Here is a 144016-nt window from a genome sequence, read left to right as displayed (position 1 = left end):
CAGTTTAAAGTTCAATCTTAGAAATGTTTTGTGTTGAAACTCAGAGTCTTTAAACTGTTGTTCAAAAATAATAATGGAGTAAAGGTGTTCTCAAACTCACAAATTCTTGTAGAGTTGCTTTCAGGAAGAAAAAAAAATTCTTCATACAAATGACTCTTTCTACAATTCCCCTCTTGCATGGAGCTAACAGAACTTGTGATTTCCACTATGATTTCACAAACGCAGGCAAGGGTTTAACAAAGTAACCATTAAAAATGGTTATGATCCTCATGCAAGAATGATTATGCATGCTTTCAGTCAAAAGTGACAATTTAAAATGAGCACAGCAGAACTGCCCTCTCTTGACACAGAGAGACAGCCAAAGTGGCCATTTTTTTCCAAAGCCACTTTGACTCTGTATTCCTCCCTTTTCTCACAGGATGTTACTGCATTCCTGACCTCAGGTGATCTGGTTCATAATATTAAAGATGCTTTCTTGAAGTGTCCTTCTCACATGACACGGCATCGCTGGTGGCTCTATTTGAAGTTTCATTTCTTCAGAAGGATGGAGTCAACAAGCAAATGATCTTCTGTTTGACCAGATGGTTTTCTGAGTAAACCATCAATGTTTCAGGTTTCAATGGAGAATAATAATCAAACTGGTTAATGCTCTGAAGTAGCAGTCAAGTTGTCTCTTTGAGCAAACAATCCTCCAATAGAACAATGATGTAAACAAGCTTGTTTACAGCTAGACATAGGAAACCATCATCTCTCAAGATGGTGTTCTCTGTGTGTAAGTGTCTGTGTGTGTATGATTGAGATAATGAGTACCCAGTAAGTAGATAAGGTGGAAAAAAATGGCCTGCTGGAAGATCTCAGTGGGTCAAGCAGCATCCATGGGAAAAGAAGAGTGGTCGATGCCTCCCATCTGTTCATCACCCTTCACCTTTCCCTGGTTCACCAATCCACTACTGGCTCCTGACCAATCCCTCCCACCCGGTCTGCATTAAACTGCTTGCCACCTACATTCTTGATGAAGGGATCTGGCCGAAAACACTCTCTTTCTCCTGTTGATGCTGCTCAGTTTCTCCAGCGGATTCCAGCATTTGCAGTCTCTCGTGTGTCTAGGGAAGACAATGAGGCCTAAACATACAAACCTTAAAACGATGACGTGAGCCAAACTGGGGCGTCATCTGCCCATGGCACTGAGGGGTGATCTCACCAAACTTGCAAAAGGAAATCAGCTTCCTCGAGGTTGTAGGTTTTGCTGGTGAGTCATTAATTATAGGGTAAAGGAAGCACTGTCTGGTTTTCCAGCAAAAAATAACATTTTGTAGTGGCTGCTAACGGCACGTCCACACAACACGAGGGTGAACCAGTAACTGACTTTATTTGAATCTCTCACGCTGCTTTTAGGGGACGGCCTACTTTCCTGTCTGGGGCGCATTGGTCTATGGGAGTGACAGCAGTGCGTTGCAGAGTCACTGCCTGCCCGGCAACATGCCTCCAGGAAGTGGCGACATCTCCTAGGCAGCACGTGTAAATGCGGGCTCCTCCTGAGAATGGAAGGGGGGCCCTGCGCCATCTTGTACCAACCGAATGGGGTGGCCATTTTGGCCCGTCTAACTGCACGGTCGCTCGGCCCACTGAACCACCCCCCGCCGCAGAATCACTGCCATCCTTTGAGCAAGTCACAGAACTGTCTTTAGGCGGGTGGCCTCTGTGTCTGACCTGGGGAGCTGGGACAGGCTGGCCTGATCCCAAATGTGCTGCCTTGAGGCAGTCACTGGTAAACATGTCCTGTTGCCCGCCAATGTCTAGAGTGAAAACTACAACATCACACTGTAACACATTGAATGAGCCTTCGTAGGGGCATTGCAGGGGTGTTCCTTGCTGTCCTTTGCGAATGAAAATGAAGTCAGTGGCCTGTAGATCTTCAGGGGTGTGGCAGGGTGGAGAACCATGTTGGGAAGGTGGTGGAGGTTTCAGCTTACTCGTCTATTCCCTCAAGCGCTGGAGGCATTGGTTGTGGGCTGGGAGGTTTCAAGAGTCCCCTAGGATGGTAAGTGGGGAGCCATTCAATGCTGGCAGGTCTTCTTTTGGAGCTGTGCAAATTCCCAACAGCACCCATGGGAGTTCATCCATCCAATTCGGGCCTTGTAGTTGAGTTCTCAGGGCTCCTTTCAGATGGCGGTGTAAACATTGGGCGAGGCCGTTTGCCTGAGGATGGTGTAACTAGCTGCCACAGAACTTGGCTAGGTTGGACCTGAGTGAGGACATGAACTGGGCCCCTCAGTCCAAGGTGATATTGATCAGGATGACAAATCGTGCAACCCAAGTGGACAAGAAAGCTCTGGCGCAAGTCTCTGTGTCACTTCCGGCCAACAGGTAAAACGGTCAACTATTGTCAATAAATACTGCATACTTTGGCTCACGGGGAGCGGGTCAACAACGTCCACATGCATGTGGTCAAACCGGCTTTGCGCTGAGGCAAAAATTCTGGTGAGGGGCCTTGGTGTGTCTCGATTTCATTAACTCTGTTAATCACAAAGTACGAAACCTTGTGGTTTTGTTATTAATGTATTCAAGCACTGATGTTCTATCAGTCCAAAACAGAGAGTCTGCTAATTCCATCTGTAATCCTCTTCTTGGCTGTTAATACTATTGAGACCAATATTCCCAAAGGATCATACATTGAGCTTACGATCGAAAGAATACCTCTTCTTGTTGAAGGCTGTTCTTTCAAAACAATTTTAATTTCAGATTGAACACATCATTGCACTCCAAGAATTCTTTCGCCACAATCTGAATGTCACAATCTGAATCAAGATGTTTTATCTCTGCTCTTTCTGCCTCAGAAATAACAGCCAACACATCTTGACTGGTGCTAATCCATTTTGTAAGAAAGAAACCTCCTTTATTACAGATCTCCTTTAACTCATGATAAAGATCTATAGCATCTTTTGCTGAAACTTCTGAAGTAAGATAATCATCTACATAGAAATTATTTCTGATGATGCTTATAGCTTTGGATTGCGAACCCGCTTGAAAGCGTCAACTGATTTCACAGTGACTGTTATTCTCTCCCACCCAACCCCCTCCAGAAAAGACTTTAATCTTCACATATAACAAAGCTCACCCTCTTTTTCCCCCCCTACTTCCTTTCTTCCCTTTTCTTTCCCTTCTTTAGTTCTTACTTATATATTATTTTTACATCTTTATATGTAGTTTCTTGTCGTTCTTTTGGCCATCTTAACAATCGTAAAAAATCCCGATCGTCTGATGGTACTTTTACTTGACGAAGCATCGCTTCAATATCTGCAGCAATTCCAATAGGCTCTTTACAAAATCTTATCAGAACATCTATTAAAGTACTGGTTAAGTAAAAGTTGAGAATTCAATTAAACTCCTTGAAATGATTCTCCACAATCAAATACTACATGTAGTTTCTCCTTTTTTGGATGTATGAGATAAAGAGCATTTTTTACCATCTTTACGTTCCAAGATATTTTCTGATACCTTTTCTATGTTACCCTTGGCTATTATGTCCAACATGACATTGGTATATCCAAATGAAAGGAAGAATTTCTCTTGAATTTTCTCTTCAAATTCAGCATATGCTGTTCTGCAATTATTTTATTGTCTGGCATACAAATTTCTCTTTCCTTCCAAGGTAATGCTATACAGTAATGACCATCAACATGTTTAACAGAATTTGAAACTAAATCCAGAAACTGCTTATCCTCCTTTGAAGGTTCTTGAATATCTTTGAGACATTCAGGAAAATCAATTTTAAACTATTGTTCCCACAGTTCATTAAATATTTTTAGCCCTAAAACACGAAAGTCTGTGGACTCCGAGAGTGAAGTTAAAACACAATGCTGGAGAAACTCGGCAGATTAAACAGTGTAATTTATTTAGCAGACATAAAGGTACATAACCAACATTTTGGGCTCGAGCCCTTCATCAAGGTACTAATAACATGTAGTCAGTCGCCCGAGCAAAATAGTGGGTGGGATGGGCAGGGGGAGGAGCACGGTCCTACAGGTAATAGGTGAATAAGGGAGGGAGGACACACCAGCAAGCAAGGGGAGGAGAGATGGCTCTGTGAATGGAGAGGAATGGAGCTGGAGGAAAGAAAACAGAGGGATAAGGAAGAGAGGGAAAACAGAATCAGAATCAGAATTTATTGTCATGAAATTTGGTGTTTTACGGCAGCGTCACAGTGTAAACATTCATATTATAAACATCTTATAACAATACTATATATAAAAAAAATAACAGTGCATGAAAAGTAAGGCAGTGTCTTTGGTTCATTGGTCATTCAGGAATCTGATGGCAATGGGGAAGAAGCTGTCCTCGTGCTCCTGAGTGGTCGACTTTAGGCTCTTGTGCCTTTTTCCCGATGGTAGCAGAGTGAAGAGGGCATGGCCTGGGTGGTGGTGGGTCCTTTGAGGATAGAGGCTGCTTTTTTAAGACACCGCCTCATGTCGATGTCCTCGATGGGGTGAAGTCTGGTGTCTGTGATGTCGCAGGCCAAGTTATCAATCTTCTGGAATTTATTCTTGTCCTGAGAGTTGGCACCTCTATGCCAGGCAGTGATGCAACCAGCCAGAATGCTCTCCACAGTACACCTGTAGAAGTTTACGAGAGTCTTCAGTGATGTACCAAACTTCCTCAAACACCTCACCAAGTATAGCCGCTGGCGAGTCTTCTTCATGATTGCTCCAGGACAGATCCTCAGAGATGTTGACACCCAGGAATTTGAAGTTTTTGACCATCTCCACTACTGAACCCTCAATGAGGACTGGGTCGTGTTCCCCTGACTTCCTCCTGAAGTCCACAATCATCTCTTTGGTATTGCTAATGTTGAGCAGAAGGTTGTTGTCATTACACCATTCAATGAGCTGATCTAACTCCCTCCTGAACGCTTCCTCATTGCCGTTTGTGATTCTACTGACAACTGTGGTGTCATCGGCAAACTTGTAGAATTGTGTCTGGCCATGCAGTCATGGGTGTTTAATGAGTAGAGCAATGGGCTAAGCACACATCCTTGGGGTGCGCTTGTGTTGATCAATGAGGAGGAGACATTGTTTCCAATTTGTACTGACTGTGGTCTTCCGATGAGCATGTCAAGGATCCATTTGCCAAGAGGGGTGCAGAGGCCTAGAGTTTGTAGCTTCTTGACCAGCACCAAGAGAATAATGGTATTGAAGGCCGAGCTGTAGTCGATGAAGAGCAGCCCTATGTATGAATTGCTGCTTTCAAGGTGATCCAGAATGAGAGGAGAACCAGCGATATCGCATCTGCTATGGAGCGATTGTGACACTAGGCGAATTGCAGCGGGTCCAGATCTTTGCTTAGGTGCATGTTAATTCTGGCTATGACCAGCCTCTCAAAGTATTTTATCACAGTAGAAGTTAGTGCTTCTGGACATTGAGGTAGCTCACGCATCTCTCCTTGGGTACTGGGATGATTGATGCCCTTTTGAACCAGGTGGGAACTGCAGCAATGAGAGGTTGAAAATGTCTGTGAACACTCCGGCTAGTTGGTTGGCACAGATTTCAGTACCCTGCCAGGTACACTGTCAGGGTCTGACGCCTTGCAAGGGTTCACCCTCTTGGATGATGTTCTGATGTCGCCCTCAGAGACAAAGATCACAGGGTCCTCGGCACTGTTTGCTTCTTTTTCTCAAAGCTGGCATAGAAGGTGTTCAGCTCATCGGGTGATGAGTCATCACAGCCATCTATTGTGTTTGCCCTCACTTTGTAGGCTGTAATGGCCTGCACTCCCTGCCATAGCTGATGTGTATCTGCCTCTGTCTCTAGCTTCCTCTGGAATTGCCTCTTTGCTTCAGAGATGGCCTTCCACAGGTTGTACCTAGACTTCTTGTAAAGATCCCAATACCCGGCTTTAAATGACCTTGTTCTTGCCCTTAGCAGATTGCAAATTCTCTGATACATCCAGGGCTTCTAGTTGGGCAACACCCAGTATGTGCGCTTGAGCACACACTCATCCACGCAGGTCTTGATAAAGTCAATGACGCCTGTTGTCTATTCATTCCAAGTCTATGGATGAGTTCCTGAATATGTTCCAGGCCATTAATTCAACACAGTTCTGCAGATGCTCCTCCGACTACCTCAACTATACTTAGGGCGATTTCACCACTGGTGCTGTGGTCTTCAGTTTCTGCTTGTACGCCAGGAGTTGAAGTTCAGCCAGGTGATCAGACTTGCCAAAGTGCAGTCGTGGTATGGCTCAGTATACGTTCTTCAAGGTGGTGTAGCTGTGGTCGAGTGCGTTGGTTCCTCTGGTCCCGCATGATGGTGGTAGTTTGTCAGAGACTTCTTCAGGTTGGCCTGATTGAAATACTCTTCAATGAAGGCATCAGGATGTCCCTTCTCATGGCTGTTAATCACTGTGCTCTGTCCCTCCAGTGCCAGCCTGACGTTGGCCTGGGGCAGAATGTACACTGCAACCAGGATGATGGTGGTGAACTCCCTCGACAGGTGAAATGGGCGGCACTTGATCGCTAGATGTTCTAGGTTGGGGGGGCAGGTGTGGGACATGACCTCCACATCTGTGCACCACGATGAATTGACGATGACACAAATGTTGCTTCCCCTGGTTTTTCCTGATGCCGAGGTTTGATCAGCACGACGGAGGGTGTAGCCCTTGGGCTGCAGCGCCGTGTCTGGAATGTCTATGTCTAGCCATGTTTCTGTAAAGCACCTCACGCAGAATGGGGAGTAGGCTAGCATAAACCGGAGAAGTCGATATTAATGCCATCGGGTTGGAGAATATCCAAACGGAAAATAACATGTTGCTCCTCCAATTTACGGGTGGCCTTGGTGTGACAATACATGAGGCCATGGACAGTCGTGTCAGCGAGGGAGAGGGACGCAGATTGAATTGGTTGGTCACTGGTCACTGGGAGATCCCTATCAATGAGTGAAGAAATCTCCCATTTAAATTTGAATTTAAATTTAAATTTATTTTTTTATTTTTAAAGTTAGACATACAGCATGGTAACAGACCCTTTCAGCCCATCAGCCCATGCCACCCAAATATGCCCAATTGATCTTCAACAGCCCCCCCCAAGTTTGTTTTGAAGGGTGGGAGTAAACCAGAGCCCCTGGAGAAAACTCACACAGACACAGGGAGAACTCCTTTCAGACAGTGTGGGATTCGAAACCCGTCCTGATCACTGGCGCTGTAAAGGCGCTGCATTAACTGCTGACCGTTAATAGACATGAAAGTCTGCAGGCACCATGATTGAAGTAAAAACACAATGCTGGACAATTTACATAAAACTCTGCAGATTAAAGTAATAGCACAATGCTGGAGAAAATATATTTTATGTTTTTTTTAATCTCATTGGCAGGAGAGAAGTACGGAAGAAACCAAAACTTGACTGCTTCGCAGGGAAGGGAACCCATAAACATGGAGCAGAGACCTAAGGGAGGGTTACAGTCAAACAAAGGTTGAGAACGGCTGCCTTAGCATAGAGGTTAGTGCAACGCAATTACAGCGGCTCAGATCCAGCGCTGTCCCTATGGAGTTAGTACGCTTTCCCCATGACCTGCGCGGGTTTTCCCCGGGTGCTCCAGATTCCTCCCACCCTCCAAAGCATACGGGGTTGGTAGATTAGTCGGGTGTAATTGGGTCATGGGCCAGAAGATGTGCTGTATCGTCTTCAGCCCAACTGATCCATGCCAACCTCTACCCTACACCATCCTATTTGCTTACCTTTTGTCCCTATCTCTCTAAACCTTCAACTCCATCTATAACTTGGAAAAGCAGCCAACATATGAAAAGACTCATCCCAGTCAGGTCATTTTCTCTTCACCACCCAACCCCCACCCACCCCCACATCCTCCCCAGCAGGAGGAAGATTCATGAGGGTATGATTACACACACCGAGTTTCTTTCCTGCTGTCGCATTGTGATCCATCCTAAAACAGCAGTGAACACCATAGATGGCTGTGATGTTTCATTATCCGATGAGCTGAACACCTTCTGTGCCAGGTTTGAGAAGAAGAACCAAACAGTGCCTATTAGAAACCTTGAATCGGCTGAGGGCCCTGTGATATCTGTCCCTGAGGATGATGTCAGAATATCATTCAAGAGGGTGAACCTTCACAAGGCATCAGGCCCTGACAGCATAACTGGCAAGCTACTGTAAATCTGCACCAACCAACTAGCAGGAGTGTTCACAGAAATTTTCAACCTCGCGTTGCTGCAGTCAGAGGTTCCCATCTGTTTCAAAAGGGCATCAATCATCCCAAAGAGTAGTGTGAGCTGTCTGAACAACTACCGCCCAGTAGGACTAACGCACTGTGATAAAATGCTTTGTGAGTCTGGTCATGGCCAGAATTAACACATACCTAAGTAAAGTTGTGGACCCACTGCAGTTTGCCCATCGTCACAATTGCTCCACAGCAGATGCAATATCGCTGGCTCTCCACTCAGCTCTGGATCACCTCGAAAACAGCAACTCAGACATACAGCGGCTCTTCAATGTCTGCAGTTCAGCCTTCAACACCATTATTCCCCCAGTGCTGGTCAAGAAGCTACAAACCTGTGGTGATACACCACTAGCCTACTACAGGGGGCGATCTCTTTACCTGCAGGAAGACCACCGGAGGACAGACTACACCTGGCCAACTGTCAATCAGCCGACCTGAATAGATCCCCTAGGCGGCTAATTCCAGCCGGCCGGCCGTCAATCACCCGACTAGGATATAGTCCTGAACTGGCCTCTCCTGAGCCAGTCACTCGGGAGCCACCATCACAGCCACTACTGTAGCAGAGACTTTGAGCCAAATAAAGTCTGTTGTGCAGTCTTCAAGTTTGTGTCTGCTTACTGCTACTGCAGTACATCACAATTTATTTGGCTAAATTTTAAACCTGCCATGGAAAAACTCCTGACCGTTGGGAGCCTGGAAATTGACCCTCGGCACCCAGAAGCCCAGGCACGCTTCAAGATCTGGAAACGGGCGGTCGAGGCAGTCATCCAGGCCCACTCTGACGTGGCGTTTGTAAACACCCCCTCCCCTGCCCCCGCAACTGGATCCTTGACTTTCTCATCAGAGGACCACAGTCAGTACGGATTGGAAACAACTTCACCTCCTCACTGATTATCGGCCCACGATGCTCCTCTGCACATTCTCCATAGCTTCACCAGGAAGGTGCCTGGATTGAAGAATGTGTCTTATGAGGCAAGGCTAGCAGAGATAGGGCTTGGAGTGAAGAATGATGAGAAGTGACTTAATACAAGATTATGAGAGACAAAGATAGGGTGGACAGCCAGCGCCTTTTACCCAGGGGGAGAGGACATTTGTATGAGGTGGGGGGATGAAAGTTTAGGGGACATGTCAGGGGTAAGTTTTTTTTTTACGCAGAGTGTGGTGGGTGCCTGGAATGCATCACCAGGGGTAGAGGTGGAGGCTGATACAATAGGGATATTTAAAAGACTCTTAGACAGGCAAAATAGAAGGTTATGGATGTAAAGCAGAGAAGGATTTGTTTGTTGAGTAGGTTTTTATAGGTCGATACAGCATTGTGGGCTGAAAGGCCTGTACTGTGCTGTAATGTTCTATATTCTATATATGAATGCCATTATTCTCCATCTCAAGATTCATTTACTTGGTTAGACCTTGACTATTTCAGGTCTGTGTGGCTTGACTATTAACTGAGCCATCAATATTACCTGAAGCCAAATTGGGAGGACACTAGAACATCGGAGGAAACCCACAGTCGGAACTTGTAAACTCCACGCAGACATATTCCTGCGGACGGGGAGTGGCTGAGGCACCCAGGGAAAACACCAAAAACAAGCCCGCTTTACCTTCTGCATAGAAAATTGGCCCTAAAGACGCACCCCCGTCCCATTTTCAAAACCTTTCTCTACCCGCCTATTTGAATTTTGAGTTATTATCCCAGAAGTAGAAATTTTTAAAGAATGCTGGGGATACTCAGGTCAGACTGTCCGTGTGGAGATAGAAACAGAGGTGATGTCCTTCCTGCTGACTATCCCTAGAAAACAATTCCCCGGGTCACACATCCATCCCAGATATCCATCATCTTACAACTCCTAAGACTCCTTTAACCACAGGAGCAGCACAGTTAGCGCCATACTGTGACAGCACCAGTAACACTGGTTCGAATCCACCACTGTCTCCTCAGGTCTACGTGGATTTACTCTGGTTTCGTCCCATGTTCCAAAAGGGGGTTGGAATGTTAATTGGTCACAAGGGATGCGTGGTCTCATGGGCTGGCAGAGCCTATTACCATGCCGTGTGTCTTAACCAACAAGAAAAAATGAAGATAATCATTTACAAACCACCCTGTACCAGCTTCATTCCAATGAGGACAAAATCTCCCTGCATTCAAGTGAACACCTATCTCTTTCAGAAATAAAATGCTGCAGATGCTGGATATCCAAAAGCAGAAAATGCTTGAAATACTTTGCCCATCAGGCACCACCCATGGAGAGACAAACCTTTCATCAAAACTAATTCTTTCTCTTTGGGTCAGAACTTTGGCAGATTTAACAATCAGAAAAGCTGATGTTATCGCCGCAATTGAAATTGCAGCGTCTCGTTGTCTGTTTGTAATCTGCAATCCCATCAAAAAAAACTCCCTATCCAAATTATGTCATTGGTACCAACTGATAAAACATTACTGTTATAAAACAACTCTCTTCTTCCTATTTTTAAACTTTAAATGTCGACCTGCAGCGTGGTAACAGGCCATTTCAGCCCACGAGTCTGTGCCGCCCGATTAACCCTCACCCCTGGTACGTTTCGAAAGGTGGGAGAAAACAGGAGCCCCTAGAGAAACCCACACAGACACGGGGAGAACATACAAACTCCTTATGGACACCGCGGGATTTGTACCCCAGACCCCATCGCTGGCGCTGTAAAGGTGTGCTGACCACTACGCCAACCGTGCCCCCCTCTTAAAGCTCCACGGAAATGATTTCATGCAGCCAGCCTAAGAATTCTATGAATTGTTTTATTAAAGATTAGCTGAATGAAATGGTCTTATCATAGCGTGCAATTGCCTATGTCCGGAAACATGAGTTGTTCCCTCAACAGGCCTGATCGGATTTCTTCTCATTCATAGCTCAGGAAGGACCCCTGGTGCCATTAGTGAAAATGCACAATTTCTATTGACTGATGTAATTCATTTTTAAATGTAGGCATAAGGTGCTTTTATTGTGAAAATTAGCGACTGGTAAAAGCAGTTTTCATCTGCCTTTAAGACACTCCACTTACCTGCTTAAAAGGTCCAAAGGGGGATTGGCTGGTCCAACTAGCTCCAGGTTCCCTCCGGCTAAGGTCTTTTTATAGTGGAAAAAAAGATGAATGTAAAGGTGGATATTCTCCACCTTTGCATCGCTTCACTTACCTTGTTCAAAGCTCCACGGGCGAATTCAGGAAGCGGACTTCGATCCGCCTAGGGGGTTTTGGACGAAAGTGGAGTGACTCTCTCCCCATCCTCCCTGAAGACAACGCCACTGAAAGCAGCTGTGAAGGGACAGGCTGATGATGTCGTGATGACATCGTCATCCTGTGACCCAGGAGTGGTATTTTTAAAATCCCATATGCCATAATATAGCTAATTACATTGCACAGGAGATCTGCCTTAGACCTATTATTCCTTGAACAGATTCCACCTCTTCTTTGGTCGCCATATCGGGTGTAGGTCGCTTTCATGGATGATGTCACGGCGATGGACGGAGCCTCTGCACCACTCGCCCCACCCCCCTCAGTTCCAGATGCTGCTGAATTGAAAGCAATGGTGGATCCACCTTATAGACCCCCAGGTACATCTGTCTTGGACACATCTGACCAATTCTGTCCCATCTGAACCATTTGCTCTAAGGAGGTGCCAGTCAATAGGAGGGAGGTTGAAGTCTCCCATGACAACAACCTTGTTATTGTTGCACCTTTCCCAAATCTGCCTACTTATTTGCTTCTCCGTGTCCTATTTACGTAGGTCGCCACAACATCGTGGGCTGACCAGCCTGCACTGTGCTGTAACATTCTGTGTTCCATGTACTAAACTGAAAACATGACTCATCCACAGGTAAAAGAAACATTAAGGATGGAAATTTGGGGAAACCAGTGACTGAATAATGCTTTGCACAATTCATGGGATGAGCAACATGACTCTTGTAAGGAGTGATTTTGGGTGGAGGTGAACTGGGAACATATAGAGCTTCTACAGGAGCTCTATCGAGAGCGTCCTGGCCAGCTGCATCACCGTGTGGTACGGTTGCTGCAGAGAAATGGATCGAGGTCAATCCACAGAACTATAAGAATGGCAGAGAGGATCACTGGAATCTCTCCCCACCCCCACCCCACCCCGGCCCCCATTGAAATGACTGAAGAATGCACGCAAAATCATTGAGGATTCTATCCACCCTGCACCCAGCATCTGTCAACTGATCCCATCGTCATAGGCGCATCTAAACAACACATGCCTTGGGTGCCACTTGAAGGGGTGCCACAGTCCTCGCCTCACCCGGCCAATAACTTTGCTTACTGCTTTGACCTGCTGTGCTGAGTTTCTCCAGTATTGTTTCACGGTGTCTGCAGGCTTTGGAGTTTTACTCCAAGGATGGTGTTCAGGTTTTTCTTGCCTGTGGATTTTCTCAGCAGTATGGGTCCATCAGCACCCAGGGGCGGCATCACCCAGGGCTCCCATGGTGATTACTGCTGGGGATGGCTCGGGGTGCCATAGACTGGCCTGCTGCTAGAGGGGCCAAGTGTTATCCCATCTGTGTCCCACTGCAGAGCTTGGCCTTAGTTCTAGTGTTGGTCATGTTGTAGCCGCCACTTGCTCCCTGCCTGAGAGATGGCCCATAATCACCAAGCTCAGGATATGTGTTTGTGTGTGTGTGTGTGTGTGTGTGTGTGTGTGTGTGTGTGTGTGTGTGTGTGTGTGTGTGTGTGTGTGTGTGTGTGTGTGTGTGCGTGTGTGTGCGTGTGTGTGTGCGTGTGTGTGTGTGTGTGTGTGTGTGTGTGTGTGTGGGCGCGCGCGCGTGTGCCCTAGCAGCCGTTGGCATCACCGCCTCCCCTCTCATTAACAAGCACTCGGCATCTCCGTGGCGTGATATGAATGCAAGCAGACCCCCTGTGGTGCTGGCTGAGTGGAGGGGGATTGTCACTTCTTCTGCTGTCTACACTCACGCTTCCAGTGTTTCTGAGTGCGAACGCCAGCAGCTGATTTTCATGGATGCTACGTGTTGCTATAAAATGGCTTTTTATCGCCGGGAGAGGACGGACTCCCAATAGAATTCTATAAAACATTTAAAGACTTATTAATTCCTCCTCTCCTGGAAGTAATGAACCAGAATGAAGAAACACAAAACATGCCAGATTCATGCAAAACAGCAATAATTACCGTAATACCAAAGACGGGGAAAGATCCACTAACACCAGCATCGTATAGACCAATATCTCTTCTCAACACAGATTATAAGATAATAGCTAAACTATTAGCAAACAGATTGGCCAACTGTGTACAAAAAATATGTAAAACTAGATCAAACTGGATTTATTAAGAAAAGACGAACAACGGACAATATCTGTAAGTTCATTAACTTAATCCATGCAGTACAAGGAAACAAGACGCCAACAGTGGCAGTTGCCTTAGACGCAGAGAAAGCCTTTGACAGAGTAGAATGGAATCATTTGTTCAAAGTACTACAGAGGTTCGACCTACCACAGAAATATATTAATTGGATTATAGCATTATATAAGGGACCACTGGCGAAGGTGACAGTAAATGGATATATATCAAACCAATTTAAATTAAGCAGGTCAACTAGGCAGGGATGTCCACTATCTCCCTCACTGTTCGCGTTAGCTATAGAACCATTGGCAGAACTGATAAGAACAAAAGATAAAATAAGAGGGATAAAAATAAAAGAGAAAGAATATAAAATCAGTCTATTTGCAGATGACGTCATAGTATACTTAACAGAAGCAGAATTATCAATAAAAGAATTACATAAGAAATTGAAGGAATATGGAGAAGTATCAGGGTACAAGATCAACGCAAATAAAAGTGAAGTGATCCCAATGAATAATGCGGATTTCACAAAGTTTAAGAAAGAATCACCAATTAAATGGCAAACACAAGCAATCCGATACCTAGGTATTCAACTAGATATTAATCTAGCCCATCTATACAAATTAAATTATCAGCCATTAATGAAGAAATTACAAGATGACTTAGAACATTGGAAAGATTTATCACTAACACTGATAGGAAGGGTAAATTGCATTAAAATTAATTATCTTCCCAAGGATACAATACCTATTCCAATCGTTATCAATTCACCTAACAGAGAAATTCTTCAATGAGCTAAAGAAAATAATAAGGAAATTCTTATGGAAAGGGGGGAAACCGAGGATAGCGCTAGATAAATTAACAGAATGGTACAAATAAGAGGGCTTGCAGCTACCAAACTTTAAGAATTATTATAGAGCAGCACAATTAAGATACCTATCAGATTTTTATCAAACAAGGGAAAAACCAGATTAGACCAGATTAGAACTAGATAAAATAGGGGAGAAGGTACCTGAACATATACTATATAAGTGGGATGAAAAGATGGTGGAACATGGGAATTCACCAGTACTGCACCATCTGCTCAACATTTGGAAGAAGATTCACGTAGAAAGGAAAAAAACAAATTACCAACTACCAAAATTAATATTGACGCAAAATCAACTAATCCCTTTCACCATAGATAACATTTCCTTTAGAGAATGGGAGAGAAAAGGGATCAAAAGAATAGAAAATTGTTTTTCGGGAAATAAATTATTATCTTTTGAATAAATGATGTGCAAATATGGTATAACTCATGGTACATTGTTTGCATACGACCAAATGAAAACTTACTTAAAGGACAAATTGGGAAGCAGTCTGAGGTTACCAGAAGGAAGCAATTTTGAATATGTGATTACAGACACAATGATAATGAAAAAAATTATAACAAACATGTACATCAAGCTGCAAGAGAAAAAGAACAAGGAAATAAGCTGTAAACCCAAACAAAAATGGGAACAAGATCTAAACATAAAGATAAAGAATGAAACATGGGAAAAGCTATGCTCCGGAACTATGAGAAATACAATAAACACGAGGTTACGCATGATACAATATAATTGGTTACACAGGCTATATATCATGCCCCAAAAGTTAAATAAATGGGACCCAACAGTATCAGACAGATGTTTTCACTGTAAGAAGGAAACGGGAACAACAGTACATGCAATTTGGGCATGTGAGAAAGTGGAAAAGTTTTGGGAAGATCTAAATCAGGTATTAAATAAAATGACAAAAGCAATATACCAAAAAATCCAGAGATCTTTCTTCTAAGTAATATAAGAAGTAAAGAACTTGGACTCGATTTGGATGAAGCACAAAAAAGATTTATTATGATAGCCTTAGCTGTAGCAAAAAAATGTATTATGTCAACCTGGAAATCAGAAGAGAGCCTGAGAGTACAGCAATGGTACATGGAAATGAATAAATATATTCCATTGGAAAAAATAACATATAATTTAAGAAATAGCATCACAGTATTCAAACAAATTCGGGAATCATACATGGAACACAACAGAGAGGGCCTACCGCGGACCTCCACCCCCTAAAAGGACAGAATGAGAAGAAGACGAAATGAACTGACCCAGTGTGTAAAAGTAGATGACACAATTTTCTTGTTTATTTTCATTGTGTGATGACATTGTTTAATGGGTTTAATGTATCATATATGTTGAACGTTGAGCGGGTGGGGGGGGTGAAGGAGGGAGGGAAGGGAGGGGGAAAAGGGGAGAAAATGGCACTGTGTATATTCAAGAGAGAAATGTTTGTGTGTATTTTGGTCAGTATGGTTCATAGTGTGAAAAACTTTTTAAAAATGGCTTTTTATTACAATAATTAGTAATCTCTACTTGCGCAAAGCCATTTTTAAAAATGGTTAACTATCGCATGCACAGGATGGGAGTGAACAGATTGTTAAAATGCATTCCTAATCAAAGTGTATACATTGGAGACAAGAACATAGAATTGAAAAGACAAAAAAAGTTTTATTTTAGAATCCAAAGGATTCTGTCCACGATTTTTAATTTTTGAATTGAAATATTCACATACCCGGGGCATGGGTAAACTGAGTAATGGCTGTCTTCATTACCCATAAACCCCCATGCAGCAGGAACTGCTCTGCCAGTACCAGGGAAACACAGAGTGGTTCCAGCTGCATGCGGGATTATGGGTAAGGATAACAGGCATTTTGCCTTCAAAGGCTGCAGCTTCCAGCCGGGAATAGTAGGTAATAAGCTTGGATTACTTCAATGCAAGCTGGAGCCTGGGGTGTCCTATGTCTTGGTGACTGGAAATAATAAACCTCAATATGGTATGGTGTGATTCACAATTGAGGGTTCTGTTAGTGACAGAGGAGGGCCAGTGGGGGGGGGAGAGCAAGAGGAGGAGGGGAGTAAGAGGGGGGGCCTTTCCCTGTGAAGATTAAAACCTTGTGTTTTTTTTAATTCTTAGTTAATTTTGTGGCTGTCTCTTTAAGAGAACTATTGTTTGTAGTGTTACCATAGTGGCTATGATGTAATATGCCATAATATCTGCCCAGACTAACGGCTTGCTCATTATTCTTCAGGATGTAGAGAAGGTGTAAGTACGAAATATTTTTCTTTGAATTGTGTTTCTCTTTAAATTTGTTTATCTATATTATGAATCTCTTTAAAGCCTGAAATATACATACATTTATATATATACATTCTATCACTATAATTATGCAGTAAATACTTTGTTATTCCTTGTTATTAAAGTCTTAATGCGAAGTTATGCAAGATGTTTATCTGTTTTATCAATGTATGAAAGCTGCATCTGCAAAGTTTGGTTTATTGGATTAATAAGATAGTCATTCAGAATATCGTAGCTCATGCCTTTGGAAGATGATACTTTGAAATTAGGATGTATTAGAATAATGAAAGTGTGGTCTATATTCCCTTTCTAAACCTCAGCCAAGGGGCCCAGGTGAGAGTTAATCCTCCGGTTCACTTCTAATAAATTACAATCCAACGTGTGAAATTTACAAGGATATGTCAGGTGGCACGGCTGGTGTAGTGGTTAGCGCCAGCCCAATTGTGCATGAAAATCACCCAGCTGTCAAACTTTATGTGCGACTTTTTAATGGGGGGAGGGTGGGCACAATTTCAGTGCTTGCCATAGGTGCCATTTTACCTAGAAATGCCACTGAGTATCAGCGCCAGAACCACCAGGCTGAGGAACAGCTTTTTCCCTCGGGCAGTGAGAATGTAGAATGACCCAAGGAACTGCTCACACTGGCCATCCAGGACCCTCATATTCATGAAACAATATTTATTTATGCATTTGTATTGAAGAAATACTTGAACCACATATGGATTGTTTGTCTGCATGTCTGAATTTTTTGCCCTGAGGACCAGAGAACGCTGTACTTTTACAATCAGATGACAATAAACTTGACTTGATGTAGAAAAGTGCAGGCCCTTCGACCCACGATGTTGTGCCAACCTATGTAAACCTACTCCACATCAATCTAATCCTTGCCTATCTCACACCCAGAGCCATCCATGTGCTTATCTAATAGTCTTTTAAATGTTCCTATTGTACCAGCTTCCATCACCACCCCTGGCAATGCATTCCATGCACCCACAACCCTGTGTAAACCTGCTTCTCCCCTAAACCTTCATCCACATCTTAAACAGATATCCTCTGCTATTGGCCATTGCCGCCCTGCGAGAAAGGAGCTGGCTGTCCATTTTGTTTGTTAATAGAGGTAAAATAATCAACTATGCGAAGGAGCTATGTAATTAGCTTAAAAGTTTGAGAGACTGAACGGGACAACAACACGTGGCTGGGCTAAGCGAACCAAAGGGAAAGGAGGTCATTCGTCCTGCAGTTGGATGACCGAGTCATGGTAAAAGAGGTGCCTGAGTAGGCAGGGTTCGCTCCCAGGTGGACAGGACCACAGATGACACCCCTCTCTGTGTGCAGATATGACAAAGGCTCTGGTGAAATACTATGAGTTACCGCCTTCTTGCCCACACAGGCAGACCAAGTAACCAAGACCATCTACTTAACAGTCTCATTTCAGGGAATTTAAATAATGAACATCTGCCTCAGACTTCACATCTGCTGTTCCTGATGGACGTGGGCCTACAAGTGAAAGGGAACAGCAACTGCATTAGGAATACAAAGGATGTGGAGGTGCATGTCAGTAAGTAACAGTGAAGTGTTGAAGTGGAACAGTGTATCAGACATTGCGATGGTGGTTGTGGGAGTTGGGTGTCTAGTGGGATGGGTCAGAATTCAAAGGGATTGAGAAATAGAAATAACTGGAAATGAGTTAAGCAAATTGCCGCAAGTTACACAACTAGGTGAACCATGAGAAGGAGGGGAGGAAATGTGCATAATGTGTCAGAAAGCATTTGCTCCAGCCTTAATGGGCCTTTTCAGTGGTGGGGCCAACTGGCCAGAGGATGTACAATGGGGCAAGGTCCCAGCATCCATTCAAATATAGACCACAACCCTTCTGTAGACGGATCAATGGGAGCCACGATTATTCTGACCCAGGCGGCCTTTGGGTCATGGCTCAGAGCATGGCATTGACTGTGACCATGAGACAAATTAAATTACCCTACTGGTGCCCCTTGCTCACACTGGAACTACTGATAGCTGTGTCCGAGAGCCTCAGGCTCACTCAGAGACCAAATAATTCAAGCTATTGAGTACAGGAGTTGGGATGTAATGGTGAAGTTGTATATGACATTGCTGAGGGCAAATTTGGAGTATTTTGTGCCTATTGATGTCACTCGATGGCAGGAAAAATTACAATAAGATTGAAAGAGTTGAAAGAAGGTTCACAAGGATATTGCTGGGATTTAGAGAACTGACTTACAGGGAAAGACTTTATTCCCTGGAGCGTAGAATGACCAGTGGCGTAGCCAGGTTTTGACGTTGGGGGAGCGAGAACACATTAAAAAAGCACGCAAAGCATCCATGCCCTCCTCCCCCCTCCCTGCCACCACCCTCTTCTCCCCTTCTTATCCCCTTCCTTCACACCTTTCCCCTCCCTCCCTCTCCTCTTCCTTCCCTCTCTCCCTCCCTTTCCCTCTCCCTTTCCTTCCCTCCTCTCTGCTCCCTTCCCTCTTTCCCCTCCCCTCCTATCCTCTTTCCCCCTCCCTCCCTCCCTCTCCCACTCTCTCCCTCCTCTCCCCCTCACTCCTCTCCCCTGCCTCCCCGCCTCTAGACAGTCCTCTTCCCCATCCTCTGTCCTTAGTTAATAGAAATAATGAATGACTTTTCAAGCTGGTGAACAACCATTGCTATTCCTGTAGAATGCAGGAGCTGAACAGATGGAGGGAATGTGGTAGACAATCTGGGAAGAGCAAGTTCCCACAAAAGAAAGTGACCACACACATACATGTTTATTTGGTCACTGGAAGCCTTAGCATCATCTTGCAATGAATGATCTATCATACAAGGTAAAGCAATCTTTCTGCAGAAATGTTTGGGATGATACCTTGAGCCTGAAGTCTAAAGGGATGGTACCGATATAACAAACATCCTCAGCCTACTACCTCACACCGGACAACGGTCTCCAGTGTACAAGTGAAGTAGGCCAAGGGGACAAACAGGTGAGGATTTGGAGTTGGGCTTCGGAACCTCTGGAATAGGTTGAGGGGAAGTTCAGAGTTGGGTGTGGTAACTGTAGCTCCCAACGCCGAACTCTGAACCTTCCCCTCAGCAGGTGGCAGTCGGCCTGCCACACACCGGAGCTCCCGATGCCAACTCCTAACCCTCCTCTCAGCCTACTACCGCACATGCGCACCAGACTTGTCGCGACTCGTGCATCTGGAGCTCCGGTGTACGCCCAGGGGAGGGTTCAGAGTCAAGCACCGGGAGCTCCAGTGTAGGCCGAGGGGAGGGTTCGGATTTGGGACTTGGGCGTCAGGAGCTCCGGTGAATGGGACTAGGCAGAATAACAGAACTGCACAGAATAGAAGGGCCAGAGGGACTATTTCTGTGCTGCAGTGTCTTCTGTTTCTTTGGTTCTAAACGAGGTGGGGATTAGGATGCTATGTATACTGCAATGGGCCTGCAGGGGAGGAGGCAGAAATCACAGAGCCATAAACAAAATCACCAGCTTTAAACACTAGCTGAGATCATCAGGAGGATAAAACGTATCCAAGAAAAAAGGGCTGGTTCAACATTTCATTGCCATCACAACAAGATTCTTACAGATAACCAGCTGGGGATTATCGATTGCAAAGGAGATGATCGACAAAATAGCCCAGTAATTGGGGAAGGGATCCTCAGTCAAGGGGATTTTGTTGCCCTATATAATGAGAATCTTCTTTGCCTCCCAGTGACAAATTTCTGTCCAGAGACCAAGAGGGAGATAGATAAGGGATTATTCAGGAGAAACAGGTTCTGGAGTTAACTGGACAATCGCGTAGCAATTACTGCAATGCTATTACAGCGGTAGCAACCAAGGTTCAAATTCTCCGCTGTCTCTAAGGAGTTTGTACATTCTCCACGTTCCAAAGTTGTACAGGGTTGGTAGGTTCATCGGTCACATGAGTGTAACTGGGTGGTGCGGGCTCATGGGCCAGAAGGGCCTGAATCACTTAATTAAGCAATTTTTTTTTAAATCGGAACAAGAAGAACTAGTCTTCATAGAATCTGTTTTAAAGCACTAATCAATTTTGATTTCTAACGAGCAATCCTAATAAAAGCACAGGCTTGCAGTCCGCACCTCAGGGCCGCTGAACATAAGACAATGGAGCTCTGTTCATTGGCTTACATGAAACCAGCCCTTCAGATGGGTCATTCCACCTCATTGTAACTGAGATGAAAGAAGCTCTCAGACCTGGTTTAATTTTGACAGCGCGTCAAAGGTGGCCAAATTGGTTCATCAAAACTGGTCTAAGCATAATTGTTCTGTCTATCGTTACTTGGGATATGGGTGTACCCAGAGTCCGCCATCACAATATGAATAGATGAATGGTTCTCTGTCTTCAGAAGCTTTTAGACCATCTGTGTGAATTACTTTGTAAATGAGCTTGAAAGTTCAGTGATGTCTGTTATGGTAAGTTCTAATTATTAACATTCAAAGGAACCGTGTCAGACTAAAATATTGAAGCAACAATGTCATTGCAGTAACTCAATCTGCACTGAATGTTATCTTTGTTCTTGAACGTATGAAGCTCGCTGTACTTGGAGATTCTACTGAGATACTGTCCTCCCCAATACCTACTTGTGGTGATGGATGCTTCATCATCTGCAGTCTCCACAGCTTTGTCTTTGAGGGAAATTATATTCAAATGTTCCATCGCAGAAAATAAAAACACTTCTGTCATGCTCTTTGAAATTGGAGATGGTTTCAGCAATCTCGCTGATCAAATGCTATCCATTTCCAACTCAGCCTAGTTGGTACAAGGCTACTGGACCCTTTTGTCCTGAGTGATGTTTCAGTTCAATCACGAGCGTTAAGTCAACAGTGTTTGACGGTGAAGGGAAGTTATAAATTTTAAATTAATTACAGAGGACAGTATGTTCCAATCCACCCCTGCCTACAAGGAGTTTGTACATTTTTCCCGTGATGTGGGTGGGTTTTCTCTGGCTGCTCTGGTTTCCTCCCACCCTCTAAAACATACGGGGTTGGGTGTAGTTGGCCGGCACATGTTTCATGGGCAAGAAGGGCTGTAGCGTTAAAAATATAATTTCAAATGTTCCAGTTTTAGGGGGAGGAACTTGAAGGATTGGGCATCGGTGGAGAGGGACGTATAGAGCAGAGTTTCCCAGAGGGACTGTTCACCTTGTATATTGTCGAAGCATCACATTGGAGCTGAATGTTAGAAGATGATGTGGAGGATGGTGGAGAGGAATGTGAGGACAAGGACATCCCCACACATTCACCTCTTCAGATTGAATTATATTTGTCACCCTTCTGCCCTTCCATTGTCGTGGTTTTACAGTGTACATTTATAAATAGCCCTCACCTTTATTCCATCTACCAAAGTGCGTGACTATACCCTTGGACATCACGGTTAACACAGCAGGTAGAGCAATGTTATTACAGTGCCAGCGACAAGGGGTCACTGTCTGTAAGAAGTTTGCATGATCTCCCCATGTTGTGTAGGTTTACTCCAGGAGCTCTGGTTCTCTCCCACCCTCCAAAGCGTACAGGGTTGGTAGGTTAATTATATGTAATTGGACACCATGCGTTTCGATGACTGGGCCATGTTGTAAATAAATATTTTTTATTTTATTTCAATAAAACTACACATCAGGTCATGGAAATTCACTCTTTCACAATTCATAAATGACTAACTAAATATAAGATATGGAATAAAGTTCACTCTTATAGAATTTATGTGAACAAAGTGAATAAATAAATACAATTTATTTTTTATCAGTTTGTGTTTCTTGATGCAAACACTAATGATGCAGCTACATGTTACGGACCACTCCCTTCCCTCCCATAACACAAGGATGGCTTGTAGCGTGCTCGGTGTCAGCATGGCCACCATAATTATCCTATTCTAATAAACGTCTTCCCATTGGCTCAGTGTGGCACATCGGAGAGGGGTGATTCAGCAACCAGGAGGAGTGAAACATGAAAGTCTGCAGACACTGTGATTGTAGTCAACACACAGAAACACTGGAGAAATTCAGCCAGTCTCGCGGCATCCACAGGAGGGAAAGATATGTTACCGACGTCTCAGGCCTAGGTATGAGTGAAAAAAACAGCCATCGAAATTAAAGGCTGGGGAAAGAAAGGAGGGGTTTCGACAGGTGTGTGAAGAGCAAATGACTAGTAGGGGACAAAACTGGTCTCCCCCCGCCCCCCCACCCCTGAAGATCAGAATGGTTAGCTATGTATGGATCCAGAAGCAATGGGGTAGATCTTAAATGTTATGTTTTTTCATCAGTATTCACTTGAATATCTTGCGCAGAGTCGAGAGAAGTAAGGAAAACAAGCAGTGAGTTCATGGAACCTATACAGATTAAAGAGGAGGAAGTGCTTGCTGTCTTAAAGCAAATAAGGGTGGATAAATTCCCAGAGCCTTTAGGGAAGATAGTGTAGAATTTTCAGGGACTCTGGCAGAAATATTTAAAATATCCTTAGCCATGGGTGTGGTGCCAGAGGATTGGAGGGTAGCTCATTTTGTTCTGTTGGTTAAAAAAGGCTCCAAAAGTAAACCTGTAAATTACAGGGCAGTGAGGCTGACGTCAGTAGTAAGTAAATTATTGGAAGGTATTCTAAGAGATCGGATATATAAGCATTTGGATAGCCAGGGAAAGAAGTCTGAGGGAAAAGGGAATAGAGAGGGAGATGTAGAGAAAAGGAGATAGGAAGAAAATGGGGGGAGGGGTGTTTCTAATGGAAATTGGAGTAGTAATCTCATCTGGTTGGAGGGGGCCCAGACAGAAGATGAGGTGTTTTTCCTCCAATTTCCAGGTGGTCTCAGTCTGAGACCATGGACAGACATGTCAGCAAGGGAACGGGATGGGAAATTGAAACAAGTGGCCACCGGGAGATCCACGCTATTGCAAGGTGCTCAAAAAAGCAATCTCCCAGCCTGTGTCCAGTCTCTCCGATGTAGAGGAGACCACAACGGGGGCCAATCACCCGGATGCAGTAGGTGACCCCTGCAGATTCATATGGAGCTGCTTCATTGGAAGGACTATTTGGGGCCCCGAATGGTGGTGAGGGAGGAGTTGTGGGAGCAAGTGGAGCGTCTCTTGCAGTCACAGGCATAGGTGCTGTGGTGATATTTAATTTCACCACTAGGTCACCAGGGGTCACCCCGGTGACCTTGTATATAGAGCAGTCCAGAGCTACAGTCTAGCCTTCCAGATTTGTCTTGCAGAGAGACAAGATCGCTTAGCGTAAAAATTAGTTTATTAAACCTGTCTTATACTCGAACTGCTGGTGTGGTTATTGTTAGTACAGGTGCCAAAGGGGCGATTGAAGGGGAGGCTTCCAAAGTCCCTCACAATGTTGTAATTCTTACCATATCTCCTCAAAGCTTCGACCTCATTCCTTTGCAAGGCCATGAAAGACCTGTTGCTATCCAAAGCTAATGCAAACTTTCGGAAGAAAAATGTTTCAAAGTTGCCAAGATGTGGTAGTGATTACACAGCAAATCATTCAGAATTAATTCACTGTGAGCTGCACTTATGCAAAGATATTTCAATGAACTATATTCAGGCCAAATGTTCATCCAGATGCTGAATATAATCTCATATTGCCAGATCCTATCTCTTCCACATTGTCTGAAAACACAGTCAATTCTGAGCTTCTTTGCAAAGTAAATTCAAACTCCTTTAAGAATGAGTTATCATGAAATCTCAGTTATTGAAAGAATAACCAAACTAAGAAAGTTATAGTCTACTAAAAACATTCTGCTGTTGCCATCTAACTTATTTTTGTACACCCCTGACTGCCATTATCTTTCTACTTTGCCAGATGAATATTGAACCTTATCAATCATCTTGAACCCTTTTAACTTCCCCCTCGGTTCACCCTCAGCATTGTTGGGATCAGATTTTTTTTCCGAGAGCTTTGTGGAAAGCTACGGAAAACAATGGTGGAGGCCCTTACAGAAATACATAAATTACCTTTGGCCTCGGGTGAAGAGCTGGAGGACAGAAGGATCGCTAATGTTTGGTCATTGAACAAGGACAAGAGAAGGCTGGTGAGCCTGACGTCAGGGTGGGAAGTTGCTGGAGAGATAGCATATGACCTGCTCTGTGACCAGATGATGTTGGCTGAAGGGCTCGACTGTGCACTGTGATTCTAATTGGCTGCAGCAAATCAAAGCAAGTGAACTCAAGCAGCATCAGTGGGAGACAAAGGGAGGAGGAGAACTTGGTGTGCATCTCCCACTGACGCTGCTCGGCCCACTCACTTCCTCCATCAGGTTGGTTTTTTTGCTCTCATTTCAGCTGAGATTGCAGCAGGTCTTAATTTGCTGCCAACTTTCATGAAGTTATGAGAGTAAACTAGGGCGGCACAGTTAACGAACGGCAGCACATTAGCCCCTCATCAAGGGGCCAGCAGTGGAGAAGGTCAAGAACTTCAAATTCCTGGGTGTCAACGTCTCTGGCCATCTGTTCTGGGGCCTCCACGTTGATGCAGTCACGAAGAAGGCCTGCACGCAGCTGTACTTCGTGAGAAGTTTGAGAAGATATGGTATGTCACCGAAGACTCTTGAAAATTTCTACAGGTGTACCGTGGAGAGCATTCTGGCATGGTTAGCATAGGGCGGCACAGTTAGCCTAGTGGTTAGCGCGACACTATTGCAGCACCAGTGACCAAGGTTAGAATCTGGCACTGTCTGTAAGGAGTTTGTACATTCTTCCCATGCTTGCATGGGATTTTTCCGGGTGCTCCGGTTTCCTCCCACACTTCAAAAAACGTACCCAGGTCATAGATTAATTGAGTGTTATTGGGTCACACGGGCTCATGGAGCCGGAAGGGCCTGTTACTATGCTGTGTGTCTAAATTTAGATTTCAGCTATTGTCTACCATTTCACTATCATTTTGTCTTTACACTATTATCCTCGAGCAACTGTGCCAGACCATATGGTGGATAGAAAAATTCCATTAATCCTGCCACAAACGTGCTGGAAAAATTCAGCTGGTCACAGAGGAGGTCAGCTAGTTGAGTGGTGTCACAATAACAACCTTGCACGTGAAAGACCATGAAATCCAAAGGATTTCTATAGGTACATTAAAAGGAAAAGATTAGTGAGGGATAAAATTGGACCCCTTGTAGATAGCGAGGGTAGGCTGAGTGAGGAAATGGGGGAAATTTTGAATGATTTCTTTGCCTTGGTATTCACTAGGGAAAAAAATATTGAACCAGTTGAAGTAAAGAAAAGTAGGGGGGAGGTCATGAAGCATATAAGGATAACCGAGGAGGTAGTGATGGCTGTGTTGAAAAAGATAAAGGTGGATAAATCTCTGGGACCGGAAAAATTTTCCCAAGGACACTCAGGGAGGCTTGTGGACAGATAGTGGGGCCATTAACAGAGATATTTAGGATGTCACTGGTCACGGGGGTAGTGCCAAAGGATTGGAGGGTGGCGCATGTGGTTCCGCTGTTTAAGAAAGGGTCCAAATGTAAACCTGGGAATTATAGGCCCGTTAGTCTGACGTCTGTGGTGGGTAAGTTGATGGAAAGTGTTCTGAGGGATGGTATTTACAAATATTTGGAGGTACAGGGATTGATAGGGAGTAATCAGCATGGTTTTGTCAGGGGTAGATCATGCTTGACAAACCTGATTGAGTTTTTCGAGGGGGTTACAAAAAAGGTTGATGAAGGGAAAGCTGTGGATGTAAAGCTTTTGACAAAGTTTCCCACAGGAGGTTAGGAAAAACGGTGGAGGCATTAGATATAAGTAAGGAGGTAGTGCAATGGATTCAGCAATGGTTGGATGGGAGGTGTCAGAGAGTAGTGGTAGAAAATTGTTTGTCCAATTGGAGGCCGGTGACTAGTGGAGTTCCTCAGGGATCGGTCCTGGGTCCACTATTGTTTGTTATATATATTAACGATCTGGAAGTAGGGGTGGAGAATTGGATAAGCAAGTTTGCGGATGATACAAAGATTGGTGGTGTTGTGGACAGTGAGGAAGATTACCGTAGATTAAAAGGTGATTTAGAAAGGCTGGAGGTGTGGGCTGAGAAATGGCTGATGGAATTTAATACAGATAAATGTGAAGTGTTACATTTTGGAAATGCAAATCTAAATAGGTCATATGCATTAAATGGTAGGCTATTGAGATGTGCAGAGCAACAAAGGGATTTAGGAGTGATGGTAAATAGTACCTTCAAGGCAGATACTCAGGTAGATGGTGTGGTGAAGAAGGCATTTGGAATGTTGCCCTTCATAAATCGGAGTATTGAATTCAAGAGTAGGGAGGTTATGATGAAATTGTACAAGGCATTGGTGAGGCCAAATTTGGAGTACTGTGTACAGTTTTGGTCAGCAAATTATAGGAAAGATATAAACAAAATAGAGAGAGTGCAGAGAAGGTTCACGAGAATGTTGACAGGATTTCAGGGTCTGAGTTTCAGGGAAAGGTTGTGCAGACTGGGGCTTTTTTCTCTGGAGCGTAGAAGATTGAGGGGGGACTTGATAGAGGTGTTTAAGATTTTAAAAGGGACAGACAGAGTAAATGTGGATAGGCTTTTTCAATTAAGAGTGGGGGAGATTCAAACTAGAAGGCATGGTTTAAGATTGAAGGGGGAAAATTATAAAGGGAACATGAGGGGAAATTTCTTTACGCAAAGGGTGGTAGGGATGTGGAATGAGCTTCCAGCAGATGTGGTCGAGGCAGGATCATTGGTTACATTTAAGGAAAGACTGGATAGTTACATGGAGAGGAGAGGACTGGAGGGGTATGGACCGGGTGCTGGTCAGTGGGACTAGGAGGGTGGGAATTTGTTATGGCATGGACTAGTAGGGCTGAACTGGCCTGTTCTGTGCTGTAATGTGGTTATATGGTTATATGGTTATATGGTTATATGGTTATATGGTTAGCAAAACCAAGGAGATGATTGAGGACTTCAGGAAGAAATCAGGAGAAACACGACCCAGTCCTCATCGAGGGGTCAGCAGTGGAAAGGGTCAAGAACTTCAAATTCCTGGGTGTCAATATCTCTGACCATCTGTTCTGGGGCCTCCACGTTGATGCAGTCACGAAGAAGGCCTGCCCGCAGCTATACTTCGTGAGGAGTTTGAGGAGATTTGGTATGTCACCGAAGATTCTCGAGAATTTCTACAGGCGTACCACGGAAAGCATTCAGGCTGCTTGCATCACCATCTGGTATGGAGGAGCCAATCCACAGGTCAGGAAAAAACTTCCAGAGAGTTGTTAACTCAGCCTACGACATCACAGGCACCAATCTTCACTTCATCGAGGACATCTACAAGAGGCAGCGTCTTAAAAATGGCCCCCATCACCCTGGCCATGCCCTGTTCACATTTGGTACCATCGGGGAAAAGGTACAGGAGCCTGAAGGTGAGCAATCAATAGCAGAAGAATAGCTTCTTCCCCTCTGCCATCAAATTTATGACTGGACAATGAACCACAGGCACTAAAGTTCCAATTTCAAATTTCAGATGTATTGTCAGAGTACATATATCATACCACATACAACCCTGAGATTCTTTCTCCTGCAAGTGAGGCACTTAGTAGAAGTACAAAAAAAACTGCACTTAATGTACACATGTAAACAAATAAAGAAATGTTAACAAACTGACTGCAATACTGAAAGAAAAATAATGAATAAGGTACATGAATAAGAGTCCTTAAGTAAGAGTTTGTGGTTGAGGAGTCTGATAGTGGAGGTGTAGCAAATGTTCCTGAACCTGGTGATGTGAGTCTTGGGCCACCGATCCCGCTTTCCTGATGGCAGCAGCGAGAAAAGAGCGGCGCTGGGTGATGTGGATCCTTGATGATCACTGCTGCTTCGAGAAGACAGCGTTTCCTGTCGATGTTCTGAATGATGGGGAGAGTTTTGCTTGTGATGTACTTGGCCTGCATCCACTATCTTTTGTAGAGCTTTGCGCTTGGGGGTATTGGTGCCCCCATACCAGGCCACGATGCAGCCGGTCAGCACACTTTCCACCACACCTCTGTAGAAGTTTGCCAAGGTTTCCATTGTCCTACCAAAGCTCCGCAAACTCCTGAGGAAGTAGAGACGCTGACGTGCTTTCTTCACATTTTCCTGATTTCTTGCACTCTTTATTTAGTTAGAAATGTAATTTTGTAGCAATATTTTTATTGTAATGCTGCCTCAAGGCAATGAATTTCATGACAGGTTCTTTCTAATAAATTCTTATTCTGATTCTGGGCATCCATGAGATAAAAAAGGCAATCAATGTTTCCGGCTTCTTATTTCACATTGACATTCAAATCACGCACAAATAAAACCATGAGAGAAGATCAGTGAAATCAAATATTTTCTTGGAATAAAGAGTGGTATTTGCTACAAGCTTCTATTTCACAGTTTGGTAGCTTTTATCTCTATTGAAGAGATACATTGCTGGGTACATGGGGAATAATAGGGTTTTATATCCAGGGACAATTTGAAGAGTTTCCTGAGAATTTGAATGTGGTGCTTGAATATCTGAAATTTATAGATGTGTTTATCTAAACAGTGAAGTCTTCTTTCAAACCCTGAATTGACAAAGCTCTGTCAAAATGGCTCATAGCCAGATGATCTCGTGATTGTTAAAGGACTCATTGTCCCAACTTACCTTCCTTTGTCACAGATGCCCTCAGTCCAAAATATGGATCTTGCCCAGAATAATCCAAGCGTAAATTAAAGTCATTTATGCACCTGCAGGCATTTACATGCAGTGGCACATTCTGCTTATACCAACTTCATTCAATGTGCTAGCTGTTTCGACCTGTCCCCTACCAGATCTTAATTCCAGTTGATAAACGCTGTGCACCAAGCCAGCATTTGGATGCATTCTGTGCACTTAGGAATAGGTAACCTGTCCAGAAAGACCAGTAGACATTCTCCACCGCTGTGAAGTGGACATAGAAAATGTAGTGCTCTTTCCGAATTTCGGTTTGGTGCCCTGTTTAACAAAGGAGGGGACCCAGTCAGAAGATGAGGTGGTCTCAGGCTGGCGGTACCCTGCAACCGGATGGCATTAGTATCGACTTTGGCTTCCCACCCCTTTGCTTCCCCTGTCATCTCTCCTTTCCCTGTCACATTTCGCACAGACATGATCATTTCCACCTGCACCCTGATCAGATCCAATTAACACCTTTGGTGGGTCTGGATTCCTCCCCCATCGTTTGAATTCTGAGACTTTCTGCCTTTTCTGAATCTTTTTCCTGGAAGACATGCTCAAGCCTGAACCATCGGCCAACATATCTTTGTCAAAAGAGATCCTATGGATGCTGAATAACCAGCTGAGATCTTCCAGCATTTCGGTGTTTTTGCTACAATCACAACATCTGGAACCAATCGTGTTTCTCTCAGACTATTATTTAGATGGGGAGAAAATTGGGAGGTGCACAGGGACTTGGGCCTCTTCGTGCAAGAAACTCAAAAGGTTAACCTCCAGGTCGAGTCATTGATAAGGCGACAAAGGCAACGTTGGCGTTCATTTCTAGCGTACAAGAGCAGGGATGTAATGGTGAGATTCTATAAGGCAGTGGTGAGATCTCACTTGGAGAATTGTATACAATTCAGGCCCCCTTATTTGAGAAAAGTCATGCTGCCATTTGACAGGTTTCAGAGAAGATTTACTGGAATGACACCAGCAATGAAATGAGGAATGTTTGTCGGCTCTTGGACTGAACTGGTTGGAGTACAGAAGGATAAGGGGAGACTTCATAGAGAAATTTTAAAGGCTGGAAGTCCTGGACAGAGTAGATGCGGCAAGGATGTTTCCCAACATAGTTGATTCTAGGACGAGAGAGCACAATTTCAGGATAAAAGGGTGTCAACTGAAAACAGAGATGCGGAAATATTTGTTTAGTCTTGAGTCTGTGGAACTTGTTGCCACAGGCAGCTGTGGAAGCGAGGTTGTTGGATGTATTTAAGGAAGAGATTGACAGGTATTTAATTAGCCAAGGCATCAAGGGGTACAGGGACAGGCCCGGGGAGTGAGGCTGAGTGGGAGAATGGATCAGCTCATGATTAGAATGGCAGAGCAGACTCAATGGGCCAATAGGCCTACTTCCGATCCTAGATCTTGTATCTTCCTGGAATCTCAAGGAATGAGAAAAAGGCATTCATCCAGACACAAAATGCAATGACCATGATTTGCATTTTCTCACAGGATGACATTCTTCTCATCAAGTTGATGCCAGCTATCGGAGCATTCTCCATATTTCCCTATGATTGACACAGTGGCTCTGCAATTAAGAGCTGCAGGCCACAACTCCAGTGGCTCAGGGTCAATCCTGACCTTGGTACTGAGTGTGAGGACTTTCTTCCTTTGTGGGTTTCCCCTGGGTGCTTCGGTCTTCCCTCCACATCCCAATGATGTGCCCGTAGTTAAATAGCTACAGTGAATTGCCCCTGGGTTAGGTAGATTGCAGGGGAATTGGTGGAAGATGATGGGCATGTCAGAAAGATTAGGTTACAAGAAAATAAATGGGGAAATTGGATGGATGGGATTTTCCCAAGCCAGCATAGATTCAATGGGCCAAAATGTCTCCTTCTAGGTGGTTGGAAAAATAGAGATTCTCTCTTACATGTCCATCAGCTCACGTCAATTCTGCTGCCAGCTACATACACTAAGGGGCAATTGCAGTGTCGGAGCCAGGGTGGAGGGGCACTCATAAGCATTTCACCCCCAAATGAGGTATTGTGACTTCCCCCCCTACCCATGCAAGGATGACCAGACGTCCTGTTTTAGGCTGATTGGATTAAAACAGGATGTGTGCAACGGATTGGAGTACTGGGGCCACCAGCGTCACTTCTGTCAGAGGGAGACGGAAGTGACGCTAGTGACACTAGACGCCAGTGCGCCAATCCATTGTGCATGTGCCAGCCAGCACTAGCGGATGCATGCAAGAAGGAACATGGCTGTGCATGACCTACGGACCCCGGGACTCTGCATTTAATGTGGTAAGTGCCCCCTTTCTACCCACCCCCTCCGCTGAGCGAGTTTCCAAGCGTCAGATTGTGCCCCCTGCAGTTACCCTAATGTCCCCCCCCCCACCACTAAGACTCGTTCTGGCACCGACCCTGGACAATTGACAGCAGCCAATTAACCTACTAAACCTTCTCTCCAACATGAATACAACCTTGCACCATTATAAAAACACAATGCTGGAGAAACTCAGCAGGTCAAACAGTTTATGTAGCAAAGTTAAAAATACATAACTGACGTTTCAGACTTGAGCCCTTCATCGAGGTATACCTTGACGTATTTTAACCTTTGTGACATAACGGACGCTGTTTGACCAGCTGAGCTCCTCCAGCATTTTGTATTACTACTTCAACCGCGGTGTCTGCAGATTTTCGTGTTTTACTTCTTGCATCATTGTTCTTGCTTTCTCCCTACAAGCCTGCAATTGACTGTGCCACAAATTACTGCATTCGTCGGCTTCCACACCTCGACTTGGAGTATTATGAGCAGTTCTGGGCTCCTCATTTAAGAAAGGATGTGTTGATGTTGGAGAGGGGGCAGAGGAGGTTCACAAGGGTGATTCACAGACTGAAAGTGTTATCAAATGAGGAACATTTGATGGTTCTTGTCCTATCCTCGATAGTTAGGATTAAAAAGAAATGAGGGGGGATTTCATTGAAACATTTTGAATGTTGAAAGGCATGGACAGAGTAGATGTAGAAAGGTTGTTTCCAATGTTGGAAGAGTCTAGGACAAGAGGGCACGACTTCAGGATTGAAAGGCATCCGCTTAGAACAGAGATGAAGAGTGTGTGAAATGGGCTCCCAGAAACAGTGGTGGCGGCAGCTACAATAGGCGTCTTTTAAGAGTCCTTTGGACAGGTACATGGAGCTTAGAAAAATAGAAGGCTATGGGTAAGCCTAGTAATTTCTTAGGTAGGGAGATGTTTTGGCAAAACTATGGGCCAAAGGGCCTATATTGTGCTGTGAATTTTCAATGTTTCTCTGAATTTCTTTAACCAGAGGGTGGTAAATCTGTGGAATTTGTTGCAATGGGTGGGTGTGGAGACCAAGTCATCAGATGTATTTAAGGCAGAGACTGATAGGTACTCCATTAGCCAGGACATGAAAGATTATGGGGATAAGTCCAGGCAGTGGGGCTGAGTGGGAGAATGGATCAGCTCATGACTGAATGGCCCATTGAATCTGTGCTGGCCTGGGAAATTCCCATCCATCCAGTTTCCCCACTTATTTTCTTGTAACCTCATGACTGAATGGCAGGGCAGACTCAATGGGCTGAATAGCCTATTTCTGCTCCTGTGGCTTATGGTCTTATCACTGAAGCATCTTACCTGTAAATCCCAGGTTATGCTTGAATTTTTTTTTTTACATGGGGATTACCTCTGACCCCTTCATAAAATCCAGGGAGGGATTAAAATTTGTGGCTCATGCTTCATCTTAAATCTCAGGGGCATTCTATCCGGTGTCATTCCTACCTCCTATGCTCTCCTCCTTTTAAGCCCGTTCTTTTGCTCTCAGCCCATCTCACATCTCCGCAACCATCACCTTTAAAATGACAAGGGCGTCTGTAGAGAAGACGACTGTAAAGTGCTCACCATCACTCTGACTGGCTAGACAAGAGGACATCCTTTATGATCTCCCACTGGGCGCGCCCTACCATGGTTTTATTTGTAAATGTGCTCCCTGTTACATTGCCGGCTTATCTTTGCTCCTACACTTTCTTTGCCACTCATTTGCATTCTCAGTTCCTTTGTGTAATTTCTGGAAACATTCAGAAGCTGAAGCACTGGTGAGGGTTGTAGTTTGGAGTACTGGAATGGAGCCCAGGATAAGGAGTGGTTTTTGGCAAGCATGTCGTCACCACATTTTCAATATAGACAAAATAGCTGCAGATCAAGGTGCTTCATAGAGGAAACAAAGTACAAATATGCAACTATATAAAACACCTGGACCGGATAGCTTCATCAAAAATTTACAGCTATTCTTGCTGTAACTTGCTTTTCTGTCATTAAAGTGCCTATCTAGCACTTCACAATTGGGATAGGAATATTTTTTCCCCTTTTTTAAAAGAAAGGTTATTAACTTCAGCAGAGAATTGAAATGAGAAATCTAAAAATGATCATATTGCATTTGAAGATAACTTATCCTCTAATCTCCCAGTTTGTTTCTTTAACAAGGAGCACTAATAATGCTAGCATGGCTGGAATCTGTGTGAAGACAAATAAAGAACCTAAAACGGTAAGGTAAAGGTTCCATTATTGTCTCGTGATTCTACATTTAGAATGTATATACATGAAATTCTTTGACTTTTGTCTACTGTAAGGTAGACAGAGTCACTGCTTTATATCCAGTGCTCCTCGCAGAAACCTACAGCACCTGGTGTTCCCGGACGGTCTCCCTTCCAAGTACTAACCAGTCCTTTGCCTGCTTAGCTTCCGAGATCAGACAATCTCAGGTGTGTTCAGGCTATTAGGTGTGGGACACAAGGTCACAGCACACACACTTGCACCGTGTGGGGATTGAAGCCACGACCTTGGCGTTATTAGCACCACGCTCTGGCCAGCTGAGCTAACGGTCCGCTAAAAGGCCAGAGATGGAGGGTAGCCTCAAGATAAGGGATTGGGCATTTATGAGGACAGAAGGTGCTTCTTCACTCAGAGGGGTGTGAATCTTGGGAAATGGCGAACTCGGCGAATTGTGGCGTCTCAGTGGCCAGAGTTTATTCATGGTTCTGATGGAAATGAGTGGCAAAGGAAGTTTGGGAGCAAAGAGTTTCTGACAAAGTTCCCCACAGGAGGTTAGGAAAAAAGGTGGAGGCATTAGGTATAAATAAGGAGGTTTTTTCTTTGGCTTGGCTTCGCGGACGAAGATTTATGGAGGGGGTAAAAAGTCCACGTCAGCTGCAGGCTCGTTTGTGGCTGACCAGTCCGATGCGGGACAGGCAGACACGATTGCAGCGGTTGCAAGGGAAAATTGGTTGGTTGGGGTTGGGTGTTGGGTTTTTCCTCCTTTGCCTTTTGTCAGTGAGGTGGGCTCTGCGGTCTTCTTCAAAGGAGGCTGCTGCCCGCCAAACTGTGAGGCGCCAAGATGCACGGTTTGAGGCGTTATCAGCCCACTGGCGGTGGTCAATGTGGCAGGCACCAAGAGATTTCTTTAGGCAGTCCTTGTACCTTTTCTTTGGTGCACCTCTGTCACGGTGGCCAGTGGAGAGCTCGCCATATAATACGATCTTGGGAAGGCGAAAAAAACAACCAAATAAGGAGGTAGTGAAATGGATTCAGCAGTGGTTGGATGGAAGGTGTCAGAGAGTAGTGGTAGAAAATTGTTTGTCCAATTGGAGGCCGGTGACTAGTGGAGTTCCTCAGGGATCAGTCCTGGGTCCACTATTATTTGTTATATATATTAACGATCTGGATGTAGGGGTAGAAAATTGGATAAGCAAGTTTGCGGATGACACAAAGATTGGTGGTGTTGTGGACAGTGAGGTAGATTACCATAGATTAAAAGGTGATTTAGGAAGGCTAGAGGTGTGGGCTGAGAAATGGCTGATGGAATTTAATACAGATAAATGTGAGGTGCTGCATTTTGGAAAGGCAAATTTAAATAGGTCATATACATTGAATGGTAGACAATTGAGGAGTGCAGAGCAACAAAGGGATTTAGGAGTTATGGTAAATAGTACCCTCAAGGCTGATACTTAGGTAGATGGTGTGGTGAAGAAGGCATTTGGAATGTTGGCCTTCATAAATCGGAGTATTGAATTCAAGAGTAGGGAGGTTATGATGAAATTGCATAAGGCATTGGTGAGGCCAAATTTGGAGTACTGTGTACAGTTTTGGTCACCAAATTATAGGAAAGATATAAACAAAATCAAGAGAGTGTAGAGAAGGTTCACGAGAATGTTGACAGGATTTCAGGGTCTGAGTTCCAGGGAAAGGTTGTGCAGACTGGGGCTTTTTTCTCTGGAGCGTAGAAGATTGAGGGGGGACTTGATCGAGGTGTTTAAGATTTTAAAAGGGAGAGACAGAGTAAATGTGGATAGCCTTTTTCAATTAAGAGTGGGGGAGATTCAAACTAGAGGGCATGGTTTAAGATTGAAGGGGGAAAATTATAAGGGGAACATGACGGGAAATTTCTTTACGCAAAGGGTGGTGGGGATGTGGAATGAGCTTCTGGGAGACGTGGTCGAGGCGGGATCATTGGTTACATTTAAGGAAAGACTGGATCGTTACATGGATAGGAGAGGACTGGAGGGGTATGGACCGGGTGTTGGTCAGTGGGACCAGGAGGGTGGGGATTTGTTACGGCATGGACTAGTAGGGCCGAACTGGCCTGTTCTGTGCTGTAAGTGGTTATATGGTTATATGGGTAATGGGCCAGTGAATTCATTTTTTTAATTACATAATTGGAGGCAAAAGTGTGCCCTGTTGGAGACTATAAAGGATATCCTTTCATGGTGTCAGCCAATGTGACTGATGTACAATGTGAGCCCTTCACATAGGCCTTTACCAAACCAGAGGACACTGCCATGGCAATAAAAGTGAGTGCAGATGAGGTAAGTTTAAAGACAGCAGCATCACTAAAAGGGTTGTCGATAGGTTTTTGGAATCTTGGACTATGGGGATTCGTGCTGATAGGATTAGTCCGAGTGGAAGATTGTGTCAAATGGAGGAGCAGTTTCAATCTTCTCCTGCTCCTATTTTTATGTACCTTTGATCACATGGAATAAAGGCAGCATTATTATGAGAAAGAAGGGTGAGTACTCTTGACATTTTATGCCCTAGTTTCATATGACCAGAGGTGGCTCATATAGAGATCTCCACTTGTTTATTCAGGCATCTACCTGCCTTTCCAGATTCCTGATGAAGGGTTCAATTCCAAAACATTTGAGTTGGCGTCAGAAGAGATCTAATTGGGGGAGGGGGGGAGGTGGGGAGGGGATGGGGGGGAGGTGGGGAGGGGATGGGGGGGAGGTGGGGAGGGGATGGCATTAGGTTAACTACATTGTGGTGGGGGGGGTGCAAACTGCCGCTCGAGAACTCACTCAGCCAGTGGGGAAGGGAGCGGGAGCGGGTGCCATATCTGCCATGGACCTCCTCTGTCCGCTACGCCATCACGCTTCCCCCTCCCTCTGGCGTTTCAGGCTGGAGTCAGGCTGCGCAGGAAGACCTGGACGCTCCCACAAGACTGATCTTCTTACTGTTTCTCTCTTGCTCCTGATGGCTTCCAGTGATTTCTCATTTGTCTTTTCATTCACAATAACCCCAGGGTGGTGAGGGTTGGGGTGTTATATAGTCAGGATCATGTGAAATCTTGTAACCGCATAAGAATACATCCTTCTCACTGTAGTAACTGTAGTGCCCCACTGTGGGGTGTATGTATACAACAGGGGGAAATGTATTGGCTCTCGGTGCATTAAAGTGGGCCATATAAGTGTACAGCACTGTCAATCAAAGTGGTATTTTCTCACAAAACGCATGAAGATTTTGTCTTCAGTGTGATCGCATGTTGCAAGAAATCGGAACTGGGAGCCTCGGAGCTAGCGTCTGAGCCCTGTGGATTGAATAATGCGATAATATCACTTCAAAGCAGTAGTTCTATACAGATGAGAAAGTTGCCGTTGTGTGAGATGGAGGCCGCCATGGGGAAACCTGTGAATGGGTGTAAGAGGACTATAGAAATTCCCAAACCATTGTATCGGTGCCCTGATACAATGGCTTTTTTTTGCTTTTAATGTACAGAAGAACGATTTCCATGGATCATCTAACAGCTGGCATGACACTTAGATACATGTTCATGTAGGATTTTGTTAGAAACAGAAGTACCTTCACAGAATTTGCTCGAGACAAAAATTGAGAACAAAGAATATTTATTATACAACAATGCAAAGTTGGGTGCTTCCCCTTACCCTGGGAATACACACATACACTGGGGCTCACCCAACTTTTATACAGTTTATTTCAGTATAGGAATACCCTCCCCTTTACATTCTTCTGCCTCCTGGATAGTCGTGCTGTTTCTGTGAACTTAGAGGACCAGGGGGTATCCTGTCGGTGTCCCATCATGTCATTGTCCTTATTCACACCTTCCTGACTCTCAGTTACTAACTTCTTATATGCAGAACTTGCTAATTCTGTCTAAGGCTTACTAATTACATATGTGGAACTTGCTGACTCTCTCTAAGGCTAGAAGATCCTTATCTTATTCAGACTAACTTTACCTTCCTACATTCTATTATCTATCCTTATCCTATTCATACTGGCTTTGTTCATTACACATATATCCATACTAGCTTTCTTCATCTCTCATATTTTTATATTAGCTTTACTCATCTCTCACAATCCTCACTTTTCTTTTAGCTACGCTTCGTGAATTCTCAACTGGAATGTATTACTTGTAAACTTGGTCTTTTTCCCAGCGGGTCAGTAAACGAACTGCAGTCTCAGCATCATCAAACAGAATTTGGGAAACATACATCCTTTGGGTTATAGTGATCTGACGAGGGGTCCATTGAATTAAATACTGCACACAAGTCTTTAGGCAGGGGAGCACCATAATGGCCAGAAAGCTACAAACCAGTGCACTTCACTTGAATTTTGGGAAGTAGATTTATCCACTTCAGATGCAGGATCTCGGCCCACAAGTTCCACAACATCAACTGTGCAAAAACAAAAAAAAATGGCCATGCTGCCGGAGCTGGTGTGGACTTTGGAGAATGGGGAGCAGAGACACAGCGCTGCTCCGCAGGGTCCTATTGCCCGGTCCTAATACCCATGGCCACATACAGGCTTTAAATGGCCTGAAGGCTTTAAGGAAGCAGAAAATGTGTTTTTTTAAAGTATCCTGCAACAACAGGAACTGTGCCCAAGATAGCAACACCTGTAGACAGCATACCACAAGGGGTTGCAGGATCTGAGAGAGCAGTGAAGCAGCAGAGCACCAGAACAACTGCCCCCCCCTCCCCACCACCACCCTGCTGAGAAGGAGAATCATAGGATAGGATCTTACAGGACCAGTGAGGACCCACCACAGTCTGCAGGCTGGCTCATGGGGACCATGTATCGGAACCAGGATTTGAGAAGGGCTCCTGAAGGTCCTTTGGCCCTGAAGGGTTTCTGATCACGTCAGAGGTTTGGATCTGGAGCTCAGGTTGCCGATGGTTTCAACAGGAGTCTGTGCAGCTGTAGAAGTTGTGGGAGCTCTGCAGACGAATCCACGGACACTCAGTGACTCAGTGACTTTCTCCTATTGTTAGGGGCACCAGGCAATGTCTGTCATGGTGACTTTTTGTTTGCCTTACGACAGGCTAAGGTTGAAGTATATAATGTATGTTACATTTTAATGTATTATTACGTGACAATAAAAGGAACCTTTAAACCATTTCAATCCTCAGATGCTGCCTGGCCAGCTGTGGTCCTCCAATATTTCATTTTGCTCCAGATTACAACATCTGCAGTGTCTTGTGTCTGTCTATCTTCTCCTCTCTGCTTCACATATCATTTCATGGTGGAAGCTGGGATGGGAATAGGGTTCAATTTCAATTCTATTTTACTCTCTATTGAGAGCGTCCTGGCTGGCTGCATCATAGCATGGTGCGGTTGCTGCAGAGAAATAGATCGGAGGTCAATCCACAGGGGCATAAGAGTGGCAGAGAGGGTCAATGGTATCTCCCTTCCCCCCCCCCCCCACCCATCGACGTGGTCTAACGGGATCGTTGGCTGAAGAGGGCACACAAAATCATTGCGGACCCCTTCCACCCTGCATCTATCAGCTGCTCCCGAAGGGGAAGAGATACAGGAGGATCAGAGCTCGCACCGCCAGGCTGAGGAGCAGCTTCTTCCCACAGGCAGTGAGAACGGTGAATGACCAAAGGGACTGCTCACACTGACCATCCAAGACTCTCCTCTTCATTAAGCAATATTTATTTACTTGTATAAAGGAACATATGTATTGTTTGTCTGCATGTGTGCTATGTCAGGTTGTGTGACTGCGTGTTTCACACCGAGGGCTGGGGAATGCACTTTCCTCAGATGACTTGAACGAACAATGAAGCCACAGACACTGCCTTATTTTTTGGGGGTTTTTTTAATTTTTCTTGCACCATTTGTATTTATTTTATAAAGTTTAAATGTTTGCATCGTGATCCTGCTGCAAAGCAAGGATTTTGTTGCAATAAATTCTGATTCTACTCTATTCAGTAGATGCACTGGTAGAAAGTAGGAACTAAAATAAAAGGGGGAACTAAAATAAAAGGGGGAACTAAAATAAAAGGGGGAACTAAAATAAAAGGGGAACAAAAATAAAAGGGGATACTAAAATAAAAGGGGAACAAAAATAAAAGGGGGAACAAAAATAAAAGGGGGAACTAAAATAAAAGGGCGAACAAAAATAAAAGGGGGAACTAAAATAAAAGGGGGAACTAAAATCAAAGGGGGGAACTAAAATAAAAGGGGGAATTAAAATAAAAGGGGGAACTAAAATAAAAGGGGAATTAAAATAAAAGGGGGAACTAAAATAAAAGGGGGAACTAAAATAAAAGGGGGAACTAAAATAAAAGGGGGAACAAAAATAAAAGGAGGAACAAAATAAAAGGGGGAACAAAAATAAAAGGGGGAACAAAAATAAAAGGGGGAACAAAATAAAAGGGGGAACAAAATAAAAGGGGGAACAAAAATAAAAGGGGAAACAAAAAGAAAAGGGGGAACAAAAAGAAAAGGGGAACAAAAAGAAAAGGGGGAACAAAAATAAAAGGGGGAACAAAAATAAAAGGGGGAACAAAAATAAAAGGGGGAACGAAATAAAAGGGGAACAAAAATAAAAGGGGGAACAAAAATAAAAGGGGGAACAAAAATAAAACGGGGAACAAAAATAAAAGGGGGAACTAAAATAAAAGCGGGAACAAAAATAAAAGGGGGAACAAAAATAAAAGGGGGAACTAAATAAAAGGGGGAACAAAAATAAAAGGTGGAACAAAAATAAAAGGGGGAACAAAAATAAAAGGGGGAACAAAAATAAAAGGGGGAACAAAAATAAAAGGGGGAACAAAATAAAAGGGGGAATTAAAATAAAAGGGGAACAAAAAGAAAAGGGGGAACAAAAAGAAAAGGGGGAACAAAAATAAAAGGGGGAACAAAAATAAAAGGGGGAACGAAATAAAAGGGGGAACTAAAACAAAAGGGGGAACAAAAATAAAACGGGGAACAAAAATAAAACGGGGAACAAAAATAAAAGGGGGAACTAAAATAAAAGGGGAACAAAAATAAAAGGGGGAACAAAAGTAAAAGGGGGAAAAAAATAAAAGGGGGAACAAAAATAAAAGGGGGAACAAAATAAAAGGGGGAACAAAAATAAAAGGGCGAACAAAAAGAAAAGGGGGAACAAAAAGAAAAGGGCGAACAAAAAGAAAAGGGGGAACAAAAAGAAAAGGGGGAACAAAAAGAAAAGGGGGAACTAAAATAAAAGGGGGAACAAAATAAAAGGGGGAACTAAAATAAAAGGGGGAACAAAAATAAAAGGGGGAACAAAAATAAAAGGGGGAACTAAAATAAAAGGGGGAATTAAAATAAAAGGGGGAACAAAAATAAAAGGGGGAAATAAAATAAAAGGGGGAACTAAAATAAAAGGGGGAACAAATATAAAAGGGGGAACAAAAATAAAAGGGGGGAACTAAAATAAAAGGGGGAACAAAAATAAAAGGGGGAACAAAAATAAAAGGGGAAACAAAAATAAAAGGGGGAACAAAAATAAAAGGGGGAACAAAATAAAAGGGGGAACTAAAATAAAAGGGGGAACAAAATAAAAGGGGAACTAAAATAAAAGGGGGAACTAAAATAAAAGGGGGAACTAAAATAAAAGGGGGAACAAAAATAAAACGGGGAACAAAAATAAAAGGGGGAACTAAAATAAAAGGGGAACAAAAATAAAAGGGGGAACAAAAATAAAAGGGGGAACAAAAATAAAAGGGGGAACAAAAATAAAAGGGGGAACAAAATAAAAGGGGGAACAAAAATAAAAGGGCGAACAAAAAGAAAAGGGGGAACAAAAAGAAAAGGGGGAACAAAAAGAAAAGGGGGAACAAAAATAAAAGGGGAACAAAAATAAAAGGGGGAACAAAAATAAAAGGGGGAACTAAAATAAAAGGGGGAACTAAAATAAAAAGGGGAACAAAATAAAAGGGGGAACTAAAATAAAAGGGGGAATTAAAATAAAAGGGGGAACAAAAATAAAAGGGGGAACAAATATAAAAGGGGGAACTAAAATAAAAGGGGGAACAAAATAAAAGGGGGAACTAAAATAAAAGGGGGAACAAAATAAAAGGGGGAACTAAAATAAAAGGGGGAACTAAAATAAAAGGGGGAACTAAAATAAAAGGGGGAACAAAAATAAAAGGGGGAACTAAAATAAAAGGGGGAACAAAATAAAAGGGGGAACTAAAATAAAAGGGGGAACTAAAATAAAAGGGGGAACTAAAATAAAATGGGGAACAAAAATAAAAGGGGCAACTAAAATAAAAGGGGGAACAAAATAAAAGGGGGAACTAAAATCAAAGGGGGAACTAAAATAAAAGGGGGAACTATAATAAAAGGGGGAACAAATATAAAAGGGGGAACTAAAATAAAAGGGGGAACTAAATAAAAGGGGGAACTAAAATAAAAGGGGGAACAAAAATAAAAGGGGGAACTAAAATAAAAGGGGGAACTAAAATAAAAGGGGGAACAAAATAAAAGGTGGAACTAAAATAAAAGGGGGAACAAATATAAAAGGGGGAACTAAAATAAAAGGGGGAACTAAATAAAAGGGGGAACTAAAATAAAAGGGGGAACTAAAATAAAAGGGGGAACAAAATAAAAGGGGGAACTAAAATAAAAGGGGGAACAAATATAAAAGGGGGAACTAAAATAAAATGGGGAACAAAAATAAAAGGGGGAACTAAAATAAAAGGGGGAACAAAATAAAAGGGGGAACTATAATAAAAGGGGGAACAAATATAAAAGGGGGAACTAAAATAAAAGGGGGAACTAAATAAAAGGGGGAACTAAAATAAAAGGGGGAACAAAAATAAAAGGGGGAACTAAAATAAAAGGGGGAACTAAAATAAAAGGGGGAACAAAATAAAAGGGGGAACTAAAATAAAAGGGGGAACTAAATAAAAGGGGGAACTAAAATAAAAGGGGGAACAAAATAAAAGGGGGAACTATAATAAAAGGGGGAACAAATATAAAAGGGGGAACTAAAATAAAAGGGGGAACTAAATAAAAGGGGGAACTAAAATAAAAGGGGGAACAAAAATAAAAGGGGGAACTAAAATAAAAGGGGGAACTAAAATAAAAGGGGGAACAAAATAAAAGGGGGAACTAAAATAAAAGGGGGAACTAAATAAAAGGGGGAACTAAAATAAAAGGGGGAACAAAATAAAAGGGGGAACTAAAATAAAAGGGGGAACTAAAATAAAAGGGGGAACTAAAATAAAAGGGGGAACAAAAATAAAAAGGGGAACTCCCCCTCCTCCCCTCCCCCCACCCCAATGCTCTTTGTAGAATCCATTGTAAAGACAGCAGAATAGGGGGGGGGGGGTGAGCTTTTCCAGCCAGCGAGTGCCGTGCCATGCGCCGGCGCACTGGCTCGACGGCCGGCGGCCGCGCTAGTGCGCACGCGCGCTCGCCCGCGGCTGCGCGGAGGGTCTTTCTTCGATGGCGGCCGCGGGCATCGAAGCGCTGCTCTTCGACCTGGACAACACGCTGGTCGACACGGCCCGGGCCAGCCGGCAAGGAGAGCGGCAGGTCGGATCCCGGTGCAGGTTTTCAGGGGCCTTCGCCGCCGGGGCGGGGGGGGGGGGGATGTCAGGCCAGTGAGGAGGTGGCGAAAGAGGGAAGGGCCGCAGAAACTCAGCAGGTCGGGCAGCGTCCGTGGGGGGGAGTGAAGGGGGAATCACCCGCTTCCTGGCCATTCTGGGGTGCACTTCAGAGACTTTGGGCCACTGGTCACGAAAATCACCTTAAACTCTTCCTGTCCCGGTTTTGGTTTAAAGATACAACCCCTTTTGGTGATTTCCTCTCCTATTTGAGGTCTAAAAGCAGGAAGTGCAACTTGGCCATTGAAAGTGCTTCCTTCTGCATTCGCCCTTGGACTCCTTCCCTGCTGCTCTTGGCCTGGGAATCTCGGTCCAGCAAAGGCAAGGAGACCTCACCGACTTTTCCGGGGTTGAGCCCTTCCATCTCGGCGGGCGCCCCCGAACAAAATAGAAGGAGGGGAGGAGCGCTCTCCAACCAGACCGCGTCGACGTTGGTGTTTTGGTTTTTTTATTAAACAAAAAGAAAAGACGGACTCTGCGGGATTGTGCCGTGAGGAAGAGCGTCCCGGCGGTGGTCGTCCCCACGGGAACGAGCCCCACAGCAAGCCCTAGTTGCTGTCCACGGGTTTCGATGGCGTTACCGGCAGTGGGTCACCACTACTTTGTATTAGCCCCCCCCCCCTGGTCACGGAACGCCTGCAGTTCAGTTTAGACTGCAGCCGTTCTGGGGAAAATGACTAGGGGTCTGGGAGGTAACATGTCAGAACTGGACATGTCACCCTCATTACCGTGCTTTTTACACAGCATATGTTCCGGGAAAATGGGAATCATTTCCTGGAATGCAGCAGCTGGGTTAAAAAAAAACAATCGACTTCTCCAGTTACTGTTAGGTTCCTCTCTCTCCCTATCCATCCGCATCCTTTCCTCCGGCTTCCCAACCCCTTCCCTTCCCTCTTCTATTAGAGAGCTACCCTCTCCCCCATCACTTCTCAGCATTTCTTCTCATCTGGCCTCCCACTTGTATCCACCTGTGACCTCCACACCTTAAGAAAGGATTCTGGCCCAAAACATTGGTTACACTGGACAACAAATTTTTTCAGAGTTTGCTACATTGGGGATTATGATAGACAACTTCACACTGAACGCAAAGATAATTTCATATTTGCTCTATTACGTAAGAAGTTGGGGAAGCATTAAATTAACTTTTATTGAATTTAGCATGTTTAATGGCATAATGATGCTGATGCAGTTCGTTATTTCAACTGGCCTACTCAGCATCTGATGCCTCTCGTGTCAATGACCAACAATAGTCGGCCAGCCTCGATGGATTCCAGATCCTTGATATCACTTTTCCCTGGTCACAATGTCCTGGTGAAACCCTTCACCATGTTCATCACTGATTGCACTAAGATCAGCAGGTACGAAGTCCAAGTGTGAATGCAGTAAATGAATTTTCAATGACATTTTACACTTTATGGTTTTAGAAGCTTGGTCGACTTAAAATATGACAGGAAATCACAAAAATAGGTAAAACACAAAAGTCTGCAGACAACCGGATGGCATTAATAACAACTTCTCTGGTTTCTACCGCTATTCTCCATTCTCCCTCCCTTCCCTTTCCCACCAACTCCCACAATTACCTCGACTACACTTCCTCACACCCAGTCCCCTGCAAGGATTCTATTCCCTTCTCATAATTTCTCCATCTCCGCCACTTCTGTTCCCAAGATGAGGTCTGAAATGTCTACCCCTCCACCGCCATTAACTCAGTCTTCACCCGCATCGCCTCCATTTCCTGCTCATCGGCCCTGGCCCCCTTTTCCCACAGATGTAACAAACATAGGGTTCCCCTTCTCTTTACCTACCATGCCACCAGCCTCTGCATCCAACACATTATCCTCCATAATTTCCACCACTTACAACATGAACCCATTGGCAGGCATGTCAGTGTGGGAGAAGGGTGCAGAATTGAAAAGGTTGGCCACTGTAAGATCTGTCACTGATGTGAACAGAGCAAAGGTGCTCAGCAAAGCGATCTACATCCGGTGCTTCCATTGTGGCCATCTCTACATCGGAGAGACTGGACGTAGATTGGCTTCACTGAGCACCTTCGCTTTGTCTGCATCAGTGACAGGAACCTCCCAGTGGCCAACCACTTCAATTCCATGTCCCACTCCCATGCTCATATGTCTGCCTCTGGCCTCGTACTATCCCACCAAGACCACCCGTAAATTGGGGAAACAACACTAACATCTGGGCACTCTCCAACTGGATGGCATTAACATTAACTTCTCGAGTCGTTCTCCCTCCCTTTTTCCCTTGCCTCCATCTCTCCACCCTAACCGTCCCCATTCACAGAGCCATCCCTCCTCCCCCTGCTTGCTGCCGCGCACTCTCTCCCTTATCTACTGATTACCCCCTATCTTTGGGACCGTGCTCCTCCCTCCCCCCCCTCCCAACCCCTGCCATTTCATTTGGACAACTGCCTACATTTTTTCATACCTTGATGAAGGGCTCGAGCCCAAAATATTGGTTATATATCTTTATCTTTGCTACATAAAGTAGGCCTGATTGACGAGATGAGTTTGTCCAACATTGTGTTTTTAGTTTTACAAACTTGTTAATCTGCCTTCTTTGGCAACTTCATCATCTTACATTTAAGGGGTCCAAAACAGCACAGTACTCTGAGTTAGCTGCACCAAGCCCCTGAGTAATTTCTGTAAGATTTCTTTCTTAACTGCTTGCTGCACCCACATGTTTGCTTTCTGTGACTGGTGTACAGTAATGCACAGGTTCTTGTCAACATTTAGATGGCAAGGCATGAGAACTTAGTCATAAATAAAACGTAGGCATATGCACGGTTTAGGAAACTACAATCAGACAGTGACCTCAAGGAATATAAAGATTGCAGGAAAGAGTTCAGACAGGCCAAATGCAGGCCACAAAATGGCCTTGATGAGCAGGATTTTTTTTAAATTTTTTAATTTTTCACACTATGAACCATACTGACCAAAATACACATAAACATTTCCCTCTTGAATATACACAGTCATTTTCTCCCCTTTTCCCTCTTCCCTTCCCTCCCTCCTTCATCCCCCCTCCCCACCCACACAACGTTCAACATATATGATACATTAAACCCATTAAACAATGTCATCACACAATGAAAATAAACAAGAAAATTGTGTCATCTACTTTTACACACTGGGTCAGTTCATTTCGTCGTCTTCTCCTTCGGTGGAGGTCCGCGGTAGGCCCTCTCTGTTATGTTCTATGTATGGTTCCCAAATTTGTTCGAATACTGTGATGTTATTTCTTAAATTATATGTTATTTTTTCCAATGGAATACATTTATTCATTTCCATGTACCATTGCTGTACTCTCAGGCTCTCTTCTGATTTCCAGGTTGACATTATACATTTTTTTGCTACAGCTAAGGCTATCATAATAAATCTTTTTTGTGCTTCATCCAAATTGACTCCAAGTTCTTTACTTAGAAAAAATATCTCTGGATTTTTTAGTATGTTGCTTTTTGTGATTTTATTTAATACCTGATTTAGATCTTCCCAAAACTTTTCCACTTTCTCACATGCCCAAATTGCATGTACTGTTGTTCCCGTTTCCTTCTTACAGTGAAAACATCTGTCTGATACTGTTGGGTCCCATTTATTTAACTTTTGGGGCGTGGTGTATAGCCTGTGTAACCAGTTATATTGTATCATGCGTAACCTCGTGTTTATTGTATTTCTCATAGTTCCGGCGCATAGCTTCTCCCATGTTTCATTCTTTATCTTTATGTTTAGATCTTGTTCCCACTTTCGTTTGGGTTGGTGAGCAGGATTAAAGAGAATCACAAGGCATTTAAGAAAAGAGCCAATGACGAGGGAGAGGATGGGACCACTCAAAAGTCAAAGGAGGGAATTTATGCTTGGAGTCAGAGGTTGACACCAAGCATGGTCAACCTTTACCTTGACCAGAGGTTGTCCAGTAAAGGAAAAGGCAGGGCCTTGACAACGTTCTCACTAGCAAGAAGGTGAGCTCCCAGAGGACAGGAAAATAGCTGATCTACTTTTGTTCAAGACTGAGAAATAAGGATAATCCAGGAAATAATGGAATGGTAAGTCTTACATAAGTAGTAAGGAAACTAAGGATACTTACATTTGGAAACTTGTGATCAAATTATGGTCAACCAGAATGGCTTTCTGAGAGGAAAGTTATATTTCGAGTTTTTTGAGGTGGTGCAAAGGTGGTTGATGAGGGTGGATCAGTGGAGGTTGTCCACATGGATTTTAGCAAGGGATTTAACAACTTCCTTCATGGTAGGCTGATCCAGAAAGTAGAGTTGTATGCGGTGCACTGTGAATGGATCATTTGGATACTGAATTGGCTGGCTGGTTGAAGACATGGGTTTTTCCGGCTGGTAGAAGACATGGGTTTTTCTGGCTGGAAGCCTGTGACAAATTGTCTTCTGCAAAGATTAGTGCTGGTGCCCTTGTTGCTTGTGAGAAATATATTTGGTTGAAAAAGTATGTGGGGGAATCAGTAACTTTGTAGATGATACATAAATTGCTGGAGTTGTGGACAGTTAGAGGGTTATCGAAGAATACAACAGGAACAGTTATAGATCTGGGCAGAGAAATGGCAGATAGCGTTTAATCAGGACAAATGTGAGGTGTCGCACTTTAGGAGGTCGAATGGAAGGGGAAACATATACAATTAATGGCAGGACTGTGTAGAGGATTCTGTGGGTCCAGGTCCATAAGTCCTTGAAAGTGGCTACATATGTAGTAAAGAAGATGGGTGGTATGCCTCACTTCATTGGGCAGGACATTGTTTTTACACACAAATTATGATGGGTGCTGGGAACTGACTATCAGGGGTAGTAGTGGAAGCAGATATCATAGAGCCGTTTAAGATGCTTCCAGATTGTACTTTGTACAGTGTATATGACAATAAACTGGTTATTGTTAAATATTTCTGATTTATCGTCGGAGGACATACCTGACATCACATACAACCCTGAGATTCTTTTCTCTGCAGGTGAGGCAGAATCACCACTTTATGGTAGTGCAATAAAAAACTAGACATCGTATACAAGTAAATAGATAACAAATGTAAACAAACTGCAATACTGAGAGAATTTAAAACATCAGTAAGGTGCACAGGTAAGAGTCCTTAAATGAGTCCCTGGTTGAGTTTGTTGTTGAGGAGTCTGAATCTGATGGTGGAGAGGTAGCGCTGTCCGTGAACCTGGTGGTGTGAGTCTTGTGACGCATACACCTCTTTCCTGAAGTGACAACAGAACGTGTGCTGGGTGGTGAGGGTCTTTGATGATTGCTGCAGCTCTCCGACGGCAGTATTCCCTGTAGATCTACTTAATAGTGGGGAGGGTTTTGCTTGTGTGTTCACTACCTCGGGGGGTATTGGTGTCCCCATACCAGACAGACCGTGATGCAGCCGGTCAGCACACTTGCCATCACACCTGCCATCACACCTCTAGAAATTTGCCAGGGTTTCCAATGTCATACCAAACCTCCGCAAACTGAGGAAGTAGAGGCGCTGACGTGCTTTCTTCACGATGCCATTATTGTTTTGGGTCCAGGAACGATCCTCTGAGATAGTGACTCCCAAGAACTTTTATTTGCTCACCCTCTCCACCTCTGATCCCCCAATGATCACTGGTTCTCCCATTCTGAAGTCAACAATCGACTCTTTAGTTTTGGTGACATTGAGTGCAAGGTTGTTGTTGGCCCACCATTCAGCCAAATTTTCAATCTCCCTCCTATATGCTGACTCGTCGTCTTTCTTTATGCAACCCACTACCGTGGCATCGTCAGCAAATTTGTAGATGGTGTTACTTTACTGAGCCATACAGTCGTGGGTGTAAAGTGAGTAGAGCAGGGGGCTAAGGGTCCAGCCCTTTGGTGCTCCAGTACTGATGAAGATTGTGGAGGGGATGTTCTTAACAATCCTCACTGATCGTGGTCTGGAGGGGAGGAAATTAAGGATCCAATTACACAGTGGGGTGTTGAGTCCCAGGTCTTGGAGTTTGCTGATCAGTTTTGAGGGGATGATGGTGTTAAATGCCGAAGGCTTGTGCAGAGCCACTGAAATGATATCCACTGTAGATCTGTTGCAACAATAGGCGAATCAGAATGTATTCATGTCGCTGCTCAGATAAGAGCTGATATGCTTCAACACCAGCCTTTCAAAACACTTCATTACTGTTGATGTACCTATAGAGGAATAGGTGTGCCACAGAATTCACACCACCAAGTTCAAGAACAGCTGCTACCCCATCCACCATCAGACTCCTCAATGACAAACTCAATCATAGAGGACTCTTGTGCACTTTATTGATTTTTTTGTTCTCTCTGTTTGTTATATGTTTACACTTCTTTGTTTACACAGTGTACATTTTATTTTTGACATTACCAATTAGTGGCAATTCTGCTGCACCCGTAGGGAAAAGGAATCTCAAGATTGTATGCGATGTCATGTATGTATGTTCTGTGACAATAAATCTGAAATCTGTAAGTGCTACTGGTCGATAGTCACTTAGATATGATTGACACCTGTTTGAAAAAGTTGGGTACCACACCTTGCTGGAGAAAGATGTTGAAGTTATCTATGAATACATTGGTAATTCGGTGAGCACAGATTTTTAATGTTCGGCCAGCTACACCATCCGGGCTGGATGCTTTTGTTCAATGCAAAGGGGATGGAAGGATATCTATTGAGTGCAGACAGCAGAGTTTTCATTTGATTTTTGCACAAATACATGGGCTGAAGGGCCTGTTCTTGCGCTGTAGTGTTCTATGTTCTATTTCCCATTCTATCACTATTTAAATAATTGCCTTTCTCTCTTGCCAAAGCCTGTAATTTCACATTTACCGAGCAATCTATCTCCACTCACTTAATTTAACCAAATTGACTTGTTCTTTCCACAGTTAGACCACAAGACCATACAATATAGGAGTAGAATTGGGCCATTCAGCTCATAGAGTTTGCTCTGCCAATCAAATCATGGTTGAAATATTTTTCCTCTCAAACCCATCTTTCTGGCTTCTCCCCTTAACTCGAGAACCTATCAACGCCTGCTTTTAATATACCCAATGACTTGACCTCCACAGCTTTTTGCGGCAACAAATTCCACAGAATCACCACCCTCTGGCTGAAGAAACTCCTCATCTTTGTTCTAAAGGGAGATCTTTTTATCCTGGTCCTGGACTCTCCCGCTACTCAAAACAGCTTCTCTACGTCCGCTTTATCCAGCCCTTTCAATATATGAGATCTCTCCCTCATCCTTCTAAACTCAAATGAGAACAGACCCAAACCCATGAAATGTTTCTCATATTTTAATCTTCTCATCCTCTGGATCATTCTTCTAAACCTCCTGTGGACCAGTCCAACACCAGTATATCTTTTCTCGAGATATGGGGCCCATGGTTAGTGTAGCAATTAGCGCAATGTTTTTACAGCGTCTGAAAATGAGGTTCAAATCCCGAGCTGTCTGTATGTTCTCCCCGGGTCTGCATGGGTTTTCCCCGAGGGAATTTGGTTTCCTCCCACCCAATGTACCGGGGGTTGTAACTGGGCATCACGGGCTGAAATGGCCTGTTACTGTGCTGCATGTCTAAATTTAAAAAATTTTAAAAGCTGCACAATACTCCAAATGTGGTGTCACTACCACCTTAAAAAGTCTCAGCATTATATATTTGCCTTTATATTCTAGTCCTCTCAAAATGAATGCTAATATTGCATTTACCTTCCTTACTACTGATAAATCTGCAAGTTAACCTTTAGGAAATCCTGCACTAGGACTCCCAAGACCATTTGGACATCCACTTTCTGGCCTATAATTTTCTGTCTTTTGCCTCTCTCCCTTTTTTTAATTTTTCACACTGTGAACCATATTGACCAAAATACACATAAACATTTCCTTCTTGAATATACACAATGTCATTTTCTCCCCTTTTTCTTCCCTCCCTCTTTCCCACCCCCCTTCCCACCTCTCTCCCTTCTTAAACAATGGTGTATCTGCAATTTTACAGTCCTCTGGAACCATTTCTGACTCCGATGATTCTTGAAAAAGCACTACTAATGCCTCAACAATCTCTTCAGCTACCTCTTTCATAGATAGATCATTGCACAAGCACAGTGAAATTGACGGTGCATGCATCCATCAAACAATAAAATATAAAAACAATATAAAACACTACACTATTCAATGTTCGGCAGTATTCAGTTCAGGTATAGCTCTGGGGTAAAAACTGTTTTTAAGTCTGTCTGGAGTTTAATGGACCTAAAATCAGAGGATAGCAGTTCAAACAGATGATGACCAGGTTGATAAGGGTCCTTCAGGATTTTGGCTGCTCTACCGAGGCAGCAAGAGCTGGAAAATTCTCCAAAGAGGGCAGTGCACGGCCGATAATCTAGGCCGTACTGATGACCCTCTGAAGGTCTCTCTGGTCTGTTGCCAACCAGCAGACAAACCACATCGTAGTGCACTAGGCCAGCACACTGGAGCAGTGATAAAAGGACACCAGCAGTTTCTCCTGCAGTTTGACCTTCTTAAGAATCCTCAGGGCACGGAGTCACTGCTGTGCCTTTTTAACCACTGGGGTGGTATTGGTAGTCCAAATGAGGTCTTCAGCAAGGTGTGTAACCAGAAACCCGAAAGCAGTGACCCTTTCCACACGGTCCCGGTTGATGTATAATGGGTTTGGAACTGTACTGTTCCTCCTGAAGCCTATTACAAGTTATTTTGTTTTTTGAGGAGTTCACGGAGAGATTGTTCTCTGAACACCACTCGGTCAGTCTTTGTACTTCATCCCCGTAGGCTGTCTCATCTCTGCTTGAAACAAGTCCAACCACAGTTACGTTATCCACAAACTTGATGATAGTGTTGGTAGAACCCTAGGGCAGCCATTCACATCAGGGGCCACAGCGTATTTAAGTAAAATCACCTCATTTGTGTTTAAATGTAGTCAGTAGGAGAGAAGCACAGAAGAACCCAAAACTTCACTGCTTCACAAGGAAGGGGACCCATAAACTTTGAGCAGAGTCCTAAGGAGGACATAGCCCACAAAAGGTTGTGAATGGCTGCTGCGGGATGTACTCTGTCCAGTCCCGGTGACCTGCCCACCTTCAGACAGCTTCCCAAGCACCTTCTCCTTAGTAGTAGCGACTACTCTCCCCTTTGACCCCTGACTTTCCTGAATTTCTGGCATGCCAAGGGTCTCTTCCACAGTGAAGACTGATGTAAAATAGCTATTTAGTTCACCCATCACTTCTTTGTTCCCAATTAACATTTCTCCAGCATAATTTTCCAGTGGTCCAATGTCCCCTCTTGGCTCTCTTTAACCCTTTATATTCCTGAAAGAACTATTTGGTATCCTCTTTTATAATATATGACCACATCCAATTTCATGTCCCTCAACCAAATCATTGCTATGCATTGTGAATAGCCAAGACGTTCACTGATCCCCACAGTAACCCACATCACTGGGACCTCAAGACACTTGTTTGGTCCTACTCCTTTTTAACCAATTTGTGCCAGTATTGCCCATCCTACAGGCTTTAATTTGTATACTGTAGTAGTCTCTTCTGTGGGTCTTTGGAAAATTTGATTGCATCACATCCAAATCTTTATTCACTATGTCCTTTAAAAAAACTTGCCAACACAATTTCCCATTCATGAATGCATGTCAACTGCCTCATCTAATTGCTATTTTCTAAATGCTCTCCATCATCAACTCCGGCATTTTCTCTACTGCTGATATTAGCCTAACCAGTTTGTCGTCCCTCTTTAAATTAGTTACTTTTGATACCCTCTAAACCACACATGTCAAACTCTGGCCCGCGGGCCATATTTGGCCCGCAAGATCATTTCAAAGATGTATTAGAGGTGGCCCGCCCTGCAGCGAGAGCCGATGCTGTTTTTTGGTCATGTCACCCCCACCATCCTCCCCCTTCATTGCACATCCTTCCCCATTGTAACACGAGAAATTGTAACACGAGAAGTCTGTCGATGTCATCAGCCGGCAAGCCAGTTGGAAGGCTCCCCGCACAACCAGTCACTTCTCCCATCTGTCGAGCGGTGCGGCGGATGGGCGAGCGCCTGCGATTTCCTGTCGGCGCGACGGGCATGGCAGTTAGAGGGAGGGATGAGTAGAAGGAGGGGTGGATAGGGAAGAGGTAAAAGGGGAGGGGCAGGGCGAGTAGGGAAGGGGTGATTAGAGGGTGAGAGACGGGTAGAGGGAGGAACAGGTTGAGGGGAGAGGTAGTAGAGGGGCGTGTATAGGATGGGGTGGGTAGAGGCAGAGCGAGTGGAGTGAGGGGTGAGTAGAGGTTGGGTAAAGGACTGGTCAGGTGGGTCGAGGGTGAATAGAGACCTAGAGCCTGAGGAGTGAGCAGGAAATGCTGAGTCCTGATGCAGGCCAAAATGGACACAGCCTGTGAATGCTGACTACATCTCCACAGGGACCAAATAGGTTTCCCTCAGGTCAAGCAAAGGGTGAACTTGAGCTACCTACTCCTGACCTGTAACATTATCCTCCTAAAGTTATATCCTAAAGTTTAACATTACATATGTTGAAAGAAGAGAAAACATGCAGATGTTGTTGAAAATTTTCAATAAATATTTAGTTCGGCCCTCCAAGTTTTTAATTTTGGCCCTCCATGAATTTGAGTTTGACACCCCTGCTCTAAACCATTTCATATTGTATAGAATTTTGGTTGATGATAAACCCAAATTTTGAGGCTAATCAAGAGAGACTCCAGATGCTGAAACACTGGAGTAACACACAAAATGCTGGAGGAACTGAGCAGGTAAGGTAACTTCCAAGGATTGTGTCGTGTTGAAGACTATCTGTTGCCTTCCATGGATGCTGCCTAACCCAATGAGTTCATCCAACATTTCCATAATTACCTCTTGTATCACTCTCGACTGCAGATCACTAGACCTGAGAACACTGGACAATGAAGATTTTTCTTCCTGAACACTTTTAGGTGCATTTTATGGATTTTGGGCTGCAGATCACAAAAGGCACGTTAAAATTTTCCTATCACGTACTATTTTTATAGATACAACCTATTTTTGTGATTTCCGGTCATATTTTAAGTCAACTAGTATATTGCCCGCAAAGTATGCCGTTTTGGTCAGTCCAACTATCCCTGGGCTTGCACACAGTGTAGGTGCTATGCATATATTCTTAGGCCTCAGCATGCATAGTCAGAATAGATGCAGACTGATTATAAAAGCAGCTCACAATATACAGATGCTGTGCATTACATTGATTAGAGAGTGAACGCACGGTGATGCACATGTTCTTCTGGCAATAACAGAGGGAGTGGACTTAACAAAAGCATTTATTGTTTTCAGGAAGATGTTTTGTCAATGTTGCAAAAGCTGTGATTCATTCTGTTACATGTGTGGCGAATATAGGTATAAGGCTCAAAGATGCAGCATGACTACACTTGTTAAGAAAGCCTATGCGCTCTACTTCAGTTGTAAAACATTTTCTGAATATTTTATTTAATTTTTAAGAAAATATAGAACTCAATTAATATAACTAATACAGTGAACATAAAATCAGATAAAACTATTCAGAAGGACCCAAAAAAAATAAAAAGGGTCCCTCCTATCCCAATGCCCCCTCCCCAGATTCAAGAAAAGGGACAGACAGTAGGAAATAGAGGGAGATAAAATGAAAGAAAATAGAAAAGAAAAAGCAACAGGAGCAAGATTCGACATCTCAGAGTCTCATCATTTTTAAAGTATTAAATTTCTAATAAAGAGTATACTAATTAACAAATATCAAAATAAATTATACAATCTATACATTTAAGTAATCTAAATAAGGTTGCCAAATTTTGACGATCATACTATATCTATTCCTAAGTCATTTTCTCAAGGGCAATACAGCTTTGCACTTCCATGTTCCAACGATCAGTGTGAAGTCGGGAATCGGATTTCCATGTTACCGTTATACAGTTCCTGGCTATTTTAATAAATTTAGATTTACTTCTGGAGAAATTAACTTTTATAACTGCCAAATTCTCCAGAAGAAACTTCGGTTCTAATATTGGTGACCAAGACAAACTCTGGGCTCCTCACTTTCATGTGCAGTCAACCTGAGAGCTTGGCTCAGAGATACTTGGAAGTCAATGCCATTTGCAGTCCTAATATGGTGAGAACATAAGGATCACGTGACAGATTGTTACTTCTGTCTGACCAATGTATTTGGCTTCTCTGCTAAAAATAAGAAATCAATTGAATACCCCAACCTGCCTTCAGCCATGAAACCAGTGCCAGTGGTCAAGTTTGCCAGTTCCAAAGCCAGCAGAGAAGATGATGGATTTTGCTATTTGAGACAAATATTTACAAGAACTGATGTCACAATTAAGGGAGGCATCTTTTTTGGTCCACAAATCAGACACTTAATCAGTGACAGGCAGTTCAAAGATCTGCTAGTGGGGCTGGAGGAAATAGCACGGAAGGCACTTAAAGATGTTGTTGAGAATTTTCTTGGAAACTACATCCAGCTGATTGGCAACGTGCTTCAAACATACAAAACCATAAAGTGCAACGTGTCATTGAAAATTCATTTTCTGCATTTGCACTTGGACTTCTTCCCTGCTAATCTTGGTGACAAACAGAGAACCAGGACATTGTGACCATGCAAAAGCGGTATCAAGGCAACTGGAATGCTGGCTGACTATTGTTGGACACTGACACGAGAGGCATCAGATGCTGAGTACAAACGAAAATCAGCGGCAAAACATTATTAGGTCCATTGAACTAATTCAATGTATCAGCATCATTACATGTGAAATTCGATAAAAGTTAATGTTTCTCCAACTTACTACATGATACAGCAAATCTGAAATTATCTTTGTGTTCATCTTGATGTTGTCTCTCATAACCCCCAATTTCTTTTAGGAAGCAAACCTTTTGGAAAAAAATTGTCGTTCAGTTAAATTTATCATCCTTTAATTCCTCTTTCATGGTTCCCAAGAACTTCTGGAAAATAGGGAAGGTGCAGGTATGGGCTCAGGAGGGTGGGATTTGGGGTGGTGTTACGCTGGAACTGATATGCTTACATTATGGTGAGAGATTCAGAATTGGGCTTTGTGGTTAATTTTTTTTTAAGGTTTAGGGATGATTTGCTTAAGTCAAAGATAGTTGAACTGTCCGGTTCATTTCAAAGTCGTTTGGACAGGGGTGGTTTTAAAGGGATATGGCCTAAGCAGGACTAGCTCAGGTACATATAAAAATCTGAATATTTTAAATAGAACAAATCTGTGATTTTAGTGCAATACACAGAAGTGCTGGAGAAACTCAGCATTCATAGGGAGTAAAGTACGAAGGGGTCGGGCCAAAACTTTGGCTGCCTTTTACTTCCTATTTGTGCATGACATGCCAAGTTTCTCCTGCACAATTTTGCTATTGCGCTAGACTCCACCACCTGCAGATTTTCTCGTTTAAGTGTGATTTTAATGATTGTGATTAATGGAAGTATTTTCTAATCTTGCATTGTAATCCTCATAAATTAAGACTGTAAATTTGTCAATGAAAAAAATTAAACTCTTCTTTTTCTGTTAAAAGGTCAAAGATTTATTAAAATCACAATATGGCTATGAAGAATCTGCTGCAAACCGAGTACTTGAGAAGTTCAATACCCAGTTGCAGAAGAACAATGATTTGGCTATGGGAGTAAATGTTGATGAGGAACGGATATCACTCTTTGAAATGGCTCTGCAAGAAACAGACGGTCTTGACCCAGATCGTGGTTTGGCTACTGAATGTTACTTTCTGTGGAAAACAACAAGACTCCAACATATCCACATCCCAGAGGAAGTGAAGGCTATGCTAAAGAGCCTGTGTCAGTCCTACAAACTGCTTTTATTAACCAACGGGAACTCCGTGGTCCAAAGGGAGAAGATTAATGTTTGCCAATGCCAGCGGTACTTTGACACGATAGTCGTAGGTGGCGAACACCCGGAGCAGAAACCAGCTCCCTCTATATTCCAGAAATGCTTACAGCTGCTGGGAGTGAAACCAGAGGCCTGTATGATGATTGGCGACAATCTGGAGACAGACATTAAAGGTGGTCTGAATGCTGGTCTTGGTGCAACTGTCTGGGTAAACAACAACAATTTAAAATGTCAAGAGGCTGCCATGCCTGACTTCACTGTGAAATCTGTTCTGGAGGTGATGGATATTTTGGGGAGAAAATAGGTTTGAAGTTGAATTGAAAATTATCTATCGTTTGGTGTTTACTTATTGGAGAAAAGATTTTGGAGGTAAAAGTTCCATATTAGGGTGGGGAAATTTCTAATTTTTTTTTAATAATTTTTTCGTAAGGGAGGGGAAAAAATGACTGCATTGCCAGAACGGTTGAAACGGCAGTGCAGCCACTGGTGCAGACCTAGAGAGAGTGGGGAGCCCACCCCAGGGTTCTGCTGCTCAGTCCTACTGCCGATGCTTCCGTGCAGGCTTCAAGATGGCCAGTTAAAGGAGCCAACAGCTCCTTTTATTTTAAAATCCTGTGAACCTGTGGTGTGGTCCCAAGAAAATCAGCAAGATGGCAGTGCCTGGGTTGGCAGTAGCCTCAGGGGGTTGCAGACTCTAGAGAACTGGCACTAGAAAACAGGGAGAACATTTCCCCCCTCCCCCCCCCCACTTTGAGAAGGAGAAGCAGAGAAGTTGACTTTACAGGACGGAGACCAGTCATGGGCTCTACGGCTGAAGAACACAGGCTGTTGGCAACTCGTAGCGAGGATCACGTGCAGGCTGAGGGCGACTTGAGGTCAAAGGACTTGCACCAGATTGCAAACTGCTGAAGACTGGCGGAAGGGATACTAGGTATCGGAACTGGAATGCGCAAGAGTGCCGAAGGTGGGAAGGGCTCCTGAGGGGCCTTCAGTGCTGAAGGCTTCCTGATTATGTGATAGCTTTGGATCTGGAGCTTGCATTGCTGATGGTTTGGATTGAAGTCTGAGCACTGGAGGGACACTACCAGGCCCTTTCAAATGGGGTTAATTTTGGCAAATTACTGAGCCAGGTACCGGGCTATTTGAAAGGACTGAACTGGACAAACCCGGTCAAATTCCAGTCGGGTCCCAAGACCTACCTTGGAGGTGGTCCGGAATCCCAGTAAAACTTACCGGGGCGCCATTTGAAAGGGGAAATGGCTTACCTGGTTATTCTGATGAAGTCAGCGCTTGCGTGCGTGCATCCCAGCAATCCCTGACTGACTCGATGCAAGATCAATGGCTATCTTCCTTATCCATCAACCCCTCCGGCACTGGAGCTGCTCTGGCGCTGGCAGAGTGATTCCAGACATGTGGGATATTATGGGTAACAAAAATGGCCATTGCTTCTACATTCAACCGTCGCCACGAACCGGAGCAGCACATCGCGGCAGAACCGCCCCACCCGATCGCGCTGCAGCGCATCATGGCAGTGCACCCCCATCCAATTGTGGCAGCAGCACTCCTCCACCTGATTGCAGAAGGACACCCCCTACCCCACCAATCGTGGCAGTGCCCCACGTTATTTTTGGGGTGGTTTTCATGCCTGATTGGGGTTTTAATTTGGGCATCATACTGCAATCCTGCTGCTGAGTCAAGAGTTAGTTGGGGGGGGGTGCAACTGACAGCCAGAGGCATGGTGGTGGGGGCGGGGGGAGCATTTAGGAGACCTTTAAACAGAAAGAACGCAGGGAACATGGGGCTGCCTGTGACTGTGTGACATGTCACTCAGCACATCATCGCAGGGGCTGGAACCCCCTTGAATCACCAGGTTGTCGATTATGCAGGTATGTTAGGTTGCTGTTTGAAATCATCTCACCCGGGTGCTACAATTTGAAAAGGCCCAGTGACTCTGAAAGGACTCTTTGCTTCTGCTCTAACTGTAAGGAACGCCGGGCAATTTCTGCCAATGGAGAATCTTTGTCTGCTTATGGTAATGAAGTTTAATATTACATCTATTTTATTTCATGAAAATTTCCTATATGATATGCAAGGATCTGAGATTGAAGGTAGGTGTGGAAAATTTACAAATATTAAATGGGACAATTTTGTTGAACCTTTTTTTATATGAAAATTTAATGGAAAAGTGAGTGTAGTAAAAAAGGCTACATTTTAGCTCTCGTGTTTTTTTAATGCATGACATTAAATGGGGAAAATGTTAAATCAAAAGTTTAATTTTGTCTGGAATCACTTATTTTGAGCCATTTAGTGATATATATATTGTGTCTCAATCTACAGAACACAAAATGTCTCATTTCACAGAACAAGTGGAACATCGCAGACTTGTTGACAGTGAGATACATACTGTAAACTGAGTTGTAAATTGCTAGACTCTAGCAGCTAGAGTGAGGGAGCTGATACCTCAATATATTTTAATGTGCTCCTTTTGTACTGTTGCTTTCCTTGTAAACAGCAAATGTCTAATTGTGATGCATGTTAAAATAGTCATGAGATGCATACAAATAATGTGCCTGAAACATTGTTTTTTTATAATTTTTAATCACCAAAATAAAATTAAATTGAATTAAAATAATTCAACAACTTTCACCCCAATGGTTGCTGTGTTCAGGCCTTCAGATCAGAAATAATCTCAAACCTTTCTGCAGATATCACTTTATGACTGTTACCACCTCTTTTGCTTGAAGATTTGACCTAATATTCTGTGAAGCTTATTAATTTATGAAGGAGCTAATGTGGGAAACATAAAGTTGCAGAAATAACATTTCATTAAAGTCCCAAAGTACCACATTTATCAGGGGTGGCCATTTTTTTTTAAAATTTAGACATCCAGCACAGTAACAGACCGTTTCAGCCCACGAGTACGTACTGGGGTTGTAGGTTAATTGGACAGCATGGACTCGTGGGTCAAAATGGCTTGTTACCTTGCCATTAAAAAGAGGTTGGTCACCCGTGGTATATCCTGTCATACAGAACGATCCGAAACAAAAATTTCACCTTCGCCCTAAAATTTCTGTTGACAGCGAAGTCTCGACATTGCTGCCATTTTACAGCTGGCTCCAATGCAATCTTGCCCTGTAGTTATTTACGAAGACTCTGCTCCACCATGGGGTCCATCCACCTCGTGCCATTGGTTCTTTCCAGTTTTTAAACGGCCAGTTATAGAGGTGAACAGTGGTTTATTTTAAAACATCCAAATAAAATTTAAAACTTTACATGGTAAGTTGTTATTAAAATATTATGATTTGCTTTTAACAGCATTCACTGGTCAGTGGTAAGTGCCAGATTTTTGGGGGCGTGGGAGGGGGGGTCATCTTATACAAAGGGTATTGCTCAAAGCCAACATTTTAGGTGGACATTCTGGGGTCGTCTTTCACGACAGCAAATGGTACTTTTGAAGATCCTTCCACTGATGCTGAATCATTAAAATAAAAATGGGAATTAGAACAAAAAATGTGAGACCGAAGGTTGCATGGAAGGAGAGAGAGGGGAGCACAGAAGGAAAGGGTTACCTCAAATTAGAAAATTCAACATTCACCCCACTGGGTTGTAAATTATCCAGGCAGAATATGGGGCATCTTTAATCACATCTGTAAGATTGAAACAGTTAATGTTCTCAGGCCAAAGTCCTTTTAATCTGAAAACCAGATGATCCTTTTTTAGTTTGTTAAAACTATAAAATCCATTCATTTGGATTTCATCCTGGTTGTACTTGTGATAAGCTTTCGGCCTATTGATCAACAGTGATAGGACAAGTTAACACTGGTTTACCAAGAATAAGCATTATTTTACCAGGAAGCACAGCACTTCTCAATTTTATCTGGAGTTTGTCATTTATTGGAAAAAGTGTTGTACAATCTCTACAAAACATGGCAACATTGTTTTTAATACTGTATATATAAAAATTAGCCTCAAACGGAATTACTCAAGACATTCTTCTTCCACCAAAAAATTCTTCATAAAATTTAGTAATGTTTAAATGCTTAGTCTCTTCTAAAAATGTATTATTTTGTATCTTTGTTATGGCATGGTGCCAAGATAACAACCTCCCTCTCAACGTCAATAAGATGAAGGAGACGATAGCCCCTTTCACACTTGCATGTGGTCCTAGGAATTAACGGCCAATCGGCTGAAAAAGGGTCAAGTGTGAAATAAACGCCTGCATGAAATTACATCATCTTATGCCGGGGATTTACTGCCTCGACCCCCTACTGTAATCCCAGACTCCGGGGTTGCAGACAGCCAAGTGTGAAACTATGAATTACATTCGGACGCTTCCGATTGAAGGTAGAACAGTCCTATCCTTGGGGATCGCTCCTTGCAAGTGTGAAAGCGTGCAGTTTCCTGGTTAAGAGTGGCCAAGTGTGAACAGCAAAAGCATCATTCTTAATCGGGACCTGAACGGCCGTCTTTCTGGGATGCAAGTGTAAAGAGCTAATGACTCAGGAGAGGGGGCAGAGTCCACACACCATCCACATTAATAGCGCTGAAGTCGGAAGAGTAGATCACTTCAAGTTCTTAGTAATAACTATTTCCAGTGACCTGACCTGGGGCAAGTACATCAGCCTGTATCTATAAAGAGCACCACAACACCGTATAAGACTAAGGAAGTTTGGCACATCCCCTGTCCCTCTTCAGGTGCACCATCAAAAGACATTTTTTCCCTGCAGCCATCAAGCTCCAGAATGACCCCATAATGATGCTGACATGCTACCCTTTCTTGGTGCTAATTGACCTTCCTTCTCACTGCAATCCCATACTCCTTAAATTGTGTTCTATACATAGTCATGTTGGAGATAAGCTGCTGGAACTCTTCTCACCACACCAGGTATTTTGTGACAAATAAGCTTAAACAAAACAGCACGGGTTGACTGAAAGTTCAAGAATGTACCTAGGCACAGAAGTGCACGTAGTTGTCGAAGTCAAAGCACGCAATAAGATTAAAACAAAGATAAATTACTGGCATAAAACTTTTGGTCAGAGCATAGTTTTTAAATGTGATGCATGGGAACTGGAAGGCACCATAAATAAACTGATTAAAATCAGATACTGCACAATTTCTGGCATATGTCATGGTTAGTGATGCACAGTGAAGTGTGCACGTACGACACCGGTATATAATGTAAAGTACTCAAAAGGCAGCTGACATGCTGCCCAGTGCCTAAAACACCATCCTAAAAATCAATCACAGGCAAAATTCAACCTATTTGAATATCTGTTCAATGAAAAGTAAGCTAAAAGTGCTATCCTAGTGCCAATGTCCGGGGTTCGAATCCGGCACTGTCTGTAAGGAGTTTGTATGCTCTCCCTGTGCCTGCGTGGGTTTCCCCCAGATGCTCCAGTTTCCTCCCACCCTTCAAAACGTGTGGTATTTGGGTGGCACAGGCTCGTGGGCCAGAAGGTCCAGTTACCCTACTATAGGTGATTTGTGCCAGATAATTCATCAAGGAAATCTTGCAGAACTGACCTTCCTTGTAGAATTAAATAATTTATCAATTCCAAGCTTTTGCTGAATGGATTTTGTTCCCCACCTTGATCATTAACAGTGTAAATAAAAATATAGCTTACATTAAATAACTATTTCAAAACTACATTCCTTTGTACTGCAGGAACATTTATTATGTTTGCAATGTGAAAACTTAATTTTAAAAATCACAAAAATTGTCAGATTCCGAAAGTTCTGAGGTTCACTGATAGACTTGAGAAAAAAAAATGCTCCCCTTGACCTGATCCAGCCAGCAAAACACTCCAATCTCATACCAAAATGGTTAACCCAAGCTGTTGTAACATGGCGAGCCTGTTAAATCATCACAGGGTATGTCAACAGTAGCCCAAGGGACCTTCACTAGATTACAGCTGCTCAACATGAAATCACATCACACCTTCTCAAGACAAATTAGGCTGGGCTACAAATTGCTGCCTCGCTAGTGACGCCCACTTCCTAAGAAGTTCAGAAACACTCCGCATTAAAAATAATAGGACAAGTCATCACGTCTGCTCTTCCTTTGAAGTAATGACTGAACACTCAGCTCCGTTTTCCCATTTCTACGTGATCTTTGACACTCTTACTAATGAACCTATCTCTCCCTTGATAATTTGGCATCCACAGACAGTTGTGGCAGTGAACTTCATAGATTCACCACCCTCTGGTCAAAGAAATGCCCTTTTATTTTGAGGCTGTGGCTCTGGTCCACGACTCCCACTACTGCCTTTCAATATTTCTTAGGTTTCAATTAAGATCTCCCTTATCTTCCTAAACTCCAGTTGAGTGCAGGCCCAGTGCCATCAAGCACTTCACATACTTTGATCCCAGGATTATTACTGTAAAGCTCCTCTGGACCCACTCCAACGCAGCACATCCTTAGACATCCAGCCCAAAACTGCTCACAATACCCTATGCCTGATAAACTCCGCACGGCTCTAGCTTTAAATTTGATATCTCTCGAAATGAATGCTGACATTGCATTCTCCTCACGACCAACTCAATCTACGTTAACCTTGAGGGAATCCTGCGCTCGGACACCAAGTCCTGTTGGACATCGGATTTCTGAATTCTCTTCCCATTTGGAAAATAGTCTGCTTCTTTCCTTCTGCCAGAATTCGTGACCATACACTTCCCCTATGCTGTATTCCATCTGCCTCTTCTTTGCCCAACCAGTTCAGGTTCCTCTGCAGACGCCATGTTTCCTCAACAGAACCTGCCCTCCACCTATCCTCATAACTTGGCCACAAAGTCATCCAAACCGTTAGCATGAAAACCAGCAAACCCAACACCAAAGTCCTGCAGAATACCACCAGTCATCAGCAGGCAGCCAGCAAAGCCCCCCTTTACTCCCGCTGTTTCCCTTCTGCCAGTCAGTTTCATTTCTGGTCACCGCACTATAGGAAGGATGGAGAGGGTGTATATTAATTATACCGAGAGGTTGGACAAACTTGGATCATCCATTTTCACCAGAGGGTGGGAGGTAGAAGGGGAAACCTGATAGTATATAGGCATGGATAGGATAGATAGTTCGAACCCTTTTTCTATATTCTCAAACTATGTTTAATTATCGGATTATTAGTTATCTTATAGAAAGAGGATAAACAGGAACCTAAAATTGCCAACAAAGCAGTATTCTTTGTGAAACTCCATTCCATTTCTATCCACGAAGGGCGGACAACCAAATTATCAAAATCTAACAAAAGAATTAACTTGCGTCTGGTGACTGCCCAATAACATTATCTAAAATTGGGAAGTGCCAGTCCACCATTCCTCTTAGTTCTTCGAAGATGAGCTTTATTTAAGCCCTTGCCGTATGTAAAAAAAGATGTAAGCGAATTACGCGAGTCAAAAAAAGATTTAGGAATAAAAATTGGTTATGGATTGGAAAAGGGACAAAAATTTAGGCAAGATGTTCATTTTAATAGAAGTACTCGAGATGGCAGAGGCCGACAGCATCGAATCCACGCTGCTGAAGATCCAACTGCGCTGGGTAGGTCACGTCTCCAGAATGGAGGACCATCGCCTTCCCAAGATCGTGTTATATGGCGAGCTCTCCACTGGCCACCGAGACAGAGGTACACCAAAGAAGAGGTACAAGGACTGCCGAAAGAAATCTCTTGGTGCCTGCCACATTGACCACCGCCAGTGGGCTGATCTCGCCTCCAGCCGTGCATCTTGGCGCCTCACAGTTCGGCGGGCAGCAACCTCCTTTGAAGAAGACCGTAGAGCCCACCTCACTGTCAAAAGACAAAGGAGGAAAAACCCAACACCCAACCCCAACCAACCAATTTTCTCTTGCAACCGCTGCAACCGCGTCTGCCTGTCCCGCATCGGACTTGTCAGCCACAAACAAGCCTGCAGCTGACGTGGACATTTACCCCTCCATAAATCTTCGTCTGCGAAGCCAAGCCAAAGAAGAAAGAAAATACCAATCATCGAGAGTGATAAATGTGACCATCTCGATAATAATAATTTAACCTTTGTTGAATCTTTTTCCCTCTCAAGATGGAAATGTCAAACACAAGAGGGTATAGGTATAAGGTGAAAAGAAGAAAGATTTGCAAGGCAATTTTCTTTTGTAGGTGCCTGGAATGCCCTCTCAGGGGAAGTGGTAGACGCAGATATGATTTAATAGGCATGAACAGACATGAACAGGAAGGGAATACGGTCATGCAGATGATATTTGTTTTGGTCCGGCATCTTAAATCGGTCCAGATATGATAATCCAAGGGACTGTCCCTGTGCGGTTCTATATTCTATTTAAGTATAATTTCCCTTTCACATCCCCTGCTTCCCAAATATTTTGTGTTGACTCTTTTGCATTTTCCCCTCGACTGATATTTTAAATTAATTGGTCTGTTAATCCCTTTTTTCACTCCTCTTTTTAATTGGCATTACTTCAGCCACCCTTCCCACAGTCCATGGAATTTTAGTGGATGATCCAACTCGTCCACAATTTCCACAGCCTCTTCCTTTCGTGCTCTGGCCCTGGGGATTTGTTGGCTGTTCAGCCCATTCATTAAATAGCACTATTTCCTTGGTGATTTTCTTGTTCTTCCGTCTTAAGAACATTGGTGCTACAATATACCTTGGAGGTTACAGTATCCAGAGGCACAAAAAACTATAGGTGCTGGAATGTTGAGCAAAGAGAACCTGGAGAGACTTACTTGATGGGTCAGCTCCACATCAGTTAACATTTTACATCTCAAAATAGGGCCACAACCCAATTCAAATTTCCTCCATTTCTGGCAATGAAGCTAATCCCATTTGCCTGCGTTTGGTCCATAGCCTTCTAATGCTTTCCCATCCATGTCCCCGTCTAACTAGTTAGACACCTAGTCTTCGACCCTGCCATTCACACAAAAGGTGTCAAATCTTGAATTCTCTATGGGTCTGGAGGCTACATCACTAAAGTGGAAGTTGGTACATTTTTGAAAGATTAAAGTGCAATGGGGAACAGGCACAGAAGAGGAGATGAGACTTGAGGGAGGTTGGCCATGAGGGAGAGGCAGAGAAGATGACCCACAGGATGGTGATCAGGGCAGCAGACTAGTGAGGGGCTTCACAGCTGGCAGGCTGTTGGTGACTCGAGGCGAGGGAGCCACACAGGCAGTGGACTGCTGGCAACTGACGTCAAGGGGCTCACACCAGACTGCTGACTGGCTCGAGGTAGCAGGTATCAGAACAAGGATGCAAGAATGTGCTGGAGGCTTCCTGATCATATTAAAAGTGTACCCCTGGAGCTCAGGCTACTGATGGTTTGGACTGAAGGTTGTGGGGCTGCAGAGACTGTGGAAGCGTTGGAGGTGAGGCCATTGACACTCAGCGACTGGGGGCGGGGGGGGGGGACACGCTTTTGTTTCTCTTTCTCTGGCTGTAAGAGGCACTGGGCAATTTCTGCTGAGGTTAACTAAAGGAAATTTTTTGCGATATCACATTTTCTGTTTTATTACAGGACAATAAAATAATCTTGAAATTCAAAAGGGCCAAAATTAGGAATAAGCTAAGATGCAACCTCATGAGAACATGACGAAAGAAACACGTACTTAGAAATTAAAAACAAACAAATTTTCTTGATGCTGTTTCCCCACAGTAAATTGTCTGTCAACACCGTAACAAATGAGTGCATTAAAATCAATATCAATAAAAATGAATTCTGTTTGAATGCACAGAGTTATTACAGTATGAAAAATTATTAAATGTATTGTTACATTACATAGTTCACTTTAAAAAAAATAGGACTCCTTTGACAGTATAATTGGCAATATTTTTACTAGCAGAAAAGACTTAATCCTTAAATAAAGTGTGTGTTCTGCCACCTAGTGTCCATAGTAGGATCTGAATACAAAATGCGATCTCTCTGCACGAAATTTCTCTCCATTCTCCCTGGTGGATGCACGAATCCACTTGTTAAAGATGCCACTGAAAGGAGTCTGCCGGATCATCGCACATTGAGTCGGACATTGATGTTCATCGCCGCCAGTTCGGCTACGAAGTACCGGAAAACATAGGGCACTGAGACAATCTCGATGGTGTCCGACTGTTGACAGACTGTGCACTGGTACTTCCTGTGGCGTGTGGCAGACCAGGATGGTGGGGGCTTTTCCAGTACTGGCGACAGAAGGCTGCTGCATTTAACGCACACGCGGGCTACCGAGCGGTCTGAGCAATTGAAGAGGCGGTCTTGAAGCAAGAAGGACGTGCCATGAGCCAGCAGGGCGTCCCGTTCCATCTCCCCAAATCGAATACCTCCTTGGACATTTCTACCACCCAGAGGTTGGTTGGTTACCTTGTCTCTTGCCCCAGTCGTCCTGACTTGGAATTTATCCGAGACCATGTGGCGCAGGCGCTGATAGTAAACCACCCCAATAAAGATGTCTGCCTCCAGTTCCAGCCCACTGATGCCACTGTAGAGCCTCTCCGTCCCATAGTAATTGTAACCGGCAGCCTGCAGCATCTTCCCAAAGTATTCCAATGCAGAGTTCTCCTCCGAGAAGGTGAACGGTGTGGCATCGTGGCAAAGGCCGTGCATGGCAGCGGACTTGCCCGCCATACTCTCGATCAGCATTCCTATGGTCATGCGGGATGGGAATCCGTGGGGATTGAACAGGATATCTGGCATCATTCCACTCTCGGTGAACGGCATGTCCTCTGCTGGCCACAGTCGGCTCAAGATGCCCTTCTGACCGTGGCGACTGGCGAACTTGTCCCCGATGGTAGGATTGCGAGGGATCCTCATGGTTATACACACACGCTTAAACAGCGCAGTCCCACTATCATTGCTGCAGACTTTTATGTTATCCACAACACCACTTTCTTTGCTCCTGCGTAAAGAGAAATAACAAAGTTTAAGCTAATTGGAATTTACTGACTTTAACGCAGGCGTCCGACTGTCCAAGTTGGTTAGGACCATGAAATGGTACAATGGTACTAATCACAGAGAGCTGTCGTGCTCTTTGGGACAGTTAGCTTCACTTTCCTAGCCATTTCCCGAACAGCCCGCAATTACTTTTGCAATCATGTCCAACTCCCTTTGAAAATTCAGGATTTAATCTATCTGAAAAACTGGGTCATGAAATTCATTCCCAATCCTAAAATATTTTTTCTGCACACCAACTTTGAATGAAATTGCATGGATTTCGCAATCGCGTCAACCACAGCCTAAACAAGAAATCGATTTGTGATAGGAGCACAAAAATAGTGAAGTAAAATATCCTGGATTTATGTATTAAAGAGAGGGTAGGTTTGACACTTGATCACGGGTGAAATCATTTAAAAGCATTTCACCCAAAACACTGTTTTCCAGTCAAGAATCCATCATTATATTTCAGCAACAATACGAAATAGCTACGGGAACAAGTCCGTGTGCCTCTTGAACCAGCTCCATCTTTCAATAAGATCAAGATAGATACAAACTTGATTTAGATCTTCCCAAAACTTTTCCACTTTCTCACATGCCCGTTGTTCCCGTTTCCTTCTTACAGCGAAAACATCTGTCTGATACTGTTGGGTCCCATTTATTTAACTTTTAGGGTGTGATGTATAGCCTGTGTAACCAATTATACTGTATCATGTGTAAACTTGTGTTTATTATATTTCTCATAGTTCCAGAGCATAACTTTTCCCATATTTCATTTTTTATCTTTATGTTTAGATCTTTTTTCCCACTTTTGTTTGGGTTTATAGCTTATTTCATCATTTTCTTTCTCTTGCAGCTTGATGTACATGTTCGTTATAAATCTTTTAATTATCATTGTGTCTGTAATCACATATTCAAAGCTGCTTCCTTCTGGTAACCTCAGTCTGTTTCCCAATTTGTCCTTTAAGTAGGTTTTCAGTTGGTGGTATGCAAACATTGTACCGTGAGTTATTCCATATTTGTACTTCATTTGTTCAAATGATAATAAATTATTTCCCAAAAAACAATTTTCCATTCTTTTAATTCCTTTTCTCTCCCATTCTCTAAAGGAAAGGGATTTGTTGATTTTGCGTCAATAATAATTTTGGTAGTTAAATAAAATCACAAAAAGCAACATACCAAAAAATCCAGAGATCTTTCTTCTAAGTAATATAAGTAAAGAATTGGGCCTCAAACTGGATGAAGCGTGAAAAAGATTTATTATGATACCCTTAGCTGTAGCAAAAAAAAATGTATTATGTCAACTTGGAAATCAGAAGAGAGCCTGAGAGTACAGCAATGGTACATGGAAATGAATAAATGTATTCCATTGGAAAAAATAACATATAATTTAAAAAATAGTCACGGTATTCGAACAAATTTGGGAACCGTACATGGAACACAACAGAGAGGGCCTACCGCGGACCTCCACCCCCTAAAATGACAGAATGAGAAGAAGACGAAATGAACTGATCCAGTAGATGACACAATTTTCTTGTTTATTTTCATTGTGTGATGACATTGTTTAATAGGTTTATTGTATTGTATATGTTGAACGTTTAGTGGGTTTGGAGGGGGGTGGGAAGGAAGGAAGGAGGGAGGGGGGGGAAAAGGGGAGAAAATGCCACAATGTATATTAAAGAGGGAAATGTTTGGGTATTTTGATTAATATGGTTCATAGTGTGAACAATTTTAAAAATTTAAAAAGATAGATACAAACTTAGCCTCTGCTCCATTCCTATATATAGCTTTTTATCTATCTTTATTTATTTAGAATTCTATCTTTATGTACATGTGTGACTACGTGTAAAGTATTGTGTGTGCATCTTGGTCTGGAGAAACGCTGCATCGTCTGGTTGTACATGCAGTCAGATGATAATGAATTGTTGTCCATAACCCAGACCTCCCTTATAAATCACACAAGACCATAAGATATAGCAGCAGAAGCAGGCTATTTGGCCCTTAAGAGTCCATTCCACCATACATGACCGGATCCATTCTCCCACTCAGCCCCACTCGCCTGTCTCCTCCCCATACCTTGGATACCCTGACTATTCAGATAGCCATCAAGCTGAGTCTTAATGACTTGACCTCCACAGCTGCCCATAGTAACAAATTCCAGAGGTACACCCCTCTCTGGCAGAAGAAATTTCTCCGCATTCTCTGTTTTAAATGGGCACTCTTCAATCCTGAAGTTGTGGAATGACTCCACTCGAAAACTCCCTGGAGATGAGAATTCTTCAATGAAGGAATTCCTCCTCACGGCCACCTTAAAAGGGGTCCACTTATTCTGAAATGACACCCTCTAGTTCATGATTCCCTACAAGGGGATTCATCACCTCATGACTGACCTACTCGTGCATAGGCAGGTTGGGCCAAAGGGCGTTTCCATGCTATAAATCTTCACGAGACCACTTTTCATTCTTCCAATCTCAAAGATGAGCATTTTGTTTCCTTTTATTACTGCACCTCCATGCTAATGTACAAGAATACTTAAGATTCCTCTGCACCACAGAATTCTATAGTCTCTCTCCATTTAATATTCTGCTTTTCTGTCCTTCCTTCCAATGCAGGTAACTTCCATTTCTCGTCAGAAATTGTTGCTGACAGTGACAGGGGTCATCTTGCGTGACTGAACAGCAATGATCAACTGGTAACTTGGGCAGTGCAATGTCTGGTAGAGTTTAATCCAGACTAATGCATGATGGTGCATTTAATAAGGGTTATAATCAGGGTCGGTTGTGCTCCACGATCGGTATGTCCCAAGTACAGAGGGACCTTCTTGCTCATGTCCTTCGACCCCTAAAGGTGACAGCATGGGTAGATAGGGATAAGATGAAAACAATAAATTTCATTAGTTGGGAACGGAATATAAAAGCAAAGGCGGTCATGATTTATCTTTATAAAATATTGTTTAGGCTACAGCAGTTCTGTTTGCGGGAATGAGCTGATCGTACTCGATAGGGCACAGAAGAAATTTATTAGGATGTTCCCTGGGATTGAATGTTTCAGTTCAGAGGAAAGACTGAATTGGCTGTGGTTGTTTTCTTTGGAGCAAAGGAGGTTGAGGGCAGAAGGACCAAGTCATGGTTAATGAGCTCTGCATAGATTCATGCCTAATGGTTGATTTGGACACAGTGGACTGAGGGGTTGGTTTTTGTGCTATATGACTGGGACATCCTAGTCCTGCCATATTTTCCCCCCACTTACTTAATGTATCTTATGTGAACAAAGATTTTTGTATCTTCATACAGCTTACTACCTCGCCCATCTGAATTTTAGCTGTGCATTTGATGACTTCCTGGATGTGATTAAAATAGAATACAAATCACTGAGCATCAGTTAATTACAGCTTGCTAACCTAAACCTGATCCATTTTTCCCCTCCACTTTCTTTTCTGTTAGTTAGCCACTTCTCTATGTTAATGTGCTATCCCAATGCCACAAGCTCTTAACTTGTGCAGTAACCTTGACAGGATACCTTATTAAATGGCTTCTGATAACTGAACACACTACATCCACTTGGTCCCCTGGAACCAACCAGCATATTATTTCCTCGTAGAGCACTAACAACAGGGCTCACCCCGCTGATGGTGTTTTGAAACTAAAATCCTGCATCCACAGGTCTGTGGTTGCAGCCAGGAGGGTTGCAGACTCTGGGGAACAGCGTAGCATCGCAGGGCACCAAAAATAGGGAAAACAACCCCCGTTGAGAAGGAGAAGACAACCCTACAGAACGGTGACCACGGTCGCTGACCAGTGATGGTTTCAGCAGCTGAGGGACCAACAAGCAGCAGGCGACTTGCAGTCGACAGCCCTAACGGGCTGTAGGCCTGCTGAAGATTGGCTTATGGGAACCAGGTATCAGAGCTGGGATCCAAGAGAGTGCTGAAGGCAAGAAGGGCTCACAAAGGACCTCAGGTGCTGAAAGCTTCCTGATCTTGTCAGAGGTTTGGATTTGGAGCTCAGGCTGTAAATGAATTAAATGGGTGTCTACAACTGCAAAAGCTGTGGGAGCGCTGGAGACACTCAGATACTCTGAAGGGACTCTGTTTTGCTTCTCTTTCCCTTAAGGGGCACCGGACGATATTTATGCTGAGTCTTATGTTTTTTTTTTCCCACACAGCCGCAGAACACAGTTTGTGTAAAAAGATTGGAGTGGGAATAAGGAGTAATTCCCGTTCCGGTATTTTACCTCTTGGACCCCTAGTAAATTTCCCAGAACGCATGGAGTCTAAAATTAACTCTGCAGCCATTCCATGAACAATGGATGAGTCAGGATTCATGTCACACTTGGTGTCGCCACTGTAGCGCTGTACGTCCCACATACGTCAGACATCAAGGTCAGAGTCACCGCAGCAGCATTGCAAGTCCCGCCTCCTTAATTACCGAAACGCAGTGTGACATGAACATTTGGAGTTTTGGACGTTCCTGTGTGAATGGCCACTCCAGAAGGAAAGTGTGAAATTTGCCGATGGGGAAAAAAAAGCATTAGTTATAATGTAAACAACAATATGCCTGCCTTGTGGCAGGCAGAAAGAAGTTTCATGAGATATTACATGTTCGGTACTATTACATGTCAATAAAGGAATTTTGAATCTTGAACTAACATCACACACAGTAAATGAGTGAATAACCATTCATTAATTCAATGTTTTAACACTAACACACACACACACACACACACACACACACACACACACACACACACACACACACTCTATATTTAGGTCATACGTATGCAGGGGGGAAAAATAACCTGCAGCTAACCCACCCCCCCCCCCCCCTATATGCAAGATTTAGAGAGAACAAATCAATGTTCAGCTTTTGGTTGGAAAAGAAGAAGAAATTAATACAAACAATTTCTCACTCTTTTGCACTGATATGATTTTTTTTCAAAAACTTACTTATAGTATGTCACAAAACTTTCCCCGGTGTTGATATTGACGTAACCATAAAACGGATCCCCGTACTCCAGTACAGCTCCAATCGATGGCAATCCATCGTCATCAAGTTTGTGCGTTATTCTCTTTTCACCGGGTGCAACACCAAAGACAAAGTTTCCATTGCTTTGCTTAACCCTTTGATCAAGGTCTATCATTTCAGTTTTGTAAACACTTCCCTGGGCAAATCCTCGCTCCCACGATGCCTTGTTGACAATCTGTTAAATAAAACAAGGCGGGTGCCATTAGAACCAATGTGTACAATTCTTTTCAATACAATGATGTCCAAAACAAAATTCCTTATTATGGAAACATTCTCATATGTAAAATATCTCTAATTTATGAACTTTGTTAATACAGGGACTTGCGTAAAACAAAATTTACACTTATTTGAATTGTGCTCATTGAGGTAAACAATCATGAAGGAACAGGAGCTTCCTTTTCAACTAGTTTAGGGGAGACACCAGAGCTAAGTTGGGTTCTTTGAAAAAACAGTGGTGTGGGTGCCTGGAATGTATTACCATAGGTGGTGGTGGAGGCTGGTACAATAGGGACATTTAAGAGACTATTAGACAGGCACACGGATGAAAGAAAAATAGAGGGTTATGAAGTAGGGAGGGTTTAATTTTTTTGGTAGGTATATATCGGTCAGCACAACATCTTGCACCAAACTGCTATAAATGTTCCATGTTTCACCCAGTTTCACTACCAAGTGACAAATAATAAAATTAGTTACAGGTTAATGTTCTCTCTGCTCTACTCCAACAGAGAGAGCTGCTAAATTATCTAATAGATTGCCATTTACCACCCAAGATCAATTTCCATTTCCTATACCAGCCGCCCCCTCTAGGGCACGACTAACAGAGAGCCAGTTTTCACTTGAGCCCTCGAGTTCCCTCAGATGAAATGACATTCAAACTCTGGTCCTTTCTACACTGTCCAAATCTGTGATTAATGATGAGGAACTACATTTCTAGGCAGTTCACTTAATTTTAATTGTGTGGCGTCTGCTTTGCCCAGTGGAAGGGCCTCTCCGACCCAACTCAAATACTCGACTTCCAAAATCCAATTTCTTGGAGAAATGTTACATGACCATCATGACTACATAACGAGCTTAATTTATCAAAGTGTAAATGAATACTAAGATTGAGCAAAAATTCATGGCTCAGAATCAGAAGGTTGCTGGTTGAAGACACATTCCAGAGACCTGAACAGAAAAATACAGGCTGCTACTTCAGTGTCGTACTCATGAAATTTCCATCAAATGTTAAACCAACACCTTATTTGGTCTCAAACAGAAGGAGTTCCCATGGCACTATTTCAAGGAGCAGAGAGGCATTCCTGCAATCCTGGCCATATTTAGCCCTCTACCAACTTTACTAATGGAAAAAAAATTCTAGTTATGATCCACGGGATCCTGCTGTCCATTAGCAGACAGGTGTGTTTGCTGCATTGCAATAGTGATTACATGTCAAACTTATTTTATTGGCTCGAGGTGCATCCATGACACTCACTGCGAAGACAGAACTGTATGAAGGCAAACCTCTTTTGCTTTTTTGGAGGATTCCAAAAAAAGACCCACTGAATTTGGAAGGATTCTCTAATATTCTTGTGGTATATTTAAATAAAAGTTTTCCTGTTTAAGCCAATTGCCTTATGTTAGTGTAAATTAAATTATATCTACAGCAGAGAAATGATTCTAAACCAGTTGATTCCTCTATTTCACCTTCCCATGTGTGTGATCCCCAATCCACTCCATCTCTTAACCGAGAACACAGCAGCAATCAAAACACGAACCACAGAATTATATTTACCCTGGCTTCTATTTTAACATCTAGTTCCATTCAGTGAGCAAGAAGGTTTTTCAAATTAGCCCTTTTAAAAACACTAGGCAAGGATGAGAGTTTCAACCACAAACAAGAAAACTGAAGAGATGTGACTCCTTTCATGACAAGTACATAATACCACAGGTCTCCAGTGTTAAAGAAACATGTCACTGTGTGCATCAAGTATACAGAGATGTGAATGCAGTTAAATAAGTACAAATTCAAGTAAATACATACCATGGCATCTTCCATATCATATCCAGTGTATGAGATGACGGCTACAACAGCATTTGTTCCTATGGGATAGTTATCCATATTAAAGAAGTCATACATGTGCGGTCGTACCAGTGGGCTCTGTGGAGTTTGAAGACGGTAGAGTTTGCTATCGCATCGGTCTTGGAAAGTGTATAATGGAAAACCCATCGTTTGCTTCCCTGGAAGGAAGGAGGAACAGAAGTAAATCATTTGTTGGATTACAATCTAAAATGAAAGGTCAATTCATCAACACACATAAAGTAACAATGTGGCGACACAATATAGATGCAGACGTTGGAATCTAGAGCAAAATATAGAATGCTGGAGGTTATATGGTTTCACCTTTTGCCTTCCTTCAGTAGACGACTTCTATTCACTCTTTATTCTGCCTACATAATGTAATACTTGACATTTTCCAAATAAAATGTAATCGCTGTTTACCAGCATGGTTAGCACATCATTATTACTCGGGTTCGAATCTAGGGCTGTGTATAAGGAGTTTCTGTTATTCCCTTGTCTGTGTAAGTTTTTTCCGGGTGCTCTGGTTTCCTCCCATGTTCCAAAGTTGTACAGGGTTAGGAAATGAACATACTGCCAGTCCTCCAACATGCTGATCTCTTACAAGTTTGAGTGGTTTGCTTGTCTTTGCTTTTATAATAAATCACTACAATCTCATTATCCCATAGCTAAAGTGAATATTCCAAAATCTCAGCTGCTGCCTCTCATCAGCTGGTGAAGACCTGGCACCAGAATTCACTAGTCCAGTACACTGCCCAATCCACTGGCCAGCTGCACCACTGCTACCTTCTTATCTTGCCAATTCATTCCCCAAATTTCTGACATGTTTTACACTGCGGGGGCTCAGCCTGTGGCACAGAGGCTCCCATTTTACTCACCCATCTGGCATTGGTACATGTTCCTTGGACTTTGGTTATGATCAGAGTAGGGGATGAAACTAGCCACCACACTCAGCATGCTATGTGGAAAAAGTTCCTGATGGGTCGTTATTCCCGGCAAGATACCTGCTTCTGTGATGGCAATGTTCATGTACAACTGCAGGGTGATAATATATAGTGCAAGTGTTAGTATGTATTTTGCCATTACGGTAAATCATTCAGCATTTAAAAAGAAAGAGAATCAGAATATAGCGGCATGAACGTGCCATAAAATTTGTTGTTTTGCGGCAAAATTACAGGTGAAAATATTGGCACCGTCGAGAACATCTACAGCCACCGCTGCCGTCGGAGAGCAGGGGCAATCATCAAGGATCCACACCACCCAGTGCATTCTCTGTTCTCACTGTTGCCTTCTGGAAAGAGGGAGAAGTTCCACAAGACTCGCACCACCAGGTCCAGGAACAGCTGCTCCCCCTCCACCGTCAGACTCCTCAACAACAAGCTCCATCAGGGACACATTTTACGACTCTTATTTTTGTACTTCATTGTTTTTTTCCTTCCCTCTATTGCAGTTTGTTTACCTTTCTTTGTTTGTTCACATGTGCACATACTCTAGTTTTTGTTTCACTACCAATAAGTGGTGATTCTGCCTCACCCCCAGGAAAAAGAATCTCAGGATTGTATGTGTGTCATGTATGTACTCTGACAATTAATCTGAAATCTATAAATTACATTTTCTTTTTTAAATAAATTAGTGCAAAAGAAGTGAAAGTGAGGTCGCTTCTGTGGTTCACTGTCCATTCAGAAATCTGATGGCAGAGGGGTAGAAGCTGTTTTTGTACCATTGGATGCTCATTCTGCAGGCTCCTCTATCTCCTCCTGGTGGTAGCAGTATGAAGAGAGCATGGCCTGGGTGGTGAGGGTCCTTGAGGATAGAGGCTGCTTTCTTAAGACACCGCCTCTTGTAGATGTCCATGATGGAGTGAAGACTGATTCCCCTGATGGCACTGGCCAAGTTCATAACTCTCTGTAGTCTTTTCCTGTCCTGTGTATTGGCACCTCCATACAAGACAGTGATGCGACCATGCCGAATGCTCTCCCTGGTACACCTGTAGAAATTTGCAAGTGCTTGGTGACACACCAAATCTCCTCCAACTCCTCAGGAAGTTTTTAGGCACTGGTGAGCCTTCTTCGTGAATGCATCATCATGGAGGTCCCAGGATAGATATTCAGATATGTTGACATCCATGAATTTAAAGATCCTAACCCTTTCCACTGCTGACCTCTCAATGAGGACTGGTTTGTGTTCTGATTTCCCCCTCCTGAAGTCCACCATCAGTTCCTTGTTTTTCTAACACTGAGTATAAGACTGTCGTTGTGACATGACTCAACCAGCTGATATCTCCTGCATGCTTCGCGAGGCAGAATGATCACTTATCGGTAGTGCAACAAAAAACTGTACACAGCGTACACAAGTAAACAAACAAATGCAAGCATTGCCAACTGTGAATCTGCCGGTGACCATGCAGTCATCGGGAAATTTGCAGATAGTATTTGAATTGTGCCTATTCACATGGTCATGGGTGTAGAGGGAGCAGAGCTGGGGGCTAGTCACACATCCTTGAAGAGTTAGTTGATGGAGAGTGAGGAGGACACATTGTTTCTGATTCATACTGACTGTGGTCTTCCAATGAGGAAGTCAAGGATCCAGTTGCAGAGAAACTGTGCACTGCATGCTAATGTCGCAATTTCTACTATAATGTAGATATTTCACTAACTTTTGGACACTTAAGACTAAGATAAAAACAAAGTAGCCAACTCACTAATCCTTTAAATTTAAAAATTTATATTTATGAATGGGTCAATTTAGAAGCTAGGAATAGGAATACAATTGGGTTAGTGTACTGGAAATAATGTGAGCCCATGGATCATCTCCATCTGAATTTGTTTTGTCACCTTATGAACAACGGGACTGATTTTCCCAATGTTTACAGGGTAGATTACCTGTTCAAGTGTTCCAATTAGCTCTTCTTTTCCCAAGGCTAGGTTTCTCACAGGTCGCATCATCCGACACATGGTGGTGAAGAGATACAACCCTGGGTAAATGCTGGGCTTACCCGTCATCGGAATAAGAACAATTTCAATCCACGACGGGACCTTTTTCAAGTGTAGTATCTGTCGGCAAAATAAACTTTGTGTAATTGCCATTATGATCTCTACTGATTCAACATTATTAATCATCAATATGTCAACAGCGTTTCCCTGCAAAGGGCAAAAACAAATAAGACTAGACAGCGTTTTGGCCTGATGTTGCAGCTGAGCAGAAGTGGGAGGTTTCTGTTTTGTGCGACGCACAAAAGGGCTGGAGAAACTCAGCAGGTCACACAGTATCTCTTGGAAGGGGAGCCAATTTTCTTTTTGGCCTCCTATTTGCTCATACCCGAAACATTGGTTCCCCTTTCGTTCCAATAGATGCGGCGTGGCCTGTTGAGTTTCTCCAGCAATTTTGTGAATTACACTGAAATCAGAGTGCCTGCAGACTTACCCTGTTTAACTCTGGGTTTGCAAATGGTGTCATGAGGGAGGGAAAGTACAAGACATTCCTTGCTCGGTTCGCTAACCGGGACAACATATACTGCTGTTTGTCCCTGCCATCTGTGTGCGAATGGCTTACTGACTTTCGTTGTCTAGTTCATACACAGGTAGGCCGCTTTCAGAAAGGATATTGTGTGGAACTTTAACCCTGTATGCATCAGCAGTATCATGTCGGGGAGGAAGTGAGAAGAAAGGAAATAATTAAAGGGTGGAGATTGCTCAAAGGTTTCATACTACCAATGGTGACAAACTGTCCTACAGCAGAAAAAACAGTAAACCTTGTTATGCCACTCCAACGTGATGAACTGGCCTCAACTCCACTTTCCTATCCATCGCCATAATTTTAAACACGCTGATCCAAAAATCTTTTAAATGACTCTGCCTCCACAGCTCTCCAGAGTAGAACACTCTGAAGATTCACAGAAATTCCTTGTCATTTTAAATAGGAGTCCTATTATTCCGAAACGATGCTTCCTAGATCTGGATTCTCCCGAGGAGAAGCATTCAGTCTGTCAAGCAGCCTCAGAATCGCCTTCATTTCAAAAGATCGCCTCTCATTATTCCACACTCCAATGTATAGGATGCCAAATCTGCCCAATTATTTATCGTAAGACAACATCTTCATCTCAGGAATCAGCCAACTCATCCTTCTCTGAATTGTTACGAGTGCACGTAATGTATCCTTAAGTAAAGAAAGAAATTCTATTCGTATAGAAAGTCCAAGCATTGATGACTGACTTTGTACCTATACAACATTGCAGGAGTGTGTGGGCCATTCCCTCCCAATCCCATAACCCGCCTTCTCCCCGTAACTTTTGACACCACTACCAATCAAGAAATCAATAATTTGCACTTTAAATCTACCCAATGATGGCCTCCATGACCATCTGCAGCATCAAAGTCCACAGAATCACCACCCTCTGGCTGGAGCTATTTCTCCTCATCTCCGTTCTAAAGAGACATCCTTTCATTCTGAGGATTCCTACTTTCTCATGACCAGAAACATCTCCTCGATGTCCACTCTCTCCAGCCCTTTCAATATTCATGAGCCACCCTCATTTTTCTAAAGCCCAGTCAGTATTGGCCCAAAGCCATTAAACATTCCTCATAGATGAACCCTCTCATCCCGGGATTATCCTCGTGAATTGCTTCTGGACCATCTCCGATGCCAGCATTTCCTTCCTCACTTATAGAGACCAATGCTGCTTTCAATACTCATATGTAATCTGTAATGCATTGTAAAATCTCAGCATTACGGTCTTGCTTTTATATTCCAGTGCTCTCGAAATGAATGCTCGCATTGCATTTGCCTTCCTTACTACTGACTCAACCTGGTTACTAAAGGCATTTCTCCAGAAGGCTGGGGAAAAAAGAAACTGGAGTTGCTTCCTTTTCTAGAACTACTCCATTTAAGGCTGTGTTTTTTCATCCTTGTTCTTTTGATACTCCATTGCAATTATCAACGCTCCTCCTGAAAATACTAAATATGCCCTCAGGACGGCATGGTTGGCAATGCCGTTGGCGCAACGCCTTTACAGCGCCAAAGATTGGGATCGGACCGGGGTTAAAATCCCGCAAGGTCTGTAAGGAGTTTGTATGTTCTCCCCGTGTCTGCATGGGTTTTCTCTGGGGGCTCCGGTTTCTTCCCACTATTCAAAATGTATTGGGGGGGGGGGAAGGGTGTAGATTAATTGGGTCTAAATTGAGCGGCACGGAATCGTGGGTCGAAATGGCCTGTTTCGTGCTGTACATCTAAATTTAAATTTAAAATTTAGAATGCAACCTCCAGTAAACTCCATCTGTGAAAGAAAATGGTCCAACAAATGTTAAGGAATTTTTTTTAAATATATGACAAGAACGAGTACAAGTAATTTAGCAGAAAACAAAATACAGAGAAGATTCTCAATTCTGTGCCACAGACACCGTGCTCTCTCTCCTGACCAGTAGCCCTCCTAGGATGATCACATTTCCTAAACTCCCTCCATTTGAAAACTCAGGATATCAAATGGGTTGGCAGCTGAGGTGGGGAGAAAATAAATGCAAATCTATAGGAGACAGGGTTCTGGTCAAAAAGAAAGGCCGCTATATTCCAATGAAATAGGGTGACAATAGCAAATACCAGAGGATATCTGTTTAAGGTGAGTGGAGGAAAGTTTAGGAGAGATGTCAAAGGTAAGTTTTTTTTTCCATAGAGATGGTGGTGGGTGTCAGGAATACAATGCCAGGGGTGGTGGTGGAGGCTGGTACAATAGGGACATTCAAAAGGTTCATCGGCACATGGATGTAAGAAAAATAGAGAGTTATGGGTGTGAGGTAGGGAAGGATTAGATTGTTGTGGAGTTGGTTTACATAGCACATAATTATGGGCTGATGGGTCTGTTCTGTGCTGTAATGTTCTAAACATTTCCCCAGTAACCATAAAATGAAACTGCTCAAATGAAAAAGTAAACAACAGATACTTACTTTAAAGTTGCGAAGTGCATCAGCAATACTGGGTCCTTTATCTTTTTCTACCCAGCCCATGACTGCGCCATCCAGAAGAACTGGATAGCACCGGGAATATGGCTGGCTGGGTGTACCATCTATCGGTGTGACACCTGCAGAACACGTGGAGCAGAACAATTCACAGTGGAGTCTTGATTAGAAAAGACAGTACCCACAATTCTGCAAGTCTACCACGGAGCAGAGCTGCAGAAAAAGCAACATTTTCAATGATCCTAAGGTCTGGCTGCTCCATCAATCATACATATAAGGGGTACACTTTCCATCCCACTTCACCTTTACAGATAAGATGTGCCAGCACAAGGCAAGTTTAACGACAGTAAAAACAGAAGTACTGGATGAACTCAGCATGTTTCATGGAGTCCATAAGTGGTAAAGATATGTAACTAACATTTCGGGTCTGATCCCATCTTCAAGGTAAAACGTAGGGAAGGTCACATAGGAGCACTGTAACGGATACACGAGTGAAGTGTGGCTCCACTTGGAAGGACTATTTGGGGCCCTGATTGGTGGTGAGGGAGGAAGTGTAAGGGCAAGTATGGCACTTCCTGCGGCCACAGGGGAAGGTGTCAAGGGGTTGATTAGTGAGAATGGATCAATGGACCACAGACACATGAAGGGAGCGGTCTCTACAGAAGGCAGAGAGGGAGGACAGGTGGTGGGATTACGTTGCAGGTGATGGAAATTGTGAAGGATAATATGTTGGATGTGGAGGCTGGTGGGGTGGTAGGTGAGGACAAGGGGAATCCTGTGACGTGTCGAGGGGCAGAGAGGGCCAGGGCAGATGAGCGGGAAATGGAGGAGATGCAGGTAAGGGTTGAGTTGATGGCAGAAGAGGGGAAGCAATGTTTCTATTGAAGGACATCTTGGATGATCTGGACTGGAAGACCTCATCTTGGGAACAGGTATGACAGCAAGGTAACTATACCCCTGATATCAGAAGCCACAAAGATCTGTCCATCATCCCTCCAGCCTTTCCAGCCTGCCAATCAGGTGTGTGGCTGCCCACCAGTTGGAGCACACACTGTCATTGGCTGGCCCCATATATCACATCCCCTGCTCAGCAAAGTGGGATATTTAAACCTGAGCAACACCATTGTTCATTCTCTCTGCCATGTGGTCAGGTCCTGCACTCGTTCCGGGTCATAGTCGCCAGAGTGGACACCATCTGGAGGGGAGCACAGGTAAGGGGCTAGTAACCCTTAGGTTGACCAGGGTATCACTGTCAACCCAGTAGATACCAGCATTGTAGCCACAGACTTTTGTTTACTTGGGGTTAGAGGGTATATTCCTTCCCCATAGGTAGCCAGTTAGGGCCCCTCGTCAGGAGTCAGAGAGTATGTGTGTGCGCGTGCAAAGCTGCTTGTATTGAACCTGTTTAGCTTTACCATGTGGAGGTGCCATCGTCCATTAACTGTGTTTGCTCTGGGACTGCCCCGGAGCCCTTTTTACTGTGTACTCTTTTAATAAAGCACATGCGTTGTCGCACCACACTGTGTCTGGACTCGCTTGCCTGCTGTACCCAAAAACAAATCCTTTCTACGCAATACACCATGTTTTTTTGAAGGAGGACATCTTGGATGATCCGGACTGGAAGACCTCATCTTGGGAGTAGGTATGACAGCACCACATGCAGGAAGATGGGATTAGTTTAAATTGGGATCAGGGTCATCGTGGGGCAAAAGGCCTGATCCTGTTCCATTTTCTTGTTCTACGCGCCATGAAGTTTTAAAAATACACCAGTCGCCTGATTTCTGCCCTTTAGTATGTTTTGAATTTGTACTCTGACCATCCCTACATAACCCACAAAAGCAGCACAGTAAATGATCTGGAAACACGCAAAGCTAAAATGGTCAAGTATGCACCTGAACGCTCTAAGCAACTTGTACTGTAAGCATTGCTGATTACTAGAAGCACAATAAAGGTACAGTTCCTTTCACACTCACCAAGTGCACAAAGCAGAGCTGGTAGAGTGACTGTACTTGATGTCTGGGTCACAATCTCACAAATTGCTGTCAAGTGATTCATCAGCCCACAGGGCTCTCCATCTGGAGTATGCACAGGGCACAGGAAGCCCCATGACTCCGGGAGCAACTTGCGAACAGAGGTGGTTCTCATCTTCGCAAAGGCAGCCCCTCTGTGCACACAGCGGAAATGGGAAAGGTAACGGATGAAATTCAACTTGTCAGCCACGATGCACAGCCCGGAATCCTGCAGCATTCCCAGTCCTTGGATCAGAAAAGAGTGACAAGGTTAGGTCAAAAAAAAAATGTTGACTGCCCAGTGTCAAAATTATTGTGAGACAAATTGATGCAAAACTGATCAAATGTCCTGTTTCAACATGGGTTTAGTCAAAAATTATCTTTTTTTGTATTTACATGAAAATTAGGCAAATATGGTTTTTCACAGAATTTAATAAAGACTATTCTCAGATGTTTTGATAAAGGTTTTCCTTAATATTTTTACAGTTCAATTATTTTAATTTATTTGCTCTTTAGGTTATTTTCTTTAATCTCTCTACACTTCACATGTACCAGGACGATGAGCTTCACATCAATAGTACATGCTAGAGCTCTTAATCACCAAGAATAACATTTCAAGTCAAGTTTCTTGTCCTCTGATTGTACAAGTACAACCCAACAAAACAGCGCTCTCCGGTCCTCAGTGCAAAAACATGCAGACACACAACCAGATACAACACACACCCCCACACACCACACCCCCCCACCCCACCCCCCCCACCCCACCCCCCCCACCCCACCCCCCCACACCCCACCCCCCCACACACCACACCCCCCCACACACCACACCCCCCACACCACACCCCCCACACCACACCCCCCCACACCACACCCCCCCACACCACACCCCCCACACCACACCCCCCCACACCACACCCCCCCACACCACACCCCCCCACACCACACCCCCCCACACCACACCCCCCCACACCACACCCCCACACACCACACCCCCACACACCACACCCCCACACACCACACCCCCACACACCACACCCCCACACACCACACCCCCACACACCACACATAATACAAATGCAGGTAAAATATTTTATCTATAAAAATAAATTAAATATTATTTTGTACATATGAGAGTCTCGGATAGTTAGTGTGAGCAGTTCCTTTGGTCATTCAACTTTCTCACTGCCTGTGGGAAGAAGCTGTTCCTCAGCCTGGTGGTGCTGGCACTGATCCTCCTGTATCTCTTCCCCAATGCAAGCAGCTGAAAGATGCTGTTTGCAAGGTGGAAGAGGTCCTCAATTACTTTTTTTTTTGCATGCTCTCTTCAGACGACAATCCTGATAGATCATGTCAATGGGGTGGGGGGAGGGGTCGGGCAGGGAAGGGAGACTCCAGTGATCCTCTCTGCCACTCTTATGGTCCTGTGGATTGACCTCTGATCATGAAGTATACAAGGTGTACCTTGCAGATGAATTCACCAAGTCTTTCAGCTGTAAATGAGACAATAATCAAGAATTATCTGCATCAAATCTTTTCTCATATTTTCGTTATCATACAGAAGGAAACCTTCAAGCCCATCAAGTCTATGCCACTTTTCAAGGCATTTCCATCAGTCTGATTCCCCCAATTATATTCCTGTAACATACTCTGCCATCAATTCACCCAACATGTCCTGCCTCCCACTTATACTATCGGTAAGATCCAGTAATTAATTAACCCACCAGCACGTGGCTGGAAATGGGAGGAAAGCAGAGTACCCAGGGAAAAGCCATGGAGTCACATGGAGAATCATCTGGCACAAAATCATTGAGGACCCCTTCCACCCCACAAACAGCATCTTTCAGCTGCTCCCATCGGGAAAGAGATACAGGAGGATTAGACCAGTGGTTCTCAACCTTTTTCTTTTCACTTATGTACCACTAAGTATTCCCTATTCCATCGGTGCTCTGTGATTAGTAAGGGATTGGGAAACAGCTTCTTCCCACAGGCAGAGAAACTGCTGAACGACCAAGGCAACTCCTTACACTAACCATCCAATACTTCCCTATGTACAAAACAATATTTATTTGTTTGTATATAGAAATACTTGTCCTGTATATGTATTGCTTGTACGTGCGTTATGTCTGGTTGTGTGTCTGCGTGTTTTGCACCGAGGACTGGAGAATGCAGTTTCCTCAGGTTGTCCTTTGGCAATCAGAGGACAATAAACTTGACTTGATTTGAGAACATGCAAACGCCACACAGACAACATGTGGTCAGAATGAGCCAAGAGATGCAGGGGAACAGTAACTAACTGCTGCACCTCTTATGCTCCTCAAAACAAAACAAAAAAATATTTCTTGCCAATTGCCAAATGATCATTTGTGAATACTTATGATCAGGAATGAGAGCTGCATTGCAGCTTATTCCACAACAGATTAATGTCATGGAAATTTATCTTCTTAAGCCCCTGTACACATAAGGAATGCAATGTGTTCCCCAACATGCAAGAGAGAGGAGTTTCTTTTGTGATCTCCCTTCAAATACTAGAAACCTCCAAGGTGTGAGAATGACCCCCTCCTGTGATAAATTATCTTTTTATGATTAGCACATTCTCTTGTGATTCAGCCCAGCTTTGAAAGAGCTCATTAAGGATACAAGATTTTACAGCTGACAGTGCATCGTCACTTCACAGCACAGTCTAAACTAGATCCTTCTCCAAACCATGATACAGACTAGAGATGAGTCTAGTGCAGGAAGGCACCATGGTCAGTGGGGCCAAGTTAGGCCGGTAGGCCCAATTCCCTGCTGTAAAACTCTAGCACTCCAAACCAGCTGGATCTACCATGATCTCCCAAAGATTTAACAAAGAAATCATGGGAGAGACTTCACGCAGATTGGGAGATTGCTTCGCTGAGTACCTCCGCTCTGTCTGGTTCAATGATAGGGCTATCTCAGTAGCCAACCCCATTTCAATTCTGCGCCCCAATCCTGAATTGACAGATCTATCCACATCTTCATGCACTGCTAATTAGAGGCCACCCATATATTGGAGGAGCAACACCTAATATTCCAACTGGATGGCATCAACATTGATTTCCCTGGTTTCTCCCTCTCTTGCCCATTCCTCTCTCTTCTTTCCTCCAGTTCTTCACCCACTTCCCTCTCCATTCACAGAGCCACACCCCCCCCCCCCCCCCCGTTTGCCGTTGTGCCCTCCCTAACCCACCTGCCTGTAGGACTGTGCTCCTCCCTAACCAAAAAAGGTGACTCAACCGTGGATAACAAGGGAAATTAGAGACAGCATTAGGTCCAAAGAGAGAGCATATCAATTGGCCAAAAAAAGTACCACAACCGAAGACTGGGAGCAGTTCAAGATGCAGCAAAGGAGGACAAAGGGATTAATCAAGAGAGCAAAAATAAATTACGAAAGTAAGCTTGCGGCAAATATAAAAACCGACTGCAAAAGCTTTTATAAATATGTCAAGAGGAAAAGATTGGTGAAATCCAGAGTAGGTCCCTTGCAGTCGGAATCAGGGGAATATATAATGGGGAATAAGGAAATGGCAGACCAATTAAATTCTTACTTTAGTTCTGTTTTTACAAGAGAGGATACAAATAACCTCCCAAGGATGTTAGGAAACATAGAGACTAATGCAAGGGAGGAACTGAAAGAAATCAGTATCTCTAAGGACATGGTCTTGGGGAAATTGATGGGATTGAAGGCAGATAAATCCCAAGGGCCTGATAATCTACATCCTAGGGTACTTAAGGAAGTGGCCATTCAGATAGCAGATGCTTTAAGAATTATTTTCCAGAACTCGATAGACTCAGGATCAGTACCCATGGATTGGAGGGTAGCTAATGTTACCCCACTATTTAAAAAGGTGGGGTAGAGAAAAAGCGGGGAATTATAGGCCGGTGAGTGAGCCTTACATCAGTAGTGGGCAAAATGATGGAATCCATTATTAAGGATGTAATAGCGGAGCACATGACTAGCAGAGAAGGGATCGGATGGAGTCAACATGGATTTACAAAAGGTAAATCGTGCTTGACAAATCTATTGAAATTCTTTGAGATGGTGACAGGTAAAATAGATGGGGGAGAGCCAGTGGATGTGGTGTACCTGGACTTCCAAAAGGCCTTCGATAAAGTCCCGCATAAATGACTGGCTTCCAAAATCAAGGCTCATGGGATTGGGGGCAAAGTATTGATGTGGATTGAGAACTGGCTGGCAGGTAGAAGACAGAGAGTTGGGATAAATGGCTTGTTTTCTGAGTGGCAGGCGGTGACCAGTGGGGTGCCACAGGGATCTGTACTGGGACCCCAGCTGTTCACAATTTACATTAATGATCTGGATGAGGGGATTGGATGTAATATCTCCAAATTTGCAGATGACACTAAGCTAGGAGGGGTTGTGTGCACGAAAGAGGGGATCAGAAAGCTCCAGTGTGATTTGGATAAATTGAGGGACTGGGCAGATACATGGCAAATACACTACAATGTGGATAAATGTGAGGTTATCCACTTTGGTAATACAAACCGGAAGGCAGATTACTATTTGAATGGCAATAGATTAAGAGATGGGGAAGTGCAGAGAGACCTAGGGGTACTTGTACACCAGTCTCTGAAGGCGAGCATGCAGGTACAGCAGGCGGTTAAAAAGGCAAATGGTATGTTGGCCTTCATATCAAGAGGGTTTGAGTATAGGAACAAGGATACCTTACTGCAGCTGTACAGGGCCTTGGTGAGACCCCACCTGGAGTATTGTGTGCAGTTTTGGTCACCTTATCTAAGGAAGGATGTTCTTGCAATGGAGGGAGTGCAGAGGCGATTCACCAGGCTGATACCTGGAATGGCAGGAATGACTTAGGAGGAAAGATTGCGCAAACTGGGATTGTACTCGGTGGAGTTTAGAAGATTGAGAGGGGATCTCATAGAGACCTATAAAATTCTGGCAGGACTGGACAGAATGGATGCAGATGGGATGTTTCCAATGGTGGGGGAGTCCAGAACCCGGGGCCATGGTTTGAGGATAATAGGCAAACCATTTAGGACCGAGGTGAGGAGGAATTTCTTTACCCAGAGGGTGGTGAATTTGTGGAATTCATTGCCACAGAGGGCAGTAGAGGCAGGTTCATTAAATATATTTAAGAGGGAATTAGATCTATTTCTTCAGTATAAGGGTATTAAAGGTTACGGAGAGAAGGCGGGGACGGAGTACTGAACTTTAAGACCAGCCATGATCTCGTTGAATGGCGGAGCAGGCTCGAAGGGTCGAATGACCTACTCCTGCTCCTATCTTCTATGTTTCTATGTAACACCATTTTGTTCTGGCGCCTGTCTACATTTTTCTCACACATTGATGAAGGGCTCAATCCTGAAATGTTGGTTATGCACCTTTATCTTTGCAATATAAAGTACACTGTTTGACTTGCTGAGTTTCTCCAGCATTGTGTTTTTACTTTATTTAACACAACTGTTATGTTGTGGACCAATCATCCAGAGAGTAAGAAAAGGTAAATAATACTAGGCAACAAAAAAATATTCAGCATAGAGTAGAAGGGCTGAAAGGGTCTGTTTTTGTGCTGTGGTTCTAATGGGATTCTGTAACCCTCTGTGGTGTTTTTTTTAAATAAAGAATTCTTTCAAAAAAAGCTTATTACGTGATTGTGAAGTTTCTACATGGGTGTAAAAACCCAACTGGCTTCTTCATGTTATTTGCAGGTGAATTAGCACTTTTACTCAAGCTGAGCGACAGTGCAAATCCAAAGCCGACCAAAGTTAGCAAGCATCTGGACCCACAGATTACAAAAAGAAAAGCAGAAGCAGGCCACTTTGCCCCTCAAACCTGCTCCCCCATCTTGCACCCTAGATCCCAGGTCTGGTTACACATCCTGCTTGCACTCTGAACACGAGGAAACTAGATTCCAAACCAGCATCATTTCTGAACAATCGGGTTCTAGAATTTTGTAGCTTTACTGCAGGATGTTCACAGTTGAGGACCCCAACCACCCCGCATACCGCATCTTTCAATGACTGTCATAAAGAGACAGAGGAGTATCGTAGCCAGCACCAACCACCAGACTGAGAAACAGCTTCAATCCACGGGCAGTGAGAATGCTGAACAACCAAAGGAACTGCTCTCACTAACCATCCGAGACTCTAATATTCATTTGTACATCTATTTGTTCTGAGTATGCATTGTTTGTCCGTATGTGTGTCATGTCTGGTTGCATGCCTACATGCTTTACACCGAGGACCAGAGAACGTACTTTCTTCAGGTTGCACTTGTACAATCAGAAGATATTAAACTTGAAGTAGTATTTAAGAGCACCGGGTGAGCTTTACCCATATTTTCAACTCTGCTCTGTTAAAAATCAAGCAATGCTTGTCTAAGGCTGTAAAAATGTACACACTGTTTAAAATGACATTTACCAGGTGAATTTTCCACAGTGACTTTAATACAACTATTGATTTGCCAGCTGCGCCAAACAGCTAAATACTCACCCGATTTTGAGCGCAGGTTTCCTGTTGCCAAGAGATACTCAAATGGCCGTGACAGGTCTGCCACCAAATTAAACACTTTCATCAGGTTTTCGGAATTAATCTGGATGGCTCCCTTTTGGCTTTTTTTGTCCAGAGATAGTTTTGTGGATTGTAGCCAGAACTCCATCTTCTCCTACAAACAACAAGAGGAAAAGGTCTGCTGGTACCCACATGAACTCCAGTCAAACATTGAGTGGAACTTTGTGCACAAACTGTTGTCACACTTCTCCAAACCACTACAAATAATCCACCTCAAAAGTAATCCAATGACTTCAATCTGTTGGTCATGTGACATTAAAACTTGTAAACTTCAATGTTATACAGAAACAGTCCGTCACAAATCTACCACCAGATGCAGTCCTGGAAATTATGCCCACAATAGCAATGAAATTAATAGATCAGAGGAATTCACCTTGTCTTGATTTTATTTGGGTTATATCACAGTTGATCCACTAATGTGTTATGTATCAAAAATAAGGTTGTGCAGTGGATTAGATACTATCCTAATGCCTGTGGAATGAATGTTAAAATTCTCTCTCTCTGGCTAATTGCCACGTACAGTAAAACCACTGTTATCCAGAATTCAAGCAACCAGTTAAAAAAAACACAGAAAATAAATAGGTACAAAATACGGAAGTTAGTTCGCCATTCATAAAAACATAATAGGAGCTGGCAATCCAGCCCATCGAGTCTGCTCCGCCATTCAATGAGATCATGCCTGAGTTAATGATAGGCTCATCTCCACCTTTTCCCCATAACCATCAATTCCCCTATGATGTAAAATGCAAACTGCATCTCACCGGACCCTTAGATCCAGAAAAACCGGCAAACAGGGACCACGACCAGTCCTGGTAAGACTTTTAAGTTACCGGGATAGCGATGTGATCTTGGGAGCAGCATATGAATATTCAAAAAGTTATAATGGCCCATTAGTGGTGGACAATGCAAAAGTAATGTTTTTCCAGGACTTTAGCCCTGCCTTGGTCAAACAAAGAAAGGAATTTGACAAGATAAAGAGACAACTGCAATCTAAAAACTATAAATACACAACAATTTATCCAGTAACACTGAGGGTAGATGTCTCAGAAGTCAACCAACAAATTTTCAAAAGTAAAAAAAGTGGAAGAATTTTTAAGAAACTTATGAAAAGATTAAAGTCGCCAGCTGAAAGGATCGAAAAGACCATTTCAAACAGGACTAACTGTAAGATGCAACTTTTTATTTATACTGAACAGTCTTGATTTCACTGATAAAAGAAAAACCATTGTGGTTAACATGGAGAGCTCTGAAAAGATAGGAAGTTGCTAAGGAAAGTAACAAGGTACGAACACCGATCTTGGCTGGGGTGGGGGGGGGGGGGGGAAGAGATGGAGCCAGGAGAGGAGTGATTTTAAAAGATGGCGCTAAAGGGAGGATTTCTTTTTTTCCCTTTGGAAGAACCCATATGCTTTTCTCGCAAGCTTCCGGGTACTATTGTCAATGTCACCGTCAGAGCTAATGATGTGTGTGTGTTTCTTAAAGGGTAAATATACGTATTGGAAATATCATGTCAGTATTTTAAAAATTGCAAAGTTTTATTGTGATACAATATCTGTTTGAAAAATGGTATGGATAAAACACTAAGTTTATTAGTCTTAATATTATCCAGATAATCGAAATATTTTGTGAAAGAAATCTGCCATCTACTAAAAATATGCTTAAAGCATATTTAAAGGGGCAAATTATACCTTTTACAAAGAATCTTAAGAGGGAACATATGGCAGAAGTAAACAGGTTGGAGAAGGATATTATCGAACTGGGGGGGGGGGGGGGGGGGAAAAAATCAAAGAACAGGACAACAAGAAGAATACAGATTACTGGAGAATAAAAACCCAAGATACAATACAAACATATAGGACAGAAAAGGCTATATTAAAAACTAAACTAACTATGAGTTGGGTGAATGGGCACACAAAGTTTTAGCTTGGCAGATTAAAACAGAGGAGTCATCAAGAATGATAAATGCTAATAAAAACAGAGACAGATACCCTTGGATACAGGGAAAAAGAAATTAATGACAATTTTAGAAATATTACAAATCAGAATTACTAGATGAGAATGAAATGGAAGAATTTTTGTTGAATGTCGAACTTCCAAAACTAGAAGAGAAAGGATCAAATTAGATACTACCTTCACAAGGGAAGGAATAAGAAAAAGGCTCTGGACACCTTACAGGCTAATAAATCACCAGGAGAGGATGGATTTCCACCTGAATTTTATAGACAATTCAAAGAATTATTAATGCTCCTGGACTAAGCAGTGGAAACACAGACCCTCCCGGAATCATTCTCAACCACGATTATTACAGTGTTACCAAAAAAAGAATAGGGACCAACTAAAAATTTGTCATACAGACCAATATCCCTGCTAAATGCTGATTTTAAGATAATGTGGAAAGCATTGGCTAATAGGTTAGGACAATACTTGCCAAAACTGATTCATATGGATCAAGCAGGATTTGTTAAAGGAAGACATTCCTTAAATAGTCCAGGATGATTATTTAATATAATACACTTGGCAAAATCTGAATGAAATCCAAGTATTACAATCTCCTGAGATGCAGAAAGAGTATTCAAGTTTGGAGTGGGCCTTTTATTTAAACACTGGAAAAATTTGGTATAGGCAGAACATTTATAAATTGAATTAAAACTTTATACCATAAACTATAAGCTAAAGTGATAACAGATAATCAGAATTGGCAGTGTTCCCCTGAGTAGATTGAGTAGACAGGGATGCCCCCTGTCCCCAGAGCTTTTTATTTTAGCGATTGAACCGCTGGAGGAGATAATAAGAAGGGATCCGGATATAAAGGGGCTTCAAAATCGGGCAAGAACAAAAAAAAAAATCATTCTATTAACGGATGATGTGCTATTGTACCCATCAGTCTTTGGAAAAATTACAAGGAACACTAGAAAAATATGGAAGAATATCAGGCTACAAAATAAATATGGATAAAAGTGAGATAATGCCATTAAGAAATTTTGAATATCTTCGGCTTGGCTTCGCGGACGAAGATTTATGGAGGGGGTAAATGTCCATGTCAGCTGCAGGCTCGATTGTGGCTGACAAGTCCGATGTGGGACAGGCAGACACAGTGCAGCGGTTACAGGGGAAAATTGGTTGGTTGGGGTTGGGTTTTTCCTCCTTTGCCTTTTGTCAGTGAGGTGGGCTCTGCGGTCTTCTTCAAAGGAGGTTGCTGCCCGCCAAACTGTGAGGCGCCAAGATGCATGGTTTGAGGCGATATCAGCCCACTGGCAGTGGTCAATGTGGCAGGCACCAAGAGATTTCTTTAGGCAGTCCTTGTACCTTTTCTTTGGTGCACCTCTGTCACGGTGGCCAGTGGAGAGCTCGCCATATAACACGATCTTGGGAAGGCGATGGTCCTCCATTCTGGAGACGTGACCCACCCAGCGCAGCTGGATCTTCAGCAGCGTGACTCGATGCTGTCGACCTCTGCCATCTCGAGTACTTCGACATTAGGGATGAAAGCGCTCCAATGAATGTTGAGGATGGAGCGGAGACAACGCTGGTGGAAGCGTTCTAGGAGCCGTAGGTGATGCCGGTAGAGGACCCATGAATTTTGAATATAAAGAAACCAAAAAGGTAGAAAATTTAAATGGAAGACAGATGGAATAAAATATCTTGGGATAGCCACTGGCAACAACTTTCAAAAGTTGTACAAACTAAATTATGTCCCTCTTCTTGGGAAGATAGAAAGAGAACTACAAAATTGGAGAGACTTAACTATTACTTTGGTGAGAAGGGTTAACTGCATCAAAATGAAAATGATGCCATGACTGCGATACCTTTTTCCAATCGCTGCCTATTCCGTTACCCAAAAACCTTTTTAAGCTACTAAACTACATATTAGACCGTTCCTATGGAATAATAAAGTACAAAGAGTTGCTCTGGGAAAAATGACATGGGACGATGGGCTGGGAGGACCTAGATTCCCAGATTTTATAAAATATTACCTAGCTGCACATTTCTTGCACCCTTAGTCACTGAAAACAACCCCTCCCACCGATTGGGTTCAAATGGGAATGTACTCAGTGGAGGAGGGGGAAGCAAAGGACTCTAACTATAAATGGAGTGTCAGATCACTAAAGAAAAAGACAAATAACATATGATTAGATATCTAATACACATGATTAGAACATGGCAAGAAATTAATGAAAGTATAGGAAAGAAGGTAGGGATATCAATGATAGCACCGCTGTGTAAAAATGTATTATTGCCTGTGAACATGGGCAATAGAATATTAAATTCGTAGTAATGAAAAAGGCATAAGGTATATTAAGGACTGATGCACAATGTCCTTTGAACAATTAAAACACAAATACGGAGTGGCCAATGGGACCTTCTTGTTTTCTCCACCTTAGATCATTAGGAGAAAGACCAACATTGACCCCATCTGAAGAAACTGAACGAATGGTCTGGATGGGGAATACACCCAAATTTATTTTTAAAATGTACTCTGGAGCTAAAGTACAAAACCAAGGTTGAGGAGGTCAAGGGAAAGATGGGAGACAAACTTGGGTGTGGTGATTTCAGAAAGAAGCTGGTCAGATTGGTGTAAGGACAGAATGATGTCAGTTATAAATGCAAGATATGGACTGGTTCAGTATAATTTTTTTTTGACACCAAATATATCTCATCCCACAAAAGTTACACAGATCAAATGCCAAAATTTCAGAGATGTGTTTCAGATGTGGGACTGAGACAGGCCACGTGGTTGTGCGTGAAGGTGAGGCCATTTTGGCAAGAAATCGCAGAAAAATTAACCGGGATAACAGAAGTGGCCTTCACAGGCGATCCAGAGCTGTATCTATTGGGTAATTTTGTGGAAATAAGCAACAAATTGACTAAATATCAAATCTCATTTACAAAAATAGCACTGGCAACAGCAAAAAAATGTATTGCAATCACTTGGAAGTCTGCCTCCCCTTGGACTGCGGAAAAGAACGGCTGTATATATATGGAAAAAATAAAATCACATATAACTGAAAGAATAAATATGAAACTTTTGTAAAGGTCTGGCAGCCATACCTGGACCACATAGGGGCCCAGATACAGTAATAAAAAGGAACAAAACAGGGTATAAAAATAAATATTATATATACAAAAATTTAGTTTCCCCAAAATTGTACTCTATATACTTAAAATGTACGTACACTCTAATGGTGAATGGATCTGTATGTATGGTAGGGGAAAGGGAGGGGCTGTTTTGTTTGTGAGATAAAGTTTAATATATTGTATATTTAAGATGCCACTATGTATATTTTTGAGAAAAAATAGATTTTTTTTTTTTAAATACAAACCGCATCATAGCTGGGCCTAACCTACAGAGTTGAAGGGTATCGGTCTGACATTAGGATCTGGGTAAATTAACATGTGAAAATATTGAAAGTCTGATTGAAAGTCAAAACAGTAATTCTACAAATTCTTCACAAACGTGATTGTCCAGTGCCTTACGTACCCACAGAAGGAAGGACTGATATTATTCATCCATTGTAGACAGGAGAAAAAAAAAGCGTAAATATGAAAATATCACCTCCAGACCACAATCAGCGAGGATTGGTAAGAACATCTCCAAAATATCCATCAGTTCCGGAGCACCACAGGGTTGCATTCTTAGATCCCTGCTCTACTTGATATACTCCTGACTGTGTGGACCAGTACGACAACATCACCATCTACAAATTCATTGACAAAACCACGGTAGTGGGTTGTATAAAAACAGGCAATGGGTCAGCATAAAGGAGGGAAAACTGAAAACTTGGCTGAATGGTGCATGAACAACAACCGCGGACCCAATGTCACCAAAACCGAGGAGCTGATTGTGAACTTCAGGATGGGAAATATCAGAGGTGTACTATCCAGTGATCACTGGGGGATCAGAGATGGATAGGGTGAGCAAACTTAAATTCTTGGGAGTCACCATCTTAGACAATCTTTCCTGGACCAACACACAAATGGCATCGTGAAGAAAGCACGTCAGCGCCTCTACTTCCTCAGGAGTTTATGGAGGTTTGGCATGACATTGGAAATCCTACAGATGTGTGAAGGAAAGTGTGCTGACCGGCTGCACCTCTGCCTGGTATAGGGACACCAAAACTCCTAAGCGGAAAGCCCTGCAAAAGGAAGTGGACACAGCCCAGCATATCGTCAAGAACATCCAACTCTACAATCATCAAGGATCCAAACCATCCACCACACGCTGTTTTCGCTGCTACCTTCAGGAAAGAGATACAGGTGCCACAATATTTGCACCACCAGGTTCACGAACAGCTGCTACCCCTCCACCAGCAGACTCCTCAACAAATCACTCAATCAGGAACATATTTAAGGAGTCTTACTTTTGTACCTTATTCATTTTTTTCCTCTCTCTCTGCATTGTGCAGTTCGTTTACATTTGTTTGATTGTTTACGTGTCGATTTTTGTTTTGCACCTCCAATAAGTGGTAATTTTGCATCGCCTGCAGGACAATGAATCTCGGGGTTGTATGTGATGACATGTATGTTCTCTGACAATAAATTTGAAACATGTTAACTTGTGCCACTTTCACAAGATGCTGAGGATACAATTGGCAATGTTACTAACCTGGCAAATACATTCCTTAAAATATTTCAACTTGAGGTTTTTTTTAAGATTATTATACACAGAATTCAAGATTAGTTCAGTGAAGTCCTGAGGAAATCTTCCAACAGATGATCAGAAATCCTGTCGTTTCATTCAATTTCCACTCAAAATTAAACATATTTCACAATGGCCCAGAACAAATGTAAACATAGGGAAATGTATGATTAGCTGCATTAGTAATGGTTTTAAGTAGCTAAAGCAAATAAAATCTCCATATAAATGGTCACTAACCTTCAAAAACATTAAATAGAGCTGACCAGGGGTCAATACTTCATGATTTATCAAACTATCCGGATTCTCTTCCTGACATTCACCCTTGGCAAATGCAAACAACTTCCGAGTCATTAAACAGAGCAGATAAAACTTCTCCACATTTAATTTCAAGTGTACACACAGGCAGTTACTGCAGGAAAACAGGGAGAACAATCTCATCAACCAAGTATTACCTGTAGCAAAGGTACATTACAACATCTGTACTTCTTACCTTACATCAAAATATATTTCACAGGAACATCAAAAATAAATAAATAAATCCATGGACAATCAAAAGATCGGTAAAAGACTTAAGCTGCATCTTGCTGGGGGAAAAAAAGAGAAAACTGCTACTTCAATCACTGAGTTATTATAATAAACTAGGAGCAAGAGGTCAGAATTGAAGACGTGAAGATCTGACAGTTCAAAGCACCGTTGGATTGTAAACCAATGAACAATGAGCAGAACAGTGACATAGAAACACAGAAACATAGAAGATAGGAGCAGGAGTAGGTCATTCGACCCTTCGAGCCTGCTCCGCCATTCAACGAGATCATGGCTGATCTTAAAGTTCAGTACCCCGTCCCCGCCTTCTCTCCGTAACTTTTAATACCCTTATACTGAAGAAATAGATCTAATTCCCTCTTAAATATATTTAATGAACCTGCCTCTACTGCCCTCTGTGGCAATGAATTCCACAGATTCACCACCCTCTGGGTCAAGAAATTCCTCCTCATCTCGGTCCTAAATGGTTTGCCTATTATCCTCAAACCATGGCCCCAGGTTCTGGATTTTCCCATCATTGTGTCCAGTCCTGCCAGAATTTTATAGGTCTCTATGAGATCCCCTCTCAATCTTCTAAACTCCAGCGAGTACAATCCCAATTTGCACAATAGAGATGGAGCACAAATATCTTTCTCAGATGACCATGAGCCTTTGGAATTCTCTTTGCATCTCACTTTGAAGATATTCTAAAACACACATGTCAAACTCTGGCCCGCGGGCCAAATTTGGCCCGCGATATAATTATATTTGGCCCGCAAGATCATATTAAATATATATTAGAGTTGGCCCGCTGGCCGCCGCGCCAGTATAGCGCATGCACACTGAAGGTGAAAATTAAGACGCCGGAGGTGTGGAGGGATCTCAGAGTCCCGAATCCCGGGGATCGGAGCGCCGCACTCAGCCCGCCCGGCTCCCAGACACACAGACGCGGCTGGAGTTGGGGACCATCCTCGCTGGGTCTGCGCTTCAGCAGCGGCGCCGGATCGAACTTCTCGTTGGCGATGCCTTCCCCCTCGTTCCGTGCGCGGCGGACCCTGCCTCCCGCTCTTTTTGTTGGAGACGAGCCCGGCGCCGTGAGATCGCAGTTTAATCCCTCTCCAACCATGGGAGGGGGGCGGGAGCAACGCGCTCTTCTCAGCCAATTCCTCCACTGCCCCGGATGCCGGCGTTTCAACGAGGGGTTCGGGTGCCTTCGTCAGGCGACCGACCTGTTGGTCCAAGACAAGGGGAGAGCGTACAAACTCCACACAGACAGCACCTGAACTCGGTGAACGTGGAACTGCGACCCCACATTCCACATCAGGACTGTGTGTAAGATTGGGAGCAGTGAGACAGAAGCTTATTTTGTTCCTGTGATTTAAGCCTTTCTTGGGGTGGGGGGGGGGTCCTTCTCTGACCACTTGCCTAACAATTAACCTAATCAGATGTGGAGTTACCACAATACAACAGTTCTCAACCTTTTTCTTTCCACTTGCGTCCCTGTGCCATTGGTGCTCTGTGATTAGTAAGGGATTGCTTGAGGTGGTCTGTGGGTGGAAAGAAAAAGTTTGAAGACCACTGCTTTAATCATCCCTCATTGACTCGTCATGTGCACGGTTTCAGAACACTAAAGGAAATGGGCCAATGACAACGAAAGAGTTTATCCAAAACTATTATTAAACATTTAGCTTAATAAGACAAAGTTTAACATTACATATGTTGAAAGAAGAGAAAACATGCAGATGTTGTTGAAAATGTTCAATAAATATTTAGTTCGGCCCTCGACTTAGTCCAAGTTTTTAATTTTGGCCCTCGGTGAATTTGAGTTTGACGCCCCTGCTCTAAACATTTCTGAGAGGTAGACAGATTCTTGCTACGGACGAATGAAACAGAATCAAGACACGGGTTGCGAAGGGCCTCATTCTGCATTCACTTCATAAATTGGGGCCAAGAATCTAAAAGTTGGGACATTTGATTGCAACTTGACAAAACACCAGTTAGACTACACTTGGTTCTGGTCACCACAAATTAGAAAGGATGCAATTGCGCTGGACAAAATGCAGAGATTTAACATGATCTCACTTGGATTGAAGGGCTTTTGTTATAGGAAGAGGATGGATAAGCTGAGCTCATTTTCCCGAGAGCAAAGATCACAGGATCTAGCCAGGGCCTAGGTGAAAGTTAGGATAGATCTTTAATCCATGTAGGGGTTTTGAAAACTAGAATACAGATTTAATAGAGTAAGGAACAATCACCACATTCAGAAGCCATTTAGATGGATATTTAAATAAACATGGCAGAAAAAGATTTGGTCCAAATAGAGGCCAATAGAATTAATGGCAATGGACATAAAGGTCAAAGGAACAGAAGAAATAGATACAGGTGTAGACCATCTGGCCCACTAAGCCTGCTCCACTATTCCACAAGATCAAGTCTGATCTAACTATGGATTCAGATTCACAATCTGCCTTTTTCCTCATAACCCTTAATTCTCCCACTGTGCAAAGAGCAGCCTCAACTGCTTCCTTGGGCAGAGAATTCCACTCATCTCTGGGAAAAGCACCTCGGTCCTATATCTATTCCCCCCTCATTCTTCAGAATTCCAGACAGCTTAGTCTCAGGCAACTCTCTCTCTTGCCTTAAAGGTTAACCCTGTCATCTCTGGGTTAGAACTCATCCAGAGACTTGAGTGAATATGCAACAGGTGTCACCAGCTTCATCAAGACCTGCGTGGATAGCGGGTGTTCCCCAACGAGAAGCTCTGGATGAATCGGAGAATCCACAACTTGCTGAGGGCGAGTGCAAGGGCATTTAAGGCCAGGGATTCAGATCTTTACAAGAAATCCAGGTATGAAGGCCACCTCCAAAACAAAGTAGCAATCCTGGTGGAAGCTAGAGGCCATGCCAACTATAGCAGGGAATGCAAGCCATTACAGCCTACAAAGCAAAGGCAAACACTACAGATGGCAGCGATGCTTCACTACCCGATGAGCTGAACACCTTCTATGTCTGCTTTGAGAAGAAACAGAGGAGTCATGTGATGGAGTAGTGGCCGGTAGGAGAATACCAGCCCTCTCCAGAAAAGAAGGGAAAAAGTGAAGAAAAAGCAAAACCTCAGACACACAAATCACAACAAATAAAAAATAAAGGTGTGGAAAAAAGGGCACCCAAGAAAGAAAAGCCAAAAACAATGGGAAGAAGAAAGAAAGATGCCGGAAGAGAAAGGTGAAGCCCTTACTTGCACAAAAAAGCAGGAACCCTCCGTGGAAAGAGGAGTCCACTCCCCGAGGTTAGTGGAGACCTCGCATGGTCGCGACCCACTAACCACAGGACTGCAAAAATGGCTCACGGAGCCAAACAGAGGTGCGCAACTGCGCACGACAAGGAGAACACCGACGGGAGGGGGACCAGCTGTGGAGTCAAACGCCACAGCACGAACAGCTGAGAGAGACCCAACAGCAGGGCTCCCAGCTAGAAGATAAAGAAAACAACGGGAGCGGGAGGGGCGAGAATGAAAAAAGGAAACTAGAGACACAACAGATAACCAACCCAGAAGAAGAGGACCAACATCAAGACACCATGGGGAAAAAAAATACTCAACAAACTGAGACAAGCAGCTCAACAAGAAAGTCAGAAGAGACACAGATACAAGAAAGAGAAATAGAAGACACAAACCCTAGAGCAGACACAGAAGAAGAGGAAGGAGAACACAGAGGAATAGGAGGTAAAATGAATGGACAGTACATAGATTTTTAAAAATTTCAAGAACAAATGAAAGCATTAAGAGAATGACTGACACTAGAATTTAGTGAAATGAAAAGTACAGAAGAAAAAGTGAGTAGAATAGAGCTGGTCATAACAGATGTAGGGAAAGGATTAGAAAATGTGGAAGAACATGTAATGGCGGTAGAAATGGAAGTGAACAATTTAAAAAGAAAATTGGAAGAAAGTGATAAAAAAGATAAAGAAACACAGGAATTGTTAGCTCAGAAGATGGATATAATGGAAAACTATAGTAGGCAAAACAATATAAAGATAGTGGGGCTTAAGGAAGATGAAGAAGGCAAATATATGAAAGAATTTATAAAAGAATGGATCCCAAAGGTCCTGGGAATGCCAGAAATTCAGGAAGGAATGGAAATAGAAAGGGCACACATTAGCCCCGAAACCACAGTCACAACAAAAACCAAGATCCGTTTTAATAAAATTCCTGAGATATATGACAAGAGAAAATATATTGGAGAAGGCATTGAATAAAATGAGAGAAGACAAAAAACCACTGGAAAACAAAGGTCAAAAAATATTTTTCTACCCAGACATAAGTTTTGAGCTCCTAAAGAAGAGGAAGGAGTTTAACGCAGCAAAATCAATCCTATGGAAGAAAGGCTATAAATTTATTTAAGATATCCAGCGGTCCTTAAAATAGTTATACCGGGGCAGCAAAACAGATTGTTCTCGGATCCGTAGAAAGCAAGAGAATTCGCAGAACGCCTGAAAGACAGAAAGAGAGATGAAGAGATTTAACAAGAACAAAGAACAACGACAAACTACATATAAAGAAGTAAAAATAATGTATAAGTAAGAACTAAAGGAGGGAAGAAAAGGGAAGTAAGGGAGAACGGGGGAAAAAAGAGGAGGGGTTAAAAAAATTAATAAAACATAAAAAGTAAAAGAGAAGAAATGAGGGGGAGTTTTGTTGTAATGGGAAGATAAAAGTCTTTTCTGGAGGGGGTTGGGTGGGAGAGAGTAACAGTCACTGCGAAATCAGTTGACACTTGCGAACGGGTTCACAGTCCGAATGGAGAGGGGAGTTGTGGTTGCCCGGCAAGGGACAAGGGGCAACTCAGAGAGGGAGGGGGTGCCATTTGGGGTTAAGAGAATTTTAGATGTGGGAATGGTTGAAATATTTTATGTTTTAGAAGTGTTGCAATACAGTGCGTTCAAAAAAAAGAAACTGAGAAATGGAAATAGGGAAAAGTGGTGGTGAGGAAGTGGAAATGAGATGTAAACAAAGTATGAAATGGCCATGTTGAACTATGAGAAGAAACAAACAGTGCCTACTGGAATCCATGAAAAGGCTGAGGACACTGTCTCTGAGGGTGACATCAGAACATCATTCAAGAGGGTGAACCCTCACAAGGCATCAGGCCCTGTCGGTGTACCAGGCATGGTACTGAAAATCTGCACCAACCAACTTGCCGGAGTGTTCACAGACATTTTCAACCTCTCATTGCTGCAGTCAGAGCTTCCCAGCTGCTTCAAAAGGGCATCAATCATTCTGGTAAGAAGAGTAGTGTGAGCTGCCTCAATGACTACTGCCCAGTAGCACATGGCCAGAATTAACATGTACCTAAGCAAAGATCTGGACCCACTTTAATTTGTCTAGCATCACAATTGCACCACAGCAGATACAATATTGCTGGCTCTCCACTCAGCTCCAGGTCACCTTGAAAACAACGATTCATACATACGGCTGCTCTTCAGAGACAACAGCTCGGCCTTCAATATCATTATTCCCTTGGTACTGGTCAAGAAGCTACAAACTCTAGGCCTCTGCATCCAACACTGCAACTGGATTCTTGACTTTCAAGAGAAAAATATCAGAGAACCAGAGAAACACCCATTTATCCCAAATCTCTGCCTTCTGTTGGTTAACCAATGCCTTATCCATGCTAGTACTTTACCCCCTACTCCATGCATCCTTATCTTACGCATAGGTCTTTTCTATGTCGTGTTACCAAACGTCTTCTGGAAATCCAAGTACACATCCACCTGTTCCTTCTATACTCTACATTTTTTTTTTAATATCTTCAAAGAACTCCAATAAATTTGTCAAACATGACCTGCCCTTCCTAAATCCATTGTGCATCTGCCTGATGGGACAAATTCTATTGAGAGGTCTCACTACTTCTTTCTTAATGATAACTTCACGCTTTTCCCCCCAACTACAGACATCAAGCTAACTAGCCTACATTTTTGAAACAATGGCGTGATATCTGCTGTCTTCCAATCCACCAGGACCTACCCTTATTCCAGGTCATTTTGGGCACAAATGCGCCCATTTTTAACTTCTGCCATTTCGTTCAGTACCCTGAGATGCATTCCATCAGGGCCAGGGGAGTTACCGGTATCTACCTTTAGATCCACTAGTTTGCTTAGCACCACTTCTTTAATGAAAACAAGGGTATTGAGATCCTCACCTCCCATGAAATCCTTAACATTTCTTTTTTTGGCAAGTTGGATGTGCCTTCTGCTGTGAAGACCGAAAAAAAATAATCGTTCAAGACCTCTGCATTTCTGCACAACCCAATATTAATTCCCCTTTCTCACCTTTCAAGAAACTTACATTCACTTTAGCCACCCTTTTCCATTATGTATTATTTTAAAATTTGCAGTTTTTTTTAATATGTTATGCTATTTACTTTTGTAGTTTATTGTCCTTTCTTTATTACTTACTTGGTGATTCTTTGCTGTGTTTTTATTTTAAAGATTTTCCTCAGTCTTCCAATTTCCCACACTCTTGCCAAGCTTTTCATTTGATGCCTTCCTTTATGTCCAGAGTTATCTGAGTCTAGCTCTCCCCACACATGCTGCCCTTGTTTTTAAACCAGAATACTTTTTTTTTTGAGTACTATGAAAACTATCTTTGAAAGTCTTCCACTGTTCAACTGTCCCACCATGTGGCCTATATTCCCAATTTACACTAGCCAACTCCTCTCTTACCCTACTATAATCTCATTTGTACTGGCACCAGACTCTGGTTTTAGATTGTTTTACTGCACCTTCCATTTGTATGAGAAATCTGATCACTCTTTCTGGGGGAATCCCAAGATCAGTAATTTTACCCACTTCATCATACAAAACCTAATCTAAGATAGCATGTTTCCTTAAAAGTCACATAACATGTGGTTTAAGAAAACTATCACACATATATTCTATGAACTCCTCAATTCTGCCTTGACTGATTTGATTTGCCCAATCTATGTGCAAGTTAAAGTCCCCCAGGATAACTGTTTTCCTTAATACCTGTGTTACTATTTGCTGGCCTATAGACTACTCCCATCAGTGATTTTTTCACCCTTTACTATTCCTAACATTTACCCGGATGGATTCAACATTCTGCTCCAAAGAATTTGTAGCTCTCATTATTGCCATGATCCCATCCTTAATTAACCTTCCTGACCTTCTTGCCTATCATTCCAAATTACCAGATACACTTGGATATTTAATTCCCAATCATCTCCACACTGCCACATTTCTGTAATTGGCCACTAAATCATACCCTTTGTATTGCTATGTGCCACATCCTCTTATAATCCACTAATCTTTTTTGTATTGTGCATTTGACACTTCCATACTCCACTTTTACTTTTCTCGTTTCTAATTTTTGCTTTGGACTTTGCATTGCTTCTGTTACGGTTATATTATATATTGTACATAATTATGTCTTTAAAAGAGATAGATTGTGGGGGGGGGGGTTTAGTGTAGGTCACTTCACAAACAGATACTGACACCACATCTCATATGAAATGCAAGGGGTTTGCTGAAGCTGGACATTCAGGCTCCATGACTTTGCAGGGACAATGGAACTGCTTTGGAAAGAATTTCCACAGCAGGTGCAAATGGAACAAGTCTGACTCAAGTGCTGATAAAGATCTTTCGAGGATTGGGTTTTGAGCCTTGAGAGGGGTTCTGTTTTTTTTATACAAGCAGAGAGAGAGGAAAGAAAACAGGATTCTTCTCTCAGAGAGGGAGAGAAGTCAGCTCTACAGTAGCATTTTGAGGCTGCAATATGGCAAACTGGCAGGCTTTTTGAAAACCCCATTTTGAAGACGGGTTTCAAATGGTTGAAAATCCTTGTAGTCCTTACAAGAGGAAATGGCTGGCTAGAGTGTTTCTACTGAAATAAGGGAAACAAGAGGAACTCTGTGGTGACCTGGAAGAAGAGGTTATCATTTGGAAAACCCATGATGGGGCAAGTTTCTTTGGTCAGACTCTGAAGTGACTGATCGAAGAAATCAGTTTGTGGGTGTTCAACAAGCAACAAATTTCAATCTGAAACAGACAAGAACCTGCCTGAGCGGTAACCATTTACCTTTAAGCACCAGAACCTGGTGAAGATTCATAAATGTTAAATTCTGTGCACAGTATAAAATTGCCTGATACCGATGAACTTGGAGGAGTGAGAAGTGAATGATTGGACTGTAAAACAAAGAACTTCCCTGAATATATATACATTATATACACATGCACTTAGAATTAGAGAATGAGATAGACAACAGACTCGCCAAGGCAAATAGCGCCTTTGGAAGACTACACAAAAGAGTCTGGAAAAACAACCAACTGAAAAACCTCACAAAGATAAGCGTATACAGAGCCGTTGTCATACCCACACTCCTGTTCGGCTCCGAATCATGGGTCCTCTACCGGCACCACCTACGGCTCCTAGAACGCTTCCACCAGCGTTGTCTCCGCTCCATCCTCAACATCCATTGGAGCGCTCACACCCCTAACGTCGAGGTACTCGAGATGGCAGAGGTCGACAGCATCGAGTCCACGCTGCTGAAGATCCAGCTGCGCTGGATGGGTCACGTCTCCAGAATGGAGGACCATCGCCTTCCCAAGATCGTATTATATGGCGAGCTCTCCACTGGCCACCGTGACAGAGGTGCACCAAAGAAAAGGTACAAGGACTGCCTAAAGAAATCTCTTGGTGCCTGCCACATTGACCACCGCCAGTGGGCTGATAACGCCTCAAACCGTGCATCTTGGCGCCTCACAGTTTGGCGGGCAGCAGCTTCCTTTGAAGAAGACCGCAGAGCCCACCTCACTGACAAAAGGCAAAGGAGGAAAAACCCAACACCCAACCCACCAATTTTCCCTTGCAACCGCTGCAATCGTGTCTGCCTGTCCCGCATCGGACTGGTCAGCCACAAACGAGCCTGCAGCTGACGTGGACTTTTTACCCCCTCCATAAATCTTCGTCCGCGAAGCCAAGCCAAAGAAAGACTTAGAATTAGAAGGGGGGTTAAGTTAATAGTAATAAGTTAAAGTTTGATCCTGTTTTCAGGTTTAAAGATAATTAAAAATGACTTTTGTTTAAGTAACCATTTGTCTTGGTGAATTTCTATTGTTGCTAGTGTGAGAGTATTTTGAGGTGGTTTGGGAGGAATTGCTAGAGCAGGTTACACACACACATTTTAAAACACAAAATATTTGCAGGACTTTTGCAGGGTGCTTTTTGCAGAAAGAGCAACCAAGTTGCAGAATACGGCTGGCCTGGGAGACCATGTGATCTTTGCAGGTAGAGGGATAACAGTTTTGCTCTCAGAGAGAGAAGGAGTCACAGAAATCAATTCTAGAGGGACAAGCTGGCAAACTTTGGAAAGCTGACAGGTCAAAGGAGAAGACTGGTGGTCTGAAAGGTGACCTGAAAGAAAGAGGATCATCTGGAGAACCCTGAAGGGGAAAGTTTCATCAGCAAGACTGATTGGAGAACATAGGAGCATAGGAAGTAGGAACAGGAGTAGGCCAAAAATGGCCCATCAAGCCTGCTCTGCCATTCAATACGATCATGGCTGATCTAATTTATGACCTAACTTCACCTACCTGCCTTCTCCCCATATCCCCTAATTCCTCTATCATGTAAAAATTTATCTAACCGAATTTTAAATATGTTTAATGAGGCAGCCTCAACCACTTCCCTGGTTAGAGAATTCCAAACATTCACTACTCTCTGCGAAAAACTATTTTTCCTCATCTCTGTCCTAAATCTACTCCCCCAAACCTTGAGACTGTGTCCTCTCGTTTTAGTTTCCCCAGCCAGCTCAAAAAACCTTCCTACGTCTATCCTATCCATACCCTTCATAATCCTATATGTTTCTATAAGATCTCCTCTCATTCTTCTGAACTCGAGTGAATACAATCCTAGACGATTTAATCTTTCATCATAAGTCAACCCCTTCATCCCAGGGACCAACCTAGTAAATCTCCTTTGGACCGTCTCCAAAGCCAGTATATCCTTCCTCAAATATGGAGACCAGAACTGGACACAGTACTCCAGGTGCGGTCTCACCAGTACCTTATACAGTTGCAACATGACCTCCCTACTCCTCCGTGCTCCTGAATTCAATTCCTCTAGCGATGAAGGCCAACATTCCATTTGCCTTCTTAATAACCTGCTGCACCTGCAACCTAACTTTTTGCGATTCATGCACAAGCACTACATGCTGTAGTTTTTCACCCTTTAAATAATATTCAGCTCTTTTATTTTTCTTGCCAAAGTGGATCACCTCACACTTACTAACATTGTACTCCATCTGCCAGACCTTTGCCCACTCATCCAGCTTAACTATATCCCTCTGCAGACTCTCCACATCCTCATTACAATTTGCTCTTCCACTCAATTTGGTGTCATCCGCAAACTTGGCTACACCACAATTTGTCCCCTCCTCCAAGTCATCAATGCAAATGATGAACAGTTGTGGGCCTAACACTGACCCCTGCGGCATCCCACTTACCACTCTCTGCCAACCTGAAAAACTCCCATTTATCCCGACTCTCTTCCTCCTGTCAGACAACCAATTTTCAATCCAGGCCAATAGACTTCCCCGGACTCCACTTTCCTGTACTTACTGAGAAGTCTCTTGTGCGGCACCTTATCAAATGCTTTCTGGAAATCCAAATAGACAACATCAATCTGTTCCCCTCTATCCACCGTACCCATTATATCCTCAAAGAATCCTAACAAGTTTGTCAAACAAAGGAATCAGTTGAGGATGTCCTGGAAAAGGAATCTCTCTCTGAAGACCAACAAGAACCCTCCTGAGTGGTAATCATTTGCCTGTTAAACATCAAAGCCTGGTGAACTTTGTTAATGCTAACTTCTGTACACAGTACAAGAATTGCCTGCATCCAGTGAGATTGGATTGTGATCCAAAGAACTTTTCTCATCTTAAATATACATTACACACACCTGCCATAGTATTAGAGGGGGGATTAGGTAGATTAAGTAATAAGTTAAAGTTTAATTATGTTTTCTTGTTCAATTATAATTAAAAACTACTTTTGTCAAAGTAACCCTGTGTTGTGGTGCATATCTTTTGCTGCTGGTGTTTGGGGTCCTCTGGATTCCGTAACACTATGTTTTGGGGTCATCTGGGCTCGTAGCACTTCTCGGTCTTTCAATTCCCCTGCCATAATAGTTTAAACCCTCCCCAGCAGCATTAGCGAACAATCCCCAAAGGATATTGATCCCTGTCCTGATCATCCAGTATGCAGTAGTCTCGCCTCTCCTAGAACCAGATCCACTGCCTCAGGAACATGAAACTCTTCCTCCTGCACGAGTATAGTGCGGCAAAGGGCTGTTTCTGTGTTAGCACAATGCCTTTACAGCGCCGGCGATAGGGACTCAGGTTCGAATCCTGTGCTTTCTGTAAGGAATTTGTACATTCTCCCCACGTCTGCGTGGGTTTCCCCGGGGGCTCCACCATTCAAAACATACCGATGGTGTAGATTAATTGGGTGTAAATTTGGTAGCATGGACTCATGGGTCAGAATGGCCTGTTATTGTGCTGTATGTCTACATTTTAAAAATAAAATCTGACAATAAGCACATCGATTTTTAATTATTTCATGGTGGAGGGTGGAGAATTTCACAACTTATTCACATAGAAATAGTCCAGATAATTCGCAAGTGCTGCTGTGATATTATCTGTCTATATGACATAATGAGAAATGTGAATTAATATTTCCAATACATCTGGACAACTAGATGGTATTCTTTGAAGATGGGTATTGGATTAACAACAGAAAGTGGGTGCAAGAGCTTCACCTTTGAGGATGGATGTTCTGGCTATGGAAACAGTGCAGAGGAGATTCATCAGTTTGATTTCAGGGATGAAGCGGTTAACCCATAAGGAGAGATTGAGTCATCTGGGACTGTACTCACTGGAATTTAGAAGAATGAGAATCTTAAAGGAACATGTTTATGATGGGCATAAATAAGATTGAGGGAGGCAAGTTGTTTCCATTGGTAGGGGAGACCAGAACTAGGAGACATAGCCTCAAGATTCAGGGTAGTAAATTTAGGACAGAGATGAGGAGGAACTGCTTTTCCCATAGGTTGGTGAATCTGTGGAATTTGCTGCCCATTGAAGCAGTGGAGGCGACATCAATAAATATATTTAAGACAAGGTTGGATAGACTTCTACATTGTCAGGGAATTAAGGGATATTGGGAAAAGACAGGTAGATGAAGATGAGCCTATCATCAGATCAGCCATAATCACATTGAATGGCAGATCAGGTTTGAAGGGCTGGAGGGCCAGCTCCTGCTCCTATTTCTTATGTTCTTAAAATAGGATCATGGGACTGAATTGCAGCATCCTGGAGAAACCAAGGAGCCAATAGTTCATTCACCTGCTCCCACTTTTAACCTTGGGCAGGGTGACCATTGATGTCACTCAATTTGATGGCCACCTCCCTCCCAGGCATCAGTTTCATTCCACTGTTTTTCGCCAGCTCTGGTCACACAGAAATAAAAAACACAGGGTGCACCCAAAAGCTGTCACTTACTCGAACAGGAATTCTGCAGCTTGCTCATTCGTGCTCCACTCTGGCAGGTAAAGTTTCACACGGAACCTCTCCCCCAGGTAATTTAAGACCTGCTTCTTTGTGGTGCATCCCTCTGTCATCACAGTTCTCAACATCTGTACCATGCAACTCTTGAAGAAGGTGTTGTCCTCTTTTCCTTTAATCAACTCCTGGTAAATCTGGAAATCTGTGAAATCAACTAACCCCTGCAAAAATAAAAAATAGGAAATTCTCCACTTAGCCATATTGAAATAAAACCGAAATGGTTGAACTTACCTGACAACAAGTACAGAGTCAAGATGATCTACAGCGTGCAAACAAGGCCTTCAGCCCAACTTGTCCATCCTGATTAAGCTAATCCCATTTGCCTGTGTTCAGCCCATATATCTGTGCACCTTTCTTGTACATGTACTAGTCCAAGTATCTTGGACCCACCTCCACCACCTTCTCCAACAGTTTGACCCACATCCCCACTATCTTCTGTGTAAAGAATGTGCCCCTTTTAAATCTTTCCGCTCTCATCTTCAAGTTATGCCCTCTCATTTTAGAGTCTTTCTCCCAAGGTAAGAGAATACGACTATTCATTTTATCCGTGCCACTCATGAACTATTAAAAGTTCCTCCTTCACCCTCCTCAGTTCCAGGGAGAAAAGTCCCAGTTTATTGATTCAAGCGGAAAAGAGGGCTATTGTAATAACAGCGCTGCTGCAGGTGTGGACTCAGGAGAGCAGACACAACACTGCTCCACAGGGCCCTACTACCCAAATGTAACATCAACTGCTCCATACAGGCTTTAAATGGCCTATTAGAGGAGACTAGTGTGTTTTTTTTTTAAATCCTGCAACCACTGAGGTCTGTGCCAAGATGGCAGCTTCTGTGTTAGGCGTTGCAGACTAAATCAAGGCACCAGAAACAGGGAGAACAATTCTTGTTGAGGAAAAAGCCTGGGAAGCAACGCTACAGGACGGTGACCATAGCAGCAGACCAGCGAGGGGCTCAGCAGCCGAAGAACCCACACAGGCTGTGGGCTGTTGGCAACGCGGTCAAAGGACTCACACAGGCTGGGCTGCTGGAGACTGGCTCATGGGAGCCAGGTATTGCAACCAGGAAACCGGGACTCGAGAGGGTGCCGAGGACTTCCTGATCGTATCAGAGGTTTGGATCTGTAACTCGGATCGCCAGTGGCTTGAACTGCAGAGGCCACAGGAGCACTGGAGACAAATCCGCAGACTCCATGCCTTTGAACGGACTCGCTTTTGCTTCTCTTTCTCTTATTGTTAGGGGCACTGGGCAATGCTCGTGATGACTGCTTACCTCATGGCAGGTAAAGTTGAAGTTAATCATGTATATTACATTTTTATGGGTTATTACATGGCAATAAAAGGAACCTGACCTTGACTGATGTAAGCAAATATAAAAATCCTCCTATTATTTTAAATGGTCAGCTCAAGGGATGTGTAGCTTTAATTTTTTTTTAATTAAGGAGCCTCGAATAATGTTTATCTGAAGATTCAGTACAGAAAAGTGTTGGGAGAAAATCAGCAGGTCATGTAGCATTCATGAAAAGCAAAGGGAGTGTGGAAGATCAGGCAGACTAAGAAGGAGGGTGGGTGGAGGAGGCGTCAGCGCACCTGAAGAACAATGGGCCTGCATCATCCTAGAAGAACTACCTTTTCGATCACCTATCTGTTTATTGTAAAAACACAAGGCTGGAAAAACTTTGCAGGTCAGACAGTGTCCTTTATATAGCAAAGATAAAAAGATATCAAGGTCACCTTGATGAAGGGCTCAACCCGAAATGTCGGTTATGTATCTTTGCAATATAAAGGACATTGTCCAAACTGCTGATTTCTCAATCATGGTGTCTGCAGACTTTCATGTTTCACTTCTACCTGTTTATTATTTGTTCACCTCCATCTGAACATTCAGGTCCTTTTCCTGAAAACATTGTCCCCGTTTGATTGACTGCCCGTTCTCCAGCCATCAACCCAGGTTCCCATTTTCTCCCATATCCTTCTATTTCTCATCCAGAACTAGGTCATACAGCAAGTTATAAGGGTTAGTCAGTCAACATCTAATATCATTTAATATTAACTATGTGTCAGATTATTGCATGCAAGTCACCTTTCACTTGTGAAAGAGGAAGGGCAAAGGTTAACAAGATGGGTTTATCTTACGAGGAGAAATTAAACAGACTAGTCTGAGGTTCTCTGGAGTTTATAAAAATGCATCATCACCTCATAATTTCTGGGTTGTCTACAATACAACTCTGTGACTTAACACCCAGCAGTAATGTCAATCTTAAGAACCAGTGTGATCATACAAAGTAAATGATATACACTCTGGCGTACAAAATACAAGACATTGAGAAAGATTCAACTCATCTTTAATCCCAATCCTAAAATGGTACCATATTCCATCTCACCTTAAGTGCAAAGCAGAGTGGTATAAAGAAGAGTTCCTTCTGGTAAATGAAGTTGACCATCACTGTTCCATTGTCGAGATAGTGCATGTTCATATTGATAGCTGTGTGCTCATCCTTCACGCAGTGCATACTAACACCTGGCAGACAAAATGCAACAAAACTTATTCTTACAAAAGTGGGCACGTTATTTTCATTAATAGCCACTTCACTGGAAGATACTTTAGACAGATACACACAGCACGGTAACAGGTCATTCTGGCCCATTGTCCGTGCCGCCCAATTAAGCTACACCCTGGGTATGTTTTGAACGGTGGGAGGAAGCCCACACAGACACAAGCAGAACATACAACTCCTTACAGACAGCACAGGATTCGAACCCCAGTCACTGGTGCTGTAAAGGGGTTACGCCAACCACTACGCCAATCAGGCTGTCCTGATTTTCTATTTCTTCCCCCCCCCCACCCCGTTAAGCTTTCGCATCGTTACAAACGTGAAATGCAACAAAAGCAACTTAATATCATCAATATCCTCAATAATAAATGGCAGGCTTAATTAACAAAGAATGCTTTTTGGAGAATTAATCTATCATCAATATAAACCTAGTAAGCTTTTGATCAGCACTAAGTCGTGGATTTGTGGAGGAATGCAGACAATTACGTTTTGGGCTTTTCAAAATATTTAAGCTAAGCAGTTGTGTGTATTGTTACGAGCCCAGAGGACCCCAAAACCCAGCAGCAATAGAAATTCACCAAGACAAATGGTTACTTAAACAAAAGTTGCTTTTAATTATCTTTAAACATGAAAACAGGATCAAACTTTATCTTAATACTATTAACTTAACCTAACTTAATCCCCTTCTAATTCTAAGCACACGTGTATGTAATGCGTATACAAGTTCAAAAAACGTTCTTTGATTCACAGTCCAATCTCACTTCTCACTCCTCCAAGTTCACCAGTATCAGGCAATTCTTATACTGTGCACAGAATTTAACATTTATAAAGTTCACCAGGCTTTGGTGCTTGAAAGGAAGGTTCTTGTCAGTTTTCAGAGAGAGATTTGTTGCTCATTGGACACCCACAACTGATTCCTTCTGATCAGCCACTTTAGTGTCTTGCCAAAGAAACTTGCCCCATCAGGGTTTTCCAGATGATAACCTCTTCCTTTCATGTCACCACAAAGTTCCTTTCTGTTTCCGCTTATTTCAAGTGAAACATTATACAGCCAGCCATCTCCTCTTGTATAGACCACAAGGGCTTTGACCAGGCTGAACTAAGAACTCACAACCCGTCTTCAAAATGGGATTTTTCAACAAGCTTGTCAGCTTGTCATGTTCCAGTCCCAGCTGGTGGTGCTGAACTGTAGAACTAAATTCTCCCTGTCTCTCACTCAGAGAAAACCACATGATCCTCTTAGAACAGCCAACTGCACTCAGACAGACTGCGGCTCTGGGCCTAATCTTCCGAGTTGCTTTCCAAAACAATAATCCATTACTCCACAGCATGTTCAATTAACACCCACTTGCGAAGTCCTTATAGGAATTCTTCAAAGTTTGTGCAAAGGCCAATCAAAGCCTGGACTGTCTGGCTTGAGCAGAGCTCCAGCATTTTAAATGAGATCTGTTTTAAAGTGTTTGTATGTGACTTAAACTTTAAAAAAACCTGCCACAATTGATCTCCTTTAAAACATATCTATATACAATATAAAATATAACATAATCTGTCACAGTATTAACTGCCAAGGAAATCTGAGCATGAAAATTGTTCATTGGTTTCTTTCTCTTGGAGGCTGCCGAAGCAGTTCAAATTCCACTCTGACCTCGATTATACATAGAAAACTCAAGTGCCCAGGAATGCAGAAGGATGATGCATCCACTGAAAGAATCAGGGCAATGCCTCAAGAGGTCTGCCAACATCATAAAGGACCTCGCCACCCTGGTGATATCTATTCTCACTACTACCTTCAGGCAGAGGGTATAGAAGCCTTAAATCCAACACTTCCAGGTTCAAGAAGTTTTATCCAGCTTTCAGGCTATTAAAACTCCCTGTACCTACCCAAATCATAAAAGTGCCCCAGGGCCATCAAAAAATCTGTGCCGTGTCACTTTTTTTCTTGCACTAACCACAACTGCGAATATTTATCAATCCTTCCATTTACCCTTTTCCTGTCTTTGCACCTGTAAATAATTTAAATTTTCACTTTTAGAGTCAAAGTGTATCTGACATAACTGGTTTCAGCAAGTGAAATTTTTTTGTGTATCTGTGAATTTTACTTCCGTATCTGACAATAAATTCACCATGAACACTGACACTGTGTGAATTGGAAGGCTCTTCAAATAAATTTAGCATTATCATCAGGGCATTATCATATGTGTGGGTCTCACCCCCACATATCCCCAACTCTGTACTGATTTAGCATTTATTCCAAGACACGTGACGACCATTACCAAATGAACAGAAGAAAAAGGAGCAGGAATAGACCCATCAAGCCTCCTCTGCCACTCAACTAAATCGTGACTGATCTGGTCGTGGACTCCGCCTGTGCCCCATAATCCTTAATTCCCCTATTCTTCCAAAATCTGTGTCTTAAATACATTTAAGGGCCTGGACTACCAACGACAACTTGCTTTATTATTGGAGATTCCAACCAAAGATATTATTTCATAGCACTTTACAGAGCACAATTGGCATTGAACCTCTGTTGCAAATAGGTACATTAAAAGCAGGATGGATTCCGAAGCCAAGTGAAGAGCAAAGCATCTTAAAAGAAAAATCTCCAGAGCACATTCTGATTGCATGGCTGCCAATTGGAGGGGGAAAAAAATGCCGAAAATTGAGTTAAAAGGAGAGGCTGGATGCCAAAGGTCATTAACGAAAATTGCAAGTTAATGCCATAGCATTGCAGGACCTGGGACCAATGCAGTGTTGGTGACTGGTTCTTTAAGCAAGATTTGAAGAGTAAACCTGCACCCAAGCTGGTTAATATCAATGAAATTTTAACGGTAATAATGCAGTACAGTAGAAGACCCTCTGGCCCATGAAATTCAAGCGGAATTAACCTACTGATCCCATAAATTTTGGGAGGAAACTACAGCACCCAGAGAAAACCTATGCAGGTCACGGGGAAAAGGTACAAATTCTTTACAGTGATTCTAACCCGGGTCACTGGTGCTGTAATAGTGCTGTGCTAACCACTACAGTATGCCAGTTGTCAGGCCAGTCAAGACTGAAGGGAATGTTTAAATGGGTTCGATACAAAGGAAAGTCAATGAGGAGCTCATGAACTAAGGCCAAGGTTAATAATTTCATGCCGAACTTGGGCAGGGGGATGGGAGGTCAGAGGCTCAGATTGGGATACAAGGCTGCAAACAGTCTGGTCCAGGCTGAAATAATAGCCAGGAAGAGGCTTAAAACAAAAACTGGGAAACCAGTGAATAGAATCCAAAAGTCAGACCCACCAGTTCTCTGCTCCTCTGGGAATCGATTTCTGAAAAATAATTTTAAGTTAAAATGGCGACATGCCTAAAATTGGGGTGAGCCAACAGCACTGACATGAAACCTCCTGCTCGAGGACAGATACAGTGAATGTACCATTCCCGGTTTAACAAAATTGCTGCAGATGCCAGGAAACTCTCAATCAAAATTGAATCTAGCGCTGTCTGTAAGGAGTTTGTATGTTATCCCCTTGACTATGAGGCTTTTCTCAGTGTTCAACATTCCTCCCACGTTCCAAAGACATTGTGGATTGTAGGTTAATTGGTCACATGGGTGTATTTGGGCGACTCAGGCTTGTGAGCCAGAAGGATCTGTTACCTTGCTGTTTCTCTAAATTTACAGTTTTTTTAAAAATCATGGATTTGCCAGCAATGTTCACATCCCAAGGGAATGGCTAGTTCTTCATTTTATTTCTGTTACAATATGCTCATTAAGCAATAATGAAAATAGGGACATAATCATATCACGGTAACTACAGCGGAGAAGACTGCCATTCCATTCAACCACATCATGGATATTACAGTTGATTGTAAAATTTGAAGACCAGGGAGAAAATAAAACACATCAGGAGGGGTCTTCGATCCCACTGGCTAGCCTGTTTAACCCTTCCTTAAATTAGTTCAATGGCCAACAGGTGAAAATAAATAAGTTATAAGTGAATCGAGCCAAATGTGCCCTGCGCAGGTGGAGTTAGGTAGTGTTACGAGTCCAGAGGACCCCAAAACCCAACAGCAATAGATATGCACCACGACAAAGGGTTACTTAAACGAACGTTGCTTTTAATTATCTTTGAACATGAAAATAGAATCAAACTTTAACTTCTCTTCTTCTTTGCTTGGCTTCGCGGACGAAGTTTTATGGAGGGGTATGTCCATGTCTGCTGCAGGCCGTTGGTGGCTGACAAGTCCAATGCAGGACAGGCAGGCACGGTTGCAAGGGAAAATTGGTGGGTTGGGGTTGGGTGTTGGGTTTTTCCTCCTTTGCCTTTTGTCAGTGAGGTGGGCTCTGCGGGTCTTCTTCAAAGGAGGTTGCTGCCCGCCGAACTGTGAGGCACCAAGATGCATGGTTGGAGGCGATATCAGCCCACTGGCGATGGTCAATATGGCAGGCACCAAGAGATTTCTTTAAGCAGTCCTTGTACCTCTTCTTTGGTGCACCTCTGTCTCGGTGGCCAATGGAGAGCTCCCCATAGAACACGATCTTGGGAAGGCGATGGTCCTCCATTCTGGAGACGTGACCCACCCAGCGCAGATGGGTCTTCAGCAACATGGATTCGATGCTTGCGGACTCTGCCAGTTCAAGTACTTCGATGTTGGTGATGAAGTCATTCCAATGAATGTTGAGGATGGAGCGGAGACAACGCTGGTGGAAGCGTTCTAGGAGCCGTAGGTGATGCCGGTAGAGGACCCATGATTCGAAGCCGAACAGGAGCATGGGTATGACAACGGTTCTGTACATGCTGATCTTTGTGTGTTTCTTCAGGTGGATGTTTTTCCAGACTCTTTTGTGTAGTCTTCCAAAGGCGCTATTTGCCTTGGCGAGTCTGTTGTGTATCTCTTTGTTGATCCTTGCATCAGATGAAATGGTGCAGCCAAGGTAGGTAAACTGGTTGACCGTTTTGAGTTCTGTGTGCCCGATGGAGATGTGAGGGGGCTGGTGGTCATGGTGGGGAGCTGGCTGATGGAGGACCTCAGTTTTCTTCAGGCTTCTCTATTCTCTATTGACACACTTAACCCCTTTCTAATTCTAAGTGCACGTATGTGTGTGTAAATTCAGCAAAGTTCTTTGGTTCACAGTCCCATCTCACTGGTTGCAGGCAATGCTTATACTGTGCACAGAAATTAACAGTAATAAAGTTCACCAGGCTTTGGTGCTTAACAGGTTACCACTCAGAAAGGTTCTTGTTGGTTTTCAGAGAGAGAGTTTTTCTTGTTCCAGGACATCCACAACTGATTCCTTTTTGATCAGCCACTCCAGTGTCTTGCTGACGAAACTTGTCCCCTTCAGGGTTCTCCAGATGATAACTTCTTTCTTTCAGGTCACCGCAGAGTTCCTTTCTGTTTCTGCTATTCCAAGTGAAACACCAGACAGTCAGTCCTCTCCTTTGACCAGGCCATCTTCCAAAGTTTGTCCCTCTGGAACCGATGTCTGTCTCTCCTCTCTCACTCCCTCCAACTCAAGAGTAAAGTCTGTTTTTTTTTTCCCTGCTCTCTGCCTGCAAAGCTCACATGGCCTTCCAGACAGTAAATTCTGTTTTCCAGACAAAGTTGCCACTGCCTGTTGTTACATTTGTTGTCTTTTGCAAATAACAGTCATGAGACTCAGCACTCTTGCAGAAGCTCCTGCAAAAATTCTGTGTTTTAAAGTGCTTGTGTGTGACCTGCTCTAACAAACCTTTCTCAATTTTATCTCCCAAACACCTCTCTATACTCTGTCACAGTAGAAGTCCATCACTTCAGGCAAAAAGGAATTTTAAAAAAATATGGGAGGTACTGAAAGTTTACCTTCACATGGATGAAGCGAGTGAGATGAAGTGATTTGGCTACAAGAACCAAGCTATAGAACTCAGTCTTTCATGAACCCACCACACCAGCCCTGAAGTTAAATACTGGTGTGGCACACAGTTTGTAATGTAAACGGTCTTACGCCAGTACTGCAAGAGAATACGAGAATGAGCAAAGATGTCCTACTGCAATTACGTAGAATTCTAGTGAGGATGCAACGGAATAGGGTGCACAAGATTCCCTGCCCAAGGAAGAATGTACTTGGGATACAAGAAGTGCAGGAAAGGCCGACTGGATTGATACAAGGAAGGGTTTATCATCAAACCTACGTGGTTTATTTTGTTAATTTACTGGAATAAAGACAAAATTTACTGAAAAAGGCAAAATTCTTTAGGACTACATAACGAGAACATGGAGCTGGGGGGATCTCAAAATAAGGGGTCAGCCATTCAGGACAAACTCAAGAAGCTTCTTCACCCAGATGGTAGAGTCTTGAGAAGTTTTCAGCCAAGGGGCTTAGTCATTAACTTTCATCGCAACAAAGATAAATCGATTTCAAGATCCCATTTATTGTCATGCACTCAGTTCATGACTATAATATTTAGATGATCAAAGGAACTAAGGGAGCTGGAGTTGGTGCAGAAAAGTGGTGCCAGGTTAAAAGGTCAGCCATTAACACGTTCAATGTCGGAGCAAGCAAAAGAAGATGAAAAGCCTATTTTTAATTTTAATAACCACAGAAGGTGCAATGTCCCATTTTCAAAAATTACCACAGGATTAAAGATGATTCCTTGAGTGAGGATTTTAGTGTGAGAAATACATTACCATACTGGGTGTAGCCAGGGCCTCTGCTCTTCCACTTGGGTCTCACCATAGCAATGGGAAAATTTCGACGTGGCATGTTGAGCATCCTGATTACCTTTTCTATACCATTTATTATGAAGTATCCCCCCATTTCCTGTTCAAAAAAAAGGAGAAAATCAGTTACGAACTGTTACTTTGTTCTCACGGTCAACTGATCTTAATCTAGAACTCAGTAATTCTATAGGCAGGTACCATTGATGATAATTATTCATGGGTCAAATATATCTTTAAACTTTATAGCTTAAGAACACTATTCAAGGATATTTATCTATTGATGAATGTTCAGATGAGCCATTAACTGAGAAGGCGTGCTTTTATTTGCTACATGTGTGGAGGGGGACCAAGTTCTTCATGATTAGAATGAGAATGGAGTTCAGAAGATATCCATTAGCAACTTCAGTGACGCCATAAATGTGTTGGGACAATGCCCCATGTATATTGTTTGCAAATGTTCAAAACTGTTCATAATCAATATCCTGTGGAAAACATAGCAACTATTGATATTATTGTCTGAAACTATTAAACATGTTTTCAGTCAAGGTTGATAATCAGAAAACACAAAAATAGATTGAACACATGAACCCCTGAGATGTTCTACCTTCCAACATCACAAGTGATTTGATGTTTGTGCAGTCTCACCAATGCGTCGAGCTTATTGTCATCTCATTGAACAAGCCAACCTGACAAAACAGCGTTCTCTGGTTCTCGGTGAAAAACACACAGGACACTCAACCAATCATAACATACATACAGGCAAACAATACATATGCAAAGTATACATTCCAGTATATAAAAAATATTGCTTCATGAATATATGAGAATCTAGAGTGAGCAAATATATTATGCAGATATAACATGACATCCCAATTCTTGTACTCAATGACCCATCAGATGACCATCCTGCATGTGTCACCACTTTCAGTACTTCTATTCCTAGGTCTCTCTGCTCTAAAACATTCCTCAAGCCTTTGTCATTCACTGTCATACTATGCCATGGTTTAATTTCCCAAAGTATAGAGACCCCATCCTTTGCCCACCTTCCCAGTTGATCTAGTTTCTACTGAAATCCTAGGGACTCTTCCTCATTGTTCACGACACCACCAATTATGGTGTCATCTGCAGCATGCTACAACTCTATTCTTGTAATGAGTATGACAGACTGGCACTGACCCCTGTAACACATCATTGCTAACTAGCCTCCAATCTGTAAAACAACACTCCAATACCACCAAGCCCATTTCAATCCAATTAGCTGGCTTACCCTATATCAAATAGGATCTACCCTTCCAGACCAACCTATCAAGCAAGACCAATGTCAAAAGCCTTGTTAAATTCCATACAAACATCATCTACCAAGTGTCCTTAACAATTCTCTAGGTCACCTCTTCAAAAAACTGAATCAAATTTGTGAGACATGATTTCCCATGCACAAGGCCAAGTCAGCTCTCTCTAATCAGCCCTTGCCTTTCCAAATGCAGAGAGATCCTGTTTCTCAGAATTCCCCACAGTAAGTTTTCTGACAATCATGTAAAGCTAACTGGCCTGTACTTTCTTGGATTGTCCTTGCATCCTGTCTTCTGCTACATCCCAGTGATTAAAGTCTCTGCCAGGATCCCAGCATTTTTTTCCTTGCTTTCCACAATGTTGTTGGATACATTTAAATCGGGCTATGAGATTTAGTCACTTTCATGCTGCTCAACACATCTTCTTGAGTAAGGCTGGTATGTTTCAGGATATTTACTGTTCACTTCCCTTAATTCCCTGGCTTCTATAACCTCTGTCATGGTGCACACAGGCATGATTACCTCTTCCAACATAAATACAAGCAAGATTAGCTTCTCCTTCTTAACAGTGTAGTGAGGATTGTGGGGAGTCATGCAACCGCTCCATCTAAAATCCTGTAGGAATATGGATTGTGGAAGGTCATGTAGCCTCTCCGTCTGGAGCCTCGTGGGAATATGGATTGTGGGACCTTTCCTTTCCGTCTGGAACCTTTTTTTTTTAATTTAGCCCCATGGCACGCACCCCCCCCACCTTTCCTCCTCCAGTCTGGAACCTTGTAGGAAGTTTCATCACCTGCCAATGAAGGTTGGACTCTGCCCACCCATCAGTCACCTGAACTTTTGCCCCTTTAATCATCTAGTGATTACCTGGGCCGGAACCTCCAGCTTAGTAATGCACTAATAAAAAACCGCCATTTGCAGTAGCTCTTTCTCTTTTGTTCTTTGGCCTTGAGACAAACCCTGTTGTGGACAACGCTGGAGGAGTCGCTGGTAAGGCATGCACTACAAAGAGATTGGGGCTGTCGTATACTGTTGTAATTGTAGATGGCATTTGAGCCGTGCCAACATTCGACAAGGAACAACGGGTAGCATCCTTAGTTGTGATCAGTCTTTTGTACTGTGCTTGTGAGAGTGTAAGCAGTTACTGGTATCAGTAGGGTTAAGCCCGATGTGACTGGCTGCACTGTATCATGTGATTGAGAATACTGGAGTTATCCCAGTCGCAATCCCCTTACATGTGTTTCAATATTTCTGTATTCAGCCTGTGTCCAGATCTGCCATTCTTTGAACCCACCAAACGTTTCCCTATCTGAAACAAGCAGGGAACATGAGACCAGTCTTTCCTAAAAAATAAACCCCAAAAATCGATCTAATGAACCCCATTCTCCCTTAAATAAACCAAAGACTGGATGCAGTACTCCTTAAGCAAAGCCCTTACTTAGAGCGAGATTCTATTTTTTTCCTATCTAATCTTCTTGCAAATAAAGACAACATTCTCTTGAGTTTCCCCAATCTTTGCCACTGCTGCATGCCTTAGAAGGACATCCAAATCTCTCTGAACATTAATATCTAATAGTTTCACACTATTAGATGTTGTGAAATATCTAATAAATATAAAGAACACTCCGCTTGGCTCCTTTCCTATCTTCAAACAGTTATGTTTTCTCCACCCAACACCCCCCCCTCCACCATGCCCCCCCCCCAACCCCAGACACAATGTGTGCACTATGAATAAGGTGAAAATGCATTAATTCAGTACCTCTGCTTCTTCGTGGTGCTTGATGAGATCTTGAGGAGAGAGGTTGTACAGATTGCAGAGTTTTGATTTTACCATAATAGGGATCAGACCAAGGTTATGTTTAATGATCCCTTTGGGTGTACCATTCACTGACCAGCTAATATCGGCCTATAAAATGGAAGGGAAAAAGTTAATGGCTTTTTAAAAGGTCTTTTAAAAAAGACTATTTTCTCACGACCTTTTTAAAAAAAACATCAAATATCCTGCAGGCACAGGACCAATTACATGACCCCCTGGTTCCCATTTGAAAAGTGATACAGCACAAACTTTAATACAACACAAATCAGAATCCAGTTCAGACTTTAATTAGAACAAACGACATTGGAGGGTTCGAGAAAAAAAATGTGTGTAAACCTCAGGCAAAGGATAAAATTAAGCCAATTCAAATATTTCTGGAAGAATTCTTCGAAGATCAGACGGCATGGTTAGCGTGACCGTATTAGAGCATCAGTGACCCAGGTTTCAATCCAGCACTGTTTGTAAGGAGTTTGTACATTCTGCCCATGTCTTTGTGGGTTTTCCCGGATGCTCTGATTTCTTCACACCTATCAAGACATATGGTGTTACAGTTTCGTTTGGATCTAATTTGATGGCATGGGTTTAAATGGCCGGAATTGGCTTCTACCTTGCTGTAAATGAAAAAAAAAATCAAAAATTTTGGGGCGGCATGGTTAACAGCGCAAACAATCGGGGTTCAAATCCAGCACATCTGTAAGCTTGTACATTCTCATGCCTGCATGGGCTACCTCCAACCATTAAAAACCAGGGGTTGTAGGTCAATTGGGTGGCACAGGCTCGTGGTCCAAAAGGGCCTGTTATCACACTGTATGTATTTTTTTAAAATTTCCATTACTGATTATTAACACTTCCTAAAGGAGTATACGTCCACAAGTGAAGCCATGACTGAAAAGAGAAGACCTTCATTCTTCTTTCTTTGGCTTGGCTTCGCGCACGAAGATTTATGGAGGGGGTAAAAGTCCATGTCAGCTGCAGGCTCGTTTGTGGCTGACAAGTCCGATGCGGGACAGGCAGACACGGTTGCAGCGGTTGCAGGGGAAAATTGGTTGGTTGGGGTTGGGTGTTGGGTTTTTCCTCCTTTGCCTTTTGTCAGTGAGGTGGGCTCTGCAGTCTTCTTCAAAGGAGGTTGCTGCCCGCCGAAATGTGAGGCGCCAAGATGCACGGTTTGAGGCGATATCAGCCCACTGGGGGTGGTCAATGTGGCAGGCACCAAGAGATTTCTTTAGGCAGTCCTTGTACCTTTTCTTTGGTGCACCTCTGTCAGTGGCCAGTGGAGAGCTCGCCATATAACACGATCTTGGGAAGGCGATGGTCCTCCATTCTGGAGACGTGACCCACCCAGCGCAGCTGGATCTTCAGCAGCGTGGACTCGATGCTGTCGACTTCTGCCATCTCGAGTACTTCGACGTTAGGGATGAAAGCGCTCCAATGGATGTTGAGGATGGAGCGGAGATAACGCTGGTGGAAGCGTTCTAGGAGCCGTAGGTGATGCCGGTAGAGGACCCATGATTCGGAGCCGAACAGGAGGGACAGCCTTAAGACCACCTGGATGCATCCCCGATCCAAACACTGGCACCTCCTGGACTACATCCTGGTGCGAGAAAGTGACAAACGAGATGTGCTCCACACCAGGGTCATGCCTAGCGCGGAATGCCACACTGACCACCGGCTGGTTCGCTGCAAGCTCAACCTTCACTTCAAGCCAAAGCCCAGGAACAGTAAAGCCCCCAGAAAGAGGTTCAATGTTGGAAACCTGCAGTCAGACGAAGAGAGAGGAAACTTCCAGGCAAACCTCAAAGCAAAGCTCGACGATGCAACCCGCCTCACGGACCCGTCCCCTGAAACCCTCTGGGATCAGTTGAAGACTACCATACTGCAATCCACTGAAGAGGTACTGGGCTTCTCCTCCAGGAAAAACAAGGACTGGTTTGACGAAAACAGCCAGGAAATCCAGGAGCTGCTGGCAAAGAAGCGAGCTGCCCACCAGGCTCACCTTACAAAGCCGTCCTGTCCAGAGAAGAAACAAACCTTCCGTCACCCATGCAGCCATCTTCAGCGCAAACACCGGGAGATCCAAAATGAGTGGTGGACTAGCCTCGCCAAACGAACCCAGCTCAGCGCGGACATTGGCGACTTCAGGGGTTTTTACGTGGCTCTAAAGGCTGTGTACGGCCCCTCACCCCAAGTCCAAAGGCCGCTGCGCAGCTCAGACGGCAAAGTCCTCCTCAGCGACAAGATCTCCATCCTCAACCGATGGTCAGAACACTTCCAATCTCTTTTCAGTGCCAACCGCTCAGTCCAAGATTCCGCCCTGCTCCAGCTCCAGCTCCCTCAACAGCCCCTAAGGCTAGAGCTGGATGAGGTCCTCACCCTGGATGAGACATATAAAACAATCGAACAACTGAAAAGTGGCAAAGCAGCAGGTATGGATGGAATCCCCCCAGAGGTCTGGAAGGCTGGCGGCAAAACTCTGCATGCCAAACTGCATGAGTTTTTCAAGCTTTGTTGGGACCAAGGAATACTGCCTCAGGATCTTCGTGATGCCACCATCATCACCCTGTACAAAAACAAAGGCGAGAAATCAGACTGCTCAAACTACAGGGGAATCATGCTGCTCTCCATTGCAGGCAAAATCTTCGCTAGGATTCTACTAAATAGAATAATACCTAGCGTCGCCGAGAATATTCTCCCAGAATCACAGTGCGGCTTTCGCGCAAACAGAGGAACTACTGACATGGTCTTTGCCCTCAGACAGCTCCAAGAAAAGTGTAGAGAACAAAACAAAGGACTCTACATCACCTTTGTTGACCTCGCCAAAGCCTTCGACACCGTGAGACCTTCATTAAGAGCACAACAAAAGACTAGTGGCCACTGGGACAAACTGCGAAGGACTCCCAGTTAACCATATCCCACTGAGAGTCATTGCTCTCTGGCGAGATCAATGGTATCGCTGCAAATTATTTTAAAACATCAGCACATCTGAGATTTTCTGTAACAACACTAGAAATATAAACAAGCATCTGTCAAACAATTATTAAATGTTCAAATGCTTTCCCACCCATTATTGCCAGCTCCTGATGCAAATCCAATCATTGCAAATTGATTTTAATTCCCTCTGGACAAATTGTTACAAATAATATTAGGGGCCGTAAATACAAAAAAGTAAATTTTGCCATTTGACTTTAAACCAGTTAAAAGCAAAATTAGATAGAGTTGGACAAACAAGACTGCAATAATTCTCAACTTGGTTTCAAAAAAGTGCCCACATTTGCACTACTGCACAAGTCATATTGAAAGCTCTTACTTACAGTTAACTTGCCCTTGTAAGTACTCCGCCGCCCTCTGCACTCTGCTGGGTAGATTCTCATGTCATTGCAGATGCTGCCTTTAGAAACCATTGGAGGACTGATGACAGCATCCACGAACACCAGGCTGATGCGATCCTCTTTGTAATTGAACTCCAGTGGGCGAATGGCCTGCGGTAAACATATATGTCAGAAATAAAACTTCTCACACATGAGTCTCTTTAAAACTGATGACACGACAAGCTTTATTTACAAGTCTGCAGAGTTGGACTCAACTGGCTTCTCACCAGTTAAGCCCCGATACATACAGTGCATTGATTTTTATACCCTTATTGTTTGCCCTTCCCCTTCTTATTAATACTGTTTTAATTGGTTAGTATTGCAAAAGCATTCTAAGTATAACTGCATTTTTAATTATCACGTTCGTTACGTACGCTGTGAACTCTACATACACTAAATTCTGTTTCTCACCCTTCTTATCAATCTTTTGTCTCCTGCATGTCTCTCACTATGACCATGAAAAGATATGTTTTTTTAAAAAAAACATATCCAGCTGAACCTTTTGTCCTTGGCTGCTAGTAAGCTCCCTGTCCGTTCTGGCTTCCCTTTTTATGATTAATCATCACATTTTAACTTAAGTCATTTTAACCTAAATTCTCTATATAACAATATATGCCCAGGTAAGACAGAAAGACAATGCAAGAAATCAGTCTGTGCGGTGCACTAATAATACTTCATTTTGAATGCAACCTTTTGCTAGCAAGCTCATTCCTCCCCATGACAACGGGTGTAAAACTGACATTAACGTAGTTAGATATTCACAGGCATCTCTGTCTCCAAAGAGGCAGAGTTCCACAGGACAGAAACAGGTCTTCAGTCCCACGACAAGACAAAGGTAGGGTTTTAAGGAAAGGATTCCAGTGCTTGGGGTATTCAACCACTAAAAGCAGAGCAGCCATTATGAAGATCAGAATTCTCACACAGCATGGCCGGAAAAAACACACATCTCATAAGAGTGGTGGAAGTTAAGAGTTCTTGAATTCTAAGACTGTCCAGAGCACCACCACCCCCACCTCAACCAAGACAAAACTTGCCTCTCCTGCAACCACACAGAGACAGTAAGAGCTACCCAGTGAAAATCAGTGACTTTGCAATTTTTCCCTCGTGAGAGTCTGAACCCCGTCCCCAATCGAGGAGAATCGTTGATGTGACCCCCCCCTTCCCCTCCCCCCTCCCCTCCCCCCTCCCCCCCTTCCCCTCCCCTCCCCTCCCCCCCCCTCCCCTCCCCTCCCCCCCCCTCCCCCTCCCCTCCCCCCTCCCCCCCCTTCCCCTCCCCTCCCCCCTCCCCCCCCTTCCCTTCCCCTTCCCCTTCCCCCCCCTTCCCCTCCCCCGCCCCTGGAAACCTCTCAGCACTCCTCCCACCATCCGAACCCCCGCCTCTCCATCAAGCGAAGGGGGGGGGGTGTGAGGGGAGAGATTTTTGAGTAGAGTGAGAAGATACATTCTAGAGGAGGCCCCTCCTGAAGGTCCTGCTGGGTGAGGGAACACGTGCGGCTCCACTCACCTGCACGGCCCGCGTCAGCCCCTCGCTCACTGCCTGGTTGAACGAGTCCAGGTGGGCCTGCACCAGCTCCCGCACGGCCCGGTGTTGCGTCCGGGGCACCGCCGCCGCCCCCCTTCTCTGCGACGCCTGGGTCAGGTTCTTGAGGCTGGGTTCCAGCTTCTCCGCCCCGCACAGACGCCGCCATTTGTCGGCCATGTCCAGCCCGGAAGCCGTCCGGTGGGAACCGCGATCTCCAGGACAAAGGTTCCGCCGCCCCGTCCGGTGGGAACCGCGATCTCCAGGACAAAGGTTCCGCCGCCCCGTCCGGTGGGAACCGCGATCTCCAGGACAAAGGTTCCGCCGTCCCGTCCGGTGGGAACCGCGATCTCCAGGACAAAGGTTCCGCCGTCCCGTCCGGTGGGAACCGCGATCTCCAGGACAAAGGTTCCGCCGCCCCGTCCACGCGCAGGGACGCCCTGGATCAGCCCCCACCACTATTAATATTCAACTGGGAAGTATGTCTGAAGTTATTTCAAAAACACAAAGATAGAACTATACGTTCAGAAAATGAAGATATGTTTCTACACACACAAATCATTTCAGAAAAGACGAGGTGGTGACGGAATATAGGGATGTTTCTGGGAGATAAATTGGGGCAGGGTTTGTTAGTGTGGGTCACATACAAATACTTTAAATCTGATCTTATTTGAAATACTGGAGCTCTGCTCATGCTGGACAGGTCGGGACCAACAGTCTTGGCAAGAGCTTTGGAGACGGCAGGTGAAAGATCTTGTGGGAGCCGCCTTCAGTCCGGAGGGGAACTTGCTGGCCTGGTGGGGGGGGGGTGGTTGGGGGTCCGTGGGGTTTTGCAAGCAGAGAGGTCTTGAGAGACAGAAATCAGTTCTGCCGTTTTACAGTCAGCAGCAGCAACTGGGACTGGAACGGGACAAGCTGGCAAGCTTGTGGGAAAACCCCATTTCGAAGACGGGTTGTGAGTGCTGAGTTCAGCCTGGTCCAAGTGGTGCAGGCAAGAGGAGAGGACTGGCTGTCTAATGTTTCACTTGGAATAAGTGAAACAGAAAGGAACTCGGTGGTGACCTGAAAAAAAGAGGTTATCATCTGGAAAACCCTGAGGGGGAAAGTTTCTTCGGGAAGACACTGAAGTTGCTAATGCAACTAAATCAGTTGTGGGTGTCCTGGAACAATGAATCTCTCTCTGAAAACCGACAAGGAACTTCCTGAGCGGTAACCATTTATCTTTCAAGCACCAAAGCCTGGTGAACTTTATAAATGTTACATTCTGTGCACAGTCTAAGAATTGCTGCAACCAGTGAACTTGGTAGAATGAGAAGTGAGATTGGACTGTGAACCAAAGAACTTTTCTAAATTACACACACGTGCGCTTAGAATTAGAAGGGGGTTAGTTAAGTCAATAGTGATAAGTTAAAAGTGTGATTTTGTTTTCATGTTTAAAGATCATTACAAGCAACTTTTGTTGAAGTAACCATTTATCTTTTTTTTAAACTTTATTTAAGATTTTATAACATGAATAACATATAGGATTACTTTTTTTTAAAAATTAAGAATTAAATAATAAAATTACAATACAATATCAGTAATCTAAATAAACTATACCCTCCCCAATAATTATTACACATTAATAACCCAACTCAAATTAGTCCAAACCCCCCTTTCCCCCCAAAATAAAGAGTGAAGAATTAATAAAGTTAATAATATATGAGAAAAAAACCCACTTACAAAAAAAAACAAAAACATAACCGATTAAAATACTAACAAAAAGAAAAGTAATTAATACTAAGATATCAGACTTAAAAAACATATTTAAATCAAACTTAAATGCATATATTTAACAAACAGAGTTAAGATGAAACATATATTTAACTCAAACTTAATATAAAAAATTAGTAAAGTTAGTAACATTGTCTATCAAAAATTCTTAAACAATAATCAATTCTTAAAAAAAATTGTAGCATGAAAAAAAAATGAAAAAAAAACTTTCTCTATAGAGATAAACCTTCACCAAATATCAACTAACTTCACATCTATCATCATATTAGTCACATAAACACCCATCTTAAAACAAAATTCAAACCTCATTAAGCATTGTACAATTCAATTTTAGTACTCTTCCACCATTTTTCCCTTTTACTCTTGAATAGTTATCCAATAAAAGCTCCAATACCACATTTAAATATCCCCAATCATTACGTTAAAATTCAGATATCCAAATAATAAAAACACATCTACAACGAAATCTATATCTTCAACAAATGGAGCATAAACCACAAACAAAATTCAAGCCTCATACAATTCAATTTATAACTTTCACCATTATTCCCTTTGTTCTATAACTAAAATAGCAAAATAATATACACCAGAATTACCACTCCTTTCACCTTAAAGTTAAAGAAAAAATATTTAAAAAAACTTATCCATCCCATTCACATTTAAATTTCAGATATTCCTTATCTACTGAATAAACTTTACAAAAAAAACCACATCAATTTTTAGTTTTTTAAACAATCAAATACTTTCTTATGCTTTTTTTTATATTTAAACAAAAAAAAAACCCCTTCACTCTTTAATCTAATAATACAAAAAAAAGGAAAAAAAAACAGGTAGGAGGTTAAAAATACCCCCTCCCGTCTAAACCGCGCAATGCGGTAACTCCCAAAAAAAATGGGTGTGAGATAACTCACACGTAGCAGATGCACCAAAGAAAAGGTACAAGGACTGCCTAAAGAAATCTCTTGGTGCTTGCCACATTGACCACCGCCAGTGGGCTGATAACGCCTCAAACCGTGCATCTTGGCGCCTCACAGTTTGGCGGGCAGCAACCTCCTTTGAAGAAGACCGCAGAGCCCACCTCACTGACAAAAGGCAAAGGAGGAAAAACCCAACACCCAACCCCAACCAACCAATTTTCCCCTGCAACCGCTGCAACCGTGTCTGCCTGTCCCGCATCGGACTTGTCAGCCACAAACAAGCCTGCAGCTGACGTGGACTTTTTACCCCCTCCATAAATCTTCGTCCGCGAAGCCAAGCCAAAGAAGAAGCAGATGACTTTCAGGAAATAGTGCCTATCCAGTTCTCTCCCCCAACTCTCACTTCATCTTAAACTAACATCATCATTATTTAATATCCCTTTTGTTTTATAAAAAAAAATTAGAAAAAAAAGACAACTCTTCTTTTAATCAGCTCCAACTGCCGAGTCACCATTACAACCATTCCTTCTTGGAGCACGGCTCTTTTCTTCCATCTCTTGTCTCCTTAGAGATCGCAGCGGACTATGTCTCTGTTGAAACTGAGTAATTGGCAGTTCTTGAGCAAATGCTATTGCTTCCTTTGGAGAATCAAAGAACGTAACCATTTATCTTGGTGAATATCTGTTGCTGCTGGGTTTTGGGGTCCTCTGGGCTCGTAACAAGATGAAATCATTAAATTAAAACCAACCTATTCTGTTGGTTGAGGGAAAATATTAAACAGTATATTGGAGGTAAATACTCTTCATTTCGCAGATCATTGAATTTTGATGGCACCTGAACAGGCAGAATGGAATTTTGATTTGACAAAATTGCAGCCAAACAAATTTTTTTTCATGTGACTGTTTCTTTTTAGTTCCTTTCAGAAGCACAATCCCTCATAGATCCACATTCCCCGGGTGCCATTTGGCCTAACCAATGACGTATCCGCGTTTCAGAGGGAGATGGGACCGCATGGTGGATGACCACAAAGTGAAGGCCACTTTTTCCTAATTGAATAATGTCACCATCTGCGGTCGAAACCAGAAGAAGTATGATGCCAACCTCAACAGATTCCTCGTGCTGCTAAATTTGGCGATATTAGGGTACGTGGTGGAGGAGGGTGTCATTGCCCCAGACCCTGAATGGATGCGGCCATTACTGGAACTCCAGGTGCCGCAGACCCTTAAGGCATTAAGGCGTTGTTTGGATTTTTATCATACCCAATTACGCAGACAAAGCCCAGCCTCTAGTAAAGACAATCACCTTCCCTCCCTCCACAGAGGCCCAGAGAGCATTCGAGGGCATCAAACGAGAGATTGCCAAGGCAACAATGCAGGCCGTTGATGAATCTATTCCTATCCAGGTGGAAAGTGATGCCTCAGATGTAGCACTTGCCACCATGCTAAACCAAGCAGGAAGGCAGGTGGTATTTTTCTCTCGGATGCTGCAAGGTCCAGAACTCCGAAATGCGTCTTTAGAAAAGGAAGCCCAGGCCATAGTGGAAGCTGTGCGCCATTGGAGACACTATGTAGCCAGTAGACCCTTCGCCCTGAGCCATAGCATTTATCTTTAATAATAAAGAGTGGGGGAAGATCAAAAATGATAAGATCTTGAGGTGGTGCATTGAATTGTCCATCTACATCTACCAGATCTTGTAGCGGCCCAGGAAGCTCAACGAGCCACCCGATGCCCTGTCCTGGGGAACATGCACCCATGGGCAAATGGACAAACTGCAGGCCCTTCATGAGAGCTTCTGCCACCCTGCGGTTACCAGGATGTACCTCCCCTATACAGTTGGGGAGGTCAGCAAGCTGACTCGGAACTGCTCGGTCTGCACAGAGTGCAAGCTGCACTTCTACCGGCCAGACAGGGCTCAACTGTTTCAGGCCACCCAACCCTTTGAACATCTAAGTATGGACTTCAAGGACCCCTTACCATCCACGAATCGCAATGCCTACTTCCTGACAGTAGTGGACGAGTTCTCGTGATGCCATTCTGTCTGGATATGATCACGCCCACGGTCATCAAACCCCTACTGAACCTCCTCTCCTTGTTTAGATACCCTGCTTACATTCACAGTGACATGAGTGAAGAGTTGCAGCAGTACCTCCTGACCAGGGTTCCAGCCACCAGTAGGTCCACCACCTTATACTCCCCCGTGGGAATGGACAGGTGTAATGGGAGAATGGTACAATCTGGAGGACAATCATTTTGGCTCTCAATCAAAAGGGCTGTCCCTCTCCCGATGGTGAGGTCCTCCCAGAAGCCCTGCCATTCCCTAGTGTGCACAGCAACCAATGCAACTCCCCACAAAAAATCAGCATCGGGGACCACATTGCCAGTCTGGCTATCAGCTCCATGGCCAGGAGTGCTGCACAGGCACGACTGACCCCATAAGACGGGACCCGCTGGTCGATGAGGTGCACCTGCTATATGTGAACCTGTCTTACGCATTCGTCAGATTCCCAGATGGGCGGCAGGACACAGTCTCCCTAAAGGATCTGGGCCCAGGCGAGGAAGCAGCCCCAGCACCTGAGGGGGGGAGGTAATACAGAAAATGAAGCTCCTCTGGCACCACCTATATTCTTTCCTGTACCAGCCCCACGACAGCGATGACCAGCACTAGTGACACCACATCCTGCCCCTGCACCAGAGGCGCCACCGGCAATGTCCATATCACCAACAGATGCTCCAAGGTGGGACATTCAACAGGCGGACGTAATTCCGGCAGGCCAACCAGCCTTGCAGAAAGCTGCCTGAGAGACTGAATTTGTAAATTGAACTTGGACTTGAACAATTGTCCCGTTCACCCCGTGGGACTTACATGTGAAAGAAGGGGTGAATGTGGTGGGATGAGGTATTAAACCACTGCAATAACTGTATTCACTGGCCTGGACCGCCCCTTCCTTCCCTCTGACCCCTCCCAGGAGATTCCCCAATAAAGGTCCTGACCCAAGACCTTGACCCCAGATCATTTCCTGCTTGGATCCAGGCCAGATGCTCTCTGAGCCCCACCCAACATCTAAGCTAATAAAAGCCTTTTGACTCCGATCTACTGCCTCGTGGAGTCACTTGATTGCCCATCACATTTATGATATCATTTTCTGGCTTGACGTATTTATTAATCTATCATGTTGAAGTTGATGCGTCTTGTCTATCTGCACCTGCGGTAAGTAAGAATTTTGGTGCCTCTACTTCCTCTATAATTTTTTCATTTAAACTCTGACAAATTAAGTTGGATGCGTAATCATAATGGTAATGTAACACACCTAAAATTTATCTAGGAAATTGGATTTGGGGAGCAGAGTATTTAAGATCCCACCGGACAAAGTCGATGCTGCTGAATGCCACACAATTAAAATTCAAGCTCCTGGTGTCAATATATAACAATATATACAGTGAACCTCCCAGAAATTCCATTCTTCCCTTGTAATGTAGCATTAATTAGATATATGGATGATGTAGAAAGGACCAGAGTTTGAATGTCATTTCATCTGAGGGAACTCGAGGGCTCAGGTGAAACTGGCTCTCTGTTAGTCGTGCCCTAGAGGGGGCGGCTGGTATAGGAAATGGAAATTGATCTTGGGTGGTAAATGGCAATCTATTAGATAATTTAGCAGCTCTCTCTGTTGGAGTAGAGCAGAGAGAACATTAACCAAGCCATGAAAGACCTCAACAATGAAGACGCTGTTTACATCCGGTACCGCACGGATGGCAGTCTCTTCAATCTGAGGCGCCTGCAAGCTCACACCAAGACATAAGAGAAACTTGTCCGTGAACTACTCTTTGCAGACAATGCCGCTTTAGTTGCCCATTCAGAGCCAGCTCTTCAGCGCTTGACGTCCTGTTTTGCGGAAACTGCCAAAATGTTTGGCCTGGAAGTCAGCCTGAAGAAAACGGAGGTCCTCCATCAGCCAGCTCCCCACCATTACTACCAGCCCCCCACCACATCTCCATCGGGCACACAAAACTCAAAATGGTCAACCAGTTTACCTATCTCGGCTGCACCATTTCATCAGATGCAAGGATCGACAACGAGATAGACAACAGACTCGCCAAGGCAAATAGCGCCTTTGGAAGACTACACAAAAGAGTCTGGAAAAACAACCAACTGAAAAACCTCGCAAAGATAAGCGTATACAGAGCCATTGTCATACCCACACTCCTGTTCGGCTCCGAATCATGGGTCCTCTACCGGCATCACCTACGGCTCCTAGAACGCTTCCACCAGCGTTGTCTCCGCTCCATCCTCAACATTCATTGGAGCGCTTTCATCCCTAACATCGAAGTACTCGAGATGGCAGAAGCCGACAGCATCGAGTCCACGCTGCTGAAGATCCAGCTGCGCTGGGTGGGTCACGTCTCCGGAATGGAGGACCATCGCCTTCCCAAGATCGTGTTATATGGCGAGCTCTCCACTGGCCACCGTGACAGAGGTGCACCAAAGAAGAGGTACAAGGACTGCCTAAAGAAATCTCTTGGTGCCTGCCACATTGACCACCGCCAGTGGTCTGATATCGCCTCAAACCGTGCATCTTGGCGCCTCACATTTCGGCGGGCAGCAACCTCCTTTGAAGAAGACCGCAGAGCCCACCTCACTGACAAAAGACAAAGGAGGAAAAACCCAACACCCAACCCCAACCAACCAATTTTCCCTTGCAACCGCTGGAACCGTGTCTGCCTGTCCCGCATCGGACTTGTCAGCCACAATCGAGCTTGCAGCTGACGTGGACATTTACCCCCTCCATAAATCTTCGTCCGCGAAGCCAAGCCAAAGAAAGAAAGAAAAATAAGAAAGAATTTTATTATTTGTCACTTGGAAGTGCTTGGTAGTGAAAGGGAAGCTCCTGTTCCTTCATGACTGCTTACCTCGATTACCACAATTCAAAAGAAAAGCAAATTTTGTTTTAAAGACCCTGTATGAACAATGTTCATAAATTATAAACATTTTGAAATGTTTGTGTATTTTGGTCAATATGGTTCATAGTGTGAAAAATTTTTAAAAATTTAAAAATGATAAACATTTTGCATAAGAGTACGTTTCCATAATATGGAATTTTACTTTGGACATCTTTGTTTCAAAAGGAATTGTACACTTTGGTTCTAATGGCACCCGCCTTGTTTTATTTAACAGATTGTCAACAAGGCATAATGGGAGAAAAGATTTGCCCAGGGAAGTGTTATCAAAACTGAAATGACGGACCTTGATCAACAGGTTAAGCAAAGCAATGGAAACTTTTTTATGCATAATCCCCTCATTTCAGGGCACCATAATGTTTGGTACATTTGTCTTCACCGGTGTTTGTGCTTCCTCAGGTATGTTTAATGACTTGATTGTGATATCTCTTTTCTTTGGCTTGGCTTCGCGGACAAAGATTTATGGATGGGTAATGTCCACGTCAGCTGCAGGCTCGTTTGTAGCTGACAAGTCCAATGTGGGACAGGCAGACACGGTTGCAGTGGTTGCAAGGGAAAATTGGTTGGTTGGGGTTGGGTGTTGGGTCTTTCCTCCTTTGTCTTTTATCAGTGAGGTGGGCTCTGCGGTCTTCTTCCAAGGAGGTTGCTGCCCGCCGAAATGTGAGGCGCCAAGATGCACGGTTTGAGGCGATATCAGCCCACTGGCGGTGGTCAATGTGGCAGGCACCAAGAGATTTCTTTAGGCAGTCCTTGTACCTCTTCTTTGGTGCACCTCTGTCTCGGTGGGCAGTGGAGAGCTCGCCATATAACACGATCTTGGGAAGGCGATGGTCCTCCATTCTGGAGACGTGACCTACCCAGCGCAGTTTGATCTTCAGCAGCGTGGATTCGATGCTGTCGGCCTCTGCCATCTCGAGTACTTCGATGTTAGGGATGAAGTCGCTCCAATGAATGTTGAGGATGGAGCGGAGACAACGCTGGTGGAAGCATTCTAGGAGCTGTAGGTGATGCCGGTAGAGGACCCATGATTCGGATCCGAACAGGAATGTGGGTATGACAATGGCTCTGTATACACTTATCTTTGTGAGGTTTTTCAGTTGGTTGTTTTTCCAGACTCTTTTGTGTAGTCTTCCAAAGGCGCTATTTGCCTTGGCGAGTCTGTTATCTATCTCGTTGTCAATCCTTGCATCCGATGAAATGGTGCAGCCGAGATAGGTAAACTGGTTGACCGTTTTGAGTTTTGTGTGCCCGATGGAGATGTGGGGGGGATGGTAGTCATGGTGGGGAGCTGGCTGATGGAGGACCTCCGTTTTCTTCAGGCTGACTTCCAGGCCAAACATTTTGGCAGTTTCCGCAAAACAGGACGTCAAGCGCTGAAGAGCTGGCTCTGAATGGGCAACTAAAGCAGCATCGTCTGCAAAGAGTAGTTCACGGACAAGTTGCTCTTGTGTCTTGGTGTGAGCTTGCAGGCGCCTCGGATTGAAGAGACTGCCATCCGTGTGGTACCGTATGTAAACAGCGTCTTCATTGTTGAGGTCTTTCATGGCTTGTTTCAGCATCATGCTGAAGAAGATTGAAAAGAGGGTTGGTGCGAGAACGCAGCCTTGCTTCACGCCATTGTTAATGGAGAAGGGTTCAGAGAGCTTATTGCTGTATCTGACCAGGCCTTGTTGGTTTTCGTGCAGTTGGATAACCATGTTGAGGAACTTTGGGGGGCATCCGAGGCGCTCCAGTATTTGCCAAAGCCCTTTTCTACTCACGGTGTCGAAGGCTTTGGTGAGGTCAACAAAGCTGATGTAGAGTCCTTTGTTTTGTTCTCTGCACTTTTCTTGGAGCTGTCTGAGGGCAAAGACCATGTCAGTAGTTCCTCTGTTTGCGCAAAAGCCGCACTGTGATTCTGGGAGAACATTTTCGGTGACACTAGGTATTATTCTATTTAGGAGAATCCTAGCGAAGATTTTGCCTGCAATGGAGTGCAGCGTGATTCCCCTGTAGTTTGAGCAGCTTTTCTTATGCAAATCTTTCTTTTTATATTTCCTTTTCCATATTATCTCTTTATATTTAGATAAATATGGCTTCTACTTTTGTATTAATATTGTAAAATTTATTAAAAATATTGAAACAGGTATCTTTAATTACTTCATTGGCTCAAGTCCAAGAGAGCCAGGCTTGCCTCTAAGCTCTTGATAACCTTTGGAGTCTGGAGTTGCCATTTTTCAACATGAGTGTAAAGATAGTGTGCTAGTGATCCTCCTGACCATTAGAGGGAGTCAGAGACTAGTTTGTTGCAGCTTCAGTTGGATTCAAGATGGATGCCTCCACACGGTGAGTGTGCAAAAGCCAGTGAAAGTGAAGGCATAGCCATAGCCACACTGTGTATCCACAAACAAAATATGAAGTACAGGAAACAACAAAAAGATGGAGAGACATTCAATTGCAAATGATGTGGCATTCAACAAGCACCAAAGCAATGCCCATCTTATGGAAAAGTGTAAATGGCAGAATTACTATGCAGAGCAATGATTTTTTAATACAAATAAACATATATAAAGCCGCCACACAGACCCCCATTGCTGGGCACTCCACGAAGACTCCTGCAGCCTGCCAAGGCCTCACAGAAATGACCGCCATCCTATGTAAACACTGTTAGGACTAACTGCCCTGGGGCATTGGCAAGTGAACCGGCGTGGACTTGAAGGGCCAACATGGCCTGTTTCCACGCCGTTAACAGTTATATGGTTATATGGAATGCACATAATAATGACAAATTACATAACAAAATATAAAACCACATATAGCAAGCACGTCCATAATACAAAAGTACACCAAAAAGAAAATTTTATCACATCCCCAAACCAATGTTGTATGACTAAAGAAAAAATTCCCATCGTTCCTGAAATAAAATGGCAAAATACTGAAATTTGAGATTAATATAATGCCTGGAGATTATGGATCCCCACAGCATTTGAAACCTTATATGTGAGTTATTAATTGACTCAAAATGCACTAGAGAAGAAATTGCTCTCAGTGATGCACTCTTCAGGGACATGGTGGAGTATAAAGATTCTAAATCAACAGACACTGAACAGCCAAGCATGAACAGAGCCGAGCAGGATAAGTGATCAGTGTCATTGCATACAAATGGGATAAGTATTCCTTTTAAGCTGGACACAGGGCCAAAGGTCAATTTTATTGTGAGCACAACATCAGGGCAATGAAAATAAAGCTATACATCCATGCAAATCCTGTGCAGCTCAAAGCCTACAATGGGCAGAACCTCGACACGAAAGGTACATGTAAACTCAAGGTGAAAGTTGTATTTTAAGGTTTGCTTCCATTTTCCAAGCTGTTGTGATAAATATTTTTTGGGCTCCGTCTAATTTTAGTCGTAATTTTTTAACAGAAAAATTTCTGGATCATGTGGTATATTTTTTTTTGGTGATTTTGTTTAATACTAGGTTTAATTCTTCCCAGTAAGTTTTCACTTTTGAACATGTCCAAATTGCGTGTAATGTTGTTCCAGTCTCATTTCGAGTGGAAGCTTGTTGGGTCCCACTCTTTTAATTTCTGAGCAGTAATTTTATAATAGCCAATGTGTCCAGTTATATTGTATCATACGTAATCTCGTATTTATCGTGTTTCTCATCGTTCCTGTGCACAACTCCTCCCATGTTTCCTTCTTTATCCTTATATTTAAATCTTTTCCCAACTTTTTTTGGTTTATACCTTCCTTATATTGCAGTGTGTGCATTTTGTTTTGACCATGTAGAACACACATGTCAAACTCTGGCCCGCGGGCCAAATTTGGCCCGCGATATAATTATATTTGGCCCGCAAGATCATTTCAAAAATGTATTAGAGGTGGCCCGCCCTGCAGCGAGAGCCGATGCTGTTTTTTGGTCATGTCACCCCCACCATCCTCCCCCTTCATTGCACATCCTTCCCCATTGTAACACGAGAAATTGTAACACGAGAAGTCTGTCCATGTCATCAGCCGGCAAGCCGGTTGGAAGGCTCCCCACACAACCAGTCACTTCTCCCACCTGTCGAGCGGTGCGGCGGATGGGCGAGCGCCTGTGATTTCCTGTCGGCGCGACGGGCACGGCAGGCTGCGCACGGCCCCCGGGCAGCGCGAGCCCCGCGCGACTGGCACCGGACGGCCCTTCCACAGCGCGAGCGCACTTCTCCCGGTCGCCACGGCCTTCAGCACTTGCACCCGCGTGGACCCCAGGGACGGCTGGTTCGGCCCTGCGCGTGAAGAGAGAGAGGGTGGCTGTCCGCAAAGGCTGATCGGCAGCGCGCTGGGCCTGAGTGGGTGGGTAAGCAGGGGTGGGCAGAGGGTGTAGGTGAGGAGTAATGGGCAGGGGAAGTTATGGTGGTGCGAGGGGTAGTTAGAGGGAGGGATGAGTAGAAGGAAGGGTGGATAGAGAAGAGGTAAAAGGGGAGGGGCAGGGCGAGTAGGGGAGGGGTGATTAGAGGGTGAGAGACGGGTAGAGGGAGGAACAGGTTGAGGGGAGAGGCAGTAGAGGGGCGTGTATAGGATGGGGTGGGTAGAGGTAGAGCGAGTGGAGTGAGGGGTGAGTAGAGGTTGGGTGAAGGACTGGTCAGGTAGACGGATGGTGGGTCGAGGGTGAATAGAGGCCTAGAGCCTGAGGAGTGAGCAGGAAATGCTGAGTCCTGATGCAGGCCAAAATGGACACAGCCTGTGAATGCTGACTACATCTCCACAGGGATCAAATAGGTTTCCCTCAGGTCAAGCAAAGGATGAACTTGAGCTAGTACTCCTGACCTGTAACATTATCCTCCTAAAGTTATATCCTAAAGTTTAACATTACATATGTTGAAAGAAGAGAAAACATGCAGATGATGTTGAAAATTTTCACTAAATATTTAGTTCGGCCCTCGACTTTTAATTTTAATTTTTTAATTTTGGCCCTCCGTGAATTTGAGTTTGACACCCCTGATGTAGAAATTACAGCACTTCTTATATATAGTCCCCTCATTTGAGTGCACCATAATATTTGGGACATAGAAATGGGATGTATTTTAGGCACATTTAGTACTTTGTTGCATATCTCCTTGCATGCAATGACTGCTTGAAGTCTATGATTTATAGACATCACCAGGTGCTGAGCATCTTCTCTGGTGATGCTTAGCCAGGCCTCTGCCGCCATCTTCAGCACCTGCTTGTATCGGGGTTTGTTCCCTTAAGATTTTTTTCTACAGCATATGGAAGGCATGCTCAATTGTCAAGAATTTTCCAGTTTTTAGCTTTGAAAAAATCTTTTGTTGCTTTAGCAGCACGCTTCGGATTATTGTCGGTGGGTGTAGGATGAAGAATGAATTTGGAGGGATTTTCTCAAACTTAAACACGTTTCTATACACTTCAGAATTCATTTTGCTGCGGCCATCAGGCAGCTACATCATCAATGAAGATAAGTGCACCAGAACCTGTGGCAGCCAGACATGCCCAGGCCATAAACATACCAACTACCATGTCTCACAGGTGAGGCGGTATGCTGATTCTCGGGCAGTTTCACTTTGCTTTAGCTATCACTCTGGCACAGGTTCATCTTGGTCTCATCTGCCCACAAGTCTTTATTTTTCCCCAGAATTCTGCAGGCTTTTTAAAAAAAATACTCCTTGGCAATCTGTGATCTGGCCGTCCTGTTTCTGTGGCTAACTAGTGATTTGCACGTGATCTGTATTTCTGTTCATGAAATCTTCTGTGGAAAGTAGACATTGACTCATCCACACCAGCCTCCTGCAAAGTTTTTCTATCTGTCAGACAGACATTTCTTCTGTCATCAGGCAGTGGAGGGTCTTCCTTGGCTGATCAATCCCTTTGCAATTACTGAGCTCACCAGTTCACTCTCTCCTTTTAATGATATTGGCCATCCTTAGGTTTGAGCAAAGTCTCTTATTGTTTTATTCGTGTTTTTCAGCCTCATAATGGCTTTTTTGACTTTCAGTGGCACAGCTCATGTAGAAAAATGGCAACTACAGACCCCAAAGGTGATCAAAAGCTTAGAATAAGCTTCTCTTATTCCTGCACCAATGAAGCAATTACCGGAGTACTCAACCACATCTGTGAAGCAAAATGTCCCAAACATTATGGAGCTTTGAAATGGGAGAACTAAAAAGCATAAAAAGTGCTGTAATTTCTACATGGTCAAACCAAAATGTGATCAAATAACCATGAATAAAATCTGGAATGTGCACTTTAATTACATGAATTGTTTGATTACAAATTCAAGACTGTGGAGAACACAGGCAAATAAAGGGGAAAAAAAAATGTATTTGTCCCAAATATTATGGGGGGCACAGTGCAAGGTAATCAAAATTCTTCCTTTCTGCAACCAAACAGGATTGCAGATACAACTCAAATGTTATTAATTTTTAATTTAGACTTAAAGCACTTTTATAGGCCTTTTTGGTCCAGGAGCCTGTGCCATCCAAACACCCCAATGAACCTACACTGGGATGGATGGGAGGAAATCCACGTAGACACGGGGAGAATGTACAAACTCCTTATACACAGTACGGGATTCGAACCCGGGTTGCTGTAATAGCGTCGTGCTAACCGTGTCACCAAAATAGTATGTATTAAATTACCACAATATCCTGACTACATGCTCAGAACGATAAAGAATGTGTAGTGCCAAAGCATTAATCATGAGCCTCTAAATCGTTTTCCCAAGATACCCAGAACAAATCAAAAAGTTTAATTTTTCTACAGCTTATCTGTAAATTTCTCCCAATTTTCATTTACTGTTCATTCCTTCCCCACGATAGGTTGCAGTGGGTTACTCAGTTGCCAAGTTGATAGGGTGGAAGAAGGGGAATATCGGAACATCCTTCAATCTTCAATATGCAAGGCTCAGGACTGCTTTCGAACAGTACAACACAGGTACGTCTCTTTAGCCCACCTGACTTCCATTGATCTACTGTTGAAGGGTGGGGGGGGGGGGACACATCAAACAGAAGAACAAACTCTTGCCTGTACTGCATTTCTCCATCCCCCGACTGATAGGATCGTGTTGCTGGCCGTGTTTGGAACAGGTAATGTAGTCGATCAGAGATTGAACTGTTATCTTGCCGGTTTTCATTTTACCCCCCCCCCCACCCCCCCCCCCCCCATATTCTGAATCAAAGTTACAGCAAAACTGAACCTGATTTCATAATGTACTTTTTTTTTTCAACCTTCTTTACACGCCCGTCTTTCAGGAATGGCACAGAATGGATATTCAATGTTTTAAAGATTTTTTTTTAAATTGACAACAGCTTTATACCATTTGAACAACTCTCTGAAAAGTTTAATTTACCCAACACTCATTTCTTTAGATATTTGCAAATTAGGCATTTTTTAAAAATCTGATTTCTCTGTAGTTTCTGATGTGAACTTTGTGGATGAGATTTTTTTTTACTTTGCAGCTTTCTCGCAAAGGTATAATATCTTCTTTGGCTTGGCTTCGCGGACGAAGATTTATGGAGGGGGTAAAAGTCCACGTCAGCTGCAGGTTCGTTTGTGGCTGACAAGTCCGATGCGGGGCAGGCAGACACGGTTGCAGCGGCTGCAGGGGAAAATTGGTTGGTTGGGGTTGGGTGTTGGTTTTTCCTCCTTTGTCTTTTGTCAGTGAGGTGGGCTCTGGGGTCTTCTTCAAAGGAGGTTGCTGCCTGCCAAACTGTGAGACGCCAAGATGCACGGTTTGAGGCAAAATCAGCCCACTGGCGGTGGTCAATGTGGCAGGCACCAAGAGATTTCTTTAGGCAGTCCTTGTACCTTTTCTTTGGTGCACCTGTCACGGTGGCCAGTGGAGAGCTCGCCATATAACACGATCTTGGGAAGGCGATGGTCCTCCATTCCGGAGACGTGACCCACCCAGCGCAGCTGGATCTTCAGCAGCGTGGACTCGATGCTGTCGGCTTCTGCCATCTCGAGTACTTCGATGTTAAGGATGAAAGCGCTCCAATGAATGTTGAGGATGGAGCGGAGACAACGCTGGTGGAAGCGTTCTAGGAGCCGTAGGTGATGCCGGTAGAGGACCCATGATTCGGAGCCGAACAGGAGTGTGGGTATGACAACGGCTCTGTATACGCTGATCTCTGTGAGGTTTTTCAGTTGGTTGTTTTTCCAGACTCTTTTGTGTAGTCTTCCAAAGGCGCTATTTGCCTTGGCGAGTCTGTTGTCTATCTCGTTGTCGATCCTTGCATCTGATGAAATGGTACAGCCGAGATAGGTAAACTGGTTGACCATTTTGAGTTTTGTGTGCCCGATGGAGATGTGGGGGGGGGGGCTGGTAGTCATGGTGGGGAGCTGGCTGATGGAGGACCTCAGTTTTCTTCAGGCTGACTTCCAGGCCAAACATTTTGGCAGTTTCCGCAAAACAGGACGTCAAGCGCTGAAGAGCTGGCTCTGAATGGGCAACTAAAGCAGCATCGTCTGCAAAGAGTAGTTCACGGACAAGTTTCTCTTGTGTCTTGGTGTGAGCTTGCAGGCGCCTCAGATTGAAGAGACTGTTTAAGATTTAAACTATTTAAGATAAGTTACTATGTTTAAGACAGGGCCTGTTATTTAAAATTAAAAATGCCTGGAAACAGAATTTAAACCTTTCAATATCAGTGGAAGTTTGAGATTTATTTTTTAAGTTGGTCAATAGCTCATCACTATGTGCTTGTCATTGTTTACTACAAAACCGTGCAAATTTACACAAGTCCAAAGCTAAATTATCTTGTTTTTATTCAGAAAAAAATTCTTGTTGTGATAAATGTGAGAGGGGAGACTTCTTTAAGTCATGTTCTAGACTTGCCCTACTTTAATTCTTAACATAAATTTAGAATCAAATCCTTTGGTACAACGGGAAAGGATGATGTTCTTTTGACTTCAATTAAATATCAAACTCTACCCTTCGCTTCTCTTTTGGCTAGACGAGCAATATTAATTAGATGGAAGGATACTGCCCCACATGTTCAATGGCTGAGAGAAATTATGTCATGCTTAAACTTAGAAAAGATTTATAATTCAATTAATAATTCAGATATAAGATTTCAAATGCTGTGGGGGTCATTTTTGAGTCATTTATTTTGTAATATACTTGACTTTTTTATCTGTTTTCATTTTAACTATTAAGCATGCTTATTATCAAATAATGTTGATAAAGTCAGGATGGGGTTTGGATTTCCCTTTAATCGGGATTTTAAAAATTAATATGTTTAGGAATTGTGGATGATTTCTGTATTTTTTCATGATTTAATCTGTTATTTACACAGCACTCCACAATTTCTTTTTGTATTTTCATGTTTCTACTGCTTTATAATCAAAAATCAATAAAAATATTTTTAAAAGATAATGCACTTCTCATCTTGTTTGATAAAATTAGTTTCTTTTGCAAGAATTTTTACATGAATTTCT

The 144016-nt window shown here is 43.4% G+C and overlaps 2 protein-coding genes, 1 long non-coding RNA gene and 1 other non-coding gene across 4 annotated transcripts in view; 2 read left to right on the top strand and 2 right to left on the bottom strand.

Annotated features, from left to right (window-relative positions):
• Positions 1–10995, top strand: part of LOC138737137 (uncharacterized) — a 76531-nt gene extending 65536 nt beyond the window's left edge. Inside the window, exon 3 of the long non-coding RNA XR_011340779.1 lies at positions 7364–10995. This is a non-coding gene — a long non-coding RNA (uncharacterized lncRNA). The remainder of the gene's footprint in view (positions 1–7363) is intronic.
• Positions 10996–34206: 23211 nt separating this feature from the next.
• Positions 34207–34280, bottom strand: trnai-aau (transfer RNA isoleucine (anticodon AAU)). Its single transcript has one exon. It is a non-coding gene; the product is annotated as a tRNA-Ile (tRNA).
• A 9087-nt stretch (positions 34281–43367) lies between these two features.
• Positions 43368–60066, top strand: nanp (N-acetylneuraminic acid phosphatase). The gene is made up of 2 exons (XM_069887703.1): positions 43368–43482; positions 57106–60066. The coding sequence occupies exons 1-2, from the start codon at positions 43393–43395 to the stop codon at positions 57736–57738; spliced, it is 723 nt and encodes a 240-aa protein (XP_069743804.1). The 5' UTR covers positions 43368–43392; the 3' UTR covers positions 57739–60066.
• A 7155-nt stretch (positions 60067–67221) lies between these two features.
• polr1b (RNA polymerase I subunit B) lies at positions 67222–127257 on the bottom strand. The gene is made up of 15 exons (XM_069887702.1): positions 126944–127257; positions 125383–125550; positions 122018–122164; positions 118937–119069; positions 112116–112252; positions 109674–109897; positions 96814–96985; positions 89862–90033; positions 83337–83618; positions 81352–81485; positions 78298–78468; positions 76294–76450; positions 75380–75576; positions 73281–73534; positions 67222–68300 (listed from the first exon to the last, which is right to left on the bottom strand). The coding sequence occupies exons 1-15, from the start codon at positions 127136–127138 to the stop codon at positions 67418–67420; spliced, it is 3426 nt and encodes a 1141-aa protein (XP_069743803.1). The 5' UTR covers positions 127139–127257; the 3' UTR covers positions 67222–67417.
• Between the last annotated feature and the right edge of the window lie 16759 nt (positions 127258–144016).

This window comes from Narcine bancroftii, chromosome 6 (assembly GCF_036971445.1).
Source record: "Narcine bancroftii isolate sNarBan1 chromosome 6, sNarBan1.hap1, whole genome shotgun sequence".
Lineage (NCBI taxonomy): Eukaryota > Metazoa > Chordata > Chondrichthyes > Torpediniformes > Narcinidae > Narcine > Narcine bancroftii.
This window is presented reverse-complemented; position numbering and strand designations above follow the sequence as displayed.

Bases quoted from the DNA above. Each gene is read 5' to 3' on its own strand.
- nanp (XM_069887703.1), top strand. From the start codon at position 43,393: ATGGCGGCCGCGGGCATCGAAGCGCTGCTCTTCGACCTGGACAACACG. The intron at 43,483-57,105 runs GTCGGATCCCGG...TTCTGTTAAAAG, and splicing joins GCCGGCAAGGAGAGCGGCAG to GTCAAAGATTTATTAAAATC.
- polr1b (XM_069887702.1), bottom strand. From the start codon at position 127,138: ATGGCCGACAAATGGCGGCGTCTGTGCGGGGCGGAGAAGCTGGAACCC. The intron at 90,034-96,813 runs GTTAGTGACCAT...TGTTGTTTGTAG, and splicing joins TCTATTTAATGTTTTTGAAG to GAGAAGATGGAGTTCTGGCT. The intron at 76,451-78,297 runs GTAATCTACCCT...ATCACCCTGCAG, and splicing joins TAATTGGAACACTTGAACAG to TTGTACATGAACATTGCCAT.